Source organism: Cololabis saira, chromosome 19, assembly GCF_033807715.1.
Source record: "Cololabis saira isolate AMF1-May2022 chromosome 19, fColSai1.1, whole genome shotgun sequence".
NCBI lineage: Eukaryota > Metazoa > Chordata > Actinopteri > Beloniformes > Belonidae > Cololabis > Cololabis saira.
Genome location: NC_084605.1, coordinates 34,011,801 through 34,147,321, shown reverse-complemented (window position 1 = coordinate 34,147,321; position 135,521 = coordinate 34,011,801). Strand labels below are relative to the sequence as shown.

At 39.4% G+C, this 135,521-nt stretch overlaps 6 protein-coding genes across 11 annotated transcripts; 2 read left to right on the top strand and 4 right to left on the bottom strand.

The window, feature by feature from the left end:
- Positions 1–13,736: 13,736 nt before the first annotated feature.
- Positions 13,737–15,410, bottom strand: adrb1 (adrenoceptor beta 1). The gene has a single exon (XM_061707902.1). It carries the CDS (start codon positions 15,252–15,254, stop codon positions 14,052–14,054), a length of 1,203 nt encoding a protein of 400 aa, XP_061563886.1. The 5' UTR covers positions 15,255–15,410; the 3' UTR covers positions 13,737–14,051.
- A 19,246-nt stretch (positions 15,411–34,656) lies between these two features.
- nhlrc2 (NHL repeat containing 2) lies at positions 34,657–70,910 on the bottom strand. Its single transcript, XM_061708338.1, has 12 exons — positions 70,729–70,910; positions 63,826–63,978; positions 59,573–59,622; positions 53,546–53,951; positions 51,595–51,716; positions 51,380–51,509; positions 46,547–46,640; positions 46,042–46,273; positions 43,837–43,959; positions 43,451–43,660; positions 41,651–41,864; positions 34,657–36,933 (listed from the first exon to the last, which is right to left on the bottom strand). Exons 1-12 carry the CDS (start codon positions 70,886–70,888, stop codon positions 36,671–36,673), a joined length of 2,157 nt encoding a protein of 718 aa, XP_061564322.1. The 5' UTR covers positions 70,889–70,910; the 3' UTR covers positions 34,657–36,670.
- Positions 70,911–71,344: 434 nt separating this feature from the next.
- Positions 71,345–87,596, top strand: dclre1a (DNA cross-link repair 1A (PSO2 homolog, S. cerevisiae)). Its single transcript, XM_061707843.1, has 9 exons — positions 71,345–71,997; positions 77,142–78,515; positions 78,624–78,757; positions 81,856–81,974; positions 82,151–82,294; positions 82,436–82,581; positions 84,353–84,507; positions 84,862–85,003; positions 87,086–87,596. Exons 1-9 carry the CDS (start codon positions 71,607–71,609, stop codon positions 87,250–87,252), a joined length of 2,772 nt encoding a protein of 923 aa, XP_061563827.1. The 5' UTR covers positions 71,345–71,606; the 3' UTR covers positions 87,253–87,596.
- Positions 87,597–90,778: 3,182 nt separating this feature from the next.
- LOC133419123 (pleckstrin homology domain-containing family S member 1-like) lies at positions 90,779–103,814 on the bottom strand. Its single transcript, XM_061708136.1, has 17 exons — positions 103,735–103,814; positions 103,434–103,525; positions 103,214–103,332; positions 102,919–103,053; positions 102,205–102,280; positions 102,078–102,107; positions 101,172–101,222; positions 100,887–100,937; positions 100,575–100,646; positions 100,374–100,487; positions 100,036–100,091; positions 99,843–99,887; positions 99,412–99,537; positions 95,834–95,923; positions 94,432–94,527; positions 91,614–91,749; positions 90,779–91,534 (listed from the first exon to the last, which is right to left on the bottom strand). The coding sequence occupies exons 1-17, from the start codon at positions 103,757–103,759 to the stop codon at positions 91,463–91,465; spliced, it is 1,386 nt and encodes a 461-aa protein (XP_061564120.1). The 5' UTR covers positions 103,760–103,814; the 3' UTR covers positions 90,779–91,462.
- Positions 103,815–107,257: 3,443 nt separating this feature from the next.
- On the top strand, positions 107,258–114,260 carry si:ch211-28p3.4 (E3 ubiquitin-protein ligase TRIM39). The gene is made up of 6 exons (XM_061708135.1): positions 107,258–107,463; positions 107,860–107,955; positions 109,536–109,775; positions 109,858–109,886; positions 111,913–112,055; positions 113,180–114,260. The coding sequence occupies exons 1-6, from the start codon at positions 107,428–107,430 to the stop codon at positions 113,755–113,757; spliced, it is 1,122 nt and encodes a 373-aa protein (XP_061564119.1). The 5' UTR covers positions 107,258–107,427; the 3' UTR covers positions 113,758–114,260.
- A 3,182-nt stretch (positions 114,261–117,442) lies between these two features.
- On the bottom strand, positions 117,443–130,488 carry casp7 (caspase 7, apoptosis-related cysteine peptidase). 6 transcript variants are annotated; one of them, XM_061709203.1, is made up of 7 exons: positions 130,436–130,488; positions 129,786–129,903; positions 123,386–123,537; positions 123,147–123,275; positions 120,224–120,399; positions 119,789–119,927; positions 117,443–119,036 (listed from the first exon to the last, which is right to left on the bottom strand). In XM_061709203.1, exons 2-7 carry the CDS (start codon positions 129,899–129,901, stop codon positions 118,810–118,812), a joined length of 939 nt encoding a protein of 312 aa, XP_061565187.1. In that variant the 5' UTR covers positions 129,902–129,903; positions 130,436–130,488; the 3' UTR covers positions 117,443–118,809. The 6 variants fall into 6 exon arrangements, with proteins under 6 accessions (XP_061565187.1, XP_061565188.1, XP_061565190.1 ...); XM_061709204.1 differs by lacking the exons at positions 129,786–129,903; positions 130,436–130,488 and adding exons at positions 123,729–123,815; positions 123,902–124,294; XM_061709206.1 differs by lacking the exons at positions 129,786–129,903; positions 130,436–130,488 and adding an exon at positions 124,453–124,644.
- Between the last annotated feature and the right edge of the window lie 5,033 nt (positions 130,489–135,521).

The window sequence follows — 135,521 nt, the reverse complement described above, 5'->3', positions numbered from 1 at the left end:
ACTACAAGTAAACCTGCACTCTGAGAACGGAGAGCTCTGACAGGAACATAAGGCACTATCAGGTCTTGCAAATAATGCGGAGCTAAGCCGTTTTGAGCTTTATATGCAAGTAATAACATTTTAAATTGGATTCTGAATTTTACGGGTAACCAATGGAGCGACGCTAACACTGGAGAGACGTGGTCTCTCCTGCTAATTCCTGTCGGTACTCGTGCTGCTGCATTTTGGATCAGCTGGAGCCTATTCAGCAAATTACTTGGACATCCTGCTAACAACACATTACAGTAATCTAGTCTAGAAGATACAAACGCATGAACTAGTTTTTCTGCATCACTCTGCGAGAGGATTTTCCTAATCTTTGCAATATTACGGAGATGGAAAAAGGCTATTTTACAAACCTGATTGACATATGGTTTAAACGACAAATCCTGATCGAAAATAACACCAAGACCTAACTAATAACACCTTCTGCAATTTCAGAAGGACTGTAGATGCAAAAATGATGCTAGTGATGGTGAAACACTTCTAAAAGGGATCAGAAGTTGGACGGCAGCTTGCAGAGCAGAAACTGGGGCTTTGACATGCAGTCAGATGGGAGCACCTCCTTTTAATCTACTAGTTGATGAAACAAATACTTCCCTTATTAATATTCTGTGTTGGCATGCACGCTCATCTCATGCATGAGATACCAAAATGGGACATCGGATGCTGAATCATCATCTTATTTAAATTCAAGTGCAGGACAGTAAAAGGTCAAGGCTCATGAGGCTGGTGCCCCAAAGAATAAATCAGAGAAGAAATCAGAGTATGCCTTATAGGGACCGCAGTGAGTTCATAAATTCACAATAGTTGCCAAAAGCGTTTTATTTGGACGTTCAGCAAGACCATAATCCTGGCCTATTTATGAAAAAAACATGCTGTGTATAATTCTGATCACTTCCTTCAGAATTCATTTTTCTTTATCTGGTAATCTGATTTCCAGAGGTGTCAAGTAACGAAGTACAAATACTTCGTTACCTTACTTAAGTAGAAATTTTGGTTATCTATACTTCACTGGAGTAATTATTTTTCAGACGACTTTTTACTTTTACTCCTTACATTTTCACACAATTATCTGTACTTTTTATTCCTTACATTTTAAAAACAGTCTCGTTACTCTATTTCGTTTAGGCCTTTAAAAATAAAACCTATCCAGTTAAATTGCTCCATCCGGATAGAGTGAATTTGGTTGTGGTTGTTTCAGATGTTCTTGTCCAGTTTTGTTCTTACATCCGTTCCCTCAGATTCCTGCAACTAAACTTGGATGTACATTCCAATAAAGGTTAGGATAAATGATAACATGCCTCTGAAGTTTGACTTTTTGCACCATTACAATACTTATAGGCAACTAGTCATCATATCTCCTGCTCTCTGAAACACATGTTAATGCTCAATAGTACACATATATGGTTCTTTAATACATTTGCATTATACTAAGATGCATTCATTTTCAATGGCTTTTGTCCTTAATGGCTTTTTTCCCCCTTACATTACTTTTACTTTTATACTTTAAGTAGTTTTGAAACCAGTACTTTTATCATTTTACTTGAGTAAAAAACTTGAGTGGATACTTCAACTTCTACAGGAGTATTTTTAAACTCTACTATCTATACTTCTACCTGAGTAATGAATGTGAATACTTTTGACACCTCTGCTGATTTCAGTTTTGCTCTAAAAAACTAAATAGTTGCAGTATGATACACAGCATGTATTTGGTGGCGGACAAGCAACGTGTCTTGTCGCAGGCATGTCTGCTGATTTCGTTGCAAATTCTTCCAAAATGACTTGGGCGGTCATGAGGGTACCATGCTCCAAGTCTCCGTTTTTATATTGGCTAGTTGTCCCCCTTTAGATTATGAAGCAAAAACACGCCCGACCGCGTTCGCCCAAGCATTTATGTGAGCCACTGTGGCTGATAGCGAGCCAGAGCGCGGCAGATGGAGACCTCAGAGAGCCAGATTCACATGGGAATAAAAGCAGATGGACACATGCAGTGTAGCACCGGGCTCTGGCACCTAAACCTCAACCCTCACAGTGTGAAAAAAATATCATAGTGCATAGTGGCTAAAATTCATCAATGTTTTAACTACAGTTTTGCATCACAGACTTTTGCATTCTAGTCCTTTTTTGCAAATGTACACATGCATAAGCAATATTTGCAGATTCTTGAAATGATGTTTAAATCATAGGCCCAGTAGGAAACATTAATGATCATTTAAATGTGTTCAAAATGGACAGTTTTATACTCTTAGAGAATAATTAAGCATCTCTGTTGGGTCTGATAAGATTGCCATCACAAGCAGTCAATAGTAATTATCCCCCCAGATCCCTGGTTTGTTTTTCTTCCAGAATGAAAAACCCTCCCCGCCAACCAAAACCCCATGTAGAAGATGAAATCGTTCAGCACAGTTTCAAAATCTATTTTCAAAAGGATGTTTTTTGCATTGAGGTTTTCTGCACTGAAAAATGATTTAGCATCATTGTAGCAGCATTTCGGTTCACACATAAGCATCCTGATCTACGGAGTGCCTTTAATTCTCTTTCATGATTGTGATGTTTGTGTTGGTCCTTAATCAAGTGCAGATGGCAGCAGTGGGAGGCGGTTGGCCGGGATGATAGGAATGATCTGTCCGAAGGGAGGGGTCCATGCCATGATTGGAGGAAACACTCCACCTGTTGCCAGAGGATCTGAATAGAGTGGAAGACGCCCAGAACTAATGCATTGAAAAAAACAGTAATGTATAGAGCAGTCACACACTGGAACCATCTCCCCCCATGTCTAGTTGCAATAATCAAGGTGTCAGGTTTTAAAAGGAGACTGAAGCAGCTGTGGTTCAGATAGTCTAGGCAGAATTTCTGAAAATGTGCTTATTTAAAGTGCTGAAGGCATTTTGTGAATATTTATAATATACAACATTTCTAGGGGTATTAAAGGGTGCGGAATCCAAATCTGCTGTATATGAAGCTCAAAAATGTCCCAAAATGCCTCAAAATTGAGAAATCCAACACCACTGCCAGGCTGAAATCTATTTTTAAGTATATCTTTTTGACTAAACAAGGTACAAACATGAATTAAAAGTGCTTTTGTAAGTTTTCCTACATGGGCAATTCGATGCCATATTCAGAATTGAGATGTAATATGAAGAAACTGCTTATATATTACAAAAATAGTTGTTTTTAACTATGAATAATTACTCAATTATTATTATTATTATTATTAGGCTACTTACTTTGTATTTTGTTTTGAGGTCAAATGTATCAAATGTGCTGGAATTGAACCTTTGCCATCTCCGATATCACCCTACCGCCGAAGCTTAGCTTTCTCACACTTCTCAGAACGGCTGATCGGAAACATGAGACAGCTAACAGGTAAAGTCATGTCCAGTGTATATTTTGATAATGTGACATGTTTTATGTAGTTTAAATAATCGCAGGATATATTTTTAGCATTTTTGATCACTAAAAGAAGCCTAACTAGCTAATGTTAGCCAGCTAGTTGCTGGGATTAGCTAACATTAGTGGCTAGCTAACATTACTGGCTCAATGAGCTAGCTAAATATATACATATCGATGTCTTAGACTTTGCATTCGTATTCTAAGAAAACTCACTCTTTCTTGTAGGTCTGAATTAGTCAATTGGCGACAGAAACCATGGCTGAAGCAATAGATTATACCCAAGAAAGCTTAATGTCCTCGGACCCACAGTTATGCATCATATGCCAGGAAGACAATAAGCAAAATCTCATGACAATTAGTAAGGATGGCCTCCAGTCAGCTGACACTATAAGACAACTCCAGATGAAATTACATCATGACAATTTCCGAAATGCAACCAATCAACTTACTGAGATACTTCAAGGAGAGTTGCCTCAGCAATTCTTATGGCATAGGAACTGCCGAGCAAAATACATGAATAAACGTGAAATAGAAAGGAAATTGAAGGCAGAATCGAAAAAAGATACCAAACAAAGTTTCGTCTGCATCCACCCCAACTCCGCAAAATGTTAGTCTACGGAGCAAAATACCTCCAATAGATTGGAAGCAGTGTATCTTTTGCCACCAAGATCAGAAAGAAAAACTACATCTCATACAAGAAATGAAAGTCAGCAGCAGAATCCTACAAGCAGTAAAGTGTGATTCATTCTTAAGAGTGCGACTAGATTGAGTAAATGATCTTATACCTGCAGAAGGAAGTCATCACATGACTTGCAAAAACAGGTTTGAACGTAGGACCAAACGCATGGAGTCACTTCCGAGCACGAAAATGCCATTAGAGTGGATCTGCCAAGAACTTGAACAATCAGCAAAGCAAGCGGATATTCTGGATCTTGTACATGTGTGGGACCGGCACTCTACACTAGCTAATGAGGCTCAATTAGATATACCATCTAGATTTCTAAGCCGAAGGAACTCCTTCAAGGAACAAATAGCTGATCGTCTTGAGGGCATATACGCATGATCAGCCTCGAAAATGAACCTTGTACTGTCTTGGTTCCATCCAAATACCGACACATTCCAGTATCAGCAATGGTGAAAGATGACACCTCCAATATTCATAGAGTCATTCCTACATTCAAACATAAGGATCAAGATATGTTCCTGAACATGGTCCATGTGGCATTGCACATCCGAAGAGATATGATCTCACATCCAAAACAAGAGGGGATAGACATCAGTGAAAACAGAGCAATAGACAGCATACCCAACAGTCTGTACATGTTCCTCAACTTGTTACTAGGTGGTCAGCGCCTGCTGGGGGATGACGTTGAAGATTATGATAATAACACAGCCAAACGACAGCTTAATTCAATTCAATTCAATTTTATTTATATAGCGTCTAATACAACAGATGTTGTCTCTAGACGCTTTCCACAGACCCAGAACATGAACATAAACCCCCGAGCACATATTACATAAACAATGGCAGGTAAAAACTCCCCTAGTGGGAGAAAAGCCTTAAGCCAAACAGTGGCAAGGAAAAACTCCCCTTTAGGAGGGAAGAAACCTTGAGCAGGACCAGGCTCATAAGGGGGGACCTTCCTGCCGAAGATCCTCAGCATTGCACAGGATCTTATGTACACAGCTAGTGGAGACAAGTTCCTCACTCCGAAGCACATAGGACTGGCCAGTACCCTTCATCAAGCTAAACGTTCGAAGGAGTTTGTGAACATGTTTCACCAGGCAGGTCATGTTATGAGTTACCGTGAGGTAATCAAACTTGACACTGCACTGGCTAAGACGACCTTGGAAACCATGGGGGATGATGGTGCCGTTGTTCCACAAAATCTGATATAGGGTCGCTTTGTTCATTTCTCAGCGGACAATGTTGACATCAACGAATACACTCTGGACGGAAAAGGGACATTCCATGCCACTCAAGTGGCCGCCTGGCAATGTGGTCCACCTGAAGGTGATCTCCTTGAAGGAATTGATCTTTACTCCAAGTCAGAAACCCTCAATATCCCCAAGGCAATGACGAATATAGTACCTGCACCAAAGAGGAATCACAGAGCGGACTGTAGTAGCAGACTGTTTCACACAGCCATCTGAACAATGATGCATAACTGTGGGTCCGAGGACATTAAGCTTTCTTGGGTATAATCTATTGCTTCAGCCATGGTTTCTGACGCCAACTGACTAATTCAGACCTACAAGAAAGAGTGAGTTTTCTTAGAATACGAATGCAAAGTCTAAGACATCGATATGTATTTATTTAGCTAGCTCATTGAGCCAGTAATGTTAGCTAGCCACTAACGTTAGCTAATCTCAGCAACTAGCTAGCTAACATTAGCTAGTTAGGCTTCTTTTAGTGATCAAAAATGCTAAAAATATGTACTGCGATTATTTAAACTACATAAAACATGTCACATTATCAAAATATACACTGGACATGACTATCTGTTAGCTGTCTCATGTTTCCGATCAGCCGTTCTGAGAAGTGTGAGAAAAGCTAAGCTTGGGGGGTGGGGTGATATTGGGGATGGCAAAGGTTCCATTCCAACACATTTGATACATTTTACCTCAAAACAAAATACAAAGTAAGTAAAAGTAGCCTAATAATAGTGATGATAATAATTGAGTAATTATTCATAGTTAAAAACAACTATTTTTTTTCTTCACATTACATCTCAATTCTGAATATGGCATCGAATTGCCCATGTAGGAAAACTTACAAAAGCACTTTTAATTCATGTTTTTACCTTGTTTAGTCAAAAAGATATACTGAAAAATAGATTTCAGCCTGGCAGTGGCGGCCATGTTGGATTTCTCAATTTTGAGGCATTTTGGGACATTTTTGAGCTTCATATACAGCAGATTTGGATTCAGCACCCTTTAATACCCCTAGAAATGTTGTATATTATAAATATTCACAAAATGCCTTCGGGGTTCTGATTTTGTGAAAATTGACCCTGTCTAAGAAGGAAGTTATGATCGGTCCTAGGTATATATTGTGATTATTTTGCAAATTGTAAGTATATTATAAATGTAATAGTAAATATATTCTAAATTACTGTAGGCTATGAGTATATATAGTATAGTAGTATAAGTATATTATAAATCATAAAGTTGTTGCAAACTATTTTGTTCATAAGTGGATACAGATCTGGTGATAGTATCAAATATTGTTACTTAAGATGTGGATGTTTTTGGTTGGTTATTTAATCTTTTATTTTTGTCTTAATGTATTATTTTAGGAATTCTGGTGAATGTTTTCACCCTTTTTGAGTTGTGATTATTGTAATCTTTTGTATGTCTTTGTGTGGACCCCAGGAAGAATAGTCTACACATGGTGAAGACTAATGGGGATCCTTATTAAATAAACAAATAAACCAGGGGTCAGCAACCCAAGATGTTGAAAGAACCATATTGGACCAAAAACACAAAAAACAAATATGTCTGGAGCCGCAAAAAATGAAAAGTCTTGACAAGCCTTAGAATGAAGGCAACACATGCTGCATGTATTTAGTTAGAACTGGGGGGAGATTTTTTTTTTTTCATTATGCACTTCGAGAAAAACGTTGAAATATCGAGAAAAAAGTCAAAATGTTGAGAAAAAAGTCAAATGTCGAGAAAAAAGTCGAAATGTCGAGAAAAAAGTCCAAATTTCGAGAAAAAAGTCGAAATGTCGAGAAAAAAGTCGAAATGTTGAGAAAAGGAAAAAAAGAAAAGAGAAGAAAAAAAAGGAAAAAAAAGGTCAAACATTTTTGAAAAAGCCCCGGGAGCCACTAGGGCGGCGCTAAAGAGCCGCATGCGGCTCTAGAGCCGCGGGTTGCCGACCCCTGAAATAAACAAATGCTCCCTTCAGTGCGGCGTGAATGTTGTGATTCTGCTCCGCTGTGACACTACAGCTTCTATGGTAATTTCATCAGGAGACCATAAAATATCACCAAAAATGGCAGTCATAGACTGGACCCCCCCCCCCCCCCAAAAAAAAGAAAGAGTGCTGGCCAAGCTGGAGGACTCTGGTGTCCTGGCTGCTGCCTGGCATAAGTCAATCAACCACACCTACTGTAGCAGCCGGACCTCCCTTTAATATGTTTATTTCTCCTCAGAATTTACATGAGGCCCATTGGAGTTTTACTCAATTTTAGAGCCAGGTCCAGCTGGTCAGCTGAGGAACTGCACATTTCTGCACGTCCTGGTTTGTGTCATGTAACCCCTTGATTGCAATCCAGTTATAAGCGTCATTTGTCATTTTAATGTCAAATGTAACATGAGAAAACCAACATATCTCTTTTGATGAATGAGCTTATCATAAAAACTGGCCCTGTGATTGACTCCCAACCGATCCAGGATGTACCTCATCTCTGACCAGAAGACTTTTTTACAAGGAGCAAAATGTACTCATTTCTTCAACTCTTCAATGTTCATAGTAGCTCACAGCCAAAAGATATTTAAAATTCAACTCCCTCATGAACCCACGTGTTTACATGTCGTCTAATTTTGTGCTTTTGGCAAAAACCAAAATAGATTTTAATTAAAGGAGCTGTATGTAAGAGCAATAATAAAACGAATCATAAAATGACCCCGATATGTCAACAGACATTTAAAAATCATGTTCATTTCAAATACTTATGTCACTGACAACAGCACTTAAGCCAGGATATTCCAGTTTAAAAAGAGGAGTTGCAGCCCTCAACTGATGTTTATGTTGTCAATTTTTGTTTTGGTCTGAAGCTCCACCCTCCACCTATCTCCCAATCACCAAGTCAGTATTGTTTCTGAAGCTCCACCCTCCACCTATCTCCCAATCACCAAGTCAGTATTGTTTCTGAAGCTCCACCCTCCACCTATCTCCCAATCACCAAGTCAGTATTGTTTCTGAAGCTCCACCCTCCACCTATCTCCCAATCACCAAGTCAGTATTGTTTCTGAAGCTCCACCCTCCACCTATCTCCCAATCACCAAGTCAGTATTGTTTCTGAAGCTCCACCCTCCACCTATCTCCCAATCACCAAGTCAGTAATGTTTCGGCATCCGGGTTGCCAGCTCGGCTCTAATTATCGCAGCCATGGCAGCCTACGTTCCTGCTGCATTCTGCAGCCTACCTGGCAACCTCTGGTCGGGGGGAGGAGGGGGAGGGTACACGCCGCTCAACAATATTTTGAAAGTGACTGCAGTACCAGTTTTGGACATTTCTTACAGACGGCTCCTTTAAGGAAATAAAACAGTTTTGTAAAATATCCAAATAAACCATGTGCTATTTGCAGATAAGAATTGAATGCAGTACAAATTATAAGGTACAGACTGACTGCTTATAACAGGGAAGAATGCGTTTTAAAAGACACCCGGTTGTTAAAGTAAGTTTCTAATCTACGGAGTATTAGGGCCAGGCAGGAGAAAAATAAAAATAATATTTTAGAGGAGGAAGATTTTTCTTTTCATTATGCACTTCGAGAAAAAAGTCAAAATGTCGAGAAAAAAGTTGAAATGTCGAGATTAATGTTGAAGTACAATTTCGTAAAAAAGTCGAAATGTTGAGAAAAAAGTCGATATGTCGAGAATAATGTTGAAGTACAATTTCGAGAAAAAAGTTGAAATGTCAAGAATAATGGTGAAGTACTATTTTGACTTTATTCACGAAATTTCGACTTTATTCTCGTAATTTCGACTTTATTCACGAAATTTCGACTTTATTCTCGAAATTTCGACTTTATTCACGAAATTTCGACTTCATTTTTGAAATTGTATTTCAATATTAATCTCGAAATTTCGACTTTATTCACAACATTTTGACTTTTTTCTCGACATTTCGACTTTTTTCTCGAAATGCATAATGAAAAAAAATCTTCCTCCTCTAAGATATTATTTTTATTTTTCTCCTGCCTGGCCCTAATACTCTTCCGTACTCTTCCGTACTAATCAGATGGCCAAAGGAGAGCCTATAGAGCAAAATGTAGATATCACGGTGGATTAAAGGTTATTTAAAAGAGTTCTGAATGACGTGTGGTGTTTATAGAGAATGTGCAATAAAATAAAAGCATCCAATAAGCAGCGCTTGGTTAAGGAAAAATTAGAAACACATCATCTCATCTCATATCACTTGATTTCCTCCGCAGCATTCAGATGGGAGGACAGAATTTGGCACAAACAGCACGTAAACACAGGTTCAATCTGCCTCGTATCAACAACCCAGGCTGCTGCCGCTGCTGGTGTAATGGTGTGGGACATGTCATTTGGCACCCGTATACAAATGATGTATAATTTAAATGCCACAACCTACTTTGATAGTGCTGCTCACCATGCCTATCCACGTGCATCCACCTTTAGATTGCCTCTCGCTGCTGTTTGATGTCTCTAAAGTCATATCAGACCTGTTTCTGAAGGGATCAGTGAGTTCGGAAACAGGTCTGCATACTCGTTAAACTGCAGTGCAAAAGAATATTCAAATCTCAGAGTGTTGTTTCCAACACTTTGTTGAACAAGAAGGATGTCCATAATGAAGTGGTGGCTGAGCTTATACTCACCCTCAGCGACGTCTGTTTATGCTCTCAGAAGTCGCATTGATATCAATCTCTTTACTTTCCCTTGGACCTGCCAGAATGTCTGCTGATATACAAGCAATTTGAAACAATTACTATTAAGCTACTGATTAGCTTCTCCATCTGTGAGCTCAGTGCTAATCTGCTCAAACGCAAACATCCTGCCAAATAAACAATGCTCAATGATAAAGCGGGCCGTTGCCAGGAGGCCATCAATGATGCAGGCTGCAAGGCAGTTATTTTTCCCAAAAGCGGGGTTTGATTCACACCAATTAGCTCAGCCAATCATATCTAAACAACGTTCATTAGCCAAAAAAAGCTGAGCTCAGTTCCATTCAGCTTTTTTCATGGTCTACTTGAAATGTACGGCTTGGCGCTTTTGGGAGGGCATCATTAACGCAGCACATCATGTTAATGCATTTTAAAGATGTCCAGCTCAAGGGCTAATTAATATTTCTCAAGGGGACAGCAAAGCTCTCCAGTAAGAGCCACTTCACAACATCAGCTGTCATTATGTTTACTAATGTTTAATACGCTTTCACAGTGTAAGGCTCAAGGGAGGTGCAACCATAAAACTGCACACCCGACAGGAAGTTAACTAGTGGGAGAGTAAATGCAGATGAGATTTGAAGGGTAAACATTATAAAAGACAAAAAAAGTTTATGAACGACTCATAAATTGAGGCATAACACAACCCTGTCACTTTGCTTGGAGCAACCTAGATAGTAAAAGTTCTCATGTTGTGTGTCACTCAGATCTGAAGGGTACTGTGACATCACAGATCCAGATCAGAGAAGCATTCCTTCAAATGACGTTGCATCTGTTCAAAAGTTCAAAAGAGCAGAGTAACCCAGTTACCCAGACCACTATGGCTTGCCCATTTGAAAAATCCTGCTGATGATTGAACAAGATCTCAGAGGTAGAGCAGCTACTGCATTTACTGAGAGCGAGAAAACTTGCAAATCACACTTCCAGTTTGGCAATGTCAGGTTTTTAAAGTCTATCCTAAACTTTTTTTGAGGGATATTTCTGAGTTAGAGTAAAACAACCCTATAGAGTACACTTTTGTCAGGGACCAAAAACTTAAAAGGTTTTGAGTGAGTATGTATATATGTTAATGTTGGCAGAGGGGGCTATTTTAAGCTTCTGAAAAGACTTGAACATGTTAACAAACTTAGGTAATTGTAGCTTTGTATGTGTACAAAAACTGTAGAAGAATGGCTGCATGTACCAGTTCCCACCATCTTGGCATAAGCTTGTACAAGTCAACTACCGTTGCTGCACAAGCAAACAAAAAAAGGCAACTTTTAGACGCAGAGGCCACTAAGTCTCCACATTTTCCATCTGTTGATTGAATTTTGCATGATTTTGACAAGATGGCAGGAACAAGATGGAGATTCCTGTGCAAAGGCCCTTTTTGTACACATACAAAGATAGAATTACCTAGGTTTGTACCTTGGGACCCTAACCAGACTAAGAATTAAGTGGATTTACATTTTTGAGTCTTGTCAGAGACTTAAAATAATTATTAACACTGTTGCCCTCTATATTAACGTTGCAATTTTGGTGCAAGCACATATTCTGTTGTCACTTAAAGCTGCTTTGACTCATAGTTTTGGTGCTTAAGAAAAGTTTACACGCCTTATCATCTCATAATAGACCTAGTGCATTGTTAATTCATTTGCATCTTCCACCGGGTCATCTCTTGCTGAGTATTTGTGGATAAGAGCAGAGAAACAGAGAAAACTTGGACACCTTTGTGTTTTCTTTCACAACATCCAGCGTCCAGATTGATGTAATTTCAAATTACAATTTCCAGCTCCTGAATTACATCAAATGCAGCACAACACTTAATAACACAATTTATAGATTTGCAAAATAATATATTTTACAAAGTCTGCATGTCCATAGCTTTAAAAATATGTAATTTCTGAGCTGCCTTTTTGGTTGAATTTTACCTTTGGCTTGTAGTCTACAGTTTTTACCTTTACAGCCACTAACTTATCTAAATCAAAACAGAAATGCAATTGTGTGCATTTAAAAATGATGGCAAGAAAGCATCTACTCCTATTATGTTTAGAATATAAAGAAGACTTACAAAACATTTATATCCATGCAAAACAGTTTTCTCATCTGAGAATGGAGCGGGCTGAACGTGGAAGTGTGACAAATCTTAATCATGCACATACAATGGGTTGTTAAACCAGCAACAACAAAACCCAAGTAATTTTGTGCCTCTTCTCTCCAGAAGCCAATAAGATTCCAGCTGTTTCCACAGACCCAGATAGCAGAGAGCCACTCCACAGCTCACACATTCTTGTTTATATGGAGGTGTCTTGCTGCTTAAAGAAAATGTTTAATTTTGTAAAGTGATTTGAGAACCATTTGGGGTCAAAGACAGCCAGTAAGAAACAGAAACAGTTAAAATGATCCTCGTAAAGTGGTGCCTTTCCCTCTATGATTGCAGTCATTCACAGGAAATAAAGCTCATACAGTGCTCAACAATAAAACTTCCTTTTATTTTCACAGACGTTTAAGCACCACCTCACAATAGCATGTAAAATCAGATATGGACAGAGAGGCTCAAATTCCTCCCTTCAGTGTTCGCAACACAATATGTACAATTGGCACCTGCCCTTCCTTTCTTTTCTTGTTTGAAAAATTGAGCATAGAATAAATACAGACTATTTTACATAATGTTTAATATAAACAAGTACCTGTGGTACAAATTGCACTTGCCGTTGGCTGCGAGGTAAAAACACATTGTGAGCTATATACAGTCACTCCAACTAAATGCTTTGCACCTGTCCAATGCTTTTAAAAAACAACCAGCTTATTATGGTGCGCCTGAGTGGGCATGTTCAGACTGAATTATTAACCATTAAGAGCAGAAGGTTAATGGTAAGAATCCCCTCTTTCCTATCATCCCCATCAGCATGGAGAGGAATTGCGTATCCAACTAATTTAGAAGGACAAAAACAGCTCATTTCAGGAGTAAACCCTCTGAGATGACGCGCGCTCCTTTGACTTAAAGCGCATTCCACTTCTTAATTTTAAGAAAAGTGCAAACATGTTTGATCACCGGCGTTTCACATTAGACAAAAACAGTGGCGTCAATTCAGTGGAAGCTAAGGTATGGCAAGGTTACGAGTCACAGAACTTAACTAGAGTATCAATCAACACGTCCAGCATTCATCACAGAAGTCTGCTATGGAGTTTATCTGTGTGGTCAAGAAAATTGGAACTTTTTCAAATGCAGTCTCGCTCACTGCAAAAACTCAAAATCTTACCAGGAATATTTGTCTTATTTCTAGTTAAAATGTCTAATTTTTAGTCAAAAAATCTCATTACACTTAAAACAAGAGTCATTACCAGAAAAATAACTTGTTATTTGACCATTTTCACCTGTTTCAAGTAAATTTTCACTTGAAATAAGTAGAAAAATCTGCCAGTGGGACAAGATTTATCTTCTCATTACAAGCAAAACAATCTTGTTCCATTGGCAGATTTTTCTACTTATTTTAAGTGAAAATCTACTTGAAACAGGTGAAAATGGCTGTTTTTGAGTCTTGTCTTAAATGTAATGAGATTTAAAAAAAAGAGACTAAAAATTAGACATTTTAACTAGAAATAAGACAAATATTCTCGTTAAGATTTTGAGTTTTTGCAGTGTATAATAACTAGTGAAATCGATCATGTTGTTCTGATTTGCATTTGTAGTTATTCCATAAATGTATTTAAAAAAACAAACATTTACATTTAACCCTTGAAGCAAAGGTGTGGCGGCTGCCATACCTTGCCATACCCAATTGACGCCCCTGGACAAAAAGAAAATACTGATACAATCTAGAATTAGTTTTAGTTGACCTAGTGTTTCAGCTCACTGATGTGGGAGAAAACAACGGAGACACCTAAAATATGCCCCATGCGCACATCAGCTTTCCATGGAGATGGCACAAATTCCCCGTCGTTTCTTTCTTTTTTTTTTTTGTGGGCTCTCTGTTTCACTTTTTTTTTTATACTTCTTCTTCACAGCTGTGATTCCGAGTGAGACAGCTTCCCGGTCCCCATCATCAGACTGCTGTTGCTGTTGTCCATCACCATGCCGCCGCAGTCCGACCACATCTCCAGCGCGCCGGGCTCCAGCGCGGACACGAACCCGCCCGAGTAGCGCGACAGGTCGCAGCCTGAGCTGACGTGCAGCCGGCGGGCGGCTCGCCTCGGGTAGCACAGCAGCTGCTGGAAAGCCTTCCTGAAGTCCGGACTCCTGCAGTAAATCACCGGATTAAAAGCCGAATTGACGTAACCCAGCCAGTTGAGGAACACGAAGAGGTCCTTGTCCACCAGCTCCGCGCTGAACACCCGCACCACGTTGACGATGAAGAAGGGCAGCCAGCACAGGGTGAACGTTCCCATGATGATGCCCAGAGTTTTCAGCGCCTTCTGCTCCCGCAGCGCCAGGATCTTGGACGGCTTTCTCTTGCACTTGGAGGTGAGGCCGGTGAGGGTGTTGTGAAACCTCCCCTCGCACTTGTCGATCTTCCTCAGCTGCTTTTTGGCCTCTCTGTACACCCGCGCGTAAACGAACACCATCACCAGGAGGGGGATGTAAAAGGAGATGATGGATGAGGAGATGGCGTAAGCCCTGTTGGTGACAAAGTCGCAGCACTGCGGGTCGTCGTAGCAGGCGGTGTCCATGCTGTCCCGGGACCAGTGCATGAGGATGGGCAGGAAGGACACCAGCCCGGAGATGGCCCACACCACGCACACCACCGCCTTGGCCCGGGCTTTGGTCAGCAGGCTCTGGTAGCGGAACGGCGAGGTGATGGCCACGTACCTGTCTATGGCGATGACGCACAGGGTCTCTATGCTGGCCGTGACGCACAGCACGTCCACGGAGATCCAGAACTCGCAGAAGAAGGATCCGTAGAGCCAGGAGCCGCGCACCTCCAGCGCGGCCCCGAACGGCACCACCAGCAGCCCCATGATGAGGTCCGCGCTGGCCAGGGACACGATGAACACGTTGGTGAGAGTCTGCAGCCGCTGCGTCCTGGCGATGGCCACGATCACCAGGATGTTCCCGAACACGATGCACAGCACGATCAAGCCCATGAGCAGGCTCATGCCCGCCATCCACTGCTCGGACGCGGCTGGATTGGAGCTCCCGGAGCTGTGGTTGTGGTTGTGGTGGAGGAGGTTGGCCGGCGAGGACGCGCCGCCGCCGTCCCCCATGACCGGCTGCTGCGCTGCTGGCTCCGGGACCGGGACCGGGGCGGGTTCATCCAGGCAGCGCACAGCAACCGCGGGCTGCTGCAGGTCTTAATCCGTCCGTCCGTGCGTGCGCAAACTCCATGTGGAGCTGCTCTGCTCTCCAGTCCTGCTCTCCAGTCCTGCTCTCCAGTCCTGCTCTCCTCTCCAGTCCTGCATGCGCGCAGAGCTGGACTGGCCGGGGACGGGAGAGCAGGACGGTGGTGACATCAGCGCATCAGCGACCAATCAGCGGCCCCGAGGACAGCCGTCCCAGCGGGACACCGGGGAGACGAGCCGAGCCCTAGTACACACTTCTGATCCCCTTTTCATGGCTTTAATACTGCGCCTGAATGACATCTTTATGAGACTGGATGAGGACGTACGACGGAGTAGCCTATTAGGGCCAAACTAAGACAAAAAAATAAATAATTGGAAATTACGAGAATAAAGTCTTAAAATTACGAGAATAAAGTTGTTATATCATGAGAATAAAGTCGTAATATTATGAGAATAAAGTCGTAATGTTATGAGAATAAAGTCGTAATGTTATGAGAATAAAGTCGTAATATTATGAGAATAAAGTCGTGATTACGAGACTAAAGTCGTAATATTATATGAGAATAAAGTCGTAATATTACGAGAATAAGGTCGTAAAATTACGAGAATAAAGTCGTAATATTACGAGAATAAAGTCGTAAAATTACGAGAATAAAGTCGTAATATTACGAGAATAAAGTCGTAAAATTACGAGAATAAAGTCGTAAAATTACGAAAATAAAGTCGTAATATTACGAGAATAAAGTCGTGATATTACGAGAATAAAGTCGTGATATTACGAGGATAAAGTCGTGATATTACGAGAATAAAGTCGTAATATTACGAGAATAAAGTCGTAAAATTACGAGAATAAAGTCGTAAAATTACGAGGATTAAGTCGTAAAATTACGAGAATAATGTCGTAAAATTACGAAAATAAAGTCGTAATATTACGAGAATAAAGTTGTAAAATTACGAGAATAAAGTCGTAAAATTATGAGAATAAAGTCGTAAAATTACGAGAATAATGTCGTAAAATTACGAAAATAAAGTCGTAATATTACGAGAATAAAGTTGTAAAATTACGAGAATAAAGTCGTAAAATAACGAGAATAAAGTCGTAAAATTACAAGAATAAAGTTGTGATATTACGAGAATAAAGTCGTAAAATTACGAGAATAAAGTAATATTATGAGAATAAAGTCGTAAAATTACGAGAATAAAGTCGTAAAATTACAATAATAAAGTCGTAATATTATGAGAATAAAGTCGTAAAATTACGAGAATAAAGTCGTGATATTAGGTACGAGAATAAAGTCGTAATTTATGAGAATAAAGTGGTAATTTATGAGAACTCTAACAGGAAGAGCAGTCTTCTCCCTGTGTTAAAATGAGGAATATTGAGCATCTTGTGAAGTTATATTTTGGTATCGGTTTCACAAATAAGGAAAACCCATACCAAAATGTAACTTCACAATAAGATGCTCAATATTCCTTGTGTAAAATAAAAACTCAATTATTGTGACTTTCTAACCTCAACAATTTGCAATATCAAACATCAGAAATTGGGAATTTTTTAACTTGAAATATTTTGCTAAAAAAAACGAAATTCTTTACTTCATGAACCTGCCAATAAAAAAAAAAATAATCTAGATATTGGAACTTAAAAACTAATATTTTCACCCGATCTATCAGTCATTTTATTTCTCCTCTACTGTATCCTGATGCTGACTCTGTACCTGGGGGGGGGGGCTAAAGTTGCTGGGGAGGCTTGTTCTTATACTGAGAAAAGGCTCTGGATGGGACAGTTTTGTTGGAGGCCATTTCATCGCCACATCCACATCTTATACCTTAAGCTGTCTGTAACTGTTTTACATCAAAAATCCTGTAGACCGTGGGAACAAGATGAGCCAAATATGGAAGTCCAAAGCAATTATGAACCACAGGGATTTCCCTGTTTTCATCACTTGCCATCAAAAACATGATTTGTTATTCGACTTGTCCAATTTATATTTTTATCTCTAAGAATACATTCCATGGGCGTGAGATCAGGGGATATGTTCTCTGTCTGACAGCAGCCATATGAAACTTATTATGTCATAAGTTAAGATAGCTAAAAAGCAGCCAAACTGCTCATTGCGTGCATTAATGCAAAGATTCCTGGTCTGCAGCTCACCGAACTCCACCACCACGTCAACTGGCTGAACAGAGCTATTTCCGTAGGATGAGGAGCACTAGGTGTGAAGTGGTTTAAGGACGGATCCACTGCTTGCAGGTAAAAGAAAAACAAGCTTACGCAAGAAGGGAAGCAGGAGTGTATCAGCCACTGGTTAAAAACATGCCAAAGACTTAATTCTACCAGTCTGATCCATTTGGGGAAACAACATCTCAATTGCATTAATGCAATTCCAGTTTCACAAACAGCTTTTCAAAACAGTCTAAGCACATTCTCAGAGCTTTTCTGGGACTCTCTGAAATGGATCTGTAAATAATGAGAGCTTTAGCGCTGTCCTTGTGACAGCTTACAAACAAGATGGATAATGCCCTGTTTTTCTTCTGCTTCTTCTTCTTTTTTCCAAGGATTAGCGTGCCTGCTTGTGAACCTGACAACCAGATGTCAGAGGCTTGTAACACAACCTGACCCAACATAACAAAGCAACGTCAACATCATCAGCACGGATGTCTTTTTCCTTGAAGTGTAGACGCTGGAATAATGGCTTTTCATAAAGCTTGTCATTGTTTGGGGCTTGGGTGCTCTGGAACAACAGTCTTTAACCTACATCTATATTAAATCCCTTGCACTCTAGCACCTAAGTGCTTTTCTTTGATTTTTTTTCTTTTTTTCCCCAGCACAACCACATGTTCCTCTGCTTTGGTTTATAAATTCCCTCAGGACAGGCAGAAATCTGTGTGCAAAAAAACCCCCCCAAAACAACCAAGCAAAAAATAAAACAAAAAACCAGAGCTGTAATGATGTGTATATACCTATGTATTCACCCATTTTGCTGCAAAGCCCTTAAATAATAACAACCAGGTACTTACAGAACTAAAGGAGTCTGCAGCACCACAAGGGAAGAGGCAGCTCCAAACAAACGTTGAAAATCCCAAAGGGCACCATTAAATCTGTCAATACAAAATAGAGTCATGGATCATGAAACTAAGGCATGAATCAGAGAGAATCAAAGATCAGCGATAACCCCGAAGATGCTGCAGAGCTGCAGAGCAGAGAGTATCTGTTCATGGGATCACTACAAGTCGTTAGTTCTACTGCACTGGGCTTTATGGAAGATTGGCCAGATAAAACCATTTCTCACAAACACAAATAATTTCCAAAAGACATGTGGGAGACTCCCCCTAAATGTATGTAAAGGTATTCTGAGCAGATGAAACCAAAATGTATCTTTTTACCCATCCAGGAACATTTTACATCAGAGGAATTTTCGATTGACGAAGCGATTAATCCTTCAGCAGGACAATGACATTAAAGTTACTAAAGCATGAAATTAATGGTTTAAGAGGACACGTTTAACTGTGTTGCAGTGGCCTGGTTGAAGCCTGGACTTGAATTAAAACTTAACATTTGTGGTCAGAGCGGGTCGTCCGATGATTCAAGGATTGGCGGGTGGAACCCGTGTAGGTGTGAGTGTGAGTGTGCATGGTTGTGTGTGTATCTATGTGGCCTAGGGCTGGGCGATATGGACCAAAAGTCATATCTCGATATTTTCTAGCTGAATGGCGATACTCGATATATATCGATATTTTTTCTCTGACATAATTGGGGTTTCCCGCAAAGCCTTATAGCATAGCATCTCTGTTAGCTTCATTTTTTCTGGGGCAAACCCTTAAAAAAACAGTCAGTTTTAATACAAAGCCTCGTGCCAAATGTCACACAGGTTCCTTTATTAACAGAGGTCTGCACAATATCAAAATGTATAAAACAAATTAAATAAAAATAAACTGCCTGCATATATAGAATAAAAATGCTTCTTGAATAAAATAAAACAAATATCCCTTTCCTGCATAACAATTCAATTAAAATACACTGTGCAATTAATACAATGTAGACAGTAACAGGCAGACTTTTCAACTGAGGTAAACATTTGTGCAAATCTCAAATAAAACATTCAAGTAAATTTGTCACAAAATAAGCTATATCAAAATCATTAAAAAAAAAAGAAAGCTATATCCAGAGCCAGATTAACGCAAAGGCAAAGTAGGCATGTGCCTAGGGCCCGACAGGGGGGGGGCCCAGACAGAGGGACAAAATTTTTTTTTTTTTTTTTGTCTGCACACATATTAATGGTTGATAACATGCCGGTAAAAACCTAAGGCATATATATATGTGCATTATTACTATATTTAGTATACATACATATATATATACGCATACATACGCACAGGGCCGCCGCAAGGGATGTGCGAACCGTGCGACCGCACAGGGCCTGGCGCCCCAAGGGGCCTGGCGCTACGGGCCGTTTTTTTTTTCCCCAATTTTTTTTTTTTTTTCGTTTTTTTTTTCGTTTTTTCCCTTATAAATATCAACAGTCACGTTCCATTACAGACCTAAATGTGTACTAGTCTGTGCATATCAATAAATATATGTGCAATGATGACGCGTGTCTGTTGTTCAATACAACTGATCAGACCAAGCGCGGACACAAGCTAGTCTGATCCAGACGGTGGAGTTGGAACAAACTGTCACACAATGTCGAGAGAACGAGACAGATTCAGGAAATTTCCATCAGGGGATGAAAAAAGAAAAAAACAAAAGAAAATGGAAGAGTTTAATGTCTTTCTGAAAGGCACGTTTGATAAATTTGTTACAAAAATCACCGATCCGCCCGGGTCTCAAGCAGCCGTGGGGCCCCGCGTCGAGGTAAGCCCAGATGACGATGAGGCAGGGGAAGGTATCCAGTATTTTTCTAATTGGAGAGTTAAAATTGCGCATATAGACACCCGATCCGACCCGAAAAACCCAAAAATTTTGCGCGCGCTCGCTACGCTCACGTGCGAGGGCCCCCCCTGCCATTTCGCACAGGGCCTCGCAAATCTCCCAGACGGCTCTGCATACGCATACACATACATACATATACACATACAGACATACATACTACAGCACACTTTGTCTTACTGCAAATTGTATTGGTCTTTGTAGATTTTACTTCTTATTTAACTATTCAATTTAATCAACACATTTAATTAAGATTTTCTGCAAAATGCTCACAATCGATAAGATAAGGATAATTTAATAGCATTTAATAGAGCGTTGTAATAACGTATAAATAATAAAAATCTAAAAATAGTCTGATAGACTGTTTAATATACAACACATGACTTATTTTGGAATACAAAGAACCAACTTGACTATGACTATACTATGTAAAATGTGAATTAAGTTTTATTAGTAACTTTGGTAAGTTTAAGATTTCATAAATAACATCGATGGAGGGGGGCCCAAAAATCACAGTCTGCCTAGTGTAGTCCATTTATTTAATCCGGCTCTGGCTATATCGATATAAACGATATTGTCTTGTACCATATCGCGTTTGAAAATATATCGATATATATTAAAATCTCGATATATCGCCCAGCCCTAATGTGGCCCTACAATAGACTGGCGACCTGTCCAGGGTTTAACTCCTGCCTCTCACCTGTTATGAGCTGGGATAGGCTCCAGCAGACCCCCGTGACCCTGCTAAGGATAAAGCGGGTATAGAAAATGGATGGATGGATGGAGTATGAATGGAGTGAATGAATAATATGCAACCATTGTAAAGAGACCTTGGGTTCCGTGAAAGGCGCTATATCAATGCAAGTTATTATTATTAATGGGGTGTCAATGTCATAATTACAGTGAAACGATGAACATCAGGTATAGGAGGTTTTATAGCACTTTTATCTTTGTCATATTAGCTTATGTGGTTTCAATGACTTTCAAATGAAAAAAGCAACGACTCATAAGACCGCAGACAGACACATAAAATACAGCATGTCTCGCAAAATACAAGACGAATATGAGATAAACAGAGAGACCAGTATCAGCTGTACCTTACAACTTTCAAGTGTTTGCGTTATGCTTTTAGGGCTGTTTCCTTTTATGTGTTACTTATCTTACTTTATTTGATTGGTTCATGAAATATGATATCCACGTAAATGGTAATTATTCTCTTCCACAGATGCCACTGATCATGAACTGCCTGAAAGGCCTTGTCAGCGATCTAGGATTTGATGACATCATTATGAACACATTTACATAATGTCTACCTTGTGGCTCATCTGAAAGACCCTTAAAACAAAACCATCATTTTTACACGCACGCACGCACACACCCGCTCACGCACGCACCCACGCACATGCTCCAAATTCCACATTCCTGCACTCACATACATACTATGAGAACCCAAATGTTGCATTCAAAACAATCAGAAAATTTAGATAGAAAACGCAGGCACTACACAGCCTCGATTGGTCACTGTCTTGTTCTTGTAGAGGAAGTGCTGAAACAATCGTTTGCCATGTTTTCCATCAGAGGCAGGACGTGGTCCGTCTTCAGCGCTTTAGATGGTGCAACTGTTCATGGAAAATTAAAGACAAATTAAAGCTGCAAGCAGCGATGAACGGGCCATCGCACTAATGGCCACCGTCCCCCATAAGCATATCAGAAATGACACCACCCACAACTCTCTATGTCAAACCATCCAAAAGCTATAGCAGAAAAAAGGGACAACCAATCAGAAGAAGGGGCGGGGCTAATTCAGGCCAATGAAGCTCAAGGACTCAATACAGAGTCTGATGACACCCCCCACGACTCTTTATGTCAAACCATTCAAAAGTTATGGCAGAAAATAGGGACAACCAATCAGAAGAAGGGGCGGGGTTAATTCAGGCCAATGAAGCTCAAGGACTCAATACAGAGTCCGATGACACCACCCACAACTCTTTATGTCAAACCATTCAACATTTATGGTAAAGAAAAGTATTCTAGGGGGTGCTGTTGAGCCGTTAGACCACGCCCATTAATGCAAACCATGAAATATCAAATGTATCGCCAGGCCTGGCTTTCATGCTAAATTTGGTGACTTTTGGGGAACTATCAAATATGGACCAATCAGATGAAGGAGGAGCGCGCTTTTTGGCGTCTAGCGTCGCCACGGTAACACTTTTGAAAGAGAAAAGTAATGCGCGTAGTCACAGGATGGAGACGGACATTTTGATGTATAACACACCTGGGTGCACGTTACGGTTCGGGCCGTATTAATTGCCGAAGGAATGGCATAAATTTCGCCAAAATGACACGATTAATTCAAAATGGCCGACTTCCTGTTCGGTTTCAGCCATGGTGCCAAGAGACTTTTCTTTAAGTTGCGCCATGATACAGATGTGTACCAATTTCCGTGCATCTACATCAAACCGTATTGTGGGGCTTGAGGCACAAAGTTTTCTAGGGGGCGCTGTTGAGCCATTTTGCCACGCCCATTAATGCAAACCATTAAATATTAAATTTTTTGCCAGGCCTGGATTGCGTGCAAAATATGGTGACTTTTTGGGCACGTTTAGGGGAAAAAAAGGCCCTCCTTTCGTCAGAAGAAAGAATAAGAAGAAAGAATTCCTACAGATACAATAGGGCCTTCGCACTGTAAGTGCTCGGGCCCTAATTAGGCACATGAGAAGGGAATTGAATGAAATCACATCTTGGCAGTAACATGGTGGTAACTCAGGTAAAGCAGCTGAAGAAACAAGTTTGTATGAGAACACAATGACAGTTTTACATCAGGACAGCACACATTCGCACACGGCGCATGCATATGCACAACTCTGTTTTAGCCTACTCAGGAATGTGTAACATGTTCTGCATTTCAACACCTGCATGTAGGTGTCTGGAGAGACGACAATCTTAAAAACATTTAAATAACAACTTTCTCTTTCTTTTTTAGTGGATGCCAAATCGGAAAATCTGTAACATTAACAAGCCTTTCAGATTTACAGGGAACTGTGACATCACAGATCCAGATTAGATCCGAATGATCCAGTTTCTTCAATTTCTAAATCTACCCAAATTTGAGAAGTGGACCGTCCAAAACTGTAAATTCCATGTTAAAACAAGAAAAAGAAAAAGTGGCAAACTCCAACCCCTTAAACCAGCAGAGGAACTGAAAAGGTGCGGCTGAACAGGGGAGCTGTTGCTCTGCATCTTTGTCCAATTTTGACTAAAGCATCATGCATCTTACCCAGACCTTAGAAAATTGAGCAAACTTTTGACAAGAAGAGTTTGAAAGTCTCCTTTAACCCTTGTACTGTCTTTGGGTCAAAATTACCTAATTCTCCTGTTCCTCTTTCCTCCTGCTCTCTCCTTCCTTCTTCCCTTCCTCCTTTCTCCCTTCCTTCCTTCTTTCCTTGTTTTCCTTCCTTCCTTCCTTCCTTCCTTCCTTCCTTCCTTCCTTCCTTCCTTCCTTCCTTCCTTCCTTCCTTCCTTCCTTCCTTCCTTCCTTCCTTCCTTCCTTCCTTCCTCCTGCTCTCTCCTTCCTTCTTCCCTTCCTCTTTTCTTCCTTCCTTCCTTCCTTCCTTCCTTCCTTCCTTCCTTCCTTCCTTCTTTTCTCCCTTCCTTCCTTCCTTCCTTCCTTCCTTCCTTCCTCCCTTCCTTCCTTCCTTCCTTCCTTCCTTCCTTCCTTCCTTCCTTCCTCCTGCTCTCTCCTTCCTTCTTCCCTTCCTCTTTTCTTCCTTCCTTCCTTCCTCTTTCCTTCCTTCCTTCCTTCCTTCCTTCCTTCCTTCCTTCCTTCCTTCCTTCCTTCCTTCCTTCCTTCCTTCCTTCCTTCCTTCCTTCCTTCCTTCCTTCACATTTCAGTCCAAAGAAGTCCTTCCTTCTTTCCTTCCTTCCTTCCTTCCTTCCTTCCTTCCTTCCTTCCTTCCTTCCTTCCTTCCTTCCTTCCTTCCTTCCTTCCTTCCTTCCTTCCTTCCTTCCTTCCTTCCTTCCTTCCTTCCTTCCTTCCTTCCTTCCTTCCTTCCTTCCTTCCTTCCTTCCTCCTGCTCTCTCCTTCCTTCTTCCCTTCCTTCCTTCCTTCCTTCCTTCCTTCCTTCCTTCCTTCCTTCCTTCCTTCCTTCCTTCCTTCCTTCCTTCCTTCCTTCCTTCCTTCCTTCCTTCCTTCCTTCCTTCCTTCCTCCCTCCCTCCCTCCCTCCCTCCCTCCCTCCCTTCCTTCCTTCCTTCCTTCCTTCCTTCCTTCCTTCCTTCCTTCCTTCCTTCCTTCCTTCCTTCCTTCCTTCCTTCCTTCCTTCCTTCCTTCCTTCCTTCCTTCCTCCTGCTCTCTCCTTCCTTCTTCCCTTCCTCTTTTCTTCCTTCCTTCCTTCCTCTTTCCTTCCTTCCTTCCTTCCTTCCTTCCTTCCTTCTTTCCTTCTTTTCTCCCTCCCTTCCTTCCTTCCTTCCTTCCTTCCTTCCTTCCTTCCTTCCTTCCTTCCTTCCTTCCTTCCTTCCTTCCTTCCTTCCTTCCTTCCTTCCTTCCTTCCTTCCTTCCTTCCTTCCTTCCTTCCTTCCTTCCTTCACATTTCAGTCCAAAGAAGTCCTTCCTTCTTTCCTTCTTTTCTTCCTTCCTTCCTCCCTTCCTTCCTTCCTTCCTTCCTTCCTTCCTTCCTTCCTTCCTTCCTTCCTTCCTTCCTTCCTTCCTTCCTTCCTTCCTTCCTTCCTTCCTTCCTTCCTTCCTTCCTTCCTTCCTTCCTTCCTTCCTTCCTTCCTTCCTTCCTTCCTTCCTTCCTTCCTTCCTTCCTTCCTTCCTTCCTTCCTTCCTTCCTTCCTTCCTTCCTTCCTTCCTTCCTTCCTTCCTTCCTTCCTTCCTTCCTTCCTTCCTTCCTTCCTTCACATTTCAGTCCAAAGCTGAAAAGAGGTGCCACAAAAATGCACAGGACAAGAAAATAAGGTGGTTTGGGATCATCAAGGAGTGCGTTTCTGCTTTCAAATTGCTTTGCTGTAATGTCGGTACTTAGAGCCAGAATGGCTTCCTTATTGTGCATCACCTTATACAATGCAGGAGCGTTCCACCCTCTGTTTCATACAAATTGTACTGCATCAAGTCTGTGGATTCCTGGAGAGTCATAATATCTGCCACACACGATCTCATATTATGCAAACTCCCCTCATGCTATGTTCACATATTTCAAGACTATTCAGCTTGCTCAGAATCGGCTGACGGGTGTGATTGCCACGACAACGTGACACTCGTCCCTAACAGCACAGTTTGGAGGTGGTTATGAATGTGAAACAGATGTGACTCTCTGGCGGCTTCACTGAACCTGGAGGGAGTTTCATTGATACCAATCGAGAGCCTTTTTGCCTTGACAGGGTTCCCCTTACATATCCGGCCGTATAATTGTGTCGAAGATTATAAACATTTCAAATGGAAATAGCAACCTTATCTGTAAAATCAGAAGCAGAAAGAGTTTTTTTTGTGTAATTCGGGTGGAGTGGCTCCGCAGGACGCTTACGCAGAACAAATCCATTTCTATGCAGCTGTTATCTCAGAAATGCTGTTGTCAAACCATTGAAAACAATTGATAAAACTTCCCTGACGTATTAAAGGCTAAAGTTAACGCATTTGTACCTCTTTATTGTAATTCAACTCTCCATAAGTTTTTGTTGCCGCTCGCCTACTTTCACGAAAGTGCTCTGCTGAACAGCAGTTTCCTCCCACGTGTCTTCATGCAGGTTTTGAACGCTGGTACGAGGTAGAGTCCGCTCAGCTTGACCTCATGTGAACATGGGGAGAGAGTCAAAACTTCATCATTTGAAGTGATGCAGTACCGTTTATAGACTGAACGTGAGGGTCCCAAACAGTACTCAAGTTGTAAAAAAAAATCAGGGGGGATGGTGGATTTTATCATATGGGGACAGATAATGTGCTGATTACAAATAATATAATATATTACAAATTATAGCACTGACCAAAACACCTGCAGAAATACTGCAGGAATGACATAGCAGCAGTTAAATGCAGCCTTCTGTAAGCTTTAAATATCCACTGGGCTTACATCAAATACATCAAAACACAACAATAAAAAACACTTTTCTGAACTTATCAATATGATTCTGTCCTTCACAGGATAAGTAAAATGGATCACTGCAAAAACTCAAAATAAGAAAATTTGTCTTATTTCTAGTTAAAATTTCTCAGTTTAGTAAAAAAAAATCTCATTACACTTAAAACAAGAGTCATCACTGGAAAAAACAACAATTTTCACCTGTTTCAAGTAGATTTTCACTTAAAATAAGTAGAAAAATCTGCCAGTGGAACAAGATTTTTTTGCTGGTAATGAGAAGATAAATATTGTCCCACTGGCAGATTTTTCTACTTATTTCAGTGAAAATTTACTTGAAACAGGTGAAAATTGTCAAATAAGTTATTTTTCTGGTGTTATTTTTCTGGTAATGACTCTAAATGTTGAAATAGCAGTAAAACCACATTCATTGATGAAATGACATAAGGGATGGAAAGGAGGGATGGCAGTTTTACAGGGGGGATGATTTGGACCGTTTTTATTTCAGGGGGGGATGCCATCCCCCCTCATCCCCCCTCAACTCGAGTATACTGGTCCCAACAGAGGCAGACAAACTGGCATGCAAAGTTTAAACACACTTTTTCTAGCATTTATTCTCCTGCCTCGTGCAAAGTCAGGTGGCGTGGAAGTGCACACACAAAGTTTTCTCTGCTGTGTTGATATAATCTGAACAGAGTCCACTAAGCCCCCAGCAAACAGAGAATACATTTCTTTGCAATTAAAGCCTTGGCAAAAGAAGAATTTTCTCTTTCACTTCGTAATGTTTAGCCAAACACACTGCCAAAGTCACCTTTCATTACCTCAGTTAAAATGAACCAGTGCCAACTTCATGGGTCATATGATTGTCTTAAGAGGCACAAGGCTTAAGCCCTTGAGAAAGCTTCTGAGAGCTGTTTTTGTGCTGCTGAAAGGAGCGCTGTGATTGCGGGAATCTTCTATCTGATCACTCAGATTCAAAATCCTCAGGGATTACTCGAGGAACGGTTTACTTTTAACTTCATACTCACGTTGGTTTACCACCATGTGAGCAATTAGAAGAGGAGGTAAGTGTCACCCCGACTTGTAGAAGTCCTTTGACATCTTATCCCCAGTACTCGAGTTGAGGGGGGATGAGGGGGGATGAGGGGGGATGGCATCCCCCCTGAAATAAAAACAGTCAAAATCACCCCCCCTTTCCATCCCTCATGTCATTTCATCAATGAATGTGGTTTTACTGCTATTTCAACATTTAGAGTCATCACCAGAAAAATAACACCAGAAAAATAACTTATTTGACAATTTTCACCTGTTTCAAGTAATTAATTAATCAAGTAATACATTCAATTTTCACTTGAAATAAGTAGGAAAAATCTGCCAATGGGACAAGATTTATCTAAGCAAAAAAATCTTGTTCCATTGGCAGATTTTTCTACTTATTTTAAGTGAAAATCTACTTGAAACAGGTGAAAAATGTTGTTTTTTCCAGTGATGAGTCTTGTTTTAAGTGTAATGACATTTCTTTACTAAAATGAGACATTTTAACTAGAAATAAGACAAATATTCTTGTTAAGATTTGAGTTTTTGCAGTGATCCATTTTACTTTTCTTGTGAAGGACAGAGTCAAGCCCAGTGGATATTTAAAGCTTACAGAAGGCTGCATTTAACTGCTGCTTGTCATTTCTGCAGTATTTCTGCAGGTGTTTTGGTCAGTGCTATTATTTGTAATATATTATATTATTTGTAATCAGCACTAATTATCTGTCCCCATATGATAAAATCCCACCATCCCCCCTGAATTTCTTTTTTTACAACTCGAGTACTGCTTATCCCTGTAAATATCTAAGCTCTCCATGCACTCATGGTGATGTTTCAGGTTAATTGAGACTCTTTCTCTTCCCGATTCAGTCGACACGACGGCCCCCAGAATCACACGGGGGTTAATGATGCTGTCAGAAACGACAGCGAGGGAAGATGATGAGGCAACGGAGGGCATCCTTTCAAAAGTAGATGTTGAGGCCAGCTATTTAAGAAGACTGAACCGGAAGTGATCCTCAGGGGCACTTGAAAGTCAACAAAGAAATGCCCCAAAGACAGTACATGAACCGTTATTTAATTGTCACTAGGGATGGGAATTGATAAGATTTTTACAATTCCAATTCCATTTTCAATTCTGCTTAACGATTTGGCTCTTTATCAATTCCTTTATCGATTCTCATTTGGACAAAAAAAAGGACAATAAAAGGTTGATTAGCATCACCAACATAACATTTGAATAATAATAAAAACAATATTCTTCTGTAGAAATTAACAAAGTACAACATAAATTATTCTGTGGCATTTCCACGAGCATGTCCAACATTTTTGTAATAAAAATTCAAATTCTCCTTTTTAAAAAGATGTATGAACTGAGCACTCAAAAATAAAAGTATGTCAGCCAGTGACAAATACAATCAAGTCAAATCCAATAAAACTGTATTTTGCAAAAATCTGCAACCCTAACCTTTTGACGAAATATCCACTTTGCAGGTTTTGCAAGTTCCCTGCTGTCGTGTTTTTTACTTAAATGTAAGCAGACTTTCAAGCGTTTGTATCGCTTGGGCGCCACATTTACTATTGACGGTTAGCTTATGTACGTTGTGTGGAAACATACGTAAGCTACACAACGTGCTTGATGACGTCACTGGAATCAGAAAGGGAACGGTTTTTTGCTAATTTGCAAACGATTCCAAGGAATTGAAACACTGAGAACCGGTTCTGAAAAAGAACTGGTTCTCGATTCCCATCCCTCATTGTCAGCGTTAAATAGTAGTCAAATAGGGCAGAAAAATTTAAGAGACTGGAAAAATTATATTAGCACTTATTTCTGAGGCTGTTTGTTGAATAAGTGACTGAAATTTTTACCAGGTGTTTTTCATATGTATCACTTTTATCTTTAGGCATGGTATCAAAGGTATATGGCCTTCTTATACAGACAGAAAACATCAAATTCACATCTAAAAAAAGCTCATGACAAATTCACCATTTACAGTGGGGAGAACAAGTATTTGATACACTGCCGATTTTGCAGGTTTTCCCACTTGAAAAGCATGTAGAAGTCTGTAATTTTTATCATAGGTACTCTTCAACTGTGAGTGATGGAATCTAAAAAAAAAATCCAGAAAATCACATTGTATGATTTTTAAGTAATTAATTTGCATTTTATTGCATGACATAAGTATTTGATACATCAGAAAAACAGAACTTAATATTTGGTACAGAAACCTTTGTTTGCAATTACAGAGATCAGACGTTTCCTGTAGTTCTTGACCAGGTTTGCACACACACTGCAGCAGGGATTTTGGCCCATTCCTCCATACAAATCTTCTCCAGATCCTTCAGGTTTCGGGGCTGTCGCTGGGCAATACGGACTTTCAGCTCCCTCCAAAGATTTTCTATTGGGTTCAGGTCTGGAGACTGGCTAGGCCACTCCAGGACCTTGAAATGCTTCTTACGGAGCCACTCCTTAGTTGCCCTGGCTGTGTGTTTGGGGTCGTTGTCATGCTGGAAGACCCAGCCACGACCCATCTTCAATGCTCTTACTGAGGGAAGGAGGTTGTTGGCCAAGATGTCGCTATACATGGCCCCATCCATCCTCCCCTCAATACGGTGCAGTCGTCCTGTCCCCTTTGCAGAAAAGCATCCCCAAAGAATGATGTTTCCACCTCCATGCTTGACGGTTGGGATGGTGTTCTTGGGGTTGTACTCATCCTTCTTCTTCCTCCAAACACGGCGAATGGAGTTTAGACCAAAAAGCTCTATTTTAGCCTCATCAGACCACATGACCTTCTCCCATTCCTCCTCTGGATCATCCAGATGGTCATTGGCAAACTTCAGACGGGCCTTGACATGCACTGGCTTGAGCAGGGGGACCTTGCGTGCGCTGCAGGATTTTAATCCATGACGGCGTAGTGTGTTACTAATGGTTTTCTTTGAGACTGTGGTCCCAGCTCTCTTCAGGTCATTGACCAGGTCCTGCCGTGTAGTTCTGGGCTGATCCCTCACCTTCCGTATGATCATTGATGCCCCACCAGGTGAGATTTTGCATGGAGCCCCAGACCGAGGGCGATTGACCGTCATCTTGAACTTCTTCCATTTTCTAATAATTGCGCCAACAGTTGTTGCCTTCTCACCAAGCTGCTTGCCTATTGTCCTGTAGCCCATCCCAGCCTTGTGCAGGTCTACAATTTTATCCCTGATGTCCTTACACAGCTCTCTGGTCTTGGCCATTGTGGAGAGGTTGGAGTTTGTTTGATTGAGTGTGTGGACAGGTGTCTTTTATACAGGTAACGAGTTCAAACAGGTGCAGTTAATACAGGTAATGAGTGGAGAACAGGAGGGCTTCTTAAAGAAGAACTAACAGGTCTGTGAGAGCCGGAAGTCTTACTGGTTGACAGGTGATCAAATACTTATGTCATGCAATAAAATGCAAATTAATTACTTAAAAATCATACAATGTGATTTTCTGGATTTTTTTTTTAGATTCTGTCACTCACAGTTGAAGAGTACCTATGATAAAAATGACAGACTTCTACATGCTTTGCAAGTGGGAAAACCTGCAAAATCGGCAGTGTATCAAATACTTGTTCTCCCCACTGTACGTGTGTGTCTAAATGTTGGTCTGAGACTTCAATATTCGTGTAACCAAAAGAAATAAAGGTCCTGAATGCCACAGACAAGGACGTGAGTCATGATATGACAGATTTACAGGCTTACTGGTACTTTGGGTCATTCTGAGAGATTCATTGACAATAATAACAGTCCCAGTCTCGATGCATATTATGCACATATTGTTGTCCATTCAATGATTGATTGTAAGTCAGTTACTTATCTTAAACTATAAGGACGAATGCATTTTTACATTTAAAAGGTCAAAGCAGTCAAAGTCACGTCTTCTATAATGAAGTGTCCTGGAACAGAGAGCTGTGACAGGATCTCGCTGCAAACTGAGAGACACTTGTGTGTTTCACTCTTCACTTAAAGGAGCATGAGGCAGGATTGAGGCAGGATTTATGAAAAAAAATTAGTATACGTTTTATGTTTTCGAGTAATAATGTCAGATGAAGCGTTCCAAACCAAAAAGAATGATTCCTCTAGTGTATCTCTCCGTTGCCTTGAACAGGCTGTGTGCTGCAAAATGTGCTGCAATTGTGACCGCGCTGGGCGGCGGATGTGACGTCACATGACGCTGCATGCACGTTCTCCCCGTTCTCCCGTGCCGGCTTCACTGTTGGCTGCAGTACCCCCGACGGCCGTCGTGGCGAAGGGTGTCGCTAGAGAGTCTCATTTCTTAAAAGGAGCCTCATGCTCCTTTAATTGTAAACATGCAGATGTTGTTTTGCACGGCTGATATTTGCAACTCTCTTTGATCATAAACAAAAGTAGGCTACAGTTGTAATTTTTTTTCCAACACTGATTGAAAAAATTAGGTGAGTTTGTTGCTTCTTGTCAAAGGTGTGACCAACTGAAAGACCCTCCCTGTCCTGGTTGGAAACGGGATGTGACACATTTATGAAAGGACTGAGCTCACTAATAAAAGGTCTTGACCAAGTTTGTGGAGCAGTTCAAGAGTAGCCTGACAAGTCACCCATTCACTTTGCAAAACTCATCTCTGATAGCCCACTCCCTCACAGCCATTTTCACCTGTATAAAACGTACCGAACCAATCACAACTGGCCGGGGAGGCCTTTAGTCTTAAACAGGTACTTTTCAAGAACCCCGAGATGACTTCAGAATTGAAAATAAATTCAATTAAATTAAATTCAATTTTATTTATATAGTGTCTAATACAACAAAAGTTGTCTGTAGACGCTTTCCAGAGACCCAGAACATGAACCCCCGAGCAATTATTACATAAACAATGGCAGGTAAAACTCCCCTTTAGGAGGGAAGAAACCTTGAGCAGGACCAGGATCATAAGGGGGGACCCTCCTGCCGAAGGCCAGACTGGGGGGGTCGGGGACGTCAACAGCACAGCAGGCAGGTGGAAGCACCAACGGGATGACCGGGGGTGGGGACCGCAGGCAGGTGGAAGCACCAACGGGATGACCGGGGGTGGGGACTGCAGGCAGGTGGAAGCAGCAACGGGATGACCGGGGGTGGGGACTGCAGGCAGGTGGAAGCAGCAACGGGATGACCAGGGGTGGGGACCACAGGCCAGCACGCAGCTCCCGAAGCTCCGGCCCAATCAGCAAGCCCCAGGTTAGGTTCAGGGTCGGGGAAAGGTTGAGAAGGGGCAGGGCCAGGGAGAGGAGTCCTGACGGACAAATCTCTCCCCCGCCTGACCGGGCCGTTACCCTGCCCCTCTCACTCCCACGCTGCAGGTTCCGGTGTTGTGCATTCAGAGTTGCTCTTCGCCACCGGCAGAGGATGCTGCACATAAAAGCTTGGATCATCAAATTTATACTGCAAAAACCATCAGCCACGTCAGGCGTCTATTGCCAATGTTATACGGTTGTCACTCTGCCCATGCCATGTCACATCTTTTGTTCCACTGATTGTACGTGTATCCAGTGGCATTCAGACGCTATGTCTTCTGCATCCATTAGTGCAGCCCTGAGAGGGACCAGGACATGTTTTAAATGCACCTCGGAGTACTTTCATCTATACACTTGTTGTGTAAAAGAGTCACAAGTAATGAGAGTCGTGGGAGCCAGATGCGGGGATGAGAATCAGCATCTCCAATTCTGAGACCAGGGTTTGTCAGTTGGAAAAGGGTGGAATGCCATCTCCTAGTCAGGATGTGAGAGGGAAGAATGGGACGGAAGATAAAGAGGCGAATCGGTGCAGCGTCTCAGATATGCAGACTCTGTACCAGTCTGTTGGTGTGAAGAAAAAGCTGAGCCTAAAGGCGAGGCTCCATGTTGGATCTGCGTTTGTACACTCACCTATCGTCATGAATTGTGGGTAGTGGCTGAAAGAACACAACTGAATTGCATTTGAGTTTCCTCCGCAGGGACTCTCTCCTTTAGAGATGAAGTGAGAAGCTCTGTCATTTGGGACATACTTGGAGCCACAGAGGAAGTTCAGGCATCTGGTTAGGATGTCTCCTTGGGGAGGATCTGGAGCAGACCCAAAACACGCCGGGGAGTGGCCAGTCTGGGCCTGCCTGCTCGGACTGCTGCCCTTGTGACGCGAACTTGAATAAATGGTAGTTGATGTATGAGTGGATGGATGGAAAAAGAAAGTACAAGTTTGGGAAAATCAAGGTTCTACCAACATTCCCCAGAAAACTTGGTTTTAATTGTCACTCCTGCACCTTTAAATGCACTTAAACTAAATACCAGCTGACAGATCTGAATATTTATATACATATATATATATATTTATATCACACTGCATCATTGCTTATCTAACAAAAGCTAAGCCACAATTGTAGACGATTTGAAAGCTGAATTAATTGTAAAGTAAGTAAATTGTTGTCCTTACCATTGCTGGTATTTATTATAAATAATAAATATATATAAATATATAAGTTAACGGTGTATTATAAATATAAGTTAACGGTTAACTGTCACCCGTGGTGACAATATATATATTGTTCCTGGATTTGCACGCATTGTGGTCATGAAATGCATCTGCATTTCATGACCACAATGTGTGTAAATTTAGGTGAGGGGAACTGTAGAATAATTATTATAATTTGATATAAGTCTTTTGTTCATTGTTTTGGTTCAAATGTTGAGACAGGAGGAAGCCTTAAAAAAAATCTGTCAAGTTGTTAATGAGAAACAGGGGTGGGATTAAATAAGTTTTCTTCTTCCCACTCCCTTTTGAGTGTTAACGAGTTAATTTGTATTTTGAACCTGCACCTGATAAACCTGTTAAAGGTATTTGTTTAATTTTCTGTTGCACTCAGGTCACTTATGTTATGTTGTATTGCTCGAAATAAATATGAATTGAATTGAAGTGCTTGACCACTGGAGAAAAAGGCTTGCACATGGGCCTGGCCTGCACTGCTCTGTACCGGCTTTGCCTCCTGCCTGACCAGTCCTGTTAGAGAGCTTTAACACGCACGGAAGGTGATAATTAGGTGAAGATCAGTCCTTTCAGATCAGAGATCTTTGGCTTTAATAGCATGTGAGAACTTTAAATCCCTTTTCATTAATACCAAGCATTCTCAGCTTCTTGATTACCTGTCTGACTAGATGAACTGTTTAAACATCTTCATGAAGTCCAGTTGTGGCTTCATCTGCCGTGCAGGAGAAGCTTGTCCTCCTGATCTGTACCGTGGTTTCTGATAGCATATCCATCGTAATTAGACATAGAAAAAAAGATCACACTAACTTTGAATAGTTATGCAAATATAGCTTTATTAAAAATAAAGATGATACTAAAATACCCCCCCACCAAATCCCGTGTTTCTGCTTTGTTATGCAAGTGTACCATGTGCTACACAGAAAAGAAGGACATGAGTTAAATACATTTTAAGATGAAACAGACCAAAAAGTAGAAAAACCTAAAGGATTCTGGACACTTTTCATTTGCCCTCTCTCACATACAGAAGGCAAATGTGTCAACAAAGGTCTGAGGAGAAACAATATGAGGAACTTAAAGCCCGACAGCAGTAACTCAAGCTCATTACAGTTCATTAAAAAATGCCAGAGGGATAATCGAGCTGAGGAAAAAAATACTTTTTTTGTTCGTTTCAAATAAATAACCTGTGGGAATAAAACATTTGTCACGTAGCACAACAATACTGTTATCGTTCGTGTTAATATACAGTTAAAGTGTCATCGTTTTACCACTTCCTTGCAGCAACATCCCTCTCCAAGGCACTTTGGCCGAGTGATCCAAGCCAAATAAAAAAAAATAAAAAAAGGTTTAGTGAGCCGAATTATGTTATGAGACATGACGGGAACGTTGACAATCAAAACATTCGCAAGTTATTTTTCTGACAATTGTCATAACAATGAAAAGCAATATGTGAAAACGACAATAATGGCTTCCACATTATCATATTATAATAGATAACAAAAGCCACGATGTGATACAGTGGATCATTATTGGAGCATCTCTTTCATATTCTGTTTCCTGCGCGGAGCAGATGCTCGAGACTGATATCCTAATGAGACTTTTGTCTTCCTAATAAAATATTCCACAGTGTGCGGCGCAAGCGGCAGTCCATCAGTTCACAAGACACTTCTTCCCTTATCGAAAACAGGCACTTTACTCATGACAGAGAAAAGCTTCATAAAAGGCTCCTTGTGCTGTGAAAACTCCTAAAAGTATCTTCAGTCACACGTAGAGAGGGGACAAAACTTTGGGTGCAAGGTAAACTTAAATGACCGTACAAAAATCTATGGAAGCTCATTTAGAATATGATGATTATTAATATATCCGTTAAAGCACAAAGTTCAGAGTTATTATCTCAATGCCAGACAACTTTAAGAAGATAATGGTTATAAAAATATGTGAGTCTGCATAAAAAGCCTCTCATAAACCTGGAATACCACAGACAATACCTCATTCACTGACTCTGATTAAATCGGAGATTTTGACTTCCTATCTTAATAATTCTCATGAAAACCTCCCCTGACTTCTTTTTTTAAATTATTTTTTATTTTAATTGGTCTTGACTCTCCATTAGCATTCTGAGGCAAGCCTTTCACAGCCAACGGCAGAATAAACCGAATCATTAATCAGCTCTATCATATTCCCCCCCTTTTCACTTTCTGCTGTGAAGCTATGCAGGAGTTTTGGGTTAGGGAGAAAAAACAACAAAAAAAGAAAGAAAAAGTTTTCATAACTTTCATGACAAACTGTTTCAAGAGTTATTCAGTCGTTGATTCTTTGGAGACGTGAAACGGTATCCTGTTCTGAACGTTTATGGACAATCTCGTCACCGTTTAGGATTTAAGTGAAATCTTAAAGCTCATCCCAGGCTCCTGCTTTTAATTTCTAATTTGCATTTAACAGGACTAAAAGTAAAAAAAAAAAACGACATAATCACTACTATCTACTACTGCTACCCATCAAAACTCTTAATTTTTTTCAGAATTAATTCATTAATAAAACACTTCTCTAATACTAAGATGGAACACTATTCAGCACAGCCTTAAGATTCTCTTCCTTAAGATTATCATCGTTCCTTACATGGAGCCATTACTTTAAACTAATGTGAGTTGTGTTTGAGATACATTTTTGTTTAAAAGTGACAAATCTATTACAAAACTCTCTCCTTTCTTCACTTCAGATCGATGAGTAAACAGGCCACTGTTGTAGCTGCGACTGGAGGATGAACCGATGCGTCAACGTGACAAAGGGTGGATTTTGAGTCTGTTTTGACTGAGACACGCTCCCGATTTCAGAAGGTGTGGGCAAACTCCACAGTGACCTCCTCCTCCCCGGCGGTGGTGTTGATTTCAAGGGGCTGTGTAAACGAGGCCGCTTTCATCGTGCAAGCGCTACCCGCCTTCGTGCAGTAGAACACCCACACGGCCAGAGACAGGCTGGGCTTGCCGTTAAACTCCTTTACAACGGCTGGAAGTTTGGCTGAGACGACGAGGGGCTGCGACAGATCCCCAATGTCTCCGGTCACCACCCGGCCGTCCAGCAGCCACTCGTTTCCTGGAAAGCAGAACAAAACCCATCAGTGATGCGAGTTAGGAGCATCATTCAATTCAATTCAATTTTTTTTGTATAGCGTCCAATTAGGGGTGAGCGATTTTGGACAAAAATAAAATCCAGATTTTTTTCTCTGAAAACCCGATTTTCGATTTTGATTTTTTTTGGTAAAACTACAAAAGACAATGGAATAAATTGTTTCAAATATTTTATCTTAATTTTTATAGAAAAATAGCAAACAAATTTCCCTATTGGGAATGAAGTGCAATTGAAAGATACTGTAAATCCTCCTTGAGTTTAGTAAAGTGACAACATTTACAATTTTCTTGACCAAACAAAGATGACTAGACGAGCTCTGTCTGTAATGCAGCCAGCTGCAAAAAAGGAAAATCGATTTTCCAATTTTCCTTTTTTTTTTTAACATCGTCTTGATTAATAAATCCGATTTAGATTCAAAATCGATTAATTGCACAGCCCTACGTCCAATACAACAAAAGTTGTCTCTAGGCTCTTTCCAGAGACCAGAACATGATCATAAACCCCCGATCAATTATTACATAAACAATGGCAGGTTAAAACTCCCCTAGTGGGAGAAAAACCTTAAGCCAAACAGTGGCAAGAAAAACTCCCCTTTAGGAGGGAAGAAACCTGGACCAGGACCTGGATCATAAGGGGGGGCCCTCCTGTCGGAGACATGGTTTCATAGTAGTCTAGAAATACAGATCCAGCTCCACTCCGCTCTGTTATCCAGGTCATCAGTGAGATATTTACACTCCTCCATCTCCACCTCTTCTTCCATGATGGTTTTACTCTTTTCTGATCTGAACTGAGCTGAAACGTGATTCATTTTGATTATTAAATCCTGCATATCAGGCAAATGGGAGAATTACTTAGATACTCTGGCAAAAGAGGGATCAAAGTTAAAAATCTCACCCTAATCCTTGCTTAAGTTTAGGCTTTCAAAAGAAAAGTGACGAATTTGCCATTTGGGGACATTTGGGGGCTTTTGATGATGGTGTGAAATCTCTCCACCGAGTTTGCTCCATATCATTTTTTTCCCCCCTCAGAGGCAGCCAAGAATGGAGGAAAACACTAAATATTTCATTTGCTTTATTTTTTATTCTTTATTCAGACAAACATTTTCATGGCTTTTTGTGCAACTTCAAGGGCAGTTTATTCTAGCAGGAACAGACCTCTAATAATGCCTCTAGAATAAAGCTGTTAAATAAATTAATCAATTACTAAACAAGTCAACAAGAGGAACCAGTTCAAGTATTTAAACTATTTTTTATTTAGGAAAAAAAGGGGCTTGTGCTGCTTAACAAATACAAACTTATAGCAGTAAAATTTCATATCGAAATAAATATTTTGTTATAAATAAATAAGTTATGTTTGAACATATAAAGGATTAAACAGGCTTAGAGGGTACAGTTAATTCAGTTTAATGAATCAATATCACCCTGAAGGTTTTTAATTAAAACATTTATGTTTTTTTGAATATGGATGTTTTAAAATGTAGCGTTTGAGCATGAAAACGAGGAAGTGTCGAATGAAATACAATTCATGGTCTCAATTGAATATATTTTTGCACGTTAATGTTTGCAAAGTGGTGCAAAAAAAGTTCAGCAAAAGGTGATGGGAGTTTATTTCTGTTATTTTAATGCTGTGATTAAAGTCACTTTATAGAGCACTTCACGGTGTGTTTGCAATTTTGAGTAATGAGCTGAGATAGTGCACTCAATGTATCCCGAAATGTGTGGTGACTACTAAGCAGCACACTGTAGTGAGCAACAACAACGGCAGACACAACCCAAGTATTTGGTAAAAATCCAACATGTTGGATAGATGGATGGCTGGCTGATGCTGCTGAAGCAGGTTTAAGGGACTCATGCTGAAAGAAGATAAATGTCCGAGTCAAAAGTTTCTATAATTTACACAACTTGTAGAGACATCTCCCTCAAAAGTTATTCTGCAAGTGAAGCTACATGAGTCAGGCAAAGCCTCATGGTACAATCCCATAGTTACAAAATATATTTTAAGTTCTGCGTCACCCTGTTGACTGACCGACTCCCCCCTCCCTGAGATATGCCGCCAAGACGGAGAAAAAACAGGATCAATCCATAGTTTGGACCCATTTCAGTTTCAGTTCCTCCACTGCTGTGAAAGATCAGATGTGTGCAAACGTCTGTCTGGCACCCAGATTTATTGTCGAGTGCAGCAGCAGCAGCTTGTTGACTCAAGTTTGAGCATTACACAGCACATCCAAATGGATTCCTCTAAAACATTAGCCCGAATCCACATAAACCTTCTAAAATCAGATAAAACGTGGGTGAAGATATTCATTTTTCTGAAACAAGGGCGGTACTCTTGGAAGCACATTTCATCCTTGAGAAACATAATCAGGGGAAAAATGTATTCAAGTCAAAGCGAAAGGGCTGGATTTTTCTACTGTGAGAAAATATTAAGCCTGAGAGATGACAAAACCCATGGCAGCAATGATTAATGAAGCTGATGCACGAGGTCTCCTGGAAGCCAATTCAAAAAAGGCACTATAAGAAAAAAAAAAAAAAAAAAACAATTTAAATCTGGCTTGTTCTTCTGACTCGAACCATTAAAATTCCTCCCTCTGAACTGATCTGATCAGTTTAAGTCTAGACTGGGCATAATGGGACGGCAGAGGATCACGTAACATAGCCTGGTAGCTAATTATGTGAACTAAGGCATGCCATCTTATCAAAATGTCCTAAAAATAGCCCGCTGACACAGCTGACTGCATGCTGCGTTGCTATGGGTGATGGCAACACTTTTTTTTACTTCAAACCTAATGGACAACCCCTCAACTGTCACTCACATGATATCCATAATCACCCCACACTTGATTCTAGGGTCAAACTGGTGGAGATCACAAAAAGAACAACGTCAACGGATCCTACATTTAAGAGTTTATTCTGCGTAAAAAAGTGTTTTTCCCCGGCATGGTTTAGCTGTGAATCCCAGGTGTGGGCTGGAAGAGTGAGTCTGCGTGGCGTACCATGAAATTGACATGGAGGTCAAGCATCACTCAGCGCCTATTTTTTTTTTTTCTCATATAAATCACAATCATGGATAATAGACAAAAATAAACCCCAACAAAGAGGCTCACAAAAGCAGAGAACACGGTCAGCTTTCAGCTCTCTGTCCATTTACCCCGAGAGGCAGACTTTACCTCAGGAGGGATAAAGTAGAAGATTTTGTTTTCCTAACTTTTGAAACGTGAGGCAAACAACACTTGAACAGGATTTAATTATAACCTAATTTTATCAACTAGTTTTAGGCAGATATTAGCACTTTTACAAAATCAGAAAATTCCTGAAAGATGAAAATTAGATTAGTGTTTTTTCCACTATAACTTCCCCACTGGCTTTTTCGGTAGCTTAAAATCGATATCATTTTCTTTCATAATCCATCTTCAGCATCTATGGGGGTTAGTGTAAGCTGTACCTGGCAGCTGTTATACAACACAGAAACACAAGGTACTGCTTTGTTTTAGTGACCCCCGTTCTGACGTAAAACTGCAGCTACATGCTCAGATATACAGCAGATAGGAAATTAAAAAATACTTCATTTAAACTGTTAGGTCAAGTATAAAGTACACCTTATTCTGGCTATGTTCGGACTGATTTTGAAACATTTTGCAATAGTTTACACCTGGCATCCAGCACTAGTTTGACCCCCTTTTTTACTTTTCAAACGCTCGGCTTGCACTGTGCAAAATTTAAAAGCCTTCAGAAGGGATTTAGGACTGAAACTGCACAGATGTTTCATGATTTTCTCTTCTGGGTCACCATGTATGCTCCTCTGATTCAACGAGCCTTTATTATATGACCATTACTGGAAGATGACACACAAAGGCGGCTAAGGGACATTGTAAACAACAATGCAGAGACTGTACAGCGAACACGCTGCACCTTTGTATCAGCTGTCATGCAGCTAAAGGCTACCTATAATTATACTTTCACAAAAGGAAAGCCACAATAAAAGCAATCTGCAACAGAGTCTACTGAAATTGAAGTCTATTCTTTTTTCCTCTGTGCATGCATGCCCCCGGGATAAATATGAAATACACAGAAAATCATTATTTAAAGTGTTTATTATATGTTGAAATTTAAAAAAAAGAAGAGACCCTCCACTTTAAAAGTTTTCAAATTAATACTTTTGTGTATCTCTATGATTATTATCTCTTGCATTGGGTAACTATCTTTATCCATTTCATTTATTTTTCAGATGTTTTTTGGGGGATTGTATTAAACCATGTTTTTCATTAAACCTTTTGTTATCGGGTGGTGCAGAGGCCTCGGAGACGGGTTAAAGTGGAGTTCTACAATGGAACGAAAACTAAATCAAATTAAAAAAATGTTCTTATCATTTCTCCAGACATGTTTTTCCTTTCATATCTTTTAATAAATATTTAAATTTATGAGCATAATCTATTTATGATTTATTTTTATGAATCCATCCCTTTAATAAACATATCATCTTAAACACACAAATATTATACACCACATTATACTCTTTAAGAAAGTTTTTTGCTTGGGATTAGTCCTATATGTCCTCTATTATAAAAAAATAAAAAGGCAATAAGCATAATTTTCATTCAGGAATTATATTCTAAAAAACATTGTAAGAAAATCTACTTCTTATTATGCGAGATGTTTCTAACGCCATGTAAACGTGGCCTCACCTTCGGCTGAGAGCGCCCAGCAGCTCGGGGCCTCCGTGGTGAGTTTGGCTCCATCTGGAAGGGATATTGTGACGGACATGACAACCGTCTGGCCCACTGACACCGATACTGGTGGCATGTCCTTCCTGGTGGCCGATTTAGGCAGCGTGGGGACTTTGGTAGCACCCACAGGCCGGGAAGGTGCCGAGTCTGTGCACTCAGTGAAGATGGGAAGCTGTTGAAGAGAGACATTTGGATGTCTGGATTCAAGATTAACAAGGAGAAATCTCCTTTCTACGGAAGCGTATTGCATTCACTTGAGAAAAAAAAAGTTGCTCTGTTTTTCTGAATTAACGAGATAACATTTTAATTAAAAAAAAATCTGCTCTGTTTTTCTGAATTAACGAGAATTATCTCAGAATTCTGAGAAAAGATTTAATGAAAAAAAATAAATCTGTTTTTCTGAATTAACGAAATACCTCACAACTTGCAAGAAGCTGTCATTCACTTGAGAACTCGATTTCATGGAAGCAAACATGTTCCTGTCCAGTTTAATCCAGTTTTATTTTGCTTTTGGTTTGAAACATTAGGAGATACTCTTGTCTTTAAGTTATATAGATGGTATTGTTAGATACCATAAATGTATTAACCCCGTTCTTGAAATCATATAGCACTGTTGGAGGGTTATTAGCAGCAGCAACCGTAGGCTACTTCATGAAGGTCACGTGAGAGCTTCTCGCAGGTTGTAAACAGAGCAGATTTATTTTTTTTCGTTAAAACTTTTCTCGGAATTCTGATATAATTATCTCGTTAATTCAGAAAAACAGAGCAGAATTTTTTTTTTCTCAAGTGAATGCAATACGCTTCCGTACCTTTCTTTTTCACCTTTTACCCAAAATTTCTTGCACGAATAGTTTTTGGAAATATTAATTACACAAACAAGAACAGAATATTAAATTAATTTAAAAAACAGTACAAAAAGGAAGTTCTGGGAAGTTATTTAATTGAGGAGGAGCTATGTTAAGGTTGTGTTTGTTAGCTGGTTGGGTGCAAAGGCTCAACCAATGGGAAAATCAGTAGCCTAATAGGTAAATTAGCAGCTATTTATTATTAATATTTAACTTATAGAGGTAACAAAGGGGCCGGGTTAAATAAGTTTTACTTCTACCTGCTCCTTTTCGGACACTGTTTTTTTTTCCCCTGTTTGTATTACGTTTTTGTTGCTTTTTTTCTGTATGTTTTTAATTTGTTTTAAAATTTTATATTTTTTTTTCTTTATGTGTTTGAAATTTAAAAAAATATGATATTTGATATTTCCCAGCAAGGCCTTTGATCATCTGTAGGCTCACAGTCAGACTGCTAGCATTAAAAATAAAATGAGTAGCATCATTATTATTATTTTTATTTATTTTATTTCCTTTTTTTTTTTTTTTTTCTTCTTTTCTTTCTTTATATTGTATTTGGTTGTTTTTTCTTGTCTCTGGGTCTCTTGTAAGTGCTGGGTTGGGGATGGGAATGTGGGAGGGATATAAAAAGATGGGAAAAATGAATGGATGGAAGTATTCCCAGTTATTTTGTTTTACTACTGTTGTATAATGTGAATCTATTTCCAATAAAAAAATCATTAAAAAAAAAAGAAATTAAAAAAAAAAGAAAAAAAAAAAAAAAAAAAAATATATATATATATATATATATATATATATATATATATATATATATATATATATATATATATATATATATATATATATATATATATATATATATATATATATACACTTTGTAAGTGTAAGCGCGCACACAGACACACACAGGGCTCACCAGTGAAACGGTCTTGGAGGCCAGGTCAAGCACTTTGACCACGTGGTTGTTGGTATCAGCCACGTAAAGCAGCTTCCCACCATCACCCACACAGATTCCTCCAGGTTCATTGAAGCAGCATTTGTTAAATTCTGGCCCAACAGCATCTCCCGCCTCTCCGGTCCCTGCTAATGTGTGACACTGCTTCGTCTTTGGGTCCACCACCTTGATCTGAACATAGTCACATAGGACATAGACATGAGAAAAATACTAAATAAGGATTATTTGAAATACAATTCCCTGTATTAAATATAAATATGATTTAACTGCTTTGGGTTTGACTCGAACCTAAACCAACAAAGGCTGAGGCCGAGCGGAGGGGCAGCGTTGTGACACGCATCACTGACCTTGTGGTTGTAGGAGTCGGCCACGTAGAGCAAGCTCTGTTCAGGAGCCCACGCCACGCCCAGAGGGTGCTGCAGTTTGGCATCCACCCCTTTGCCATCTACATCTCCAAAAGCAAAAAGGTTCTGGGTGAAAGACGACAAAACATCGGTAAAAGCTCAAATACACTTACAAACAGCAACTCTGTCAAAAACATTTAAAATCAATAACTTTTTAGCCCACGTCAGTGAAGTCTCGTCTCTACAGCAGCAGTTTATTCAACAACTGTACTTTCAAAAAGTACAATTATCCTTTTATAAAAAGATGAAAATGACTGGGAATTTATAGGTGGATAAATATCAACATTTCCTGCAAAAATGAAACCTTTCTTTCCCCACTGTGCACTGATTGGGCAAAGTTTAATAAATAAAAACAAAACATTTCCAACAGATCTAGTAGTACCACCAAACGTTAAAGTTGGAGGTGCATTAACACCCAATTTGGAAAAATCCTTTATTATTTACTATTTTATACACATTAAAGAATTAAATCTCTTGTTCAACTTATACCAACAGGGAAAAAAAAAAGTGAAGCAATTTTTTTTCTTACCTATGTGTCTATCTTTGAGTAAAAAGATAGCAAGTGTATCTGGCTATTTAAAACAATGTGTTCTATAATAACTAAGTGATGTAACTTTCACATCCTGCTACAGTTGTGACAGCAATTTATGATCAAGTTAAAAATAATTTTCAACCATTTCAGGACTAGCAAAGGTTTAGGAGGTTGCCAATAACAGAAACATGAAAATATAATTACAGAAATAAGATGATTTAAGACTTACAGTGACAACATTCAAGTAGCTATTATAACTAACTGATGAACACATCGTGCTGTTGCTGGAAAAAAATGGAGGTGTGGGGATGAGAGGTGTCATTTATTTAAGCATGTCAGAACTTCTTTTAACATGTCTGTATACCTAATGAAGTGAAGCATACCGGTACATACACTCATCCCTTCATTGTTGGTACCAGATGTACCTAATAATGTGGCCGTTAAAGAGGTTAAACCTCTGTGTGCAGCTAACTATAATGTATAATAATTGATTTTTCAGGATATTTGCTGCCATCAAAGCTCTTGGTGTTTTCCAAAAATACATAAAACATTTTTTTTTATTTTGTTAGGAAATAAAAGTAATACTAGTTAATTTTTTTTTCAGCTATTACTTCAGCAGCAGAGAAAGACAGATTTTTTTGTGGCCTTTTCTTTGATCAATACTTTGTATCCATGGAAAACCAACCACGAAACGTTGTGAATCCCCCTAAAGGTTATTCAAAGATTTATACAGCGTTTTTCTTCAAAACGGTTTAAATGTTTCCTCCAGGTGGAAATGTGAAAGATTAATGTGCTGGTTTTATAGCCTGTAGCTTCCATTGATGTGCAGTGGCACAACGAGATACAAAACCTCATATCTCAGAAGGCTGCCGCAGATGTACCACGAAAGGTTAATCGGTTCTTACACTTTCCATCAAAAAAGCTGGATTCCCTTCCATGCAACGATAAGAAACCACCTGACAATTAGAACTTAAATTAGGGCTGGGCGATATGGACCAAAAGTCATATCTCGATATTTTCTAGCTGAATGGCGATACTCGATATATATCGATATTTTTTCTGTGAAATAATTGGAGTTTCCCCCAAAGCATTATAGCATAGCATCTCTGTTAGCTTCATTTTATTCTGAGGCAAACCCTTAAAAAAACAGTCAGTTTTAATACAAAGCCTCGTGCCAAATGTCACACAGGTACCTTTATTAACAGAGGTCTGCACAATATCAAAATGTATAAAACACATGAAATAAAAATAAACTGCCTGCATATATAGAATAAAAATGCTTCTTGAATAAAATAAAACAAATATCCCTTTCCTGCATAACAATTAAATTAAAATACACTGTGCAATTAATACAATGTAGACAGTAACAGGCAGACTTTTCCACTGAGGTTGACAGTTGTGCAAATAACAAAACAATTGTGCAAATCTCAAATAAAACATTCATGTTAATTTGTCAAAAAATAAGCTATATCAAAATCATAAAAAAAAAAAGCTATATCGATATAAACGATATTGTCTCGTACCATATTGCGTTTGAAAATATATTGATATATATTAAAATCTCGATATATCGCCCAGCCCTAACTTAAATACGTCAGAGTTATCAAAGCACTGACCAGTGGGTCCCTCTCTCCTCCAACCAGGAGCTTGACAGCTCCATCCTTCAGGGCCAGGGTGCGGATGGTGCTGCCCTCGCTGTCAGCCACATAGAGACAGCTCCACGGCTCCTCTGGAGCCCACGCCAGCCCGGAGGGCTGGGCGAAGCCCGCCTTGTGAGGATAGGCGTTGTTTCGGTTCTCCTCGTTGCCACTACCTGCCCATCTCACGCAAACCCCCGCCTTGGACTCACTGGTTACGATGGGGAGCAAAGAAATACTGGTAATTGCAAAGCACTGTCACACAATACACTGCTGAGATGAGAACACAGAGTTCAAATACAGCAGCAATTTAACCTCTCCCCCTAAAAGACATGCATTCATATTACACTTGATTTCTCTGTGATGGTGCCATCCAACATGGATCTAAAAAAAGATGTCTTTGTAGTCTTAAAAAAAGCTATTCGGTTGTTTCTAACGCTGCTGTTGCCAAGTGGCCCTGTGGTCATGTGGACGTCTCTCTCACCTTGCTTTGGGCAGTTTTCCATCTGCTAGGAACAAAGCCCATATCTGGTGAGTCCCTGCCATGGCAATCCACAGCACATTGTCGTCAACACCGCCTACACAAGCGAGGGAAGCGCAAAAACAACAATCCGCTATCAATGTGGGACCTGGAAACAAGCCTTGTTGTGAGTCAACATCATTCAGAAATTCTGCTAATATTCCCTCTAAACGTAAAAGGTGTGTTTAGGAAGTTAACATTGAGGAGCGATGGAAAATATTCAGATACTGTGACTGTCTGGTGAAAGTTTGAACACATACAAATGAGAACAGCATGTTTGACAGAAGTCATATGGCATCTTAGAAATGCTAATCAGAGGTAACACTGTCCAGGTTTCTGTTGTTTTGGAAGTGCAGAGCAGAATTCAACCCTTCTTATCACATCTGATGGATTCAAAATACTAAAACAAATGTAATACTTAATAGTTCGAAGTGTGTAAAAACCTTTTGAATTGGTCAAATTAAATTAGTGGGACTCAGTCATGAGTGTTTGGATGTACAAGACTGCCTCAGAAAATTAGAATATTGTGATAAAGTTCTTTATTTTCTGTAATGCAATTACAAAAACGTCATACATTCTGGATTCATTACAAATCAACTGAAATATTGCAAGCCTTTTATTATTTTAATATTGCTGATTATGGCTTACAGTTTAAGATTAAGATTCCCAGAATATTCAAATTTTTTGAGATAGAATATTTTAGTTTTCTTAAGCTGTAAGCCATGATCAGCAATATTAAAATAATAAAAGGCTTGCAATATTTCAGTTGATTTGTAATGAATCCAGAATGTATGACATTTTTGTTTTTGTAATTGCATTACAGAAAATCACAATATTCTAATTTTCTGAGACAGTCCTGTAGAATAATTCATAATTGCAAGTTGTCCATCTTTGAGCCTGAATGTGGCTCGGGCTATTAACTATAATGATATCTATCAACCTGTCCGTCAATCCCTCCATGCGTGCATCTGTCCACCCATCCATCCATGTATCAGTCTATCTATGCCTCCATCCGTGCTTCTATCCATCTGTGCATCCCTCCACACCTTCATCCATGCGTCAACCCATCCATGCATCCATCCATCTGTGAATCCATCCATCCATCTGGGCATTCATGTGCCCATGAATAGATCCAACATTCATGAATTCATCCATCCATCCATCGTATGTTATCTCCATACCCTGGCAAGACGCATCAGCAAAGCAAAGGTGTCTTCTGAGGTCTTTACTAGTTTACATGTTAAGGTGTCTTAGTACTTCCAACTGTTCAATCAGCATCAGCATCCATCCATCCATCCACCCATCCATCCATCCTCGAAAGCCCACGGACATAAATATACAACAAAAGAATGATATTAACATTCTAAAATTATACATTTTAACACTTTACACACAAAACTTTGTGTTTTATCATTTAATAATTTCACATCTAAAATGTAAGATGACATGAAAGAGACAAAGCACAACCTCTCAGACTTGACTCATAAACGTCTCATTTTAAACTTGATGAATACTGCATTTTATATTGGCAATAGAAAGCTATTATTACCAATATAATCATGATTGGCTAAAAATTCATATTCACGAAAGGCTCTTCCAGGAATATTGTACAGAGTATCTCAAGTTGCATGGGAAACATAACGTAGCTTTAGTCATCTCCTGTGTAGTCACTGTAGTCATCTTTTGTCTAATTTAAATCAGACTAATGTGAAGAATCAGGAAATGTTGAATCCCCAATGATCATTGTAAAAACCCAAAATTAATTAACCTCCTTATTGTAAAATTGAAAATACTGTTCATTTTGTTTTCCCAGAAAACATGTGATGCCAATTCCAATATGTTTCCAGAGTAACTGCCTTACATTACAGGCAGGGTGATAGAAAAGGAACGGTGGATACCAATAGGACACCAATTCTGGCTACGCTGGTCAAATACTTCAAACTAGTAGATGACTGAGTGTGTGAAGTGTGAAGACAGAGATGAGCCCTTTGAGGCCCAGCAATCGATAGCAATCTTAAGTATCAGGTAATGTTTCTCAGTCACTCCAAGCTCTCGCGCTAAAAACTGAAATTATCCTTGATTTCACCAGTATGATGCTATTTGTAAGGAAAGGCAAGTTTATTTATATAGTACAATTCAACACAAGGTAATTCAAAGTGCTTTAAATTAACATCAACAGATCAAGCATGTATTCTGGTCCAAGACCATTCAGGTCTTTGTAGACCAGCAGTGAGATTTTAAACTCTATCCTTTGACTCACTGGAAGCCAGTGTAGTGATTTCATGACCGGTGTAATATGGTCCAGTTTCCTGGTGTAATATGGTCTAGTTTCCTGGTGTAATATGGTCCAGTTTCCTGGTGTAATGTGGTCCAGTTTCCTGGTGTAATATGGTCCAGTTTCCTGGTGTAATATGGTCCAGTTTCCTGGTGTAATATGGTCCAGTTTCCTGGTGTAATATGGTCCAGTTTCCTGGTGTAATGTGGTCCAGTTTCCTGGTGTAATGTGGTCCAGTTTCCTGGTGTAATATGGTCCAGTTTCCTGGTGTAATATGGTCCAGTTTCCTGGTGTAATATGGTCCAGTTTCCTGGTGTAATGTGGTCCAGTTTCCTGGTGTAATATGGTCCAGTTTCCTGGTTTAATGTGGTCCAGTTTCCTGGTGTAATGTGGTCCAGTTTCCTGGTGTAATGTGGTCCAGTTTCCTGGTGTAATATGGTCCAGTTTCCTGGTGTAATATGGTCCAGTTTCCTGGTGTAATATGGTCCAGTTTCCTGGTGTAATATGGTCCAGTTTCCTGGTGTAATGTGGTCCAGTTTCCTGGTGTAATATGGTCCAGTTTCCTGGTGTGTGTAAGGACTCTGGCGGCAGCGTTCTGGATCAGCTGCAGCTGCCTGATAGATTTCTTGTTAAGGCCTGTAAAGATGCCATTGCAATAATCCAACCTACTGAAAATGAATGCATGAATAAGTTTTTCCATGTCTTGTTTAGACAGAATCCCCTTAATTCTAGCAATGTTTTCCAGGTAGTAATAGGCAGATTTAGTGATAAACTTTAGATGGCTGTTGAAGTTCAGGTCTGAGTCAATAATTACACCCAGGTTTCTGGCTTGATTCGTAGCTGTCAATGACATGGAGCCAAGGTGAGCGCTGATCTTTTCCCTTTCATTTTTAGGGCCAAAAATGATCACCTCTGTCTTTTCTGCATTTAGCTGGAGAAAATTCTGGCACATCCACTCATTGATTTGGTGAATACAGTTACTCAATGAGAGTAGGGGACTGTAGTCATGTGGTGACACTGAAATATAGAGCTGTGTGTCATCGGCATAAGTATGGTAGGAAATGTTGTGATGTTCCATAATCTGAGCTAGCGGTCCGAGAATGGACCCTTGAGGAACGCCACATGGGATCTTAGTTCTCTCAGACTCACTGTTTCCAATTGACACAAAAAAAATTGCAAATGTATATTTGTAAGTTGAAGCATCTTTTTACTAGAAAAATGATCATCCTAACAGAAGATACACTGTTGTAAATCCGCAATGAAGATATCTGTAGGAGCTGTAAGTCTCCTCTGCTTTTATGTTCATGGTCTCGTATTGCACCTGCACATTTCATTGACACTTTGGGTGGTGGGCGTGCTCACCGGGGCATGGGCGGTAACAGCAAGAATAGTATTTCATTCATTACCTTCACCTAGTCTGGGTTTTGACGGAGAGGGGGTGAGCTCGAGGAGGTGAGATTTTTCTGTTGACCGCACTCACGCACGCAAATGTTGTCTCGGTAACTGGTACCTGAAGTATTTTAACATGGTTGCAAGAGAAGGATAAATGTTCAGACGCATCATTGGGGTGGAACTGAATTCTTTTAACTATATGCGTCACAGTGTTTCCTCCCCTGCTTAGTCCCTCGCTGCCCTTTTTTTGGACTAACAACAGCCGCAATAATATCTAATATAAATTTCATCTAATAATTTCCCCTATAAAAGTTACATTTACATAATTATTGGTTATTATTACCACGCAATATGACTTTAAAGAATAAAAACAGCTGCGCATTTAAAAGTCTAGGTTACATGTGAGTGATATCCATCTCCATCCATATCCTTCCATCACACTTTTTGGCCATCCTCTTTTCCTTTGGAAACTCCATCTCCACCCTCATCCGACCAGTAGACCCACCATTATTGCAGATCCCCATACATACAGTCTCACCTCTGTTACACTGACCCTGAACTAGTACTTTACCACGAAAAGCTGAGAATCATAATGAGGGTGAAGAAAGAGCAAGATTAGAGTGCTGTATGAGCTCCCCTTTTGGAGACATTCACAGGGGTGTGTTTAAGATTTGCCCTGAAAAGTACCAGAAATTATTCAGTGTGAAATAAAAGAGAGAAAGGGGTGAAAAGATCCATCATTTCTCTCTGACCAACGCCCGGCAGGCCAGTCCTGGCACATAGAGAATGTCCGATGATTGGTTTTGCTCATAACAGATTTAGCGCTTCCATCCTAAAGTCAACCGACAGCCCGATCATAAATCCCACTATAGTCGCTTCCAGTTAAAAAAACTCCTTTCTTTCACTTTCATTTAAATCTGGATGACCTCTGATCTGCAAAAGTATTGAGGCCCTTCAGTCTAGGAAATGTGAGAGATTGGACAGACACCTTGGAATTATTGATGACTGAGCAGGACGCGCAAAGAATATCAAAAACTGGATGGAGGACAATCTCTTTGACAAGCGCTGAGGGGAAAAATCAATTAAACATTACACATCAAATTCCACCCAGACCAAACCGCAAAACTCACCAGCAGTGCCGAGCGTCACATCCCACGGAGAGCTGATTGGCTGCTGAGTTCCTATGGCCCCGCCCTCTTTGTCTGTGCCCTGAGCACCCACTCCAGCTAGGGTGCTGACTCTGCCCTCCAACAGGTCAATCTAACATAGAGACACAACAGTCACACCTAAATATACATCAGCATGAAAACCTGCGGGGGTTAGGGGAGACAGTGCTGGGCGCTACCTTTCGAATCAGGTGGTTTTCTGTGTCGGCCACGTAGACAGTGTCCCCTTTGATGGCGACGCCCTGAGGGGAGTGGAAGGAAGCTTCAGAGAAGTTGCCATCTCGTCTGCCGTTTTTGGGTCCTGTGAGAGAAGTGATATTCCAGCGTGGGTGTGCTGTACCCGTTTCACTTACAGACAAAAATCTAGCCCATATTTTGACATCAGATTTGTCACATTAAGGTAATTAACACTTAATTTAGCTTTTGACACTGAGAAACCACTGAGGAACAGCCTTTTTGTTGCAACTGAAACAAGGCAGTTCTGTATTTAAATGTGCATAATTATGAAGTCAAGAGCACACACACACACACAAAAAAAATAATCTATCTTCCATTTTTTCCCCCTAATTTGTCCATCCTCAGGTGAGTGCCAGTTATCAGCATGTACTGCTGTCTCCTGTTGCCAACCTGTCAGCTGGTCTGAGGCCAACACAGACTACCACGAGGCTCCACTGAGCATCACTGAGGTAATCTCAAAATCCCATAAATGCCTAAATGTTGTCAGCTTGTACTGATTTTACTTCAAACTCGTATTACTAATTAGGAACAATAATTGTTATTCATGACTGATTTCAAGCTCTGTGAAAGCTGGTCAAAAATGTACCCCGCCTCCCGGCTGCAGACCCCCTGCAACCCTTGAAAACTGATGGATCGATGGATCTAACTGCAAACACAATGCTTTAGGGCCAATCCCAATACACCCCCTACTTTCTACCACTAGCCCTCCCTCACTACCACTAACCCTAAAAATCAAGCCACAAATTTTAGGGCCCTTGAAATCTTCCCAGGGCCCAGTCCCAATACTCCCACTACCCCTACTTTTCAGCACCACCCCTAAATTTTGCGTACTACGTCACTGCGTGGTTTACGTTCGGGTACGTAAGCGACTGCGTAGTTACGTTTGCACATACGTCACACCATATCAGGAAGCTGAGAGCTAAAAGCTGTTTTAATTTCAGCTGTAGCACTGTTAATATGCCACTTTATTAAGTTTTAATATTTTTTCAGGCGTAAAAGTAACCGTTAAGATCCCCAACCTGGGCTCAGTTTATCCAAATAACGCCTGTTAAGAAATATGTTTTCGGCGATGATAAGAGCTGTCGGCTCGGAGCAGCAGCAGCTCACGTACAGACGTGATTGCCAGGTCAACCTGCGCCGTCGTCCCGGGGAGAAACCTGCAGCTCTGTGGAGAATTACCGCTGGCTGAAATAAATCATTTAGGAAGATACATTTTGGTTTAATAGATGAAATCTAACAGTTGTAGCTACGCCTGTTAAGAAATTTGCTCCGAAAATTTCGGGATTTCTGTCTGCCTGCCGGCTCGGGAGCTGATTTATGGTTCCGCATTAAATCGACGCAGAGCCTACGGCACTGGGTATGGCGTACGGTGCGCGTCGCCGCGTAACCTACGCCGTAGGCTCTGTGTTGGTGTAACGTGGAACCATAAATCAGCCTTTATTCTGGCGAGGTTGGAAAAAGACTTCGCAAAAACGGGCAAACAAGTGATTATCTACATTCACTGAGTGAATATTATGAAAGTAAAATATATATTTCTCGCTAAAAATGTAATCAAACCGCATTTTTATGCAGAAACTAACTCAAAATATTGATTTTATTCACTAAAAAATAAGAAATGTCCGCCATGTTTTTTTTTTTTTGATTCAGTGCGCAAATGATGACGTAAAGCATTCTGGGAAATTTTTCTGGCCCTCGGTCAGCTAGTCAGCATCTGAAAACCCTCGATCCGTAGGGCCAGATTCATAGCCACTACACTCGTTTTCTTCACTACCCCTAGATGCAAAGAGGAATTGGGACACCACTACCCTCACGGGAACACGCAAAATTTAGGGGTAGGGCTAAAAAGTAGGGGAAGTGGGAGTATTGGGACAGGCCCTTATACTCACTTCTTACCTCCTATGACATGTAGCAGGTGTCCTGTGAAAGACACCACCAGAATTCTGTGATGCCCCGTGTCTGCTATGACCAGTCTTCGGTTGCCGTCGTCGACGGCCACCTTCCCGGGGAAAGAAAGCACGCTGGGTGGCAGGGACTCCCTGTACAGCTTGATCCCCACTGCGTGAGCTTTCAGGGTGCCCTGCTCCCCGTAAAACCGGAGCGCGCTGTCGGTGAAGAGCGTCAGCCTGTCACGGTGGCCCTCACCCACCACGGAGAAGAGCAGGTTGCCACGCGGCCCCAGTAGGACCAGCGTAGGCCAGCAGGAAACCTCCAGCTCATGCCACATTGACGCCTCACTGTCGTTTAGCACAGGGTGGTGGATGTCGTAGCGGAGCACGGCGCTGCGGATGTTGTCCAGGACCTTTGAACATCAAGAACAAATGGCACCTCTGAGTATGGTTAACATCTTGGTGAATTCTTTTTTTTTTTTTTTATTCACAACTGTTTATTTGGACAATAAACAACTTATTTTGGAGCTATGGTTCACACTGTATTTAGATATACTACTTTATAAATACCACTAATTTACAGGACTGTCTCAGAAAATTAGAATATTGTGATAAAAGTCTTTATTTTCTTTAATGCAATTAAAAAAACAAAAATGTCATTGTTACAAACCTGGCTCACAGTTTGCAACAAAAGAGTCTCCACACACAATTCAAGGTACAAAAAAGATGATTTATTTAACTAAATATACTCCCAAATGAAAGTAACGTATGTTGTCATGTTGTGAGTGTATGCAGTGAGTGTGTGTATGTGTAGATGTGTGTAAAACAGAATAAACAACCAAAGCAAACCCAAATTACACCATGTTGGCCATGTGGCTGTCAGCTGCTCAATCAAGGAGAGAGTGAGCAGGCTGACAACTGAGCCTTTTATAATAGTGAGACCACACCCTCAGGTGTGGCCAATAAGGTTGGACGGCCGCCCTCTTCAGCCACAAGGACAGGAACTGCTGTGAAGATACACAAATTAGTAAGGCCGTCACACCCCCACCCATATAAATGAGGCCCCAAGGTGGTCTCAAAACAAAATAATACAAACAATACACCGGAACATTAATAGTTCTCTCATCTTACAAGAACATCCCAAATCCACTTCCAAACTGCTCACCCAACCCACACCCATTCAGCAACTCTGGTACCTGGAGAAGCAAATTAAGAGCAGGAGGGAGAGAAGAACAGTGCAGAGCAAAAAGGGACAACTGGTAAAATGCATTATGCAGGCAATGCACGAGACAATGCATCAGCCACAACATTTTCGGAACCTTTCAATGTGGCGTAGATATGGATCTCCTCGCACATGTCCATGGAGAGAATGAGTGTGAACCAGCCGGTTCCCAGGTAGGAGCCAGATTGGATCCTGTCTTTTCCCGTCTCCTTCTTGAAGACCATGTCGCAGTAGTTCATCCGGTCCTCTGTGGTGACGTAGATGCGAGCGTGAGGGTAGTTCCCCGAGGCCTGGCGCAGCATGTTGTAAACGATGCCTTTCCCGTCCTTCCTCATGTTCCACAGCGGCCCCCACACGACGTAGACGGTGTCGTTGGCCTGGCCGAAGAAGTACTGGGGCTTCTGTTTGGGGATGCTGACGTAGCCCAGGTGAGGCTTGAAGCCCTTGTACGGCTGCTTGGAGGTCTCTGCACTCAACCTGGTCTACCAAAGGAGAGCAAGTTACCACTGGTGAGGGAGAGGCCCCTGGGAATGGACCGTCAACCAGATCGTTACCCAGAATCACCTGCACACCCTGAACTGGCAGGGCAGGACGCACTGCCAAAGCTACTTCCCCCTTAACCTGATCTGAAAAGAGCACTACCTTATGCAATGGTGCAGGGAACACAGACAACCCCATATCCCTGACCAAAATCGAATCACCAGTGTCAGTGGCTGATGTAAAAGACAACACAGATGCCACTATGAAGGAGTCTAAAGCACCAGAGTCTCGCAAAATTTTGACAGGAACTTTTTTATCACTTCCTACCAAAGAGACAAACCCATCACTGACGTGCTTGTGATAACCAGGATCAATTTCATCACTGTTAGCCTGACCAGAGTCTTCTGTAGAAGAAGCAACAGATTCCTCAAGAGGAAACAGAGTCTCGGACAAAGAATGAGCAGCTAATGTTGACGGCTTGGTAAGCTGCTGAACAGCAGCGATAGCCGCAGCCCTCTCCCTCAAAATGTTTTCTGTCAACCGTACTGGAACGGCTAAGGCTGCAGGTTTAACCTGGCGATTTCCTGGCTGGGACTTTTGCTTAGCTTTCAGGACAGGACAGTCAGCTTTCCAATGACCTTTGCCTAAACAGTAGTTACAAGTTTGACCTGAATCCAACTTGCTACCAGCATTTCCTGTCTTGAAAGGAAGAGAATCACTCCCGGTACCTTTTTGATGACCACCAACAACATTATCCCTCCGTCCATAGTCCCAACGTACTTTATGAATCAGGGCATATTCATCAGCTATGACAGCAGCTTTAGCCAAAGTCTTAGCCTTCTTCTCACTCAAATAAATAGCCAGGCGCTCAGGAAGCGTTTCTTTAAACTGTTCTAGCAACAGTAGTTCACTCAACTGTTCAAAAGTCTGAGCATCAGAGGCCAGTCTCCAACGACCAAAAAGGGTAGACAATTCACGTGCAAACTCTACATAAGTCTCTCTCTCATGCTTTCTTGCACTCCTAAATTTCTGTCGATAAGCCTCAGGCACCAATTCATATGCTTTTAAGACTGCCATTTTAACCTTGAGATAGTTAACACTGTCTGATAAAGGTAAAGCAGAATAAGCCTCCTGGGCTTTACCAGTCAATACACACTGTAACAGGAGGGTCTGCTCAGAATCACTCCACTTCCTGTTCTTGGCCAACCTCTCAAAGAGCAAGAAGAATGTATCTGGATCCTTCTCTGAAAATTTGGGCACCAACCGCAAAGAACCAGAGACATCAAAGGTCAGAGAGGTACCTGCCACAGGTTCTCCCTTCCCAACTGCTATGGGATCAAGAATCTTCCCCTCCTTGATTAAGTCCAGCTTGTAACGCTCAAACTCCTGACGCTCTCTCGCCTGCTGCAGCTCAGCTTCACGTAACCTCATAGTATATTTGAACTTCTCCATCTCTACAGCCTGCTCCTGTTTTGTCATTTCCATCTTTACAGCTTGCTCCTGTGCACGAGTATCCTTTTCTAATTTATGCTGCAAAGTCAACAGTTCTTTTTTCTGTTCAAAAGTTAAAGGCACCCCAATCCCAGCTATAGGCCTCACAAACTTTTGCGACAGCTCTGGCTCAACCTCAGGAGAAATGTCCCCGGCCAACTGGGTGTCACTACCTTCAATTTCAGAAGACAAAACCCCAAACTGAACCAAACCATCCTTTAGTGCACACAAAATGTTAGCTTTACGCCCCTGACTGGGGATTTCAACACCAAAATGCTCTGCCACCTTTAACAAACGATCCTTGGTGTAAGTCTCCAGCAGACTTTCACTAGGATTCTGCAAAAAATCCTCGATCGCAGACATAATTGGAACAACAGCTGACCCACAAAAACCAAGTACTTACACCTGACACTCTAGGCTAACCTGACAAACTGACTACAAATGTTTACTACCAACCCGATATGACAGTCACAATGTGGAACAACCTTCCCCCTGGCTACCTACCTAACCCAAAAGTAACTATCTGTCTCAACCCTAGTCTTCATGCAAATAGCGCTGGTGGGAGATTTAAACACTTAGCCCAATGACCCGGCCAGGCAACCATTAAAATGGCGACCTACCTAGTCAGTCATGGATGTGTACCCGAAGCACAAGGCTGTGGCCATACTAATGCACAAAAACAACAAACAAAAACAACAAACTAAAATAAAAAACAACGAATCCACGAATGAATATCGTTCTGATACCTATCGGGGAAGTAGTTCCACTGACAAGGCTGTTTTATTCACACCGGATCAGAAGCAACCAACAAAAATGAGGCAGGTTAACTATTATCTACAGGTGTAACCAACTGAGCCTGAAATCCAATTCAACTCAAATCACCACATATGTACCCTTTAAATATGTGAGACTCCTCCAAAACCAATGCTTCAATTTAAGCAACTGCCACAAAATTCAACAGCAATCACTGTCTCTTACTCACCAAAGTGGACGAGCCCCCATTTGTTACAAACCTGGCTCACAGTTTGCAACAAAAGAGTCTCCACACACAATTCAAGGTACAAAAAAGATGATTTATTTAACTAAATATACTCCCAAATGAAAGTAACGTATGTTGTCATGTTGTGAGTGTATGCAGTGAGTGTGTGTATGTGTAGATGTGTGTAAAACAGAATAAACAACCAAAGCAAACCCAAATTACACCATGTTGGCCATGTGGCTGTCAGCTGCTCAATCAAGGAGAGAGTGAGCAGGCTGACAACTGAGCCTTTTATAATAGTGAGACCACACCCTCAGGTGTGGCCAATAAGGTTGGACGGCCGCCCTCTTCAGCCACAAGGACAGGAACTGCTGTGAAGATACACAAATTAGTAAGGCCGTCACAGTCATACATTCTGGATTCATTACAAATCAACTGAAATATTGCAAGCCTTTTATTATTTTAATATTGCCGATTATGGCTTACAGTTTAAGATTCCCAGAATATTAAATTTTTTTTCAGATAGGATATTTGAGTTTTCTTAAGCTGTAAGCCATGATCAGCAATATTAAAATAATAAAAGGCTTGCAATATTTCAGTTGATTTGTAATGAATCCAGAATGTATTACATTTTTGTTTTTGTAATTGCATTACAGAAAATCACAATATTCTAATTTTCTGAGACAGTCCTGTATAAAGAAATCCAGTTTATTTGTGACAAAGGAGTGGGAACAGTACTGTGCCTATCAACACATTTTAGCCATAAAAAGACAGTAAAGATGATCTCTCTTGATGTTACACTGACAGTAAAAAAACAAAAAACTGACAGTGAATGAGAGATTTCTGAACATCTCAATCTTTCCTGGTCTTAATTTGCGATTTATTAACACCACATTCACAATCTGAATATCCCATTTAGACTGGTGAACACTCTTGGATGCTTCCCCCTCTCAAGCCTGAAGTGATGCAAGCGTGTTGATTGCTGGTTGCAAATGCTTTACGTCCAAAATTGTAACGTTTTAAGTTACCTGTCGCTCTAATTTGAGCACAGTTTGATTTAAAACACGGGTGATGTAAATTTAGGAGGCTTTACAGACATGAGGTTTAGTTTCCAGGTGCTGCTCTTTAGTTTTTACTGGTTGAATATTTTAGAGATCCTCTCAGAGACATAACGGCGGTGACTACTATCGTTCAATTATAAACTATAAATAAATAATTGAATTTGATCAAATATGGAGACACAAGTTTTCTAACTGTAACTTTTCCAATTCTTTCCCATAATGTTGACTGACATTAGCACAAAGGAAACAGTTGGGATTCTGTTGCAAAATGCAAACAAAAACAAACTGCAGCGATGTGAAAATCTCATGAGCCTATATTTTGTTCCCAATACAACACAGAAAACATAAAAAGTTCAAAGCTTGAATTTGATGAAGGCAACACTTCCCAAGGCACAAGAAAAGGCTGGAAAAGTAAAACTAAAACTAAACATTTGGATGAATTAATTGGGAACAGGCCTGGGAACAGTCGTTGAATAATGTTCATTAGCATGACATTTCAAGGACATGGAATATCGAATCATCTACAATGCCAGTTCATATGATCCAAAGATTTAGAGATTCTAAAAAAATCTCTGCGGGCATGGGACAAATCTGCAAAACAACACTTGATGCCTGTGACCCTCCTGGCTTCTAAGCAGCATTTCATCCAAAACAGACATGATTTTGTGATGGAAAGTTAACAGTACCCTAAAAATTAAAACAGCAACTTTGTTGCTATTTCATACTTTTAGAAATGCAAGAGAAAACAAAAGGAGCTTTGCCAGACCAGCTCCGACAGAGATGAGCCATGAAAATACCTACTTTTTCATTGGGGAATTTGGCAGAGTGCACACCGACGATAACCAATCCATCTGTCAGAGAGATACAACAGACAGACAGAAAATTACACTCAGATTTAACGCTGAGAGGTTTGGAAGACGAGCGTTCAACAACAAAGCACTTTGACGGTAGTTCACATACACTTTTTCCCTGTATGACTATATTTAGGTCACTGTCTTGCATAAGTTGGACCAGCAATAAGATCACAGGGGAACAGCCACCTCACACAAACACACAGAACTTCATTCAGAACACTCCAGGTCTAAATGAGGTTTCTGCAAATGTTTTATTTCCTCAAGGTTTAAAAAGTTATCTCAACCATAATCTAGTGGCCATCAAAGCCTGCCAACACTCGGCTTATCGTGCACACAAGGAGGGCAGTTGGTTACAATTTTTGAGCTTTGATGAGGCCAAATTATGTTTAACTGTTACACAGCTAAACAGCCTACAGTGATGGAGAACACATGTTTGTGGTGCTGTGGTGGAGTACAGGGATAAAGATGTTGACCAATGTCACAAAACGTTTGTTTCCAGCCACGATTCACAGTCAGAAATAAGAATATAATTATAGTCATATTCTGATTAAAAAGTTTAAAGGATTTATAAAATTGATGGATTGCCAGACTGCAATATGTGCATTTCAACAAGAAAATACAAAGATAACACTTGAAGGCTTTAATAAAACTCTATAGAATGGCAGCTGGCAACAGGTTTTTTTGGGATTTTGTTTTGAATAATTGGGGGTAAAAAACAAACAAGTGAAGAGGCAGAGGGTTTCCAGTTTAGTCAACCTGGATTTATGCTTTATGCAGATGATCTGGTGCTGTTGACCTCAATTAGAAAAGATCTCACGCAGGCGCTGGAGAAGTCTGCAGCCTGAGACGAAGCAGCCAGGGATGAAAATCAGTACCTGCAAATCTGATCTGCTCCAGTCATAAAATGACTGGATTGCTCTCAAGACTGGGGGGCGAGTCGCTGCCTCAAGGGGAGGGTATAGCGGGAGAGCATAATATGTCATGAGAGATGATGAGCGGGGCAGGCTGTACCACTCTGTCTTGGAAAAGTGAGCGCTTACAGTAGCTAAAAGGGCAAAGCTGTCCAATCATGGTCAAGAACGGCAGACTCATATTCAAGGGGAGTTAGTTGTGGTGACTTTGGACATCTGGTCAGGACGCCTTCCGGATGCCACCCAGGGGAGGCATTTCGGGACATTTCCCACAGGGAGGAGACACAGAACTTTGTGGAACGATTAGATCTGTCATTTGTCATCTAACTTGGAAATGACTCAGTGACCTCCGGAACAGTTTGAGGTGGCTGACGAGGGGGAGGTCTGAAGATCTCGAACAAAACTATCAGGCATGCAACCTGGCCCCTGGTGGATGGATGCAAGCATGCATAGATGGCTGCATGCATGCATGCATGCAAGCAAGCATGGATGCATGGATAATTGCATGGAAGGGTGGATGTTTAAATTTGAATTTCACATTAAGCCATTCTTTATTTTACAACAGATTATAAAGCACATATCATTCATAAATTAGAAACTTATTTGGCCAACTTAGTTTGCTCTTTGACAGATTCATTTTTAAAACAACATGCTCCCTAAATAGACTCAACAGAAATAAAAACACCCAGCTCCAAACCTTCAAACAGCACACAGTGGGTTTCGTCACTCACAGCCTCTGCCAGGCACTGAGCTACCAGCACAGATTGTAGTGACGATGGGTGGGTGGGTTGATGGGGGGACTGTGGGAGTGACTGGACAGGATGGCTCCCACACCTCACTGACCAGAGCAACAAACACAATGTACCCATAGCCGTGCCAAAGATAAGGCGGTGCATGATACCGCGTGGTAGTGCTGTAGTGTGTGTTGTGAGCACTGCCTGGCTTGTGGGTCAATTTAAATATATACAGCTCCTCGCTGTGAGATGATACTTTGAACAGGCTTTCCACATGATTTGAGAAGTAACAGTCACAACTCTAATAATACACCATGCATGACAATTATGAATAAAAGCCTCTGGTCCAATAACAGCAGGAATAGGCTTCAGCCCTCCTGCAATCCTAAACAGGATGGAGCAGATATGGAAGACAGATGAATGAGAATTATGTCTAATTAACATGCAACAGTTAGTATTAGGGGTGGGCAAAAATATTGATACTGCAATATATCGCGATACATAGTCTCCCGATACGATATCGATATTCAATGTATGTATCGCGATATATTGCCGTATCAATATTTTTGCCCACCCCTAGCTGCACTTTATTTTGTGATTTCGGTGTGGGTGAGACACTGCATTTTATTTTTGTCATTTTAAGTCAGGGGCAAGTAGCTCTACTGTATTTTTGTGATTTCAATTTCAGTGTGGGTGAGACACTGCATTTTATTTTGAGTATTTTGTATCTAAGAATAATGCACACACTGCACTTTTCATTGTGTTTCAGTGTGTTTTTTCATGCAAATATGTTGCATAATTAAAATGGAAAGTTTGAATTACATTGTTTTGACTCAGTCTGTCCAATGGATTATCACTAACATCTGATGTACATATATACAACTTGGATTTTAAGATGTTTAATGCATTTTAAAATTTTTCGGTGAACTATGTAGAATATCGCGATATATCGGGATATATCGCATAATCGGGATATCGCAATTTGTATCGTATCGTGGCTCAAGTATCGTGATGCGTATCGTATCATGAGGTCCTTCCCAATACCCACCCCTAGTTAGTATACAATATATTTCCTTGTTGGCATATTTTTAAACAAGTGATTCACTTAAGTAAATCTGCTAAAAGGTTGCATGGATTTATTGATATAACACAATCAATCCATTTTCTTTTTTCCATTTGTTAGATGTGCAGCCACCGTCTGAGGTCAGGCAAATTGCTGACAGCTGCTGGAGCTTCGGAGAGCCAAAGATTCAGGGTGAAGTGCAGCCAAAACTGAATTTGAATACTTAAAACCTATGAGGATCAAGTTTTGGGGGGGCCGGGTGGATGCAGGGGACTTCACCTGACATGATGTGGCTATATTAAGAACAGCCTGAGCCGCAGCAGCAAAAAAGTTATAAGTGCCATAGTCACTTACACAGAAGCTTGGAATTATTTTTAGTGACTGTCTCTTCACAAAATGCGATAAGGGCCTTCCTGCTCTTGGAACAGAAGCAGAAGGTTGTACTACCGTTTCCTTTCCGAAGTGAACTTACACATGTTGCCCTGGTGCAGCCTGACACAACACAGCACTGCACTTGATCTGCGTTTCCTCGGTAACGGCTGGCAGGCTGCTGTTCCCACCGAGGCTCACGACAGCTAATTTCAGTACAAATTTTAAGGAATGTGGAAAAACACAGTCTTGCAGGCTGGTGTGTGAATTCAGTAGGAGATTAATATATTTTCATTGAGACCTGCAGAATTTATAACTTTATTCATCAACTCACACAGCATCAGCATATTCCAAGACGTTCAGTTATTTAAACGTTTTAAATATAATTGACAACACTGAGTGGACAGTCGCCTGTCTCCAATAAAAGCTGAAGGTTTAACCTCTCAAACGGTTTTCATTTTACGTTTCCACCTTCTTCAGAATAAAGGATTTTAGTGGACATATCTGTTATTTCGAACAAACCCTTTGGCATTTCAGTGCTTATGGTCTGAATGGGTTCATCCATGACTAAAAGCAAGTCTAAAGAAATGTAGCTTGAGAAATATTCACTTCTATTTCATGTACATAAACAGTATGAATGTGACGCTTGGTCGCTGAGTGCTGCAGTGCAGGGAATAGGGAGATTGAATAACATGCCGTGTTATTCTCATCCCGTTTATCATTTAATTTCCATCTTTCACTCGTAGATAAAGCTTATTCGGCTCATATGAAGGATGGACTTGATATTGCAGAGTAACCTCAGAATTCACACGTAAAAGTTAAATGTTAACCCTGATGGTTTCAGATCTGTGGGTTTTAAATCAGTGTGTTTTTCTTCTTATAATCAAAGTCATCCAGTTATTGACACACTACTTACTACAGTATTTGGTTTTCTTTCTTCATTTAAAAAAAAAAAAGGGTTGGAAATTGGATTCCCGTCCAAGTCTTATGACTGCATAGTAATATTTCTTCACAATGCTGAGGGTATTTCTTCATGATGATAAAGCATTCTATCTTATTTGAATGTCAAATTAACATGAGCTCAAGAGGCAATTTCATGCTGATATATTGAGTACGTGCAAACCTTTAACGGAGTGTCTCTGCTCCAGCTGGTGCAGGTCAGGGAGGATGTGCATGCAGTTGATGCAGCAGTAAGTGAAGAAGTCCAGCAGCACCACTTTGCCAGCCAGCTCCTTGCTCAACGACAGGGGCCCCTCCGTGTTCAGCCATTCCAAGCCTGCAGCAAATCACAAGGGACAACATGTTTTTAATTTAGGTTTAGTGAAAGTTTAGGAAAACTCATTCCCATTACTCACTGCTTGAGGCAGGTAAGTTCCTAACTGTGTAAATAAAAGGCAAATTAAATTATGTTCCTGCTTCCTGAAGACATTTAACCTCACATTTATAAGGCTTCTTCAACTCAGAAACTGATGCCTCCATTTCAAAACCCTACTTATTACCATGAGCTAAATGTGTGCAATTCTGGACAGAAATATTGAAGAAAGAAGCACAAAACACTTGATAGACATATGTTACAGGATTCCTATTACACAGAGGAAATGTTGAAGACTTTTAGGATTATCAAAGCCCAGGAGTTCTTATCAAATTCAATGTATTTTTTGTTATCAAAAATCATGATCATGTGTCTGATCTCACTAAGAGTTGCTACATTTCCAAATGTATGGAGCCAAATCAAGGCCAAAAGTTTTGCTAATTTGAAAATAAAATTTGAACCTGAAAATTCTTTTTAACAGTTTCAATTTTATTTTTTTCAGTATCAGATCTTTTTTTCAGTTTCAAATCTTTTTATTTCAGTTTCAAATCTTTTTTTCAGGTTCAAATCTTTTTTTTTCAGTTTCACGTCTTTTTTTTTCAGTTTCACTTCTTTTTTTTTCAGGTTCAGACTTTTGGCCCGGATCTGGCGTGGGGGGCGTGGCATCAACTGTGAGGGGCGTGGCATCATGAGTGACAGCAGAACAGAGAAGGCGGGGGACGTTCCTCAGTCATGTTGCCTTCAGGAAACGTAGGTTGCAGAAGTTATCAGTAGAAGTATGATTCAACACGGTATATACACCATATTCACGTGATTGGCAGTGGAAAAAACTGATACTAGTGACACATTTCTGTTTAAAAAGCTGTTTCAGACCGTACTTGGTAGTATGTGGAAGTGGGAAATGTCAAACTTTAAAGTGTGGCTGTTGAACTGTACAGTCTGCCATTTATTGCTTTTATACTGCGATTGGTGCCAAGTACGGTCTAAAACAGCTTTTTAAACAGAAATGTGTCACTAATATCAGTATTTTCCACTGCCAATCACGTGAATATGGTGTATATACAGTATTGAATAATACTTCTACTGATAACTTCTGCAACCTATGTTTCCTGAAGGCAACATGACTGAGGAACGTCCCCCGCCTTCTCTGTTCTGCTGTCACTCATGATGCCACGCCCCTCTCAGTTGATGCCACGCCCCCCACGCCAGATCCGGGCCAAAAGTCTGAACCTGAAAAAAAAATTTGAACCTGAAAAAAAAAGAAGTGAAACTGAAAAAAAAAGACGTGAAACTGAAAAAAAAAAGATTTGAACCTGAAAAAAAGATTTGAAACTGAAATAAAAAGATTTGAAACTGAAAAAAAGATCTGATACTGAAAAAAATAAAATTGAAACTGTAAAAAAGAATTTTCAGGTTCAAATTTTATTTTCAAATTAGCAAAACTTTTGGCCTTGATTTGGTTCCATACAAATGCCGATCAACTGCTTCAATATTAAAACCAATCTGTGGCAATACCAATTCTCACCACATGGGGGCATGCAGATCTGCTGTGTTGTCCTCCATGTGTCTAAACTTTAGACTAAAGAACCAGTGGCAACACTACGCTGCTGAGTGGGGGCGGTCCAGCACCTCTGCCAACACCACTCCATCCCACTAGAGGTGCACTTATGCAAGGGGCTGACACTTGAACTCTCATGATATGCTGTTACCATGTGGTCAGAAGTGGTATTGCTACATAGAGTGGCTTTATACAACACATTCAAGTGAATCCTAGATTAACACTAACACACATAGTGAAAAAATATTCATGACCTGAAGGGTTATAGTGGGTTATATTGCTAAATGAAGTTAGCAACTTTTATTTCAAAAAGCAAGGAAAATATACAGTGAGTGAGACGGTCCATCTCTGCTTGAAGCGCTGAGAATATGGAGCCAAATCAAGGCCAAAAGTTTTGCTAATTTGAAAATAAGATTTGAACATGAAAATTCAAGTTTTGATCATGAACTTAATTTTTTACAGTTTCAACCAAAAAAAAGATCTGAAACTGAAAAAAAAGATCTGAAACTGAAAAAAAGATGTGAAACTGAAAAAAAAAAGATCTGAAACTGAAAAAAAAAAGATCTGAAACTGAAAAAAAGATCTGATACTGAAAAAAATAAAATTGAAACTGTAAAAAAATAAGTTCATGATCAAAACTTGAATTTTCAGGTTCAAATTTTATTTTCAAATTAGCAAAACTTTTGGCCTTGATTTGGCTCCATATGAGAAGACCTGAGCGAGAGACAGTCTTATAGCAGCACAAAGGAACTTCTGCCATGTTTAGCTCAGCGTGTCCCCCTATAGGTGCGGCGTTTAAGTCAACTTAAAAACATTGTTTTAGCGTTTGTTGTCTACCTTGGTCATGCTCTTCTTTTCTTTTTCATCTTTGCTTTCTTAATCTGTTAATTGCCTCTGACATGATGTCCAGTGTATCTCCGTGAGCTAGTCTCATCGTTGCTGATGAGTAATAGTGTTGAGATTGTTGTAAGAGACAACCGGCTCAGAGTTACTTTGGCAGGTTTCTGCCATTAGCTGGGACAGGTGACCCTGGGATCTAGATGGCACATTCTAGTATTTTAACATTAAAAAAAACAACAACAAAACAAACAAACAAAAATATTGTGCTGGTTTAATTGCCAGAGCATCTGATCTGCTCAAATAAAGTAAGTTACCCCTCATTTCTTGCTTGCAGGATCGTGGAAAGGAACTAACAAGGTTCAGCTTTGTTTTTAACTGTTAAATATCACTCATGATCAGGGGCGGAGCAGGGGTCCCAGCCCAGGGGGGGCCAAGCATTCTAGATGGGCCCATAACATAATCGCTAAAAAAAAAACAAAAAAAAAAACAAAAACACATATCAGGCCCTCTGACACACAACCACAGCACGCAGACGACACGGTCAGAATCATTCAAATGAGGTTTCAGGACCAGGGATTTTGCCAGTCATTAAGTCAAACCTAATTATAAGCCTAATACAGACTTTAAGATACAAGTATCAAACTGGAGATAAAAATCAAATGACATCCAGTGATATCGGATTCAAGCCGAGTAGCACAATTCAGACACACGTGCTCAACCTACATGACAACAGTTTACAATGTGCGACGACACAGCACATTGAACGATCCCAAATGCAAAAACTTTCATTTTAAAACTTTTTCAAATCCGAACCATTTCCGAACCATCAGCAGGACATTCATCCTGCAGTGGCAGTGAGGTGATTAGTATCTTACCTGAATGCATTAAGTGACGGGAGCATTATTTGATAGGATGTTACTGGATGATCAAATTATGCTACCCCTGAAATATTGATTTAAAATGGATAATATGGGATGTTGAGTATTTGATCCTTCAAAATACACTACCCATGACATGAATTGCATTACACTTTGTGAACATTATACGATAAAGAGAAAGAAAAAAAACAATTCTATCGCTTTATTTGATATTCATTCAGTCATTCGCCTTTATTTAACCAGGCAGGTCATTAAGAACACATTCTTATTTACATTAACGGCCTGGAAAGCGACAAGGACCACTTGGGGGAAAAGGACGTGGTTTAGGGAGTAAAACACAGTAAAATTGTAGCTCTACAAAAGGTAGAAAACCATTAGGTAGCATCTTTTGATAGGGTAGCAAAAATCGCAAAAAGTAACAAAAAGTAAACAGACAACATACGCGCGCACAAGGGGAGAAGGGACTATTTCTTTCATTTATATTTTTTAAACAACTTTATCCTTATTGTTATTATTAAAAAATTGTTATATAGTCCAACTTTCCTTATTTTATTCAGCACACTTTTTTTTTCCCCCTCTTCTGCGTGGTCCCCCACGCAGCAGGGGGCCCGGGGCGGCCGCCCCCCCGCCCTCCCGCCTGCTCCGCTAGTGCTCACGATGGATTATGCAGTTCTTTTTCGTCTCACAAGATATTAATGGGCTTGTATGTGCTTCTAAAATCAGTTTTATTCACTAAAGATGTTGGTTCACCTCCTCGCTGTGTCACAGATTCCACTTAGGAATCGTAGGTGTGAGCCAGGACAGGCTGAGCAGCATCCGTCTCATTTGTTTGTGTGTGACCACATCACGGACTGACGTTGTACCCAGGGTGTAACCAGCTCCTGACCTGATGACATCTGGGCTTGACTCAAGTCTTCCCTCCATCCTCACAATTACGAAGGAAATAAACTTCTCGGAAGTCTGCTTGTACTACCGCAAGTAACAATGCATCATCTGCCAGACAGCGGCCGGGTAAACGGGCTGAGTGCTATCTCTTAGTATCCTCAGGGGTCTTTGCGGACACATCACTTATATTACTTATCTTGTGGAAGTATGTTTACTGTAAACAGTCCTGCAGAAGCACGGAAACGTCATAACTCCAAACCTAAACAGTTTTTATCAATGGTTTGATCATTTCTATCTGTTCAGAATACATTGGTTAGAAGATGCTGGGATGTGTGGTCGGATAATCCAAAATAAGGACATTAGAGGGCTTTGTAGCTGCAAAGAATAATGGTATGAAGATTGTTCAGGATATTTCTTTCTCTAGTGGAAATGTAACTTTGTTGGAGGAATTTACATTGAACACATCTAATGTCTGTGACTAGATTACCGCAAGATTGTAAACAGCAAGAACAGCATTGGAACAGTCTAAAGTCCTCCATGTGTCTAAAGTATATACTTTCATATTAAAAGGTTAAGTTTCAAGGAAAAAAGTCTAATGACACAAGAGTACAGATCCAAATGCAAAGCTTCATTTTTACAAACCGAATCTGACTCAGGTGATGTGTTGGGCCTCAATTGGAGATGTCCCCTTGACCAAGTTAATACTTGTACCCCAAACCTTTCCCTTTAAAACTACAATTAATCTCTGTGAAGAGATTAGTACTCTGTTGAACTGATGCCATGATAACTACAGGCTTGCCCCTGGCTGAGACGAAGAAAAACACAAGGGAAAAAACTGAAATGTTTTAACATGTTTATATACAGGACTGTCTCAGAAAATTTGAATATTGTGATTTTCTGTAATGCAATTACAAAAACGTCATACATTCTGGATTCATTACAAATCAACTGAAATATTGCAAGCCTTTTATTATTTTAATATTGCTGATCATGGTTTACAGCTTAAGAAAACTCAAATATCCTATCTCAAAAAATTAGAATATTCTGGGAATCTTAATCTTAAACTGTAAGCCATAATCAGAAATATTAAAATAATAAAAGGCTTGCAATATTTCAGTTGATTTGTAATGAATCCAGAATGTATGACTTTTTTGTTTTTTTTGAATTGCATTACAGAAAATAAAGAACTTTATCACAATATTCTAATTTTCTGAGACAGTCCTGTATATATGGGTTTTAAAATGCTTGCAACATCCAATACCACAAAAACGGTACAAGTCACTAAAGCCTTCTTTCATCTAATGTGTGATTGTTCTACTGATGACCGCCACCTACTGGCCAGATGAGGTGTTGCAGCATGCCGAATCCCTCAGAAAATACGGTATCTTCTTCTAGTGTAGATTTTAAGGGCTTTCATCAAATGCAATCTAATACTAAGTTTTAAAAAAAAATGCTTGGGTTCATTTATAGTAACGAGCTACAAAGTGGTTATATTTGTGCTGCACAGAGTTTTGATTTTGGTAAAGAAAAGCATGTGAGAACTCCCTCAATTTAAAGGTAACTGGTAAACCCACTCCTGCAGGTGGGGCTTTCACAGCTGTGGCTGAAGTTGTGTGCATTTTACAAAAGAAAGGCTGTATTGTGATTTTCTTTCCGGTGGAGGGGTGGGGCTCTTCCCAAGTATGTCTTTTAATAAAGGTGTGGGAGTGAGGAGCTGTGTGATCACATCCCCTGAAAGAAAACAACTGGCTCCTAAACCTTGTTCTGAATGTCCAAATAAAGAAAGAGGTGACCATGATTGAGATGAGCGATGAGCTGGAAATGTGGACATTTTTAAACGTAGATAAAAACTCTTTGGTCTGGGTTTTATGTAGCATCAAATTTTATAATTTTATTCTGTTTAACATTTTTTTTTTTTTTTTAAAAAGGTATTTGTTTTATTTATTTATCTATTTCTTGTAATGCTTTTATTATACTTTATTGTTGTGGACTGATTGTTTTTTAGCCTTAATCCTTGAACTTTTATCATTATTTAATTTTAAGTAACTATATTGTATGTCAGTGTGCATTGGTCTCCCAGTTTTTTTTGTTTTTATTACGCTTATTTTTGAGTCAAAATGTCAAAGCACTTTGTATTTCATGTACCTGGATGAAAGGTGCTATATAAATAAAATTTGATTGATTGATTGATTGATTGATTGATTGATTGATTGATGATTGACGCGTTACTTAAAATAAAGGAACTACTTGACCACAGGAAATTGACTGATATCGGATAGTGTTACAAAGTGTTACAATAAACCACAAAACACACAAGACAGAGTGTTTCAACAATCCAAAGGTCTTAATGTGGCCAAAGTTTACAATGAACATCTGCTTATCTCTCCTACTGGAGCCAGTCTTGGTTTAGGGTCTACTTTTAAAGCGCTTTTACATGTCAAGAAAGGAAAAGTGCCAGCTGAACAGGACAGGACTTTGATTGAGGGTTAATCAAACTCCAGCTGTGCAGAGAAACACGGTGCTAAGGAGGCTAAAGCTGTAACACGGTCTAACCTGCGGGGAAATCCGGGATCTTCAGGCCTTCTCCATTGTCTATCTTTTTCAAATACTGATAGACAAGCTGTTCTTTTTCTCCTTGTGTAGCGTCTTCGAGGGATTGATCAAGTTGACTCTGAATGGGGAATAAAGTGGAGAGGCTGCAGTGGGACGCCATGTTTCCGGCAGCTCCCCCCGACCAGGCGCGTCATCAGTTGTCTGACAGCGAGACAGCCAATCAGAGGAGCGTCCCTCAGACGCGTCATCAGTTGCCTGACAGCGAGACAGCCAATCAGAGAAGAGCGTCCCTCCGGCCGATCCAATCCAGAGCACCGGTGTCTACGGCTCTGCGGGCCTGGTCCGTAATTCTGATCCAATCTATGTACAAGCAACAACTAGCTATGTAGGTAAACTAACTATGTAGATCCATAGCCGTCATTTCGATACAATTGTGAAATAAAACAATTATCTACAAGGTTTTAATTAAACGTTATTATTACTATCTGAATAAATAACTGCAAAAATATATACTGTCATTTTTAAATTGTGCTTAAGTCTGGCAGTTGACCAATTGGATCTTTCTGATTATGTAGAAAGTGCTGCTGTACTTAGCTACCTATCTTTACTGTATTCATCATTGTACCGCGAGCGGCAAGTGCTGCTAACAGAGTTATGTGCAGAACCAAATGGTATGAGTAGAAAATTGCTCTTTATCGTTATCAGCTCTTATAAGAAGCGGTTTTATAGCGATAACTAGAAAGACAGTTTAAAGGAATCCAGTTATACGCCTATTGTAACGTTGTTTCATCCCGCGGGATGTTATCAAACAGCAGCTCTTGTTTAATAACTACGGCTTTGAGGTGACGATTTCCACGTTATTGTCTCTTTTGCTTCAAATGTCCCAGAGAGACGACTCTGAAAATGACATTTGGGAATATAAACCCCTTGAGAAGAAAAGAAAGGGTAGTGAATTGCTGTCCACGACTAAGAGAAGATGCATTTCCAGGAAGAGCTCCAGGAAGGATGAGAAGAAGAGAAGAGGAGAGAGATCTGCAGCTGGTCTGACTGATGACTCTCTCAGCTCAGAGGCCCATGAGTTAATCCAGCCTTTACCCTCCCAGCTGCCTGCTACAACACACACACCCCACAGTGACAGCCATGAAGCTGAGGGACCAACCACTGAAGACCATTGTCCAATATGTCAGATGCCATTCCACATTTTGGTCGTACAGTCCCAGAGATGGCATGTTGCTGAATGTCTGGACACCCCCAGGGATAAATGCAAAGGTACAGACACCCATATGATGACCATCACATGTCACGGCATTCTGGTTAATGTCATCCTCATTCAAACATCAGTGTAGGGCTGGGCGATATGGCCTTTTATTAATATCTCGATATTTTTAGGCCATGTCATGATACACGATATACAGGACTGTCTCAGAAAATTAGAATATTGTGATCAAGTTCTTTATTTTCTGTAATGCAATTAAAAAAAACAAAAATGTCATACATTCTGGATTCATTACAAATCAACTGAAATATTGCAAGCCTTCTATTATTTTAATATTGCTGATTTTGGCTTACAGTTTAAGATTAAGATTCCCAGAATATTCTATTTTTTTTAGATAGGATATTTGAGTTTTCTTAATGATCAGCAATATTAAAATAATAAAAGGCTTGCAATATTTCAGTTGATTTGTAATGAATCCAGAATGTATGACATTTTTGCATTACAGAAAATAAAGGACTTTATCACAATATTCAAATTTTCTGAGACAGTCCTGTATATCTCAATATTTTGCCTTAGCCTTGAATTAACACTTTGATGCTACAATCACACACCAGTATGATGATTCTATATGTCTACATTAAAACATTCTTGTTCATACTGCATTAATATATGCTAATTTTAAACATGCAAAAAGGGGGAAATCACAACTAAGTCAAATTTACCAAAACTGTATTTATTAAACAGTTACTAAGCAGTGAGTGGCACAAACATAAAAATTGTCATTTCAAATCAGAAAGTGCACGTTGCATCTCTGACTCCCCATCTGAAGAATCTGATAAGAACATGTTCTGATCCCGGTTTTACCGATAGCACGTGACTGACGTGTGTAACTAGGTACGCTTGTTTTATGTCTCTGGGAAGGAGAGACGAGACGAGGGAGTGAGAAAAGCCTGTAATTTAATGCCCGCGGCTAAAAGAAAATGCGTGACAATGTATACTCAAATATTCACGATATAGTTATTTTGTACATCGCACAGAGTAGAAGCAGAGATACATGGAATATACTCGATATATCGCCCAGCCCTAGTGTATCTATGTTTTTTTTTTCAAGATTCAAGACAACTTTATTAATCCCTTGAAGGGCAATTTGATTTGGCAGCTCGTGCCCAAACACACGCATAACAAACACATAACACATTCAATAGAACACAGAGAGAAAGTTGGCAGCTGTGTGCAAAAATCTGCAATTTGTTGCATTAAAAAAAAAGTGCTGATACCAATAAATTAATTAAAAAAAGTCTATACAAACACTGGATGATATCTGTGAGGAACCAGAGCGGCCTCCCCACGTACAAGGGGACAAGGCAAAACTGGACCTGGGTGATGAGGTGTAAAAAAAACCTCGCAGAGCGTAGAATGCCAAAAAAATAAGGCTTTTTGTTTGATGTAAAAATAAACAGACATACAGGCGGAGGGCAAAATCACTATTCTAAAAAAAATGGCACATGGGGCATAGCCTGTTAGCCAGCTTCCTCCATTCAGCAGACCCCTCTTCTGGTATGCAGCTGCTGTTTATAAACCCAGGCAGGGTGGAGAGGTTGATTGGACACAGGTGTGCCACAATCAGCAGAACCAGGCACACCTGTGTGCTGCTCCCCCGCAGACCACGCCCAATCCTCCACTCTGACACACACATTAAAAAAAAGTCCGGTGATAATGAGAAGGGGAGGGGTTGCTCACTTTCTCACAATATGATTCCTAGAAGGTACACAGTCCCTGAATGCACATTCCAAACAAATTCATAAGGATGAATTTAAATTTAAAAGCCGGACAGCGGAGGGGATAAAAGACTTGGAAAAGCGATTACCCTTACAAACAGGTTGGGCATAACGACGTCCTGAAGGCAGCAGTGGAAATTATTTTCCTAAGACGTGCTCAGAAGTTCCAGAATACTCTGAGTCTTCCTCAAAACCTGTTGTTCCCATAGGGAGCCCAGGTGTCTCTGCTTGAGTCCAATAATCTTGGAACAGATTTTCACCACACTGTTAAGACTGTTTCTGTCCCTGAGTGACAGGTTGTTGAACCAACAAATAAAAGAATAAGTTAAAAGGCTTTCAATAAAGGACTGATAAAAACGACAGAGAATCACTGGACTCAGAAAAAGAATTCAGCATACGCAGGAGATGAATCCTCTGCTCTCCACGTTTGACCAGTGCTTCAGTGTTGAAATCAAATTTAAGCTGGTTGTCAAACACAGTGCCCAGATATTTATAGGAGCTGACAATTTCAATCTTCTCTCCAATCTTCTTGATTTTTGTCTACCAGATGCCTTTTTCATTTATGTAAAATATTCAAATCAATGAACACCGGCAGCTGTATAAGTTGTTTTTTTTTCACTTGAAATGAATTGAAAAAGCGATGACCAAGATCGATTCTCCTTCCTGTGACGTGATGTGATTTTACAGCAATAATGTGTGCACTGACAGTTCTTTATTGCGCTATATTGTTTCACCCTGGAAGCATTTATCTTGAACAAATGGCTGATATGATTTATTATGTATTTGTTTTCCTTTACAAGCACTTTCACTAACTGCCAAGTCAAATAAAGTGTCCACAGGCTGTCATTATTAAAACAGTGTACTTGTAATAAACGTCAAGCTATTTACAAATAAAATATATTCAATTTAAAATGTTCTAAAGAACATTGTAATCTAAAAATGTAATCTACATGAAGAAAAACATTATGATAATAATTTTCTTAGAAAATGCAGGTGTGAATGCAAGGATATAATTGTTGAATTCTGTTGAAAAAGCTGAGAAAACAGAAGTATGATAATAAAAAATGTAGAGAAAAATGCTAATCACTGCTACAAGATAGGGAAATTGGTTAACTCTGCTGTACACAGCATTCACACTAAATACATACAGGACTGTCCCAGAAAATTAGAATATTGTGATAAAGTTCTTTATTTTCTGTAATGCAATTAAAAAAACTAAAATGTCATACATTCTGGATTCATTACAAATCAAGCGAAATATTGCAAGCCTTTTATTATTGTAATATTGCTGATTATGGCTTACAGTTTAAGATTAAGATTCTCAGAATACTTTTTTGAGATAGGATATTTGAGTTTTCTTAAGCTGTAAGCCATGATCAGCAATATTAAAATAATAAAAGGCTTGCAATATTTCAGTTGATTTGTAATGAATCCAGAATGTATGACATTTTTGTTTTTTTAATTGCATTACAGAAAATCACAATATTCTAATTTTCTGAGACAGTCCTGTAGTAGGTGGTGGTTTGTGGACCTTATACCAGCCAGTTTATCACACAATAGTGTAATAAAATAGTGTAGTGCCCATGGAGAGCTTTGTCTCATATTATCCCAGCAGCTTGTGGCAGGGTACGCCCTGGACAGGTTGCCAGGCTTTAACCACTATCAGATGCACATGCTCTCCGGCGGTCCTGCATGAGCAGCCGTCAGACCATTGAGGTCAACGTAGCCACATGGCCTAAGTATTTGCAAAACTATTCTTACTTCAAGTCCACTACTGCAACCAGAAACCCCTTATACAATTGCGCAGAAATGTTTCTCAGTTCATCTTTTACGGACAGACCATGAACACATGATCTGTGTTCAAATGAGTCCATATTTCAGCTTGTTTTTGGAAAAAAGTACATTTCTGTTTAGTGCCAACTGCCAAGGATCATCCAGACTGGTTCAAAAGCTACAGTAACATCTGTGAAGGTCTGGGCATGCAGCCTACCACCACATACTGTACACGGCACTGGTGACTTTGATAACTTCACCTATGAACAGTACTCGAGTTGTAAAAAAAAATCAGGGGGGATGGTGGATTTTATCATATGGGGACAGATAATTTGTGCTGATTACAAATAATATAATATATTACAAATAATAGCACTGACCAAAACCCCTGCAGAAATACTGCAGGAATGACATAGCAGCAGTTAAATGCAGCCTTCTGTAAGCTTTAAATATCCACTGGGCTTACATCAAATACATCAAAACACAACAATAAAAAACACTTTTCTGAACTTATCAATATGACTCTGTCCTTCACAGGATAAGTCAAATGGATCACTGCAAAAACTCAAAATCTTAACAAGAATATTTGTCTTATTTCTAGTTAAAATGTCTCATTTTAGTAAAAAAATCTCATTATACTTAAAAAAGACTCATCACTGGAAAAAACAACAATTTTCACCTGTTTCAAGTAGATTTTAACTTGAAATAAGTAGAAAAATCTGCCAGTGGAACAATATTTTTTTGCTTGTAATGAGAAGATAAATCTTGTCCCACTGGCAGATTTTCTACTTATTTCAAGTGAAAATTTACTTGAAACAGGTGAAAATGGTCAAAGAAGTTATTTTTCTGGTGACTCTAAATGTTGAAATAGCAGTAAAACCACATTCATTGATGAAATGACATAAGGGATGGAAAGGGGGGGGTGGCAGTTTTACAGGGGGGATGATTTGGACCGTTTTTATTTCAGCGGGGGATGCCATCCCCCATCATCCCCCCTCAACTCCAGTACTGCCTATGAAGGGGTGAAATGTGGAATTCAATTAGTGTCTTCAGTTCTCCAATTATTCCAATTTGTATTCAAAAGAAAGGTTATGTAAATGTCTCTCTCCTAACTTTTTGTGTTGCTGGCATCAGATCCTCTCTTTGTTTATACTTTCTGACAACAATGAAGTTGGTCAGTGAAAACACTAAAAATAATTTCCTGCGTAGTTTCTTGTGTTAAAGGCACAACAATAAAATACATATTTAACAGTTTGTTTGATATAATACATATATCATTTAGCTTTAATGGTGCCTTCACAGCTGTGCAACCACTTCCATCTCCACGAATGAACCCACATCCCTGATGCCGACTTCTAAGCAGGACAGTTTTCTATTTCGTCTTAAATTAGGTCAGGTCAGAGAAGGCTGCAGATTTGCTGGATCCTGCTAACAGATGCTTTATTTTTTCCATTTCCATTTCCATTTTACAGTGCAAAAAATATTATAAAGCATGGATGATTTGCATTGTTGATAATTAATTATAAGAAATACACCTTTAACAAGGATCTCAGAGTGATGTATGTCTGTATTGTTAAAGTGTTTTGGAATAATTTTGATTTTCAACCCTGCTCTGAAAGAACTTTATGTTTTATTTATCTACACAGAATGTCCAGATGGCGTTCACTGCTTCTCCACCATTCCCAACCATTACAAGAAGTTCAGCCACGCACTCCTCGCCCACAGCCGAGCAAACAGCAACACAGCCACTGCCAGTCCGTCCCAGCAGACTGAGACCAGCCTAAAAACCAGTCTCAGTCGTCTCCCTGGACCAATAAACGATGGGGAAGAAAACTCTATTTTCAGTGCTTCACAGGGCAGTGCTCCCAGTCTTTCTGCCTTATCCAGCCACAGTGGGTCCCCTCGCAGTAATCTCACTAGAACACCCCCATCAAAACTTACTAATGGCCTGCTGTTGCTGCGCTCTCCGAAGCCAGACGATCTCAAGAAAAAAAAGGGCTGGTCGTCATCTGCTAAACGCCAAAAGTCTCTCAGTTCTTCACAAGAGAGTGCAAAAGAGATTTTATCCACTCATGTTCAAGAAAATATTACAAGTCCTTGTGAAGATCTACCTAAAGAAGAACTTTCCCCTGAAGATGATGAAGCAATATCCTACTCTCCACTGTCTCAGGTGCTTGCAGACACTGAAGTCAATCATGAGTTTAAAGAGGTTAGAAAGGTTCTTTTTAATAATAATGCATCTGAAAATGAAGACTCCATGATACTGTTCAGTGACAGTGACGATGAGCTATTTGCTGGAATTATTGATAGCACTTTGGACGACAGAAATATGCCAGTAAAGGCTCCGTCACCCTCAACCACTCAGCTGGTTTCAGTCTCCTCATTAGCACCTGCTAATCAAGGAGCTCCCTCCATAGTTGCTCAAATTAGAGATGATTTGTCAGGTGGAAAAGGAACATGTGGCCAATCTATGAATAATATCAACAAGGCCAGCATTCAGTCACCACAGAGTCTTGTTTTAGAGCATTTGAGAGAAAGTCTTTTAAGCTCACAGGGTCAGTGTATTCAGACAGAGAAACCTCAAGCGGATCCCAAAGTCCCTCCATCACCAAACTCCTCAGTTCCAGGATCTAAAATCATGCCCCCTCAAAAGGGTCACAAAATGTCAGGTCAGGCTTCTGGTCTGAAACAGACAGACATTGGGGTGTTTTTCGGCCTCAAACCACTCAAGGAGAAGGAAGCTGAAAGTGGACCGAAAGACCTTGACATCTCTTCCACTCCATCAGAGGGTGAGAAGACGAGAAACAGGAGGCAAAGGAGAGATGGGCAGAGAAGGGGTAAAGCCGACACAACTGCTCTCATGTCGCAGACTACAGAAACAGTTAATGATGGAAGTGTAGTGGGTGGTCAAGGAGAAGCGGGGAATGTCGGCGCCAGAGGCTGGAGAAGAAGTAGGTGGAGCAGAGCCAATGCTGGTGATGGCGCATCGCGTCCTTGTCCGTTCTATAAGAAGATTCCAGGTTAGTGAGGTCATCAGATGTTTCTGTGTAGCTCAGATGTTTACTCATCCTGTAGTTTTTGTTCTGATCTAACATTTTATGAATCTTTTTGTTTTTCTTCTCCCACAGGTACAAAGTTTGTTGTAGATGCATTTAGCTACGGAGAGGTGCAGGGCATATCTGCATACTTCCTCACACATTTCCATTCAGACCATTATGGAGGGTTGACCAAGCGCGCCACATTTCCAATCTACTGTAACAGAGTAAGTTCGGGTTCTGGCCGCAATAAAATATTCATTTTTTAATATTGTTTATTCTTTGGTATTTTGGGTACGAGAACGTATTTCTGGTATGACAGACTTTGGGAATTGATCAGCACAAACACTAAATACCACTTTTATGCAGGAAATGTTCCAGTTTAAAGTTTTATAAAGAGACTATAGGGGCTCGTCATCCCACAGTGATATTTATTTGCAGTTCATCAAATTCTCCTGACTGTTCTCTTTCTCAGAGTTTGTACAGCATGTACTTGATCCATGTGTTATCTCGCAGCTCAGCATTGCCTCAAATGAAAAATTGGCGTGCAGTCGCGAACAATGAATACCAATTTGCTAATGGTGGTGGTGACTATAAGATCAATTAAGATTTCATGACCTCCTTCAGGGTTTTTCTTTTTTTTTCTCAGTCAGTTGTGTGAAAATGCATGATCTGCAGGACGTTTTAGTTTATCTGGGTCTCAAGTTGGTCCTAATCTTTTGGCACTGTTCACTTTTTGAGAGGCCTGGACTGCTTTGTCTTACTGAAACATGCCTCTGCAAGATTAAGGGCATCTAAATTAGATTTTTGGCATCCAATATTGATTGTTTCTTGCAGACTGAGATTTCTCCAGATTCTCAGGTGATGGTATTGTGTACCGTAGGTGATCCTCACAAGATGGAGCTCTTATCTTGTGGGGTCTTCACAATGTCATGCTGAAGAACTCCAGACTGGTACACTCCTGCCCTTATTTACTCCTGAGAGACTCTGCCTCTCTGAAATGCTTTGTATACCCTGTTATATTGCTTATCTGTTGCCAGCCATTCATCAATTCCTGAACCACTGCTTATCTGAATTGTGGTCATAGAGGCAGCAACTTCAGCGAAGAAGTCCAGACCTCCCTCTTCCCAGCTCTACCAGGGGAATGTGGAGGCATTTTTCAATCTAGCACAGGGGTCGGCAACCCGCGGCTCTAGAGCTGCATGCGGCTCTTTAGCGCCGCCCTAGTGGCTCCTGGAGTTTTTTCAAAAATGTTTGACCTTTTTTTTTTTATCGTTTTTTTTTTCTTTTTTCCCCCTTCTCTTTTTTTATTTTTTTTTTTTTTATTTTTTCCTTTTTTAATTTTGACTTTTTTCTCGAGATTGTACTTCAACATTTCGACTTTTGTTTTGACTTTTGTCTCGACATTTTGACTTTTGTCTCGACATTTTGACTGTTTTCTCAAGATTGTACTTCAACATTAATCTCGAAATTTCGACTTTTTTCTCGACATTTGGACTTTTTTCTCGACATTGTACTTCAACATTAATCTCGAAATTTCGACTTTTTTCTCGTCATTTGGACTTTTTTCTCGAAGTGCATAATGAAAAAATAAATCTTCCCCCAGTTATAACTAATATAGATACATGCAGCATATGTTTCCTTCATTCTAAGGTTTAGACTTTTAATATTTTGCGGCTCCAGACATATTTGTTCTTTGTGTTTTTGGTCCAATATGGCTCTTTCAACATTTTGGGTTGCCGACCCCTGATCTAGCAGAATAACATCTCTGGGTCTTCCACAGAACCTCACTTGGGCATTTGGGGGCGTCCTAACTAGCCCCAACCAACCTGAGAGGCTCCTCTAGTTGGGGAGGCAATCATACAGCAGTCCTATCTAAAACTTCTCCCCCTGTCTCTAAGAGTCTCGCCCTCCTGTGGAAGAACTGTATTTCAGTTGCTTGTATCCGTGATATCTTTCAGTCACTACCCACAGTTTGGGATTTTCTTTTTTTCTGCCCCCGTCGGTACTTCTCCAGTGTTTGGTGCGCTTGTTCCATCTTTTTGAAACATTATTGCCTATTATTTATCGTAAAATGTGAATAATACAGATTTATATTCGCGAATCATTGCATTATGTTTTTATTTGCATTTTTAGAATGCTGAGCTTTTTATTTTTGTGTGTGTACATGCATAACTTTACTTTGTTTCTCACATGTGTTAATTTTATCCTCGTGATTTACAAACATAACTGTTCATAGCAATATGAGAGAGAATATACTGGCTGAAGACTAGATGTTTCTAGTCATTTGGGTCAGATTTATCACTGTGGAGTATTTTCGGGGTGTAAAACTAAAAACAGCTGTACAAGGACCAACTGGGACTCCATTAAGGCTCATTTATTGGGTTTGACTCAGAAGTTCAGTAAACTTGGGTCACAGCCCAAAAGGTTTGATCAGACCAATTTCAGAAATCTTTGCTCTGGAAGTGGTTAAACCAGGGGTGGGCAACCCAAAATGTTGAAAGAGCCATATTGGACCAAAAACACAAAAAACAAATATGTCTGGAGCCGCAAAAAATGAAAAGTCTTGTATCAGCCTTAGAATGAAGACAACACATGCTGCATGTTTCTATATTAGCTATAACTGGGGGAAGATTTTTTTTTCATTATGCACTTCGAGAAAAAAGTCAAAATGTTGAGAAAAAAGTCTAAATGTCGAGGAAATAGTCAAAATTTCATGAAAAAAGTCGAAATGTCGAGAAAAAAGTCGAAATGTCGAGATTAATGTTGAAGTACAATGTCGAGAAAGTCGAAATGTCGAGAAAAGTCAAAATTTCAAGAAAAAAGTTGAAATGTTGAGAAAAAAGTCGAAATGTCGAGGAAATAGTCAAAATTTCATGAAAAAAGTCGAAATGTCGAGATTAATGTTGAAGTACAATGTCGAGAAAGTCGAAATGTCGAGAAAAGTCAAAATTTCAAGAAAAAAGTTGAAATGTTGAGAAAAAAGTCGAAATGTCGAGATTAAAAAGGAAGAAAAAAGAAATAAGAAAAAAGGGGAGGAAAAAAAGGAAAAAAAAGGTCAAACATTTTTGAAAAAGCTCCAGGGAGCCACTAGGGCGGCGCTGAAGAGCCGCATGCGGCCCTGGAGCTGCGGGTTGCCGACCCCTGGGTTAGACCATGCTATGTATTAGGGTTTAAAGTGTGACGTTGCTACTGATCATGTTTCTAGGCCCCCAATTCTTTTTTTTGTTTTGTTTTTTCCTTGACTGGCTGGCTGCATCTGCATCATTGTATAAAGGTAAAACACAGCGAGCGATGCCGACTGACAGATTCCTCTTCCGATTAGATTACAGGGAACCTGGTGAAGAGCAAACTGAAGGTGGCAGAGCAGTACGTCCACATCCTTCCCATGAACACCAAGGTCACGGTGGAGGGAGTCGGGGTCATCCTCCTGGATGCCAACCAGTGAGTTTTTAATGCAGTAACATTCAATAATGTTTAGGAACCATGACAACTGGTTAACAAATGATTTTCAGCTTTCCCTTGACATGGACTCTTAATTCTGTTTCAGACCTCAAGTCAATAGTTTAAGGTCATGATCAACAGTATGACCCTCACGTTTGTTCTGTGCCTGTTCTCAGTTGTCCAGGGTCTGCCATGATGCTGTTCTTCTTGCCAGATGGACAGACGGTCCTCCACACTGGTGATTTCAGAGCTGACCCTTCAATGGAGACGTACCCCGAGCTGCTCGGCCGCAGAGTGCAGACCCTCTACTTGGACACCACGTGAGTACATCTCATGTCTGAATAGTTCTCAGTAGCCGTGCATTTGTCCCGCTAAATGTGCAGCTGCAGCTAATCTGGAAGTCTCAGTAAACTGCATAAATCAAGATTTTTAATTTTCACCTTTTTTGCTCAACCCTGTAGCTACTGCAGCCCTGAGTACACCTTCCCCAGGCAGGAAGAGGTCATCAGCTTCGCAGCCAACACAGCATTTGAGCTTGTGACGCTTAACCCCCGTACGCTTGTGGTGTGCGGATCGTACTCTGTGGGGAAAGAGAAGGTGTTTTTGGGTATGTGTTTGGAGAAGTCTATATGCTAGATCAGGGTAGGCAATAGGGTCGCCACCCGTCCCTTGAAATACGGAATCTTTACGTAATTGGGAATTAAAAGTTGCGTTCCGTATTGAACCAATACAGACACATATTATACTCTTATTTATTGATGTCATAATATTCAGGTGAAGGTCGGAAAATTTGAATATATTGCAAAACTTAATTCGTAGTAAATTCAACTAAAGGTGAAACAAATGTATTATTTCCCACTACATGCAAAGTGAGATATTTCAAGCCTTTGTTATAATTTTGGTGATTATGGCTCACAGTTTATGAAAACCCCAAATAAAAAATCAAAAAAAATGTGAATATATTATGAAATCGATAAACAATTCAATCATCAAAATTATAACAAATAAAGGCTTAAAATATATTGCTTTGCATGTAATGAGACTAGGTAAGGAGTTTCACCTTTTTAAGTTGAATATAAATTAACTTTTACACCATATTCTAATTTCCCGACCTTCACCTGTATTTATGTATGTACTGTATGTATATTATACATCTTGGCTGATGTGGACATACTAGGAGCAGATGCTATTTCAGTTGCTATATGGTTGGCTGTCTGTACAGTCATGCAAGTTCAATGCTATTAAAGCACTTTAAATCAAAGCATTTGGTTTTTTGATATAAAATAAATACATTTCTATGTATTTTAGAAGTTTTGGGGATGTCCCTTTTTTTGGCGCCTGCGCTGCTGAAATCGGGGTTCCTTATTTCTATTTCTGAAAGGTGGCAACCCTAGTCGGCAACCCAAAATGTTGAAAGAGCCATATTGGACCAAAAACACTAAAAACAAATATGTCTGGAGCCGCAAAAAATGACAATTATTGTATAAGCCTTAGAATGAAGGCGAAATGTCGAGAAAAAAGTCGAAATGTTGAGGGAGAAAGTCGAAATGTTGAGGGAGAAAGTCGAAATGTTGAGAAAGAAGTCGAAATGTGAGGAAATAGTCAAAATTGCGAGAAAAAAGTCAATGTTGAGAAAAAAGTCGAAATGTCAAGATTAAAAGGAAAAAAAAGGTCAAACATTTTTGAAAAAGCTCCAGGAGCCACTAGGGCGGCGCTAAAGAGCTGCATGCGGCTCTAGAGCCGCGGGTTGCTGATCCCTGTGCTAGTCAGATGAACTAGATTTGAAGTGATGAAAGGTAAAAGATTTGTCACTCCATTTAGATCAAATGTTTGATATGAATCTGTTATTTTAAGCACTGTCTTTCATTTACGTATCCTGATAATGTGCACTACTAAATACATTGCTTTTAAGCTCGATAACTGACTGCAAAACACAACTGTTCACTAAGATAATAGCAAGTGGGGTTTTCTGTAGTTTGGTATCACTTTACCCCCACTGAAGTGTCATCTGACATGACATTTTTATTTATGTATTTATTTTTTTTAATGCTGAACAAAATTGGTTGTCCTCCTGTGAAGGCAGTGGATCCTCTCGTGATGCACTTACATTTTTTTTGTTGTGCTTTTACTGCAGAGAAGTACTGTTGTATAGACCTTTAGTGTTTATGTATGCTCCGCATGAAGTGGAAAAAGACACTTGATGTCTTTGACAGCACATTTTGTTTTCCTATGGTTCTTTTAATAGCATTTGTACACCTGGGCTACATATTTTGCAAATAATAATGAAATGTATTGAGGTGATGTCATGACAGTGTAGGGTAAAATACTGTTTCTGTGATTCTGATGCTCACACAGACGATGTGTTGCTTCATTTACAGCACTAGCGGAGGTTTTGGGGTCCAAAGTGTGCCTCTCCAGGGACAAATACAACACCATGTGCTGCTTGGAGTCGGAGCAAGTGAAGGAGCGAATAACCACCGATTGGAAAGGAGCCCGGGTCCATGTGCTTCCCATGATGCACCTAACGTTGAAGGTGGGTGACGCGGTCAACTTCAGTTTGAGAAAATGTTGGTTTAATTCCTTCTACGGTTTTTGTTTTTGCATATTTAGAAAGCAAATACTTTCGTTTTTAAATACTACAAAATAATTGGCCTTTTTATAATGGAGTATTCACATTTTCCTATTTTTGATCATTAATTTTTAATTAGAAAATGCTGTTTTAGGAAAGCCAAGGTATTTGAATTTGCAATCTGTCTCCCACAGAGAAGTCCTGGAGTGGGTATGATTCATGTATCGCTATGAAACCTGAAGTTTGAGTTTTAGTACACATTTTGCACATTTTTTACATCTTCTTGTTGCTGTGTGTGTATATAAATTGGTTCTGCAGAAACTCCAAGATCACTTGGCAAGATTTTCCAGTCAGTATGACCAGCTGGTGGCCTTCAAGCCCACAGGCTGGACCTTCAGCCAGCGGGTGGACTCAATGGAAGAAATCCAGCCTCAAATCGGAGGCAGCGTCTCGATCTTTGGTACGTAGAAATGCAAGTAGTTTTCTCAAGAGATCTGAGTCGGAAGAATTTGAAAACATTTCCCACAGTAGCATTGAGGATTTCTGGAGGACTTCTGCCAGGTTAAAAGCTGTGTCTCTTTCTAAGCATTCAGCAAGAACACTGACCACTTTTTTTTTTTTTTTTTTTTTTTTTTTTTTTTAATACATTTTTTTTATTATAAATCAATAATTAGGGAGGTAAAAGATAAAAAAAAAAAAAAAAAAAAAAAAAGCTGCATCCTTTGACAAATACCAGACTGCTGCTTACACTGTTCAAGCATATAGCTTTAATCTCTTGGTGGTAAAAGGACAAGAAGTGGGGTAAGCGACGCAGATTCAGGTCATTTCAGCTTAGTGAGGGTGGAAGACATGGTCAAAATGAACATTAAAGCAATGCCATGGTGGTTTTTTTTATTCATTTTTTTTAATTTGACTATTTTTAAGACGGTATTTCAAAAATCATCCAGGGTAACTTTGGTCATCTCTTGCAAAAACTGTATGCAACAGTAGACATCATGAGAAAAGTAACTAAGACTCAACATAATGATGGAAGAGAAAACGAGAGTAAATCTGGACAGGGTTGTAAAACAATGTAAAAGTTCCTTTGTGCTGCTTCATTCTAGCGTAAAACCCCAGAGCTGAAATTTGTCATGACTTGATTTGTTGTTGCAGATTTAGCCAGTTTTTCATCCTGTCTCCTGGTTTTTATATTTTTAATAGAGCCATCTGTCCTGTAACCTACAGCCACCAGTTAGAGGCTTTTGTATTGTGCACCAGCATGTAATCAGTCCCTGCTCCTCAGTGTGTCACTCAGGCAGAGCTTAAAGGGGACCTATTATGAAAAACAGGTTTTCTCTTGCTTTAACATACAGGACTGTCTCAGAAAATTTGAATAGTTTGATTTTCTGTAATGCAAGAAAACTCAAATATCCTATCTAAAAAAATTTGAATATTCTGGGAATCTTAAACTGTAAGCCATAATCATAATCATTAAAATAATAAAAGGCTTGCAATATTTCAGTTGATTAATAATGAATCCAGAATGTATGACATTTTTGTTTTTTTAATTGCATTACAGAAAATAAAGAACTTAATCACAATATTCTAATTTTCTGAGACAGTCCTGTATATAAAGTGGTCTTCCCTCAGCCTGCCAACTCGAGGAAGGAGGAAAGCAACCAAATTCTGCAGTGTCTGTACAGCCGCCCGGATGAGCCGTCCAGTGTGATGTGGATCTACGAGCCGTTCAGATTCGGCTCCTGTCGTGATGTCACGACAGGAGCGATGCGTGAAACCACGCCCACAACTAACTCCGCCGGCCGGAGCTTCCGTCATTTTTTAGTAGCGGTGTATCGCGTCATTCAGGCAGCCAATCAGCACAGAGCCTCATTATCATAGCCCCGCCCACTCAGAATCCTGCATAGATAATGAGGTTAAAGAATGGGAAGATAAAGACATGGCTCAGAGACTGAATTTCTAATTTATTTAGCAAAAACAATCAAAAGCTTGTTTTTAAGACATTCAATGTCTGTTTAAAATAAGTATTAGATGCCATAATAGGTCCCCTTTAAGTTGTACTCTGCTTGCTTGTTCCTCCCTCTTCGGTCTTTAGCAAATGTCATTACTGCAACCACACAGGTGTCCTCAAGGGAAAACTATCTCAAGTTGTTGTGGCCAGGTTTACACTCCATCTGTTTTTAAAAGTGGTGCTCTTAGCTTGTGACGGGGCAAAAAAAAGAAGCCAACAGCTTCATACAGCAAGCTGTTTTTGTTTTTAGATTGAAATGGCCTTGAGGTCCATCTCTCATACTCCATGACGGCACTGTCACATTTTTACCTCAAGCCATACAGCTGTTTTTTTTTAAAGAAGAGGGAGGAAAGACATCAGTGGAAATGAAGTGGAACTATTTTGAAAAACCTTTTTAACTTACAGTGTTTGTCTTTTTGATAAATAGAAATATTGAAACATGTAAAACCTGCAATTGTAATAAACCTGTGGAGGTGGGAGGGAATGATTTTTAAGTTGGCTAAAATATGGTGGTAACATTTGTTTCTGCGACAGGAATCCCGTACAGTGAACACAGCAGCTTCCTGGAACTGAAGCGATTTGTCCAGTGGCTGAAGCCTCTCAAGATCATCCCCACGGTGAATGTTGGGAGCTGGGAGAGCAGGAAGGCTATGCAGAAGTGTTTCAGTGATTGGATCTTGGAGGCTAAAGCCAAACTGTAACTTAGGATGCGCTTAATGCAGCTCATCTGCAGCCTGGAGGTTCTGCTGGCTGAATCAGATAATTCCTAATAATTGAAATGACACATGGATATTGAACTGTTTTAACACTAGTTTATTGATTGGTGCTTCAGCATTGAGCTGAGTTTAATTCTCAGCCTTGGCTAATGAGGATCTGTTTACACAAACATGTTTACAGTTAGAGCTCAGTCCCTCAAATGAACCATCCTTCTGTAACCATCCAGTTCATCACTCTCATACTCGTACTGCTGCTCTTAAATGGTGCAATTTTTAAATGCTTTTTTAATGTCAAGATTTTATAATGCTGAGAAAATAAATATTTTAATCCAACACTTATTTTCACTCTTTTGTAAATCTATTCATGAGGTTTTTGAGTCTCTGGCTCCGTCACTGGTTTTAAGGTTCGTGTATTGTCGGGCAAAGTACACCTGCTTAAAAATGCTAAGGTTTTGCATATAAGATGATTTTAGAAAATGTAAGATCCTTACCAAGCTTCAAAATTTGTACCTTAGATGAGCATCAAGTAGTATATTAGGGAATTTACAAAAACTGAGCCATTGAGAAGAATAATGCCAAGGCATCATGTTTACATGCATGTAAGAGCTCCAGCCTGGCCAACTGCCAAGACGTAGTCATTTTATTTCACACTTCTTGATCAGTTAATCGAGTACATTTGTCAACAACTTGGGAGGGTATGGTCTCAAAGGAAAACTGTACACTGCAAGAAAATTCAGGTAGGTGGTACCAATCGATCTATTACATTCAAGGAGCCCAGCTTGTTCAGAAACGATGTCCCATGTTTCCTCGGATCAGGCTTCCCCTTCACTCCTGTATCCCAATTCTTGACAGGTTGTGATGTCATGAGAGGTTCAATATTCAGTTTTAATGTTGCATGACTCATCTGTGTATAGAAAAAGACATGTGAAAAGGATTTTTGTGCTCTGCATTTGAAAAGAAATATTTTCCAGAGTCAAAATCAAAATGTGGAGGAAAAAAGTCAAAATGTGGAGGAAAAAAGTCAAAATGTGGAGGAAAAAAGTCAAAATGTGGCGAAAAAAGTCAAAATGTGGAGAACAAAGTCAAAATGTGGAGAACAAAGTTCAAATGTGGAGAAAAAAGTCCAAATGTGCAGAAAAAAGTCAAAATGTTCATCCTGGAAAAAATTTGAAAAGGAGTTCTTCATTGCCACACATTCTATCCTCTGGCGAGTCCACATCATGCCGTGATCCAGTTATTTTTGAATTTGTTCATCAGGGCAGTAGTCTTGGTAACATGGCAAATGTTACTTTTCACAACAGTTTTAGAATATTTACTGTCATTTACCATCAATTTACACTCTGTCCACTTCCAAAATACTTCCTCCTTTATGCGGCTCTGTCACAGCACATTTAGTGCATTTAGGCCTGAAATGCTTCTGCTGTGTTACGGCTTTGAAACTGGCAACTGGCTTTGATGTCTTCCGCCAGATCCTTCAGGTGTTAATCTCTGAGACAGCAGGGACGTGCAGCGCAGATGGAGCTGTTTGAATCTCTGTCACTGTGAAAGAGGATTTTGGCCACTGCGGGAACTCTTCGTGCATCAAACAAATTCTTCTTCTCAGGTGGACATGTTTTCAATCTCAGGTGTTGATGGAAATGTTCATAAAACAGATTTGACACATTGAAAAGCCTAATGCAATACAGGACTGTCTCAGAAAATTAGAATATTGTGATTTTCTGTAATGCAATTACAAAAACACAATACAATTACAATACATTCTGGATTCATTACAAATCAACTGAAATCAACTTGCAAGCCTTTTATTATTTTAATATTGCTCATCATGGCTTACAGCTTAAGAAAACTCAAATATCCTATCTCAAAAAATTAGAATATTCTGGGAATCTTAATCTTAAACTGTAAGCCATAATCAGCAATATTAAAATAATAAAAGGCTTGCAATATTTCAGTTGATTTGTAATTAATCCAGAATGTATGACTTTTTTTTAAATTGCATTACAGAAAATAAAGAACTTTATCACAATATTCTAATTTTCAAAGACTCCTGTAGAGATTCACACTGCACTGTTAAGTGCACACTTTGCGTATATATATATGTATATGTATGTATATATATATATATATATATATATGTACTGTTTTATATACATAATTTGCTTTCCGACGATCAAATGACCCAAAACCACCTCCGAACTCTTTACATACATATACATTTATTAAAAGAACTTATTTATGGTACAGCAACATGAACATCACAGTTTAATCATGGTAACAGAAGACGTCTTGAATAATTTCTTTTCATACGTCTTTAATGACATCATTAAAACTTGAAATACCATCTTTGGAAAGGCTCACATTACATCACAGTAAAATACTCCAGATGAGTTTCAAAGGTGTCAGATAATGTAATTTGGTGTTGGATTTGTTTTTGAGTGGCTGTGGTTACTGCACCTTATGCAATGTTTTTTTTTGTCACTTTGGAGGTGCAGCTCATCTGTTTCAGACGAGTGACAAAACCAACATAGTCTAAGGTGCAACATCATTTTGAATTTTGACTCTGCTTGAGGGGTGAATGACTTGAAATAACAGTCTATCTACATTTTTACTAATTAATCCACCACCAATTTGTTTTCTTTTCTTTTTATAAATCCGAATGTGGATGAACAGGTTTTCCCTTCTGTTTCTGCAATGTCAGGAAACTGTCAACCACTGGCTCGTGGCTTACATAGACATCGTCACTTAGGTGACACATACTGGAAATCAAAATGAATCACAATCTCTGGGAGATGCCAACCATTCCAGTCACGCAACTCAGCTCAGCAAGATCCAGCTTTAATTATTAGTTCTGCAAGCTTTCTTAGAATGTTTATTCAAACTAATTAAAAGCCAAACTCTCAGAGAAGGCAACTAAAGGATATGTTGGCTCATGTCCCCGGCCAACAGAAATCTTTGGGACTTTGCTGGAAACATTTAGTTTTCACATTGGTTCTTTTGAAAGGTTTTTGTGCAAATATATTCAATAATAAAAAACATTAGGACATAAAGTAATGACACATTTATATATTTATATATACCGGTATATGTATATATATTTGACAAAAGTTCACAGTTTAGATCAGGGGTGTCAAACTCATTTTGCTTGGCGGGCTGGATTTGACCAATTATTTTCTCACGGGCCTCAAAATAACAAAAACGGTGCGAAATTTTTTTTTTTACTATTGTTATCTAATCCAATATCAGTTTAGTTAATTTTAAAGGAAATATGCACTTGTTTACACTCACATTATGTAAAATATATTTCTTCAGGATCTTTTCTTGAAATTTCTTGGTTTTTTTCAAATTATGTAAGATACTTTTAATATCAATTTACAAAGATAAACAGGAACAAGTATGTTTTTCTTATATTTCGCTTTTTTATAGGAAATTTAATTAAAAGCAAAATCTTTCTTATTACATCCGAGAGTGTTTCTTTGTGATTTAGAGATTTTTCCAGTACAGTAGGCGGATATTTACGCCAGTGTGCCGAAAAAGTCAGCACTTCTCTTTTAACTGTTTTACTTGTCACTATCCTCTTATTCAAAACTGAAATTCTCCGAATAAATATCTTCTATCTTTTATCATCCTGCGAAAATATATAATAGTAGTCAGTTAATAAAAATAAACGACCATCTACAAAGAAATAAAATCGGCAAATGCATTCTAGAAAACTAAAAAAATGTCAAAAACTGCTCTCTTTGTGGAATAACGATGGATTTGTAGAAGAAATATATTATCGGATATGCTGCGATTCATGGCAATTATTTTATGCCTTCCTTTTTAGTAAATTAACATTTCGTTTTTTTTGCGTTGGAAACTTCTCGCGGGCCGCATGAAAATCTCATATTTGACACCCCTGGTTTAGATCATGTTACTATCGTTACACAGGGCACCAGTCTTTTCGCCTTTTAACAAAATGTGCACCAAACCCACTGTAAATCAAACAAGCACATGGCAAATTAAGCACATGTGATCTGCTTACATATAAGGCTATAACATCTTTCATTTTAAGCTTTATACTTCAAAAAAATCAAAGTGGGTAAACTAGTAAAGTGAGAGGTCGATAAAATATGTCCACAGTCCTAAAAAAAAATAAAAAAAACCCAGCCGTCCTAATAAATGTGAACAGAAGCAGACATATGGGAGGATGACGGTCTCAGCCAGTGCAGGGGCAGTTCGGCCAATGCAGGGGCTGACATCCAGGCCGTCGCAGAATGGTCACTTTCACCTAAAGTCAGATTAGCATACAAATGATTATATTACAAGATCTGAGCACATGGTTTAAGGTCTGTGAGTCATGAACGCACCTCGTTCTTGAGTGACCTGCTGATGTACAGGTTGAAGTCCTCCACGCTGCCAGTGTGCAGGTCGTTCAGGGCCAGGATCTGGTCTCCTTTGTGGAACAGGCACTCTGTCTGTGGCTGTCCCGTCCAGGCAGACACGCTGACATACACACACACGCACACACACACACAACTTAACTCTGATTCAATCATCAATCTGCAGCTGCACTGAATTTATTTTTCTTATATGTGCATATACTGTAGTTTGTTCGAGACCTCTACACTTGGGACATGGTTGTCAAGTCCTATTACCACTGATGCTGAGAATTTTATCAGTGCTACTAAGAAAAACTAAAAATATCTTCAGATCAAAACAAGTTATACTGCTTTTGACCGTGGAGTCTTTTACTGTTTGAAAATGTATTTTCTGCTTATGACAACTACTAGAACTGCAGCTAATATAAATCTGAGGCTTTGCTAGACACCAAAATAATCCCTCATCTAATCGGATAAATTGACCATGTCATGAAAAGGGAAGCCAGCAAGTGGATTTTATTATATCGTCTTTTGCAATGCAGGTTTGGCTTCTGTCTTGCAGTTTAGTTGTGCTGTTAACTCATTTATGTACCACCTTTTTGAAGTAACATACAGTGCAAAGCACAGTGAGGAGGTTCCCAGAGGTCACGTAATAGCTTGATTTTTTTTTTTTGTTACATTTGTTACTACTGTGCTAGATGCAAACAAATCTATTTGCAATGCCAACACGATGCCTTCCCAGTGAAAAAAACTAAACAAAAACAAAACAAAACACATTGGGCCTAATTTACTAAAGGTTTGTGTGCGTAACAACGTGTGCAAACTTGACATCACCCGCAAACCAAAGTGCCAGCTGATCTACTAACAGCGTGCAAAGAGGACTGCGTCTCTCAAATGAGCAAAATAGCACACGCAATTCATTTAGTACTTTTGCCCTGATGAATAATCAATATGGGGCGTACCCGCCAGAAATCGCTAAATACTGGGAGGGGAAAATGCAAATATGTCCATTTACCACGCGCAATGAGATTTACCAAGCCTGAAAGTAATTGCGGGGATTGTGATTGCGTCTGTATTTAATACGTTCGAAAGGAAGGTGCTAATCTGCCCAGCATTACGCAGGGATGCTTGTTGGTGCCTGATTTGAGGACTGGGGTGGGGATGGCTCAACTTGTGGTGAGGATTCTCCACATGCAAAAGGAGAAATATCGATGTTAAATCGAGTATTATTCAGCAAAAGGTTGCCACAGGAGGCACATTAATTTTTTTATTTGTGATAATAAATAAATCCCGTGTTTTCATGGAGAAAAAAGTTTCTTATTGTGCGCCTGTTCTGCAGTCATACCCCGGTGTTGTGCCGTATTCAGCACCCCTGCCGTGAAAAGCACCCCCTCGTCTGACAAAAATGATATTCTCATTCTGTGTCACGTTCTGTTTAGCGTCCAGTTTTGTGTTAATGATTCATGTTTAAATGCGCTCATGGATTCCACAATAGTCATACTTTCCCACAATCACAGTCACAGATAACAAAAATCGGGTAAATGGTTATTGATGTCATTAATTAATAGCCTGCTTACTGTGTTGTCTTCCATAATATTTGTAAATATATATAATATAAACTCCTAAGTATGTATTTGTGTGAGTGTGTATATATAAATATATTGAAGTGTCAGTGTGTTGTTTTTTTTCTTGGTCTACTTATCATTGAATATACGAGGGGGTGCTTTTCACGGCAGGGCTGCTGAATACGGCACAACAATTTGCCTCTTCCACTAATATCTCTAACTCCAACTCGTCAAATTTCATTTTGCGCTCGCAAACCGTTAGACACGCAACACCTCATTTAAATACTGCGGTTTGCACCTGTTATCAATTGCGCACGCAATCTTAGTTGATCACCCGCAAAACACACAACAACAGCACGTGCAAACTTTTTCAGTGCACACGCAATTTAGTACTCTTTATTTAGGATCTTAGTAAATCGGGCCCATTGTGTTCAGTTCCAAATTGAAAGATCTTCATAAACCACCTTAAAAGCGCTCAGATGCCTTACTAAAGCAAATGCACGGATGCTAAAAATCAGCACATCAGGGTAAGTGCCTGCATTACAAACCTGAGGGGGCAGTATTATGGTATGGGCTTGCTTAAGTCACTCAGGTCTAGGTTTAGCAACATGTGTCCAAAACTTAAAACTTTGCCTACCTGAATATACTAAATAACCAGCCTTTTGTTTTGTTTATGTTTTCATAAGTAGACTTTACCGCCAGGATTCCTCAAGTTAAATAAAGAGTTGCTCAGGGAGTAGAAGGGATTTTCTCAAAAGTGTGAGGAATATGAGAATACTGTAACTAAGATAAGAAAATAAATTAACTAATTAAACTAATAAATCCAATAAATCCATGAAGCAGTGACTAATTCCATCATAAATACATAAAACTTCTATTATCATCTCTCACAACTGAATAGAAAGCCCCTGCAACACAATGTTAAGCCTGTTAAGCAGCAGGATTAATCACTACTGCTGCAAACGAAGGACAAATAAGGACATGCAGCATCATGGCCACAGCATTGCCTGATGTGAACTATGTTTTTAAATGGCAGGAATCTGTAATTTATTGGCTCAGGCCAAACCTGCACCAAATGATAGTAGCACACACATCTGCAGTTTCCTGTTTTAATGAATACTAATGGATTCCTTGTACATGAGCTTTCACGTATCGGCTTCAAATCAAACCAGCTCAGCTGCTTTTAAAGACCTTATGTTCTACAGTTATATGGCCCATCTTTTTTCAGCGACATACAGTACCTTGGTTTTCCATCTTTGTCAGTAAGTGTGAGGTGCTTTTTCAAATCCGCCTGCTTCACCTCTAAATCTCTCTCTTCTGCAGCGCTCAAGTCCAGACTACACAGAAAAAATGAAAGACATTCACAGCTTTATTTAGAGGTATTATAGCCCACAGTATTCTAACATAAAAAATATTTTCCTTTTAGTGCATTCAATCAGGTGAATACATGTAATTAAACCTATTAGCTTGTACCGCACAGAAATTATTCAAAGTAAGAAAACCAGATAATTCACATTATATCTGGTGAAATTACATCATAGAAAAGGCGTATTTTCCGCACTATAAGGCACACTTAAAAGCCTTCAATTTTTTCAAAAGCTGACCATGCGCCTTATAATCCGGTGCGCCTTATACTGTATATGGATCAATATTGAGCCGCAACTTCACCCACTTCTTGAAGTGATTTTTTCGTCAGATCAGCCTTCCGCATCAGTTCCGAAACAGCTTTTTTTCTCTCTTCTCCCTCTGGATATTTTTCAGCAAAGGCTCTGTGTGTATTGTTGAAATGTCTTGCGACATTTGACCGTTTATTGTTAGACAGTTTTTCTCCACAAATTAGGCTTACTGGTAGGCCACTCATCAGAGGTAAATGCAAATGAATCTGCCCAGGCATCATTGAATGTTCAATTTTCTTCAGATATTTTTCTTTTCTTACATTTCTCCATACTTGGCCTTGCCGGGGTTGAAAGTCGCGACGAATGGAGTGTGTTTTGGCGGGTATACCGGCTTTCACGAGTATGACGTTTATTTTGAGCTACGAAAAACCATAAAATATATTTATTCTAATATGTCAAGATCACAATAATCTTCCAATTTAGAACTAAAATATTAAAGAACTAATACAAATAAAATACACTTCAATTAAATACTTAGTTTTTTTTTTTGTAATTTATTTTCCCAAGCCACTCGAGCCGCAGTATAAGGATGAAAGAGCCGCATGCGGCTCCGGAGCCGCGGGTTGCCGACCCTTGGTCTAATGGCTGCAGAACGTAACCCCAGCCTCTACTGCAGCGCCTTATATATGGAAAAGGTTTTAAAATACGTCATTCATTGAAGGTGCGCCTTATAATGCAGTGCACCTTATAGTGTGGAAATACAGTAATCTGGCTGTTCTCTTGCAAGCATTTGTGTAAATATACTTTATTTTATTAATTTATGTAAACTGTAAATATGACATATTCATTGCTGTGCCACATTGCCATTGCATCGAAATTTAATTTACGATGCAAATCCGAAAGGAGACAATGGACCCGTATAAGCACTGAGGAGATGCACTGAACACATCAATGAGTGGATGTGCCATAATTACATGATGATAATTATGCACCCCATACCATAACAAAACAAAACCTATATAGCTACCTCTCAGTAGAGTTTTGCTTTTCCAGCTCTTCAGGAGAAGCGTAATCACTGGAGCAGCTGCTCAATTCTGATGACTGACGTTTTTCCTCTCTGTGGAAACAAACATTACTTACATTACATACAAAATACCATGAAGCTGAGAGACTGAGGAAATAAACCACAAAGAGACTGCTATGTGTCATGAGCCAAGGTTATAGCTTTGTGGTTATTTCAGACACAATCTGGATACACTGTAGGGGCAGTAACTCAAAGGAGAAAAAAATAAATATAACAACAGATTTTGGCATCTTATTACAAGCCTTGGACAGATAGAAGTTCTAATTCATCCCTGTGGATAAAAACAAATAAAGGAAAAGTGGACAGAGTTCAAGAACATTGTGCATGCCAATAAAAAAGCAGGTTTCTTTCAGGCACACTAACACAGGATCAGGCGTCTCAAGTTTTTCTTTAAATACTTCATAAGAGCAGCATGGGAGCAAGAAATAGCTTAACAATATCACCAAAGGCAGTTGAATGTTTAGTAATTAAAAGGCATATTCATAAGGAGTTGTTTGACCCATATGACAAACGTAGATGAGATGTTATTTAGCTTTAGTAAAACAGCAGTTGGTCGCAGTTGATGGAAAATTAGACATCGGAGTTAAATGAATAATTGTTATGCAGCAAATTGAGTGAAGCAAAAGAGCAGCAGGCAGGCTACAGATAATGAGATGGAATAGCTGGAGCCGTGAAGAGCAGATGATTCTCTGCAGTATCGTGATTAACACAGGGCTCTTACTACACATGGAGGTCAACGTGATAGGCTAAAAGCTGATGTTCTATGGAAACGGTAAAAACAAGCCCTTCATGGATGATGGGAAGGTGAACAATCATGAAAACAAGTGGCTGTTTAAAGGGGAAATTTGTCCACCAGACCAGTGAGACAAGATTCTGTCAAGCAACAGATCTATGAAGAGATACAAGAACATGTTTGCAAAAATGTAAGCACAGCAGCCTTGTTGTTCCCGGTCAGAAGTTTGGTACTGCCAAGGTACCGCCGAGGTTTGGCTTCAACCAGAGGTGTCTTCAGTATTTACATTCATTACTCAGGTAGAAGTATAGACACTAGAGTTTAAAAATACTCCTGTAGAAGTTGAAGTATCAACTCAAGTTTTTTACTCAAGTAAAAGTATAAAAGTACTGGTTTCAAAACTACTTAAAGTATAAAAGTAAAAGTAATGTAAGGGGGAGAAAAATGCATTAAGGACAAAAGCCATTGAAAATGAATGTATCTTAGTATAATGCAAATATGTTAAAGAAGCATATATGTGTACTATTGAGCATTAACGTGTGTTTCAGAGAGCAGGAGATATGATGACTAGTTGCCTATAAGTATTGTAATGGTGCAAAAAGTCAAACTTCAGAGGCATGTTATCATTTATCCTAACCTTTATTGGAATGTACATCCAAGTTTAGTTGCAGGAATCTGAGGGAACGGATGTAAGAACAAAACTGGACAAGAACATCTGAAACAACCACAACCAAATTCACTCTATCCGGATGGAGCAATTTAACTGGATAGTTTTTATTTAAAGGCCGAAATGAAATTTAGTAACGAGGCTGTTTTTAAAATGTAAAGAGTAAAAAGTACAGATAATTGCGTGAAAATGTAAGGAGTAAAAGTAAAAAGTCGCCAGAAAAATAATTACTCCAGTGAAGTATAGATAACCAACATTTCTACTTAAGTAAGGTAACGAAGTATTTGTACTTCGTTACTTGACATCTCTGGCTTCAACCAAGCAGTCATGACTGAGTTAAGAGGGAGATCAGGTTTTTCTGCAGCAGTAGAGAAAAAACACATATGATAGGGCTTCATCATCAGCTCCACGTGTCAGACCTTTATGCCGTAGTGGTCAGACTGAAGCAATTCATCACTGAAAGGAACGTTATGTTTGGTTATCGAATCTGAAAAAAGTGACCTGAACTCTAGGAACGATGGCAAGCAAGCTGAGAAACCATTTTGGCTAATTTTATTAAAAAAATAATTACATGTAGAGAAATCAAAGCACTGAGCATTACCTCAATTATACTCTCCCATAGTCAAACATGGATATGGAAGTGTCATCATGAGGGTTTTTTCAGTAACAGGGGTTGGGACAAAAAGATGGTTGCACAACACTACATCAGGACATCAGGTGTAGCACATTCCAGCAAGATGGTGTGAACTTTGCCAACAATGACTCCACAGTAGTGGCTTCATTAGACTGAAAATCCACAGGTGGCTCAGCCAGAGACTGCACTTGAATGTATAGGTCTGATTTAAACCTGGTTTAGCTTAAAAGTATTTGAGTTATGGTCATGAACTTTGGGTAGTGACCGAAAGGACAAGATCACGGATACAAGCGGCCGAGATGAGTTTCCTCCGCAGGGTGGCTGGACGCTCCCTTAGAGATAGGGTGAGGAGTTCGGTCACCCGGGAGGAGCTCGGAGTCGAGCCGCTGCTCCTTCACATTGAGAGGAGTCAGCTGAGGTGGCTTGGGCATCTGTACCGGATCCTCCTGGACGCCTCCCTAGGGAGGTGTTCCAGGCATGTCCCTACTCCCCAGGGAGGTGTTCCAGGCATGTCCCTCCTCCCTATGGAGGTGTTCCAGGCATGTCCCTCCTCCCTAGGGAGGAGTTCCAGGCATGTCCCTCCTCCCCAGGGAGGTGTTCCAGGCATGTCCCTCCTCCCTAGGGAGGTGTTCCAGGCATGTCCCTCCTCCCTAGGGAGGTGTTCCAGGCATGTCCCTCCGGGAGGAGACCCCGGGGAAGAACCAGGACACGCTGGAGAGACTATGTCTCTCGGCTGGCCTGGGAACGCCTCGGACTCCCCTCGGAAGAGCTGGAGGAAGAGCTGGAGGAAGAGCTGGAGGAAGAGCTGGAGGAAGAGCTGGAGGAAGTGTCTGGGGTGAAGGAAGTCTGGGCATCTCTGCTGAGACTGCTGCCCCCGCGACCGGGGAACGGATAAGCGGAAGAAGATGGATGGATGGATAGTATTTGAGTTTATAGGATAAAGATTTCAGGAAAATTCTAAAGGAAAGTTGTGCTAATCATGTAAAATAATTTTCCAAAGGGTGTGAGGCTACCACTCCTGCCTAATGTGCTCAAATCAATTCCAGTTACAAATAAATTCATGAAAAAGTAACAAAAATAATAAATAAAAATATCCCAGTTTTTGCTCTGCCATTGTGTCAAACAGTGTGTCGACTGATGAGTAAGCGCATGATTTGAGCTCATTTTAAAATTACAGGTCAGCGTGTTGTTTCATCAGACACTGCACCCCGGCATTGGCCCCGTAAAAGCTCATAGATGTGTGATTGTATAAGCAAAGTGCGTCATGCTATAAAAATAGTGCATATGTGCGCACTGATCATCATTAAAGATGATCCGTGCGGTTTCATGAAATGAAAGCGGTTCCGTCACAACCATTGCAAACTAACAATATAAAGTTGTTTAACAAGCTCTGAGGTGTTGACTGTTTTTTTTTTTTTTTTTTTTTTTATTCAAATAGAACAATAGACCAAGAAAGGGGAAAACATTTCCATGAATCTAAGACGCACCTGTCATCAGTGGCCATGTCTCCTCCATTCGTAGACAGAGGAGGGGTGCCTATCTTATATGTGTCGAAGACGTACGTGACGGACCTCATTATAGTGCCTTTATCACCCTCTGCATCTTCACACTCACTAAAAAAACATCAATTAACAATTAAACACATTTATTTTCAATAACCATCAACATTACAGGATAGGTAAAAATAAGCTTCGGCTTCAGCCTACGCCTTTTTCGGTTACACAGAGTTTACAGAGTTAATGTTTTGTCAGTTACATGCACACAAGTTAAGTTGCATATAATGTAATGTAACCGAAATAAACCATTCATTCATTCATTCATTCATTCATTCATTCATTCACATTAACATTTTATTATTATCAGAAAAAAATGATAACTTTTGTGGGCATCTTTCACTCTGAGTAAACTGAAAACTTACACTTTCTGCGCGGCATATTCATCATTTCCCTTCATCGTAATATACCTGGAAGAGACGATTATTCAAATCAGCAGAAAATCAATCAATGTTATATATTATTTACCTGGGATCTAATAATGTGGATCCCAGGTTTACTGCAATAAAATGTCTTGGGATCCTTGTCTTATGAAAGGGAACAATAACCAACACTCACAGTGGTTCCATGCTCGTTCCCATGCTGAGGGAACGTCCTCGACTATTTTCACCAACCTTTTTCGATTTGAAGAAAAAGAGAAATAGAAAAAGGAAAGAAAAATGGTCAAAGGTGCTGGAATCAACCCCAACTCTGGATCGAAGATTACGGTTTGACCTTTTCTATTTTCCATTCTAAATATCTTTGGATTTGGGTTTATTGGTTCATAAGATTATTAGAACAGAGTCTAGGAAACTATAATCCCAGAGTCCATTAGTTTTTGACGTGATGATATAAAAATATAAAAAATATAAAAATATATGTGGAAAGAAAAATGCCTAACGTGCTGGGTGACCTACATTTGACTTGAGGTAGGATCTTGGATGGTCATAGATCGGCTGCGAAGGTGCAGATGCACGTCTTTGGGCATCGTCTTCCTCCTGTCGGCCGATTGGGAAATCAAACAATATAGCCTACTGTAAAGAAAGATGCTCAAATACACAATGCTATTTTTGAAAAAAACTAAAAACAATAAATAAATAAAAACGGATTTGTTTCACCTTTCTCTTCTCTGGATCATAATCCACACTTTTTGAAGGTGGATCAGATATGGACCTAATCTTTGTGGGTGGCTGAAACACACACAAACAAACACACACACTTATGTTTCTAATATTCAGATAGCTCACTGAGAAGATGCTGATCAAAGTCATGAAAGACAAAACTCGATGCTCCACAGAAATGTGCCTGCGTTTTGTATCTGCCAGTTACCTGTTAGGGATTTGATTTGAACCTGGCTGGGAACTTAATGTGTTGAAATCAAGAGGGGATCTCTGTGCACAAGTTAGAAAGATAACTAAGGATATACTTACAGGTGGCAAAAAATGTTTAGAGCCGGCTTCCCCAATCTTAACGACCAGGTCCTGCAAATCGGTAGAGAGTTTTTACTTCAAGAGTCCAGAGGAAACGGACAAGCCGATTGGATCTGACAAAGTTCTTATATTGCAGTCCATGTGTAGTTTCACAACAAAACATTAATTTAAATTAATTGTCAGTATGTATGTGGTCCTGTTGAATTAGTTTTAGGTTTGCTGCAACAATTCAAGACGGAGCAGTCAATTTCTTGTAAATCTTCAGTTGTGACACTGTTGACCAACCTTCGTAACCTCAGGGGACTTCTTTTCCTGTGCACGAGGGCTTGAAATGACCTGGGAAAACAGAAAGGAAAGTCTATTTACAAAAAAAAAGTAATATACAGATCAGCAAGATCTGATCATTCATCACTGACTAAGTTAATTATTCTTGTTAGAGTCTCAAGTGTTGTGACACTGGAGCAAGAAATGCTTCAAAACATGTCATCTAAAGAAGGAAAATCTTCCCTTAAGCATGAACACGAGGTGCAGAAGTATTCTGCTCAGGACAATGACAGAAAACGGTTTAATAACAGCTCGCATGTTTCTGGTCAAAAATAAATTAACCAACATATTTTACAAGTTACAGTAATAGTCAATAACTGCAAATCTTGGCTGGTTGCCTTGCAAGACTGAAAACTGATAGACAAACATGATCCTATTTAACTTCTTATGTTACCTAACAGTTACAGTACAGGACTGTCTCAGAAAATTTGAATATTGTGATAAAGTTCTTTATTTTCTGTAATGCAATTAAAAAAACAAAAATGTCATACATTCTGGATTATGGCTTACAGTTTAAGATTAAGATTCCCAGAATATTCAAATTTTTTGAGATCGGATATTTGAGTTTTCTTAAACTGTAAGCCATGATCAGCAATATTAAAATAATAAAAGGCTTGCAATATTTCAGTTGATTTGTAATGAATCCAGAATGTATGACATTTTTGCATTACAGAAAATAAAGGACTTTATCATAATATTCTAATTTTCTGAGACAGTCCTGTATATGTTAATTATTGACTATACTGACTACACATATACGAGAGTATTATTGATCTCATCAAATGTTCACCATTAAGCTTATTGAGGAAGTTGAATATTTGTTGTGGTTATCAGATGATAAACAAGGAATAGACTTCATGTATTTACCGGAGCTGCTGACTGGCCCTTTTTCTTTTGCTTCAAGAAGAGTAGACAAAAAGTAGGAAAATAGTTTTTAAAACAGACAATACATTTATTTTATAAACCATTATAAACAGCTCAAATCTTAAAATACCTCAGCATTGTGACACTGATGTGGACGGTGTTTCAGGGCATCGAACAGGTCACAGAACCAGCTTTCCACCTCCTCGCTGGAAGAAAAGAGCACATTTGTAAAGATCCCGTTTAAATGCTGCAATTACGCCTTTTACATCACACATTAAAATTCAATACCAAAAATCCAATATAAAGTGGAAATGGCAACATTTAGCCTCAATTTAGTGTGAGCAAAGCCATTATCAGATGATCAACTGTGAGTAAGGGGTAAAGCAGCACCATCATTTCTTTTTTGATTGTTCAAACTCCCAAAATAGTAAACGGGGAGAGGAACAGGGGGGAGAGTTTTACGAGGTGCTGTGAAAGTGTCAGCGGGGGCCTTGAGAGGAAGACTGGTTCACCCAGCTGTGGCCTGAATCTTGGTCCCAACGTCACTCACTTTTAAATAAGGGTCATTTATGTAATGCAACTGTTTTCTGCAGGAAACACACAAACCAATCTGCACTTGAAAAAGGTTAAAAGCAGATCCACGATTTGGAAGAAAAAAATGATCTGTTGATTGCAAAATGTTGAGTGATTTAGCTTTAAAATTGTCTATTAATTCATATTAAAGTACAATTTTAGAGGACTGATAAGAGCCTTTGATTTAAATTTTGGAGTTGCTGCATGTTCAAGTGAAGGGAGTCGGAAAAGGATCTGAAATTTCCAAAAGTCAACGTGAAAACCGTCAAACCTGGTCTCCCCAACGAGGAAGTACTCTCGATTCTCAGTGCTGAGGAAGAGTACACAGGATGAGGAGCATTTTAAGGTCCTCTGGACCCACTCCCACTTCGGATGACCCTGAGGGTTCACGTACAACTTTGAGACTCTGAGGGAGCAACAAAAAGGGACAGAAAAGATCACATGCTGCTGTACCAGCATGATGTCATTTGAAAAGGGGTATAGATCTTGCAATAAAATGATGGAAAAGTAAATGACAGACAGATGCATTTAAATTGTAACACATTACTTTAAATGTTAGAACTAACTTTGCCAGATCTATAGATCCAAGCGGCTTGTCCTTTTCCTCTGGACTCCTGAAGTACCAGAGCTGATGCTGTTGCTCGTTCACTTTAACGAGGACAAAGTAACGTCTCTTCCATGATTTCTGCAGAAGATAAGTGATCAAATGATTGCCATGGCATTAAAAACAAACGCAAACTGCAAAGACCATACATATTTTTGCACTTATTGAGCATAGACAGGCACCTCTGTCCTCAGCTGCTTTGAGGGAGATTTATACAAGTATCCACATCTGACTTCTGTGGTATCGGTCAGCGACTTGTAGAAAACTGCGCCGCCTGCAGGACAAAATACACACCTATTGATCAGTCATCAATTGGATGCAAATGTGTTGAGACACAGCTTACCACATTGTAGTTTGCTTGTTTTTTCAACTAATTTTTTGTTTTCTTGACAAGAGCAACACAAAATACACTTTTGAGAAGTGTTATCAAACCTGCAAATACCCATGACAGACTGAATATAACCCTGAGAGGAAATATCTTACCTGAATTCCTATTGGACTTCTGCATTGTAACGCCACACCTGGAGCAAAATAACGCAGGAGTCAATCACTGCCTGTCACTGCAAAACAGCATCAAAATAAGCTTTAAATAAGACAGCAGAGGGATTGAAAGAATCGGAAAGCACACAGAAGAGCTTACAAAAAAGCCATGTTGAGGTGTGAATCAAAGGAAAATGTAACACTAATACACAAAAATCTGCTCATACATGTTACTGATGAAATAAGCAAGCACGAGAGCATGCAGTGACTGAAGAGGCATCTGCAGGCATGAACTCGAAGTCTGCAATCAAATGTGATTCAATACTCAAGCACACATGGTAATTCAGAGCGCTGGTATAAGATACAGATACGGGACAACAGAAAACCCTTACCTGTGCAGCTCCTTCTCTAATGTTCACAGATCCAGTGCACTTCGGGCCGTCTGACTAAATACTGTCTGCATGAGGAAGTTCATGCCTTTGTGTACACTGGCATACTGTACACTTAAAAGACGGCAGTGGAAACTGGATTGTCTGCATTCTTGCAAGAGTGAATTATTAAAGACTGAGTTTCCTCTGGAAAGTACGGTTAATTTTTGGGGATTTTTTAAATCGCTAGGACTTTCTAGTAGAATCGTAAATGTCATACTACAGCTTCAAAAGATTTATATGACGGAGAAGTATGACAAAGGCATCCTTTTGGCCTTCAAATGCATGATGTAAAAATGTTTACCTTGAACACAAAAAAGTTTGGATTGTTGGATTGCTGATGAAGGGGAAAGGAATTGCAGAAACATGTCAGGTATTTAAAAAACCTCAAAATTCCTTGTCCAACAAAAAGAATTGGCAAATTAAAAAGTTTGGATTGTATTCATTTTTTCTTAGCATAGTTTTTTTCACATAGGATGAATCATACATTCATCTCTAAGGTGGACTGTGACAAATGAGAAAAATAAAACTGATTTTTAAGGTTTAACTTGAAGGAACTGGGACGTCAAGTTCAGTTTGGAAGGCAAAAAAGAAAACACATCAAAACTGAGTTCAAAGTTACCTGAGAACACAGGACTTCTCTAAACTAAGTTCAGTAGGTCACAGGAATTCAAAGATTGTATGCGAGTTAAAAGAGGTCGAACCATTAGTGAGAAATCTGCAGTAGTTTATCTAAAGTATCCCCTCGGACAGGGCCGCCGCAAGGGGTGTGCGAACCGTGCGACCGCACGGGGCCTCACGCCCCAAGGGGCCTCGCGCTATTTTTTCCATTCTTTTCCCTTTTAAATATCAAGAGTCACGTTCCATTACAGACCTAAATGTGTACTAATCTGTGCATATCAACAAATATATGTGCAATGATGTGCTTGCTGATTGATGTCTCTGCGCAGCTGCGTGTCTGTTGTTCAATACAACTGCATCAGACCAAGCGCAGACACAAGCTGCTCTGATCCAGACGGGTGGAGGGTGTAACAAACTGTCACACAATGTCGAGAGAATGAGACACTTTCAGGAAATTTCCATCGGGGAATGAAAAAAGAAAAAAACTAAAGAAAATGGAAGAGTTTAATGCCTCTCTGAAAGACTTGTTTGATAAATTTGTTACAAAAATCACCGATCCGACCGGGCCTCAAGCAGCCGTGGGGCCCCGCGTCGAGGCAAGCCCAGATGATGATGAGGCAGGGGAAGGTATCCAGTATTTTGCTAATTGGAGTGTTAAAATTGCGCATATAGACACCCGATGCGACCCGAAAAACCCAAAAATTTCGGGCGCGCTCGCTACGCTCACGCGCGAGGGCCCCCCCCCCTGCCATTTCAAACAGTGCCTCGCAAATCTCCCAGACGGCTCTGCCCTCGGATAACAAAAAACAGGTGCAAAGCTCTCAAAGCATTCTCAGACATCGAACATTTTTGAGCCAAACTGCAAAAGCACAATCTGTATTAGTGGTCACATGAGAGAAATCACAGTTTTTATGACAAACTTTTATCTTGAAACTAAAAGAAAGCATAACACAGCTTACTTCAGCATCCTTCCACTTTGGCGTTTCCACAGGACAGCGGAGAACACATTCATAAAAACACATATTTGGTTACAAAAACACTGCATGTTAAGTTTCTCCACTGTGGCTGTTTGGGTCTTCTCTAAGGGCTAATTATCTCGTAAAAGGGCATGTCAGTCAGTGGTTTTGCACTCAATTTAGGACTCAGGTGGAGGCATGTGGTCCTTCTGGGACGTTCCACTGTTCCATGCCACTTGAATACCAGAGGTGTCAAGTAACGAAGTACAAATACTTCGTTACCTTACTTAAGTAGAAATTGTGGTTATCTATACTTCACTGGAGTAATTATTTTTCAGACAACTTTTTAATAATAATAATAATAATAATAATACATTTTATTTATATAGCGCTTTTCAGAGCACTCTGTTACGCTTTTACTTTTACTCCTTACATTTTCACGCAATTATCTGTACTTTTTACTCCTTACATTTTAAAAACAGCCTCGTTACTCTATTTCATTTCGGCCTTTAAAAAGAACTATCCAGTTAAATTGCTCCATCCAGATAGAGTGAATTTGGTTGTGGTTGTTTCAGATGTTCTTGTCCAGTTTTGTTCTTACATCCGTTCCCTCAGATTCCTGCAACTAAACTTGGATGTACATTCCAATAAAGGTTAGGATAAATGATAACATGCCTCTGAAGTTTGACTTTTTGCACCATTACAATACTTATAGGCAACTAGTCATCATATCTCCTGCTCTCTGAAACACATGTTAATGCTCAATAGTACACATATATGGTTCTTTAATATATTTGCATTATACTAAGATGCAATCATTTTCAATGGCTTTTGTCCTTAATGGCTTTTTTCCCCCTTACATTACTTTTACTTTTATACTTTAAGTAGTTTTGAAACCAGTACTTTTATACTTTTACTTGAGTAAAAAACTTGAGTTGATACTTCAACTTCTACAGGAGTATTTTTAAACTCTAGTATCTATACTTCTACCTGAGTAATGAATGTGAATACTTTTGACACCTCTGTTGAAGACAAACATCCATGCCATGTGGGGGAGAAGGAGGAGTTGGGGGAGGCTGACTTGGTGACAGATTTGAGGGGGATTCCTAATACTGTACATGCCGTGACGTTAGCACGACTGAAATTTGACGTCACTAAGGGGGCCAGCTGCTTCTGTTTGAACATGGGCCACCTGCACACGCAAACAGTTGTGGGTCGTGGCGAGCATTTTATTTCTGATTAACTCTCTCAGGGGTGAGGGTTCAACACATTTTTGCATGTGCAACTTCATTTATTTGTTAAAAAGTCCTGTGTTTGGATTGTCCATGACCTTTCACACGTTCCTACACACATGCATGTACTGTAGGTCACAGCCGCACTGACATCGAGGTCAGCGCTGGGCCGGTATTAATAGAGCTCGCATGGCCTTCACATTTTTCTGCAAGTTTGACCAGCTGCCCATCTGTCTTGTTTTCTCCCTGTTGCCTTCAAGGTTTAGATTCATGGCTTCTCCTCAATAAACCAAGGCACACGCTGGCAAGAACAACGGCACAGCGGAGAGAGGAAAATATTAACCCTGCCCTCCCTGCCAGCCCAACAACGGGATCTTCACCCCCGTTCCAGGCTTTTAAAAGCTGTTGTGCGCGCTGTCACCTGAAAGAGAGGTCCAATCGGTTCTGCAGTAAGAGAAAATGAACGGTGACTTTGATGGGAGAACCATGAAAGACGTAAGCATTATCACTTTGGTAACTGTTCACTCACCTCTTTGAGCCTTTGTACTGTTTTTGCCTCCATGTTTTTCAGTCTTTTTTTCATAATTTGTCCCATGTTTTTCCCAATTATGTAAATATCCTGTTATCTATTTTATATACCAGTATTTTTTATTATTAATAATATTATTATTATTATTATTATTATTATTATTGTATATACCAGTACTGTTTATAGTGTGTCATACTCTGATATTATTATTGTATTATTATTATTTTTATTGATGCCTCTTGTTTTGCACTACCCCCTTTGCTGCTGTACACTGCGAATTTCCCCACTGTGGGACTAATAAAGGAATATCTTATCTTATCTTATCTTATCTTATTTTCTGCCCGTGTGTTGTTGTTTTACAGGAAGCACGCCTGAAACGTCAGCAGCACCTAAAGAAACAAAGAAATGCCATCACCTACCGGATTAAGAAACTGGCAGCCAAGCAGGTGGAGATAACAGTAAGTCATTTTATACTTCTCGACATTTGTGAGTTTAGTGTCAGAAACATTACAATACAGTACATATTACTTGCAGTTGCCCTTTACTGGTTTATGATTTCTGCATTTTGTCACTGCTTGCAGAATTATCGCTAACAAATGCAAAGTTCTTTGAGTTGAATTACAAAAATAACATTTTCAGGAAAAAAAAAAAAAGTTCATTTTTGGCTTCACTGGATCAACAAATATCAGCCTTTGTTCTCCCGTAAGGTTCTCTGTCCGTGTCCCGAGTTATGCTGTCATGCTTAAATCACAGTGACCTGAGAGGAATGCCCCTGCAGGTTCATGCATTGTCTGTTTTCAGCTCCTCAGCAACTCATCTTGGTTCCACTATATTTCAGGTGGAGCATGTGTCCTTGTGCTGCTGTCAACTCAAGGTTAAACAAGCCACTAACTATAAATGCACTTCTGTTTATCTTACTTTATGATTTATTTTTTGCCTTTGTAATGACCACTTTTGTGTTCACTTTTACTCACAAAGTACATGAAAATATATTGGTTTATTGTTTGTTACACACTGTGGGCTGTTCCCTAGTCATATGTTGTTGTTCCAAACAGACTTGACGTACAAAATATTAAGCCAATTTATAGCAGAAAAAAACACCCAAATTACTTTTAATCTTCATTTTTTTATCACACAAAAGCATGTCGGGGCTGATTATTATTACAGCATCGAGATGTTTATTATTTTTCAGTAGCTGGATTTTTTTTTTTTTTTTTTTTTAACCTTTATTTAACCAGGAAAAGAAACCCATTGAGATTAAAAATCTCTTTTGCAAGGGTGTCCTGGCCAAGAGGCAGCACAAGATTTCAGATATTAAAGTTTACAGAGGTGTGATGTAAAATATTAAAATCAAATAAAATCAAATGAAACAAAAAATGGAAATAATTTAAAACAGTTACAAATCAGAGGTGCTGTCTCAAGTGCACTCATTCTAGACTTAAAATCAATCAGTGGAATAAGTTCTGTTATTTTTAGATCCTTTTGAAGTTTGTTCCATGTATAAGGGGCAGAGTATGTGAATGCTCTTTTTCCTTGCTCTGTGCGCACACATGGAACAGAAAGCAATAAATGATCATTAGAGCGTAGTCCATAACAATCAACATTCCTCAGTGTAATTAGGTCACTGATGTAGGGTGGCAGTAGTCCAAGTATTGCTTTGTATATAAAGGTATTCCAGTGACACAACCTCCTGGTGGACAGTGACGGCCTTCCGACTCGGGAATATAGTTCACAGTGATGGGTCAAGGCCCTACAACCAGTAATGAACCTTAGAACAGCATGGTACACAGAGTCAATCTTACTCAAACATTGAGCTGAGTCATCCATGTACAGCAGGTCACCATAATCTAAAAATATGTAAAAGTATTCCTCTAACAACGTCCAAAGCGTCTCACACATTTACAGTACTTTTTTACGTTTTAAAGCACAGCTCTATCCATCCCTGAAAGAGAATAAAGAGCCTATTGTTTGCTAATCACAACCCGTCCCTGTTAATCAACCTGTACGTTGTAACAAACAATCTGACATTCCACTTTAGAAAAAGGCAGACGCACTGAAGGAGAAGATAAAGAAGAAGTATGAGGACATGAAGCGGGTGCTGAACGAGGACATGCGGATCACACTGACCCAGCTGGACACGGAGCAGGAGGCCACGGAGAAGCTGCTGGAGCAGAAGATAGAGGACTGCTACCACCTCACCCAGGAACTGGACCAGGAACTGGACCAGGAACTGAGCCAGGAACTGGCTGAGGTCAAAACACAGGAGGCTGACGTCAAGGTAGTAGACGCAGAGAATATCATTAGAATTCAATAGCCTCTACAGTATGTTGGGAAATCTCTAATTTTATGCTCAAATTTGTTTTCAGCAAAATGCAGAAAAAGAAAAAAGGTATGACCCCGGAAATAACAGCTTGAGGAAAAACATTTTTTGTGAGTTACATCATAATGAATATCAGAACAGATATCTTTGATGTTGCAACAGACTGGCTGCCAAACATAACAAAGTTGCTTTCTTTTTCTGACTTGACAATTGAGAAATAAATACCAGAGGAATAATCTCCGGAATCTGCCGCAGCTTTATTTACCGCTAATAGTCAGCTTTTACTTACCGAAAATAGGTGTAACATTTCCTTATCAATCAAAAGGACTTACATAAATCTTCAATTTAAAAAGTGCTACTATCAACTAAACAATCAACCAATTAAACTAAACTAAACTATTGGCCTCGTTGAATTATATTTCACTTATTCATTTCACATAATATCTCAACTCTGCTTGAGACACACACACACACACACACACACACACACACACACACACACACACACGCACGCACGCACGCACACACACACACACACACGCACGCACGCACGCACGCACGCACACACACACACACACACACACACACTTGTCCAAACAATGTCATTCCACCTGTGCTGTTTAAAACTGTTTTTGACTCAACTGGCCCTTATATTGTACAGATATACAACACATCACTTTTAACAGGTGTGGTCCTGAGCTTCCCAAAGCGGGCTGTAGTTGCTACTGAAAAAGCTCAGAATTACAAGCCTATTTCAAAACTCCCATTTGTGTCAATCATTTTAGAGAAACTCGTGGCAGAGCAACTTAACTCTTTGGACAGGTTTCAGTCTGGTTTCCGTAAGCAGCGTTCCAAAGACACAGTTTTAAAGTCTCTAGTGACATGATGATGCCAGCTGATTCTAGGGGAGTTTGCTTTGCTGTTTTTCTGGATTTAACATCTGCTTTTGACACAGTCCATCATAATATTTTGATTAACAGGCTGTGTAATATGGTTGGTCTATCCGGCCTGTCTTTAGACTCGTTTCAGTCATAGCTTTCTGGCAGAGGTTTTAGCATCTTAGCGAACCAGATCATAGAATGCACAAGCCTGTTATGTGGGGGATCTCAAGGTTCAGTTCTCAGGCTTATATGTTCCTCCTCTGGGGATGATAATTAGGCAATATCCTGATATTTCTTATCATTTTATATGCTGATAACATACAGCGTTACTGTTCTTTTCAACCTTCAGAAATTGATCAGTTTTCATCTTTGATGAAGTGTTTGACCTGTATCAAACACTGGCTGTGTGCTATTTGAAACTAAATGCAGAGAAAGCATAAAATCCCTAAGTATCGCCCCTGAAAGCCGAATCTCTGAAATAAAGCATCACTTCGTTGCATTAGGCTTGTCTGTCCAGTCAAACCTTGTAGACGTTGGTGTTATTTTGGATTTGTTTTTGGAATGCCATTTGTTCATGCTTTTATTTCAGCTTCAGCATATAGGTAGGATAGTTACGCTATATGCTGAAATAATTATAGCAGTACAGATGTGTGTGCAGATAGGCCTAGACAAGTAAAGCTAGTTCTTTTTATGTGTGTAATTTTGTATGTTTTTAATGTTTGTATTGTGTATGTTTTTAATGTTTGTAAGGGCATGTCAAGTATGTGTATTTTCTAACTCCTTTCTTTTAATTGTGATGTGAGCCCTGTTAGGGACGAGTGTTGCAAATTAGCATTCGCTATAAACACTATGATACAGGCATCAGATAGCCATTTATGTCTGTCTATGTTTTCTGTGTCTGTCCCTTTCCAAATAAACAAATGAATGAATGAATGGAATGGCTTGTGTAGACTATTGAAATAGCCTTTTTACCTATTTAAACAAAAAAGTCCTTAACCGCCAAGGCTTTTGATTAGAATTGGGCTGGTAGTCGGTCTTGTATGTTCTTTTTTTGTTGTGGTTCATGTTTAACGTTTTTTTATGCTTCCTCTGTTTTATGCCTGTGTCTTATCTTTTTATGTGTGGCTCGTGAAGCACTTTGTGGCTTTAAACCTGAGAAAAGTGCTAAATAAATAAACTTTACATATTTAACTCATCCCATCTCTCTACATCAGGATGTCCGAGGCATTTAAACTGACCGACCCTGATCTGATTCGGACGGATGATTTCAAGAATGACCAGCTGCTGAGTATTACCATCAATCTGCTGCTCTTCATCAGAGCCCAGGTCCCTGTGACCAAGAAGCTGTTCCAGAGCTGTGAGTTCACGCAAAAACACAGGTAGATTCTGGGAATGAGCTCAGGACGCAGGAAGTTTGTTTGTCATGGTTGGTAACTTGCAGAGGTGTCAAAGGTATTCACATTCATTACTCAGGTAGAAGTATAGATACTAGAGTTTAAAAATACTCCTGTAGAAGTTGAAGTATCAACTCAAGTTTTTTACTCAAGTAAAAGTATAAAAGTACTGGTTTCAAAAGCACTTAAAGTATAAAAGTAAAAGTAATGTAAGGGGGAAAAAAGCCATTTGTCACGGCTCAGACAGGACAGAGAACCCACATGCACAACACCAGGCAGAATCAGAGTCCAAGAGGCTTTATTCGGGTCCAAGGCAGGCAGGGGTCAAAACCGGGCAGACAGGCAGATCAGGCAAACAAGTCCAAGGGGACAGGCAAAAATCAAAAAACCGGGAGTCATGCAGGGTTGCAGGGTTACAGGCAGGCAGGCAGGAAGAGGACAGAAATCAGGAAGGCTGGAAAGCGGAGCAAAAGCACACGACAATCTGGCAAACAAGAAGGTGGAAATGGGCCGGTATATGAGGGGAACTGCTGATGAGGGAAACCAGGTGTGGAGCTGGGTGGGGAAGCACAGGTGAAGGGAATGAGTGGATCTCTGGCTGATTAGGGTGGCAGGATCTGGAAAAACAGGGGAGTGAGTAAAACTAAAAAACTACACTGGGAAACCATGACACCATTAAGGACAAAAGCCATTGAAAATGAATGTATCTTAGTATGATGCAAATATATTAAAGAACCATATATGTGTACTATTGAGCATTAACATGTGTTTCAGAGAGCAGGAGATATGATGACTAGTTGCCTATAAGTATTGTAATGGTGCAAAGGTCAAACTTCAGAGGCATGTTATCATTTATCCTAACCTTTATTGGAATGTACATCCAAGTTTAGTTGCAGGAATCTGAGGGAACAGATGTATGAAAGTAAAAAGTCGTCTGAAAAATAATTACTCCAGTGAAGTATAGATAACCAAAATTTCTACTTAAGTAAGGTAACGAAGTATTTGTACTTTGTTACTTGACACCTCTGGTAACTTGTGAGGAGAACATGTACTGTGTATGAGCACTGACTCATTTTATTCACCACAGGTGCTTCAGATATTGCCCTCGACGCCGACACCGCACACCCCAAGCTGATCATCTCCCCCGAAGGTGACTCCGCCACGTACACAGACACCTGGCAGGACGTCCCAGATACCGCCTCCCGCTTTGACAACACGTTAAACGTGGTCAGCCAGCAAAGCTTTAGCGAGGGTCGCCACTACTGGGAGGTGGATGTGAGTGAAAAGACGTACTGGGAGCTGGGGGTCACCTACCCGAGCATCCCCCGCAAGGGCCGCGCGGAGCAGTGCTGGCTGGGCCGGGGCAAAGAGTCCTGGGGTGTAGAGTACTTTAATGGAGACTACACCGCCTGGCACGGTGGCATTCAGCATGTCCTGCCTCTGCTTGCAGGAAGAAAATTCATCCGAATCGGGGTGTACTGCAGCTTCCCTGGGGGTCTGATGTGCTTTCTAGGAGCCGATACCATGACACCCCTGCACTGCTTCTGTGCTGGGACTTTCAGTGAGTCCCTACATCTGGCCATATGTCCCGGTCATGCAAATGAAGGCACGAACTGGAAGTCCCTGAAGATTTGTGACGCTACCCGTTCAGCTCCTGTTCTGTGAGGCGGGGCGTGAAGGACAGGTGTTCAGGAATGTGTTGTGCTCGTGGGGCATGCGCATCAGCTGCCTGAGCTGGCATTCCTGACTTGTGACACAACCTGAGATGTGACTACTGTGTGTGCCAGCCTGGCCTATATTTACTGTGGGGATTTTTACAGCATCTCTATTTTGGATTCACAGATCATGTTGTTTATTTGCAGCCACTGCACTGAGACTTCCCATCACAGTAGACGAGCTAAACCTAACAGGACTGGGTCGTTTTTAAACTGAGCCTATTTCTATTTACAGTTGAATCAGTTCTTCTGATGGGAAATTGGAAAGAGATATTGGAATGGTTGAGATTTAGTTAAACTGATGTTCTGGTTGCAAAATGTCTTTAATAAACCCAAGCGTTGTGAAAAGGCAGAATCCTAATACTGGGAATTCATCCCCATCTACAAAATCTTCAAATGTCAACCTCTGAGGAATTTATGTTTAATAAAAAATCCTTTGATATTAAACTTTCATCTTTTATTGTAAGTTATTGACTTTGTTCTTACATTTATCGGGCCTATAGTGGAGATACACTCATGCTGCAGTCGGTCTTTGTTAAAGAACACATTACCCTCTCACTCACAGATTCATGATTATATTTTGGGGCCTAATAGGCTACGTTCACACTGCAGTTCCCAAGTGACCCAAATCCGATTTTTTGCTCATATGTGACTCAGATCCGATTTGTTTATGACAGTGTGAACAGCACAAGTCACATGGAATCTGATCTTTTCAAATCAGATTCAGGTCGCTTCCATATGTGGTTCTAAATCGGATACAGGTCTGATGTTTTGCAATGCGACCTCAGTGTGAACAGGCAGGTCGGAATTAATGCGACTTTGACGTCACACGCAGAGCCCCGAGCCGCGGGGAGAGACACGGGAGACGGCGGGGGTCGCTCCGGACGGCGGCCTCCGCCTCTCCTCCTCCCCTCCTCCGCCTCTACTCCTCACCTCCCCACCGCTCACCTCTTTTTCGCCTACAACCTCAGATCAGACAAGACAACCGGCTGAATTTAAGCATATTACTAAATAAAGAAGCTAAGGATTCAAATCAGTGAAGCGGTCGTGGTCGCATAACCTGCCCGTTTTACAACGAGCTGGACCGTGTGTTAGGTGATAAACCCAGCTGAACGCCGGAGAGCAGAGCTGACACTCCGGGGAGCGGAGCTAGAGCCCTGCTATAGCGGGACTGTTTTCTTCATCCCGCTCCCGCTGCATTTCTGACCATTAACGCCCGCACCCGCAACGTGTGTGTTCCACTCCCGCCCGCGCCCGCAGTGTTTTCATCCGCTCCCGCAAAACTCTGAGAATTCATGCCCGCATAATGATAGAGATGCAAGAGAAACGTCCTTGCCAAATCTATCTGATTTAATGTTAACATGATAATTGTGGAGCTTGATGGATAATTGGCAGTTCATAGGCACCTGACTGAAAGTTGGATGCAAATCCATCAGTCATCATCCCACGCCTCTGCGCATGCGGGTCAGTTCAGGGCCGCGATGCGTTCACACTCGAGTCGGATATAGGACACATTTTAAAAGATAGTGTGAACAGCCACACAAAAAAATCGGATATAGGAAAAAATCGGAATTGAGCATTAAGGACTGCAGTGTGAACGTAGAAGGTTTAATTATTTTATTGCCTTAAAAAAAAAAAAAAAAAACTCTTTCCTCATACAAATAATTGCGGGAAACCCTCATGTCACCTTTTGTCCAAAAATACACCGTTTTGGTTCCTGTATCTTTAAAGACCTACTCCCTGAAAAGGTCAATCTGCTCTGATTGACTGATAGATAAAACATTTTTTTTAGGTATGGCAGTTACTCAGTCTTTCAAACTACCAATTTGGTAGGAATATGCAAATTATAACTAGTTGTTTTCTACGACGGAGTATTAGGGCCAAACTAAAACAAAAACATTTTTTTGGAAATTACGAGAATAAAGGCATAATATGAGAATAAAGTCGTAACATTACGAGAATAGTCATAAAGTCGTAATATTACGAGAATAAAGTCGTAATGTTACGAGAATAAAATTGTAATATTACAAGAATAAAGTCGTAATATTACGAGAATAAAGTCGTAATTTATGAGAATAAAGTTGTAATATTATGAGAATAAAGTTGTAATATTATGAGAATATAATTTATGAGAACTAACAGAAAGACCATCTTCTCCTTGTGTTAAAATGAGGAATATTGAGCATCTTGTGAAGTTCTATTTATATATTTATAATATATTTAATATTACGACTTTATTCTCGTAATATTATGACTTTATTCTCATATTATGACTTTATTTTTTATTTTTTGTCTTAGTTTGGCCCTAATACTCCGTCGTAGTTTTGGGCTGCTCCTGCATAAAATCTGCTTTTCAGTGTAGTTTGTTCACATGTTTCAGAAAAATGACACACACGCACACATTTTGTTGTAAATAAATCTTTCATGTTTAATACAAAAACATGTTTACATAAGTATTGCTTTGTTTTGAAGGTATTCAAATAAAAGAATCACCCCAAATTAAAATGTTGGGCGAGATAATACTTTCTATAAAATTCATTCCTTCATTTTTCCAAATCTTTTCAAATATATTTCTGAGGACAACAGCATTTAACACTGGAAAGCATTTATAGATTTTACCTTTAAAATATTTTTCCCTCCCTCATTTCCATTCCAAAACAAGTGGAGCAAACACTCCCTCCAGCACAGGCCTGGCGCCATGTCATGGATCAGAGATCCACAGCTTGAGCTGTGGTTGCAAAGGTCGCTGCACAGGTCGAGAACTGGGAAGACCAGTACTGATCACACACATGGCACCTATCAAGTAAATGTTACCAAAATAGTTAAAAATGACTCATAAAATAACTAGGAGTGATATGGGTAATGCAAAATATTCATTTAAATGTATTCTTCCAACCCCCCCCCCCAAAAGTCACGGACACATGCAGTCATGTGAATAATGAAAAACATTGCAGGAACAGTGAGTGCAGATCTGCAGACATGTGGATTGTGTAAATTCAGACTCGTCACTGCCAGTAATAGCTGCCTCTGTGATTGACAGACTTTGGGACAATATTCTATAACAGCTAAAACAAACTTTGTCTAAGTTGCATTATCAGCCAGCAAATGTCATGTGGATATACAATTTGTCAAATTATACAAAGATGGGTTTAAAAACAAATGCCAAAGTGCACAATGTTTTGAAAAGGCATATAAGAAAAATAACAACTTTTCTTTAATTATATGGGATTTTAAATAAAATATAGTTAAATATTTTTACTTAAAAAAATAAAATAGGCACTGCTGAGCACCTGTAAATGATGGTGAAGTGTGTGCAAAGACAAAACACAACACTAATAAACAGTGAAATTATGTGGCATTTGTGCTTTGGGCTCCACCTTAGCTGTACACTATGATATCTCCCCCAGTTTATGACACAATATTCTACTAAAATCGTAGTGTGTATTTTATCATTCAGCGATGCTATAAAAAAAAAAGAATGTTTAATAAATTAAAAAGAGGTAAAACCATTAAACTTATTGTTGGACAAGTGCACAATTTGGACTAAATGCATTGACATGAAGTTCACTTGTGTCTTTGAACAAGCAAGTGAAGACTTCAAAATCACGCTGGGAAGCCCAGCAAAACCGCAAATGTTTTTTTTTGTTTCTTTTTTCTTTTTTTTACTATGTGCTTGACCCAAAGTCTCATAGAACTTATCACTACACAGCAAAAGAGCACACAAAATGATGGAATAATTAACATGACATTTACCCATTTGATGGGACGTTTAAGGAACCTGAGGATGCCAGCATGCTGCTACCAACGTAAACCTGCGAGGAAGGCTGAGACCTCCAGCCTTTGGCAAGAGCATTGAGACAATTTTCTAATCAGAAGTGGTCTTTTTTTTTTTTTTTTGGTCTCTCTATCTTAATAACTGACTCTTGATTTTTTTTTTTTTTTTTTTTTAAACACGGAGAGCTGGAAATGATCTGATCCATTTCCCAGATGCTTCACCCTTCATTGCACATGTTGTGTGATGTCTTATTTTTTTCAGGTTCACTAGACTCTCCTACAGCAATCACAGGGTTTGTTACTTTATTGAGATTTCCATAAACTGACTTGAGTCTTAATTTGGGTTGCAAAAACATCCTATACTGAAGTGAGACAGTGAGAAATGTCAGATTCTGTCTTTGAAAAAACACTTTGGGTTGTTCTCATGAGTAAACAGCTGATAATGAAAAACATCACCCAGGATGCACTGAGAAGGTTTACAGGGGCTTTTCCTCCTTTCATTATCTGTTAAGAAAACCAACTATTTCTTTCCTGCATCTGGCTGTGTGACAGGTTCTTTTGTGGGATATTTTTTTATTTGGACAGAGACCATGAAAGTCATATCCATTTTCATGCTTAACAGAGAAGCATTTTTTAAATGTTTTCTAAACTCAAAGGAGAGCTAAAGTTCCCACAATAGCTTTTGTGGCTGCGTGCCAGCTGTGAACGGTTGTCTAACAGTAAGAAATGAATATGCTCAGGAGTCAGTTTCGGGAAACGACTCCGAGTACCAACTATGTTACTGTTTGCTTGCTGAGGTCCAAGAGGAAACATTTCTCTCAGCATCTTTTGCAAATGCTGAAAAATGGAGAGACACATATTCGGATGTTTCAGCCAGCTCACTAAAAACTGTCAGCCATTTTTGTGAGTTGGTAGAGTAACATGTATATTTGACAACGCCTGTAGACAAATCTGACACCATCTTACTGAGGAGAAGGAACCTAAAGATGTTTTAACATCAACACATGAACGCGGAGTGATAGTGTAATTTTTGTTCTCACAGAGTGCTTATTATCGGGCCCAGCCACACGTGCAAAAATGTGCTCCTAATGTGCCGTGTCCTGCTGGGCCTGAATCATCCCTGAACTTTTGGACATCTTGGACAGGATGCAATGATGAGTTATCAGTTTAGTCAAGTCGGTGTGGTCGGTCCGTCGGGGAGTCTGCGTCGTGTAGTCCAGGTGGGCGGTCAGTTGAAATACAGTTCTTTCGTCAGCATGGAGACCACGCAGGGAATCTGCTTCTTCTCACTGAAGCGCGGGTCTTCAGACCAAGACTCAAAGCTAGTGGCCACCATGTAGTTGACACGTGTCAGGATCTGCATTATCTCCAGCTGCTTGCCGAATTCGTTGAGGACGTTGCAGAGCGCCTGGACGAACCAAGATCCACGGCCAGGGTTCCTCCACGAGTAATAACCTGGAAAACCATCAGGAGTCTTTTGTGAAAGTGTACAGGTAGATTACATAACCCAACATTACTCTCAAAAATTAATCGGTCTGAAATAGGGCTGGGCGATATATCGAGATTTTAATATATATCGATATATTTTCAAACGCGATATGGTACGAGACAATATCGTTTATATCGATTTCAATTTTTTTTATTTTATTTTTTTTTTATGATTTTGATATAGCTTATTTTGTGACAAATTGACTTGAATGTTTTATTTGAGATTTGCACAAATGTTTTGTTATTTGCACAACTGTCAACCTCAGTGGAAAGGTCTGCCTGTTACTGTCTACATTGTATTAATTGCACAGTGTATTTTAATTTCATTGTTATGCAGGAAAGGGATATTTGTTTTATTTTATTCAAGAAGCATTTTTATTCTATATATATGCAGGCAGTTTATTTTTATTTCATTTGTTTTATACATTTTGATATTGTGCAGACCTCTGTTAATAAAGGTTACTGTGTGACATTTGGCACGAGGCTTTGTATTAAAACTGACTGTTTTTTTAAGGGTTTGCCTCAGAAAAAAATGAAGCTAACAGAGATGCTATGCTATAATGCTTTGGGGGAAACCCCAATTATGGCACAGAAAAAATATCGATATATATCGAGTATCGCCATTCAGCTAGAAAATATCGAGATATGACTTTTGGTCCATATCGCCCAGCCCTAGTCTGAAAAGAAAAAACAAAAAAAAGAAAAGAAAGTCTGCTTACCAGGCACAGTGGAGTAGGCAAAAAGGAAATCTGCTTCTACAGGGATCTTGTGTCTTGGATTAGCATCCGTTTCCAGGGACTCGTTTGGTGGACCTGAATCTGTCTGAATACCATCATCAAACTCAGAACCCCGACAAGCCTGGTGGAGCAAATGAAATGACATTTCATTGAGATCCTGAGTACCATTCTCAACGGTGACCTGAAAAGGTATTTAAAATGTTTTTCGTCTTTGAAAGCCAGGATGAGCAAAATGTCACACTGTGTCAACTATGAGTAAATAAAAAAAACTATTCAAAAAAACATTTCAAACTTCAGAAGTCTTTATTATTAAACCCATAACTAAAAAATTTGGGTTCAAGAAAAGCAAAAGCCTACACCGGTAACAGTTTTAGCACACATTTATTTAAACTTGGGAGTGTTTTTTTTTTAGCGTACCTGGATGAAGAAGAGTTTGGGTTTTCCGACTAAGCTTTTGCACATATCCCCTCTGAACAGCGAGGTCATGGTCTTTATGGGCATGGCTCCGTCCGTGCCGTAGATCATACCTTCCTCTCCGTGGCTTAGGAGGATGCAGGCGAAGCACGAGCAGTCACTGTGGTCTTCCTCTGAGACTGAGCCACACACACACACACACGCACACACGCACACGCGCGCACACGCACATGCCCACACACACACGGAACTCGTAACTCATCTCAGACCTCATCCTTACTGACGAATCCTCTCATTGACTTACAGGACTGTCTCAGAAAATTAGAATATTGTGATAAAGTCCTTTATTTTCTGTAATGCAAAAATGTTATTCATTCATACATTCTGGATTCATTACAAATCAACTGAAATATTGCAAGCCTTTTATTATTTTAATATTGCTGATCATGGCTTACAGCTTAAGAAAACTCAAATATCCTATCTCAAAAAATTTGAATATTCTGGGAATCTTAATCTTAAACTGTAAGCCATGATCAGTAATATTACAATAATAAAAGGCTTGCAATATTTCAGTTGATTTGTAATGAATCCAGAATGTATGACATTTTTGTTTTTTTAATTGCATTACAGAAAATAAAGGAATTTTCTGAGACAGTCTTGTAATGCTCCAGTATTGTTCATTTAACTTGTTAGTAGTTTTCATGGCGAAAAATAACATACGAAGTCTTAAGTTGTTTCATTATTGTAATGCATTGTTTTTTATCCTAATTTTTTTTTTTTTTTATCCTATTTTAAATCTCTCCCTGTTCCAGCTCACAGCTCAAATTAACCTACTTGTGCAGACTTTGAGGAAAAGCTGAACCTGAATCAGTTTATTACAGCAGGTACAGAGGTGCTCACCAGGACTGGTGAACACACATTAATGCTGGCAACACACAGGTCGATGTTAAGACTGATTTTGAGCCTAATTTGCACCTGGGGGCGTGACCTAAATCAACACTTGTCACAAGCAAATAATAAATAATAAAAATGTGTGTGGCATCCTTAAAATTATTTTACCGCTCAGAGTCGAGTCAACGACTGCAAACAAATAGAAACGCTGCTGCAAATAAAAGAAACGCTGAAAATATAAAGAAATCCTGCTTCAAATAAAATAAAAAACGACGCAAATAAAAAAGCCACAACGGAAGTGAATTAACCGGGGCTGTTTTTGCTGATGCACCGGTGTTTTTATGTGAGAGATGTTGTTGTTTTTGTTGTTTTTATCATTAATAATAATGCCAAGAATAATCTAAAGCGTGGGTAACAATAGTTATTTGTATGAATGTGAAGTTGAAGCTGTGTGTGGTGGTCAGGGACTTCTCCTCTCACATAAAAACACCGGTGCATCAGCAAAAATAGTCCCCGGTAATTCACTTCCGTTGTGGCTTTTTTATTTGCGTCGTTTTATTTTCAGTGGCGTTTCTTTTTATTTGCAGTGTTTCTTTAATTTGCAGCGGCGTTTGTTTCTGTTTGCAGCGTTACTTTTATTTTCAGCAATGGCGGGTCTCGGCCACCGTAAACGCCTCCTCAATCTCAAATTGTAAATGGTTAACGTGTTTTTTTATGAATCATTATTTTGACTGAATTCATGAAAACCCAACAAGCCAACAGGTTAAAGAAAGATAAGACCATATTGTGTATATTGTGTCAGAAACACAAGTTCCAACAATGGGAGCATATTCGTTTGTCTTCTGGACAAACGAATGAACCTCTGTGAAATCTCATGTGTGTGAAGATCATTACTGCAGCGCTAGGTATGTGATCTCGCTGTCTGGCTGAATCAAACGATCAGTTGAGACCGTCCTTATGATCGGTCCCCATGATTTGACTGGTTAAGATTAGAAAATGGTCTAATGCGCAGTCATCCTTAGACGTGTACTCTTACTAGAATAATGTTACAGAGCCGCTGAAATATCTGATCATTCTCTAAAACTGACGGGTGACCCTGACAGCTAAAGATCACATAAGATCAAATAAGATTGTATATGATAATACTTAAGAGAGTGATGCTATTAAATACTTTTAAACAATATCTAATGTATCAATCTGTGGTCTTATGAAACAAACATTGATAATGTAAATTCTTTAAAAACGGTAATAGGCACAACTTTTCTAACTATTGATCAATTTCTCTACTTACTCAATTTTCTAAAATACTTGAGACATTATTTGCACACAGGCTGGAGGATTTCATAGAAAAACATCACCTTCTGAGTGACCAGCAATATGGTTCTTGTTGTCATTTTTATTCTTTTTTTTTAGTGATGTCATGACCGAAATAAACTAAACTAAACTAAAACTAAACTAAATTCTTTAAAACAAACAAAAGATATTTATTACACATTATTTCTACATGCCACATCTATAAATACTATAAATGCACAGCAGAGCATATATTTTCTAGATGTGCAGTAACATTGGTCACAACAGGATCACATGTATTAATAAGCAATGAAGACTGATCAGGTGTTGTAGAGTTTGGCTGTGACTCACTGCCATCGTTCCCACATGATTGTTGTTGAATAATTCACTAGTTCAGCTTGATTTACATTTCATCTTTCATAAATGAAGCAGACGTTGCTCCAGTCCATCACACTGTGCATTCAGTGCAAAAGCCTAATCAACAACTCTAAATTTAAAGCTTATTTTATGAAATATAAATGTTCACAATCTTATTTTTGTTGGAAATTCTATATTAAAACTTAAAATATTGTTTAATAAGTCCAATTCAGTTTCAAATTAGAAAATCTTAAAAAAATTAAAGGACTAAAAAAAAAACTAAAATCAAGCACATAAAAGTTATAAATTTGCAATTTGAGAGAATACTGAACATATGAAAATATGGCTGTGGTCAACTAACATGACAGAAGAAGCTGCCACTCACCCTCCCTGAGAAGACGCTTCATCTTCTCACAGGTCTGATCGTTGTAGATCACAACGTCGAAGCCCAGGTCGCTGAAGCATCTGGACAGCTCGCCCGCATCTCGGTCCGTTCCATTGCGTACATTCATCCCTGTCCAGATAGTCCACTTAAAATATGTAGTCTTTACGCAATAAAACTGAGCAAAACTAAGTAACCACTTTAAAAACACGTGTAACACCAAAAAAAAGTGTCTGCTATACCTGTTTTTTCATCAAAGTTTTTGTTGTTGATGATGATGCACTTCCCCACTCGCTGGTGGCTCATCTTATACTGGAATGTTGGTAAAACAACTCTGTAATGGGTTTCAGAAGAGTAGTCCTGCTCCCGCGTCTTGCCATCCTTGTTCTTCTTACTAACAGAGTCAGAGAGAAAAGAAGGTTGAGCGAGGGAAAAAAATGACTGCTTTTGTAAAGCTATTTACTCTCAAGCTTAGGGAAATATAAGAACGATTATAAGAAGAAAGAAAAAAAAAATCACTGGCCTTTAAATATCTATATTAATTTAACAACCCATAACTCAGAACAACACAATGTTGTCTCTTACCATATATCATAGCATCTTGCAAGTGAAGAGTTGTCTAGAGAATATCCTTGACTCATTTTACATTTCTCAAATTGAAATCTTTCTCTACTAAAGGAAAAGCGTTCCAACACATGTAAGACACATGAAACCGGAAACAAGCCGAATCACTTACTCAGAAAACAAAGCAAACATACATTTTCAAAGAAGGCATTAATGTCACTGCCAAATTTTGGATGCGGTAGTCCACGGCCGGGTTAAAGAAGAGACTAGATCATTTTTCCTTGGCGCAGATATAAAAAAAAAAAGAAGGATAAAAAAATCGAAACCACGTCAGCATAGATTGAGCAAGAGAAATACTTCCACCGGTGCCGATTCTCAGGTCATGTCATATTTCCATTCTTTAAAAGATCCATCCAGAGGCAACACTGGCCCGCTGGGTGCTTGGAAAAAGAAAATGAAAATACAGGCTTGTTCCAGAAGAGCCTAGTCATCAGGATACTCAAGCACCAGAACAATGCACAACAATCCACGCTCGTGCACATATGCTCACAGGTAGTCCGGACATATTACAACAAACAGGTGATCCAGAACATTGGAAACTCCCCCCTCCCACCTGCAAAATGTGCCAACAAACCGCACCAAAGAGCCGCACGAGGTCGTGAAAAGAGCTGTGGCCCCGTTTTACTGCGAGCTGGCCAGTAGGAGGACAGTCTAGAGGATTGGGAGTCTGCCGTCCCTCTCTTACCTGGGTTCGTCATTAAGCGCTACGCCACTCTGCATCTGAAATGCCTTGGTTTTTAGCTCTAGGTGTTTTAGCCCCCGCAAAAAATAAAAGTAGGTCTCTCCAGAACTTGTAGCTTAATTTTGGTTTTCTTTTGCTAGGGTGCTGGCATGCTCTCTCTACTTGATGAGGACCTGACTGGGCCAGCGGCTGTTGAGGACGGGGGCGGCGCTGCGAGCTCCCTGAGTCAGCAGCCTCGCCATCACGCCAGTGCTTTCTAAAGGCCTATTGACACGCGGCCTCCGGTGCCTCGCTGCCTGCTGAGGTCAGACAGGGCAACACGTTGCTCCGCTGCTCATAAAGAATACACCTGTACAGACACGCACGCTGTAAGAGCCTGGTACTTTAATGCTATGAAAAGGGGAGAAGCAGTACAACTGCTTTTTAATTAAAAAAAAAAAATCAACAATAACATGCTGCCAGACTGTATTCAAAATATGTTCAATTTAAGACAAAGCCATTACAACCTCAGAGGGGAGAGCAGATACAGGAAATCAACAATCAGAACCAACACCAAACTGAGATGCTACAGTGGCAGCGGTGGATCTGTGGAATAAATTAGATAGGGATTTGAAATTATGTAAAACCTTAACCGTAGGGCTGTGCGATTAATCGATTTTAAATCTAAATCGGATTTATTAATCAAGACGATGTTAAAAAAAGGAAAATCGTAAAAATCGATTTTTTACTTTGTTTGGTCAAGAAGATTGTTAATGTTGTCACTTTACTAAACTCAAGGAGGATTTACAGTATCTTTCAGTTGCACTTCATTGCCAATAGGGAAATGTGTTTATTTTTCTTTCAAAATAAAGATAAAATATTTGAAACAATTTATTCCATTGTCTTTTGTAGTTTTACCAAAAAAATCGAAATCGAAATCGGGTTTTCAGGAAAAAAAAAAAAATCGGGATTTTATTTTTGTCCAAAATCGCCCAGCCCTACTTAACCTTATTTAAAAAAACATTGAAAAGAAGGATGATTTCTTTATATTAAATTAATGAGAGGTGATGCTTGCTATGTTGATTTGGGTATTTATTTAATTGGTGATTTGCTTTGATTTTTTTAAGGATGAAGGTAACATGTAGACTGCACCTTTATTTTAAAAATCTTTTTTATTTCTTGAGGAATTTTTGTTATCCCCACGGAGGCAATTTGTTTTACTGACAGTCTTTTCTCTTACTTCTTGCTTTTATTTCATTAATTTAATTAATCTTTTTGAGGGTATGCAAATAATAAGCTTTGCTTCAGCCTACACCTTTTTCGGTCTAGATGTTATTTGTATATTGGAAACTTTTTTGTAATGTTTTCTTTGAACAGTGTATTCGTTTTCTTGTTGTCATTTTTATTCTTTGTTTTTTTTTTGTGTCATGACCGAAAATAAACTAAACTAAACTAAAAACTAAAACTAATTTTGTTACTAAAACCCCCCCCAAAAAAACGACCAAGTCTGATAGAACATCTTAAACCACAACTGGACAATCTTTATGGTGAATCACAAACAGATCCCACAATTCACTGACTCCTGTCCAAACTCTCCGAATGACATAATAAGAAAGACGTACTTTGGATCCTGGAAACTTTGTCATATGGCCAAATGAAAACAGCAGTAAGAGGACATAATTAGAGAAGGGTCAAAGCAAAGACCTTTCAGACCTTTTAGAACATGATTAGGGCAAAAATAGGATTAGTTGAAGTGACAGGTTTTGTTAACGCGTAGCTATGTCTCGCAATAAATCATGTAATAACTCCACCCACTCTGAGAATTATGATTCAGTTTGTGTGTTGTATTTCTACTTCAAAAGAGTTTTTGATAAAACTTTTATTTATTACTTCAAATGATTAATAAATCAAAATATTTCTTCTGTCCATTTTACGGTGACATTTGACCAAAACCTAGCAGTTTCAAAAAGACGACTCAACTATTATGACTATATTTACTGCTGGTTGAGAAAAGACCAAAAAAAAAAAAGCAGACAAATTTAAGTAGTGCAACTATTAGAGTTGTCTTTTTCACACCTCAACGTCTAAGCCAAGGTTTTTACTACACTTTATACATTAGATGAGGTTAGGTGTAGTCATACACCATGACTGTGTGTGTATTAAACAGCTATATTACACATGTCTATGTTTAGCTGTCACTAACTAGGAGAGACTGTCTGGAAATCTCTGTCTCCTCTGTTTTGTTTTGTTTTTAAATATCATTTGATCATCCAGCCATTCACTAACTTCTGCTTATCTGAGTTCAGGTCAGGAGCACAGGAGCCTAAACAAGGATGTCTAGACCTCCCTCTGCTTGGCCACGTCCTTCATCCACGGAACCCTGCGGCATTCCCAAAAACAGCCAAAAACAAGAGATATAATTTCTCCCGCGTGTCCTACAGTAGATCTGCTCCAGTGCCTCTGCCTGGCTGGACATGACCCAAACACCCGGGGGCATCGTATACAGATGTCCAAAACACCTCCTCTCCATGGAGAAGAGTAATGGTGAAGCTTCTCACCCAATCTCTAGGGGAGGAGCCCAGCCCCCCTGCAGAGAAAACTCATTTTAGCATGTATCTGCAATAGGGATGGGCAGTATGGACTAAAAAATGTATCACGATAATTTCTGGCATTTATCCCGATAACGATAAAAATGATGATAAAAAAATACCAATTCAACTCCACCTTTGTAACTATAAATCTATCACCACATTCAGTCTTTGGAGCCCCCAAAACACTGCTGTAAAAGATTACTAAATGCTACTAAACTACACCAATTAAATTGAATTGATAAAAAACTATTAAATGAGTTACACCTGTACTGCAAAACTCAGATCTGCCATGTTTGTTACACAAAAAACCTCATCAACGGGAATGTATCTTTCTTTCTTTCTTTCTTTCTTTCTTTCTTTCTTTCTTTCTTTCTTTCTTTCTTTCTTTCTTTCTTTCTTTCTTTCTTTCTTTCTTTCTTTCTTTCTTTCTTTCTTTCACGCAGAACCATAAATCCGGCTTTACACAAAAACCTCATCAACTGGAATTTATCGTTTTTACCGGGAGATGACAAATTCTTACCGTGGGGAAATTTTTTGACGGTATATCGTAAACGGTAAAATATCGCCCATTCCTAATCTGCAATCTAATTTTTTAGTTACTACTCACAGTCTGTGAATCATAGAGGAATGAAGATCAACAGGTTTTCCGAGAGCCATTTCCTTTCGGCTCAGCTTTGTTTCACCACATGCATTACTGAAGATGACACTGTCATGCCCGCTCCTGCCACGGTCTCCAGCCTTCTGATCACCGGTCCTAACACTACAACTCCCAGCATTCCTCAGTTCTCATCATGCACTGCACCTGTGCCCTAATCACCTTCATCCGTTTCACCTGGTATCATGCTTATTTCAACCCTGCACAATGCCCAGGTACTTCGTGTAGTATTGTTTTGTCCACATGTCTTATGATTGTCAAGCTACACTGACTTACCTGTGTCTCTGCGTGCGTCTTTATTAGGGATGGACGGTATGGACTAAAAAATGTATCACGATAATTTCTGGCACTTATCCCGATAACGATAAAGATGACTACGTGTTGCGTCACAAGCAACTATCCCAAAGGAAAATAATGCCCAGATGTAACGTCAGTAAAAACAGATGAGAAAACAAGTTCATAAGTGGCATTTTACCATGGACACATTACCTTTCTATGTCTTGGACATGTAACCTAACATAACTATTACACATTTTCCCTTGAAAATGGGCTGATCTCACATGTACAACCAAGGTTTAGATGTTTGTGTGGAGGAAACATCCTACCTGTATTTTTGGGTAATACAGGCCATTTGTCCATACCATAAAAGTTAGAGCCCACTAATCACTCACGAACGAGTGACATTGATAAGTGAAACCTGTACAAATCAGCTGGCTAAGCAACCAATAATTGCATTATCATTTCTTTTCATGCTACATCATGTTTTGTCCTTGGCAGTCCATATTACTAAAACCCCTTTTATTTGTTTAGCAACTAAAATCTGGGATTATATTTATTGCTTTGTGGTTTTAAACTAAAATCATCAATGTCAGCCTTGACCTTTTGGGGTCAACAACATCTAAATGCCAGACAGCACCCACAGGCTTTTTGCCTGATTGCTGCTGTCTGGGAGAAGCTCTGTGATTAATGTAGTAGAAAGAATCAGAGCGCCACCTTGTGGGTGACAGCGGGACACACAGGCCGGCTCGGACAGGGATGAAGATTTGTGCTTTTGCAAGACAAAGAGCAGAGGAAGGGGCTGCACTCTGAAATATATTGAATTTACACACCCGTGCTTTTAGACCCTGCAGTAGCGGGATTCTGAATAGTCACTTGCAGCTTAAGAATTGGATTAAACTTTTTTCTTTTTTGGGGGGGCTCTTCACCCCTCATCACATTAATTAGACCATGTGTCCGATCAAGGGAACATTATAATATATATATATATATATATATATATATATATATATATATATATATATATATATATATACATACACACACACAAGACTGTCTCAGAAAATTAGAATATTGTGATAAAGTTCTTTATTTTCTGTAATACAATTAAAAAAACAAAAATGTCATACATTCTGGATTCATTACAAATCAACTGAAATATTGCAAGCGTTTTATTATTTTAATATTGCTTATTATGGCTTACAGTTTAGGATTAAGATTCCCAGAATATTCTTATTTTCTGAGATAGGATATTTGAGTTTTCTTAAGCTGTAAGACATGATCAGCAATATTAAAATAATAAAAGGCTTGCAATATTTCAGTTGATTTATGAAATGAATCCATGTAATGAATCCAGAATGTATGACATTTTGTTTTTTTTAATTGCATTAAAGAAAATAAAAAACGTTATCACAATATTCTAATTTTCTGAGACAGTCCTGTACATACATATAGACTATATAGGACTATATAAGACTTGTAACAACTGAAATAAACAGCTTAGGTTTGCTTCAGACATAAGTACCCTGATTACTATTGTTATTATTCTTACTATAAATAATGTATTTGTTTTTTTTTTTTACAAATTTACAAATCTTAAACAGATAGATAAGCAATAAGGAAACGTATCTTTAAAACCAGGAGACAGAATAAAACTGAAAGCTTCCTCTTGGTTCATATGTTGGTTTCGGTATATTAGAAACACTTTGACGTAACACACACTATGCTGTAAGATTAAAAAGCAAATACACTCGATTTTAAAGGGTTTTTTCTACCAGGACACTAACCATTCATACGCAGAGAGTTGTTAACAGAAAGAGAAAGAGTGAAATCACCTCCCGAACAGCAGGAATCTCCCTTTGCGGTCCGGCTTGGCGTCTGTCTCGTCAGTGATCTCCCAGGATCCTTCCCCATTATCTCCATTATCTCCTGGCTCAGGTTGTTCAGCCATCTCTTTAACAAACACATCACATCTTATATGACACGTTACATGACGATAACCACGCAGCTGTCACAGCTGTTATATAGGGACAAAGTCTGCGCAGCTAATAATGCTTGTGCTTTTTATTATTTTACTTCTTTTCTTATCATCTTATTCATAACTTTATTCAACCTTATTTGTTATTTACTGTCTAATTGTGTCTTGCCGCTTTTAATGTCAATGTAAAGCACTTTGAATCAATTGCGTTGAATTGTGCTATATAAATAAACTTGCCTTCCCTTGCCTTGCCTAATAATGATAAATGCAGGATGAATAAATAAGTAACATATATCTACCTCGCACTACGGGTGCTTTTATTACCAGGTAATAACGCTTAGATATCATATTTTCCTTGGTGTTGTGTTGTTACCATTTAGCAAATAACTTTCATATTTAAAAAAAATTTATCCGTGTCGATCAGGTTGGCATTACCTAAGACTCAGTCATTCAGCGATTGCAAGTACGTTTATCTGCAGCACAAAAGTTAAATGTGACAGTATTTACCTTATCCCAGGTTTGTCGGAGTTTGTTGCAACTTGTTTCAAACTTCAGAAAACGAAACTGACCTGAAGGATCAACCACGTGACGTCACTTCCGCGTCCAGCCCCGCTGCTGTTCCTCGACTGGCCGCCAGGGAGCGCCCCCGGAAGAGGGCCGATCTTCGCTGCCAGCAAACCTTAAAATGTCCAAAACATTTATTTTTCTTTACCACACCAGGATAGTTTATGTACTAGTACATTTATTTCAATATGATTGACAGTCGACTCAAGGTGAGCAACCAGCTGTTTGTATATATATTTTTATATATTTATATTGTAATATTTTACAGAATACAAATTCTTACGCCCCAAAACATAATATAAAATATATAAAATATAATCGGCCAATATTGGAAATGATTGACACCTGTCAATCATTTCTATCCTCCCAGGCAACTTGCATGACAGTGAGTCCAACAAGGTTGATTTAACCATCCCACAAAAACACCAAAAGCAGTTATCATTGAGACTTATTTTACTCTTATATCTTACATTTATTTTTAAGCATATAAGGATACAGACAGGCAGCGACATGAGTAGAATTTTGAAATGTGGGTTGGATATATAACTACTTATAAACTGCAAATGTAACCTACTTTATGAGAAAGTGCCATAACATTAGTATTAACGTTACATTCACTTAACAAATTATGAATGTGTCACAGCCAAGTTAGTTAGTTTGCTAGTCGTATCAGTTACAGACAAAACAATCCCGCACAGAAGTTCTCCACATCAGTAAGAACGACCACCTGACACCTTTCATGAAAACTAAAACTCTTTAACACATAGCCTACGCTTATGTGTGTTTGGCTGTCAAGTTAACTTTATAAAATCTTTCTGACATACACACCTGATATGTGTTTTTAACTAAAAATTGCAGAAGCCAAAACTTTTGGATCAGGCTGATTTAGCTGTTATACTTGGGTAAATAAATGTGTTTGTACACTTCTATTAAAAAGAGAAAATAACTTACAAACCTCCAAAAGCATTAATCATTATTAATTTGCTAAAAATACTAATGAAAATCGGACCTCCACCAGTCAATATCCTATTTTTCAATAGTCAAAACTCTGAGTGAGGGGTTCGGGTTATGGGTCACATTTTTGGCTTTTTAAAAATGCTTTCATTTCTTCTTTTTATGTGTTGTCTAGTCAAAGTTATGACTAATTTTATATTGCATTTTTTTAATAACTAAAATTAGCAATAATTATGCAGAACTCACAAAATAGACTGTTTTTCTATTATTTTCGTTCATAAAAACTATGACCTATAGTGAACTTTGAACATATAGCAAAATCTTATGGCCTCCATGTGCTTTAACATAGTAATAGGAAAAAAGAAAAACAGCCCAAATGCTCAGATCTAAGGGTTAAACCTTGTATTTACATCAAATTTTGTATAAATAATTTGTATGAAAAAATACAACCCCAATAAGAAAAAAAATAATAACAATAATAATAAGGATGATGCAAAATGTAAATTAAAAACAGAATACAATCAATTGCAAATCACACAAAACCAACATTGTATACACATTTGAACATTAAAAACCTAGCATTTGTTGAAACTGAGTAAATGTACCATCTTGAGAAAAGAATAAGGTTATTTTTAATAAGAGGTTAGATGAACACATACCAATGATTTTTATGGCTGTGTAGCATCCTGTCCTCTTTAAGCAACATCCCCTATGCTTATATGAGATCTGAAGTTCTTGAAGTTCCAATATTGATTTTCAGCCTTGCCAGTGCACACAGAGATTTCTTCAGATTCTCACAATCTTTTGATATTTTGCACATGGAGATGATGATTTGTAGTTGCAGCTCTTGGCAGATTAGTGAGCCTCTGTCCACTTTTACTTCTGAGAGCCTCTTTCTCTCCAAGATGCTATTTTTCACCGAATTATGTCACTGACCTGGGTCCAAATTATCTACTTAGTTGCAAGCTGATCCTCCAGGTGCTGCTTTTTAGTACCACTCACTCTTCCAGCTTTTTATTGCCCATGTCCCAACTGTTTTGAGACATGTTATTGAATTGAAAATGGGCTTCTTATTTTTTCGTCATGACACAGTAAAATGTTTATCGGGTCATAAAAAGATTCAAAAGTCCCTGGTTACATCTCTGTAGGAAAGGGAACAGGCAACAACCTGAACTAAATGGCAGAGAGATTTGTGGCCCATTAGGTGATACTGCATTAAAGACACAAATCTATGCTAATCACTGCTTTCAGAAATGCTCTGTAAAACGTACAATAATAAGAAAAACAAAGAAAAAATGTGTTTTTGAACTTTCGTTTAGCAGTTTATTATTAAAAAAAGAAAAGAACGAAAAAGAAAATAAAATAACCGAGGCAAACTAGTTGGAGCCCCAAGAAAAGATGTAAAATAATGTGGCCATAGTGATGTGTTAAAGTAAAGTGTATCCTGTAATTAGTACCACAGGTGTTTCCAATCTAACAGGCAGTCAGTCTGACTATTTAAAGAGTTAAAAGTAGCCGATATGCTGTTTGGTATCATGGTGTTCACCACACTGAACATGGACCACAGAAAGCAAAGAAGAGAGTTGTCCGAGCAGATGAAAGAAAACTACAGACAAGCATGTTAAAGATAAAGACCATAAGACTGTCTAGCTGCTTGATGTTCCTCAGACTACATTTGTAAATTTTATGCAGATGTTTGGAGACCATGGGACGGTAGAAAACCTCTCTGGACAAGCACACGAAAGGAACATTGATGACAAACTGAAGAGACAGATAATATGACTGGTAACCATGAAGCATAGAACCATTTCCAAAGAGATTCAAGGTGAACCCCAAAGTCAAGGAACATAAGTTTCAGATCGCACCATCTGTCACTGTTTGAACTGAAGTGGATGGTGGAGGAGGACTCCACTGTGGAAAGAAATGCAAAAAAAAAAAAAATGGAATTTGTCAAAATGCATACCGACAAGTCATAAGACTGTCCTTTGGGCAGATGAGACACAACTGGAGCTTTTTGACAACATCAGCTCTATGGTCACAGATGCAAAAAAGAATCATCAAAGAAAAGAAGACTGTAGCTACTGTGAAACATGGAGGGAGCTCAGTCATGTTCTGCAGCTGCTTTGCTGTGTGTGGTCTTGAATCTGTGCATGTACACTGAACTCTCCAGTCTTTAAAGACAAATACGTTGCCAGAGTGTCAGAAAGCTGGGTCTCAGTCGCAGGTCGTGGGTCCTCCAACAGGATTATGACCTAAAACACACAAATAAAAGCACCCAAGAATAATACATTTCCATAAAGTTATATAAGATTGCATCCTAAATAATAGCAACATCCTGACCCACCTGAACAGTTAAGTCTCTCTCCTTCTGGTCTTTACTGTCTAGATGTCAACAAAGTGGACTTATTAGTATAGAATGGATTAATTATATCAATGTATTATCAAATAAAACACCAATGAATTGTCCTTTTTTTTTCCAGTTAAGACACTATTTGACAAAATGGGGAGTTTTGCTTTATTAATTAGCAGCGATGATGACCTTTCCTCTTGAAAACGAGTTTACTTCTTATCCATGAGATCTCAGTGGACGCACAGCTGAGTGTAAAAGATAGTAAGAGACACAAACTGGTTTAAGTAACATGGTTTTCTTATTTCTCAAGGAAGAAATGAAGTTGTAGATTAGTATTGACAAAGCGGTCAGGTCAACAGTAGAACAAAAACATGGACTGGATTTTCATTAATCTGGAGATTCTCTCAATGAAAAACCAGAATGAAGCGGTGCTCTGTCGCTCGTAATTTACTCAGTCTGAAGTAAAACCAACCAATAAAGAAGTTTTAACTATTCATAAGAACCCCTTCAACTTCTCTAGGGGATCTGGGCCTAACGAAGTCCCTGCATTGATGTTATTCTAACCCTCATCAGAAGAAGCTGAACAATTCAGCTTTGGGCCCCCCTAGTGGCTTGCAGGTCAATATGTATTTCCACGGTGTGCACAGAGTTGCAAACAACAAAAAAACGGCCCTGAGTACATGTTTTGGGAGCCTTAAGACAAGTTCTCATGCTTTCTTTCACAAACTTTTCTATGTTTCACTGTCCACTACAGGAATCCCGACAATAAAACGTATCTCACCGTTGTTATTGCAACTACAACAAATATACCTTTAAACAAAAGGGGGAAAGGCTTTCTAAAGCTTGTGCTTCTCTTAGTGATATTGTGTTGTGCATCGGCTCAAGAGTGCTTCCACAGGTGGAATACAACCACTTCCAGAACTTACAGCTCATTAATGATTTCAAGGTGAAGATGAATCCAAGATTAAAATCAAAAATCTATTGTGCAAAGATAAAATATTTATTGCACAAGATCTAGAAACTTGTCTGTCCTTGAACTATTTTAAAATGGACTGAGGAGATGTGGAGAACTATTCCTAGTGATGATGAATCAACATTTGAAATCATGAGGCAATCAGGGATGTAATTTTAGATAAAGAGAAGAGGAAGCATTGGGTTTGTAATATCTCTCAGTTCAAACTTTTTATATGGTTCATTTGTATGATTTTCAATTACAGCTTAAAAGTTGATTTGGGCGTAAACCGTACAAAGCCCCCGCTCTATTATCTCTCTTCCCCCAGTATGATTAGATTTTTACTCGATTCCTTCAAACAGTCAATTATTTACTTTACTTTTTATGACAAATAACTATATTATTTCGAAATGAGCATGTATTCATCAACGCCTCCATGTAGACGGTGAATCAAAGACAAAATAAATAATTTCTTGCTGTGGATACAAGAGTCGGAAATCATCATTCACAGCAAATAAATTGCTTCTCCAAGAGGTCAAGACATATTACTTTATCACGATACAAAAGTTGAAAAAACTCTTCATTTTCGTGGTTCTATTTAAAAACAAGACAAATCAGTTGCATGCTGCTCTTTATTATTATAAAAACTGAGCCAGAAACATTTCTTCTGAGGCCTTGAACTTTGTCTAGTTTCTATATTCTTCTATTGTCCTTTAGTTTGAAATTGTTGGATATATTTTCTTCTTTTTCTTATATAAGGAGCTCTGGTAAAA

Bases quoted from the DNA above. Each gene is read 5' to 3' on its own strand.
- adrb1 (XM_061707902.1), bottom strand. From the start codon at position 15,254: ATGGGGGACGGCGGCGGCGCGTCCTCGCCGGCCAACCTCCTCCACCAC.
- casp7 (XM_061709203.1), bottom strand. From the start codon at position 129,901: ATGGCTGAACAACCTGAGCCAGGAGATAATGGAGATAATGGGGAAGGA. The intron at 120,400-123,146 runs GTGAGTGGCAGC...TGTGTGGCTCAG, and splicing joins GAAGCGTCTTCTCAGGGAGG to TCTCAGAGGAAGACCACAGT. The intron at 119,928-120,223 runs GTACGCTAAAAA...TTGCTCCACCAG, and splicing joins CCAAACTCTTCTTCATCCAG to GCTTGTCGGGGTTCTGAGTT.
- LOC133419123 (XM_061708136.1), bottom strand. From the start codon at position 103,759: ATGCAGAAGTCCAATAGGAATTCAG. The intron at 100,092-100,373 runs GTAGGTCACCCA...AAATCGAAAAAG, and splicing joins GATCCTACCTCAAGTCAAAT to GTTGGTGAAAATAGTCGAGG. The intron at 99,538-99,842 runs GTAAGTTTTCAG...ATGTTTTTTTAG, and splicing joins GAATATGCCGCGCAGAAAGT to TGAGTGTGAAGATGCAGAGG.
- si:ch211-28p3.4 (XM_061708135.1), top strand. From the start codon at position 107,428: ATGAACGGTGACTTTGATGGGAGAACCATGAAAGAC. The intron at 107,956-109,535 runs GTAAGTCATTTT...ATTCCACTTTAG, and splicing joins CCAAGCAGGTGGAGATAACA to AAAAAGGCAGACGCACTGAA. The intron at 109,776-109,857 runs GTAGTAGACGCA...GCTCAAATTTGT, and splicing joins CACAGGAGGCTGACGTCAAG to TTTCAGCAAAATGCAGAAAA.
- nhlrc2 (XM_061708338.1), bottom strand. From the start codon at position 70,888: ATGGCGTCCCACTGCAGCCTCTCCACTTTATTCCCCATTCAGAGTCAA. The intron at 59,623-63,825 runs GTTTGCACGTAC...TCTCTCTGACAG, and splicing joins GCAGAGACACTCCGTTAAAG to ATGGATTGGTTATCGTCGGT. The intron at 53,952-59,572 runs GTAGGTATTTTC...TGATGTTCAAAG, and splicing joins CCAAATTCCCCAATGAAAAA to GTCCTGGACAACATCCGCAG.
- dclre1a (XM_061707843.1), top strand. From the start codon at position 71,607: ATGTCCCAGAGAGACGACTCTGAAAATGACATTTGGGAATATAAACCC. The intron at 78,758-81,855 runs GTAAGTTCGGGT...TCTTCCGATTAG, and splicing joins TTCCAATCTACTGTAACAGA to ATTACAGGGAACCTGGTGAA. The intron at 82,295-82,435 runs GTGAGTACATCT...TCAACCCTGTAG, and splicing joins ACCCTCTACTTGGACACCAC to CTACTGCAGCCCTGAGTACA.